At 33.3% G+C, this 109,594-nt stretch overlaps 2 protein-coding genes across 5 annotated transcripts; both read right to left on the bottom strand.

Annotated features, from left to right (window-relative positions):
• Positions 1-27,853: 27,853 nt before the first annotated feature.
• Positions 27,854-101,728, bottom strand: LOC127702669 (protein MTSS 2-like). 4 transcript variants are annotated; one of them, XM_052206965.1, is made up of 16 exons: positions 101,355-101,728; positions 96,202-96,263; positions 92,379-92,452; positions 65,399-65,483; positions 62,531-62,622; positions 61,070-61,144; positions 51,571-51,728; positions 50,247-50,411; positions 49,189-49,329; positions 45,983-46,102; positions 40,897-41,308; positions 40,396-40,526; positions 38,889-38,993; positions 37,012-37,192; positions 34,919-35,038; positions 27,854-33,369 (listed from the first exon to the last, which is right to left on the bottom strand). In XM_052206965.1, the coding sequence occupies exons 1-16, from the start codon at positions 101,448-101,450 to the stop codon at positions 32,582-32,584; spliced, it is 2,805 nt and encodes a 934-aa protein (XP_052062925.1). In that variant the 5' UTR covers positions 101,451-101,728; the 3' UTR covers positions 27,854-32,581. The 4 variants fall into 4 exon arrangements, with proteins under 4 accessions (XP_052062925.1, XP_052062927.1, XP_052062926.1 ...); XM_052206967.1 differs by lacking the exon at positions 45,983-46,102; XM_052206966.1 differs by lacking the exon at positions 38,889-38,993.
• Positions 70,207-77,835, bottom strand: LOC127702663 (uncharacterized). Its single transcript, XM_052206954.1, has 2 exons — positions 77,646-77,835; positions 70,207-77,423 (listed from the first exon to the last, which is right to left on the bottom strand). The coding sequence occupies exon 2, from the start codon at positions 77,144-77,146 to the stop codon at positions 70,736-70,738; it is 6,411 nt and encodes a 2,136-aa protein (XP_052062914.1). The 5' UTR covers positions 77,147-77,423; positions 77,646-77,835; the 3' UTR covers positions 70,207-70,735.
• Positions 101,729-109,594: the final 7,866 nt, after the last annotated feature.

Below are 109,594 nucleotides of genomic sequence, written 5' to 3' on the forward strand. Positions count from 1 at the left end.
AGGAAAGGTTATTGGAACATATCCATGGTTATCTGTGATCCAGATATTCCATAACGACCAACCAACTCGTGATCGTGTCCGCAAAACTTGAAAGGATGACCTCAACTTCACCACTTGGAACTCTTGGTTCAAAAGCTTTCTATCAAGGAAAATCATGATCAGGAAACACAAACTCTGGAATATCATATCAACTGGAAGATATATACTCCATACGAAGGTGGCGTGCTGCTGGAATGTTACTACACAGAAATTGAACGTTCACAATGGGGAAGCTGAAATCATCCCTTTTGTCTTAACCGATCCTCACTGTAAATTTCTAAATGTAAGTCAAATATTGCTACGATTAAAGCAATGAATTGAAGTACTGTCTTTTGTCGTCAATTCTGAGCCAACTGCTTTCTGGGTTAAGGCCAAAGTGTGAAGCACACCTGACAAGAACTTTTTCAAAAGAGGTTGTCAACTCAAATCAATTTGTACTATAAGGACTTCCTCTTATACCTAACGGAATGTGGGTTCGAAGTTTACGATTTGTTCACATATTTTCAAATGAGGTTATTTTATGTGAAGTGAGACAGTGTAAGTATTTCCTACTATGCATGCATCACTTCACGGCTGTCATTCGGTATATCGAGAAAAACGATCGTGAAAGAATAAGTAACGGTGGTCAATGTTGCGATTGGATCGTGAAAGATCTGGTCTAGAATCGTGAATGGAAATCTTATCGAGAAGACACATGCAACGTCAGTAAATAATCTAATTTAATGAATTATAATGACAAGTAATGGGAGAGAAAAAAATGTCTGTCAAAATGGTTCAACATCATGATCAGTATCCGAGACTGAAAAATCAAGTTTCAAACGTACACCGTTTTTACAAAACTACAAAAGTCAAATTGCTCTTCGAAATTTCAAAGAAATAAAAATGTGAACAAACATGATTTATTTTTATATTATGAATGCATTAACTACTTTTCTCTTAAAAGAATCGTTCCATATTACTGTTTGAAATGGTTCTCAAAGGTATTTTGTTTTAGTTTAATCAAAAACTTTGCAAACATGTGAATATTTGTGAAAATTGATATTTTGGATCGTGAAAGATCTGGTACCGCTTTTTTATGATCGTGAAAAGGATCGTGAAAGATCTGTTGCCGCTTATTCGTTATTGCAAAATCAAATCATTCTTAAAAAAGTGACATGATAATTTATATTTGTAATTGGTATAGCAAAAAATTGGGTTTGCATTACTTATTCTGCTTCACTTTTGTTTGTGAATAGGGCTATGCCTTAGGTATAAGATTTTTTAATTGGTTGTTATTGGCTTTGAACTAGCTGTCATGTCTTATGTTGTACTGTTACGCCACTGTCCCAGGTTAGGGGAGAGTTGGCACCTTCAACATGTTTAACCCCGCCACATCTTTCGTGTACCTGTCCCAAGTCGGGAGCCTGTAGTTCAGTGGTGGTCGTTGGTTCATGTCTGTCATTTTTGTTTTTCGTAACTTGTTTTTTTTATGAATTAGACCGTTTGTTTTCTCAATTGAATTGTTTCATATTTTTCATGTCGGGTCTTTTATAGCCGACTATAAGGTTTGGAATTTTCTCATTGTTGTACCTAAAACGCCCACCTGACAGTTTTTTGATGTTCCGTTATATTGCCAAATTGAGTGAGCAACCCAAACAGACATAATTGGTTAACGTGGCCATAACTGGGATCCAGCCAAAACTGTGTAAACATACATCACAGACACACAACACAACTGAATTAAACGTTCAAACACACTTACAAATAAATCAAACAAAGGCGCCAACAAAAGGTTTGTGTAATTGATAATGCAGTCAGTATAGTCAAGCATAATGACATGTCATTCCCAAAAAAATAGAAATTAAGTAAAATATAAATACAAGGGTATATAAAATGAAAACGACACTATAAAAACCTCATGTGTCCGAATCGCATCTCTGGACCCACCCGCTTTAGGAACGCCAAAAGGCAAAATATTGAAAGCTGGATGCACGTGTACCAAACCACTCCGCAAGAGTCATTCGACCAAATGCAACATAACAGTACAAAGACAAATAAAGGTGAAACTGTAAAATAGATAAAATTCTACAGAGTCAGCACCTAGAATTTATAGCCCAAAAATATCCTATATTATTTGTGAAGTAGACACTGAATATTGATCTATTAGGGCTTGGTACATTCCTTTGAACTTTTTGAGAAAAGGAATAAGACGTTCTTTCACAATAAGCCTGGCTGATTAATTTTTTGCTCAGACACTGGTGACGTTTTACAAATTCTGAGTAGCAGCTGCAAGCTCCTGAATATCTTATGCTTTGAGAAATGTATAATCCATACGCGGATGAAGTTGGTAAATTGCTGCCAAGGTAAGGAAAATTTATAATTTTCAAAATTGAAATAATTTTGTTTACCATAGACTCGGGCATTGATATGGCCATTGTAGTCAAATTCGGGGTACATATGTCTAAAACTGAGGCTGAGGAAGCTGTAGATGTGGTGTCTGTAATCTCATGTTCAGGACTATTGCTGGGACCTAATCAGAAAAATTTGAATTGTTAATAGAAAGAACATCTTCAATATACCTGTTTGTAAAATTAAACTGATATAGCTTCTTTGATCTAACCCTTACGAAAACAAAAATGTACACATTAAGATATTTCCAGGGAAAGACCAGCAATATACCCACCCCCCGCTCTCTCGCTTCACTAATTCGTGGATGCATTTAGCATTATAAATACTAATTCCAAAGAGATTTCCTTTTCGACAATTTGCGATCTTGGCGGTCTTATTATCTTGGATGCCTAGTTAGCATTGCCTATTAAATGAAAACAAGTCTACATATGGGTTTATATGTATAATAGTATATATATGTCGCACACAAAAAAGAACGCATTCATTATTTTTAAGTAATTACGCGCTTCAACCAATTGCAAGTATATCAATTGGTAATTGAAATGTTGTTTTCTTATCATTAAGCCTGGTAACGCCTTGTCTTTCACGATCAATTTTGATTCAAAATCAACAAAATTATACTTTTCTCAAAAATTAATATGTACTTTTCCAAGTAATAACATACAGTTTTGTACTTGAATTTTTTGGACTTTCTGACACACAAAAGATTAAGTTTTAAATATATCATGATATATAGGAATGTGACCATTTATTTATAGATACAAATCGTGATTTTTTTCTTAATGATTCTCATAGGATCGTGTGTCGCAATTTGTGTTTTCTTGAAAAAGTACTGCATTTCTTCTTTAACGTAGTGCACAGTATTTTTAAGGAAGTTGAATCATTTTGACAGACAAATTTCTTTTTTCTGATTTGATCCACCTTTTGAAAATAGCAGATTTTGAAGTAGAATTACACTTAATTGCATTCATGATCCGATACCAGATCTTTCACGATCTGATCGAAATGCTTGACCACCGTTAGTTATTTTTTCACAATCATTTTTTTCGATATACCGAATGATACCCGTGCACCTGGTCAATAGGCAAATCTTCAGTTATTCAGGAGCAAGTGTTACATACAATAAAAATGACATCTGATAGACCACCACAGTAAACACGTGTTCTGTGACGCAATTTACCATGTATCTAGTCAAGACGCCTTAAAGACAAATCAGATTTTGACGGCGACAGTAAAACTACTGAAAATTTCATACTCTTCCCAGAAATCTTGCTGAATATAAATTGAAGGAGATCTTGACTGTCCATGCACATATATATATATGTGTGTGTATTGAATAAAGACAAAGCCTAAAAAGATATTCAGAAGTCAATATATGGTATTCAACATTGGAAAAAATGTCTGCACATGTCAAGCTCTAAATTGTCACGAAACAAAATGATGTGAATAGACCATACTAGCGTCCAATGTACAGACCATGTACACGTGTATGACGTTGATGTATAGAATCTATAAAATGAAGTCGGCAATACTAGATTTTAGGACGGAATGATTTCATATCACCAGGTAAGTATTTTGAAATTGCAATCGTGAAGTACGAGCATTATTTGAACGGGTATAATATTTATTGTTTTGTTTGTGTTTATATATATTATACATATAGAGGCTTTCTCTTGAAATTATTTTTGTGTACCTTTTGTTAGATCAAAAGGGAAGAGTTGAGTTCGCAGTTAGTGAGTATACCCATGTCACATATATTCGTGTGCCGGACCCACGAGGAACATCGTCAGTAGTTCTAATGGTTGTCTTATGTCATATCTTCAATGTTTTTACCGGGTTTTACGAAGATTGAAACGAATGCTAACAGTTTCTGTGCAATAACTTATGAACCGTCCAACCGATGCTTTTTAATTTTTGATATGTTGATACTGATGACAAACTGGAGGTCAAGTTCGATATTGACAATTTTCACTTTTACCGTTCAGGAGTTATGGTCCTTGATATATTGAAAAATGGCACTTTATGTTGTTTGCGTGCAATTACTTATGAACCACTTAACATAAATCATAAAGCATAAAAGATTTATTTAAAGTCGGTTATACATATAACAATACAACATAAGCTCTGCAGAGCTTTTATCCGACATACATATATGACAAGCACAATACATAAAACCCATAAAACAGTAAGCACATCATGCAAATCATAAATAATAATGTTTTCAAGCACAGCAATTTGTAATCAAAATTAAAGCATATAAAGCAAACATAAAATGCAGATAAACTAACATTCATGCAATAGCTATTATATAAAGCACTAAAAGTAATTCAAGCATTTAAAACACAAATAAAAATGCTTTTTAGATTTTAATATGTTGTTACTAAGAACAAAATAGAGGTCAATTTATATATTTTATATTGACGATTTACACTTGTTCTGTTCAGGAGTTATGGTCCTTGATATATTGAAAAATAGCACTTTATGTTATTTCCGTTTAGAAACTTATGAACTGTTCAACCAATGCTTTTCCAATTTTAATATGTTGATACTGATGACAAACTGGAGGTCAAGTTCGATATTGACAATTTTCACTGTTATCGTTCATGAAATATGGTCCTTGATATATTGGAACATTGCACTTTATGTCGTTTGCGTGCAATTACTTATGAACCACTTAACCAATTCTTTTTAAATTTAAATATGTTGTTACTGCTGACAAATTGGAGGTCAAGTTTAATTTATATTGACGATTTACACTTGTACCGTTCAGGAGTTATGGTCCTTGATATATTGAAAAATTGTACCTTATGTTGTTATCGTGCGGTAACTGATGAATTGTTCAACCAATGCTTTTAAAACTTTAATATGTTGTCACTGATGGCAAGGCAAAGACAAGGTTTATACTGATTTTTCGAGGAGTAACAACGTTACAGTTATTACAATAAAGCAATGGCAGTTGTTAATGTGTTCAACTCCATATGTGTTTTATTTATTTATGTGTTGAGTTGCTGTATATGTATCCATTTTTTTCCATCATGCTGTACCAAAGATTTGCCATATATATCAAATGCCTAGATATCAAAACTATTGAAGTATGACAAAGAAAATCACAACCGAGGCTTGATACAGACTTATTAACATGTGGCGGGGTAAAAGAAATGTTTGAGATGTAAACCCTCAACCCTAAAACTCCATCAGTGGAATAAAAGAGGCAGATAAAAGTAAGAACAATATATAAATCAGTACAGGAAAAACAAAAAACTATATGATTAAGACAAAACACTTCGGAATTATCAAAACAGTTCATATCAAAAGTTAAAGCAAGTTTTATTAAGCTATACACTTCACTTCTATGAAATCATGTTGTCTTACTTTCAAAGTTGGCTGATGGTATTTCGAAGTACATTTCATGCAGTATCGACATGAATTGTACAGAGAGACTTGAGCTTGAGCAAGCCCATAATTTTATCACATGGTTCTAGACTGCAGAAAATTAAAAGTATACATGTATATTTAACTTTTGATTCAAATGGTTATAAGGTGAATGCTGAAATATTATAGTCGTTAGTACATGAAGTGTTAGATCATCAGAAAAGACAACAGACATTCATAGATAAACGGATATGCTTAATGTTTTGGTAACATAAACATAAGCAACCTCAACAAAGCAGTAGCAGAATTTGAAATCAAAACAGCAAACCCACAAAACTACTTAATACTAAATAAAAGTCGGTATTTACAGAAGGTAATCTGTCATTCGCCATAATTTAGAATATTTCTTTGGATGGTAGTCTTTAAAATTCCTTGATTCTATAGGGAAATATGCTTGCTGTCTCACATTGTGGTTGTTGCTATGAACAATGCTTAATACTGAATAATGATCCCTATATCCATGTTTTAACGGGGGACCTCAACATCGATCAAGATAAAGAGGTTAAAAACTTTTTGAAAAAAAGGACCAAAATATCGTCCTTCATCTAAAATTAATAGATTGGAAACCGTGTCGATCGTCAGGACATTAAAAGCGCTCTTTCAGCCTGTGGTATAAATATTGTTTATTTATTTCTAGATTACTTTCAAAGTGTGATATTTGAATATCACATTTTGAAAATAATTTAGAAATAAATAAAAAGTTATACGCCTATTACTAGAATGAGAAACAGACTTCAAGTACTCGCAAAGCGGTTTGTGTTCGTACCGGCCAACAATGTGGTTGTGGTATGACGTAAATACTACACCAAACTTCTTAAGAATGAAATTATAAATGCTTCTACATTTAGGTCTGTGCGCTCCACAGAGTGTAATATTGTAAACAATCATATTATTGCCAAATCTCAGTTTAAGGCCTCTTCTGAACATTTGGAGGTCTCTACTATGTATTGGTTACCTAAACTACACCACAAAAAACGCAAAATATCGTTTCGTCCCAGCCTAGAAGTTCTAGTAAGTCATCAGTACTTTTAACTAGTTCTTTAACGATTATCGAATAACTTATCATTAACTTTTGTAATGAAACATATGAAAATGAGTGCCAAAATTTATTTGGGTTTTTTTAGGTAAGTTACGTGCTTTTTATTGTCATTTTAATTCGGTTGACAGATTTTATTTTTCAACTCTTTACACTACACTCCCAAACAATCTAATCAAAACGAATGTTTTCCTAAGTAAATGGTCGTTTGGAAAATCTTATTGCAAATTTATTTGTTGCAACGCATAGTGATGTTGTTTACCGAAACCCGTAAATTTAGATGCGATTCGGGTAGATTTATCGATAAATAAACATATTGTTGTTAGTGATATAAATTTTGATTTTGTTATCAATAAATTAAAACCAACTAAATGCTTTTGTTATAGAAAAGATAATGGAAACGGGGAATGTGTCAAAGAGACAACAACCCGACCAAAGAGCAAAAAACAGCCCAAGACCACCAATATTATATGGGTCTTCAACACAGCGAGAAAATCCCGCTTCCGGAGGCAGGCTTCAGCTCAGCAAAATGGACGCCACACTAAACTGCGAAACATACGAATGATCAAAAATTGAAGGAACACACAATACTAATAAAGGCTAGAGGTTTCTGGACTTGGGACAGGGGGCAAAAATGCGGCGGGGTTAAAAATGTTTTGTGAAAGCTCAACATTTTCCCAATATCTTTAGCCAAAGTGGAATAAACAAACACACAGTAATACGCACAGTCATACTCAGTTTAAAAGAAGTTCGAGTCTGATATTAGAATAGGTAGCAGAAGAAACTAAGTAAAATGTCGATGATCAACATAAATTAACAAAAGACTACTAGAAGTAACTAACATACCAGCTACACATTTGTACATTCACGGTCCTACAATCTGTCGATAATTATATTGTGGCATTTTTCTTCGACTGTTAAAACGTCTTTACACTAGATCGATCGGGTGTTGGATGTGTTCTGATTGATATTTTTTATTAGTTATTATTGGCTTTGAACTAGTACTAGCTTTCAGTAGCTGCGAGTACTCTCAGATCTGTACTTAGTATTTTTTGTGTTTTTGTTAGGATTTGTTTTTGTGCTTTGCATCGATCCGATTAGTTATGCTCATTTCAACTGATTTTTAACTGGGTTTTCCGAAGGAAAAAAAAACAGGTATAAGATTGGTCAAGTACGGCGGGCGGGCGGCTGCCAACAGTTTCCGTGCAATAACTTATGAACCATTCAACCAATGTTTTCTTAATTTTTATATATTGAAACTTATGACAAAATTAAGGTCAAGTTCATTATTGACGATTTTCACGTTTACCGATTAGGAGTTCTTGATTTATTGAAAATGGCACTTTATGTCGTTTCCGTTCAATAACTTATGAACCCTTCTACCAATGGTTTCGAATAATAATATGTTGATACTAACGATAAAATCAAGGTCAAATTCAATATTGACGATTTTCACTCTTACCGTCCAGTACTGTCCTTGATCTATTGGAAAATAGCTGCTTATGTTGTTTCCATGCAATTACTTATGAACCATCTGACCAATGCTTTTAAGATTTTAATAGGTTGTTACTGCTGAAAAAAAGAAGGTTAAGTTCGATATTGCTGATTTTAATTTTTGCCATGATGATCCTCCAGGAATTATCGTTCTTGATTGATTGGCCAATGCTGTTAAAATTTAAATATGTTGTCACTGATGACAAAATGGTGGTTAAGTTTAATATTGACGATTTTCATTTTTGCCTTTTAGGGGTTATTGTCCATGATAGGTTGGAAAATATGCATAGAATGTGGCAGGTTAAAAAAAGGTCGACAGTGCCTTTCAGTCTAAGTAGGGAAAACCCAGTTTGCTTCAATTTGATAGTTCATTCCTTGTTATAGTTTGTTATTATGTTGCTGTTTAAGAAAGAGGGACGAAAGATACCAGAGTGACAGCCAAACTCATAGATCGAAAACAAACTGACAACGTCATGGCCAAAAATAAAAAGACAAACAGACAAATAATAGTACAGATGGCACACCAAAGAAAACTAAAGACTAAGCAACACGAACCCCACCAAAAACTGGGGGTGATCTCAGAAGCTCCGGAAGGGTAAACAGATCCTGCTCCACATGTGGCACCCGTCGTGTCGCTTATGGTATTATAAATCCGGTAAATAGTCTAATTCGGTAGGTCGCATTCGTGAAAAGGGGAGGGTATTGTAGTTACGACATAAGGAACATATCCAACATCATCTGTGAAACGGTTATTTCATAACGATCAACCAACTCGTGATGGCGTCCGTAATATTTACGAAGGGATGATTTCAACTTCACCATTTGGAACTCTTGGTTTAAGGTTAGGGGGAGGGCTTGGCGCCAGCAAACATTGGTTAGGCCCGCTACATTCTGTGTGTGCCTATCCCAAGTCGGCAGCCTTTTATTAGTGGTTGGATAATGCAAATTGTACTTCTTCAAAAAGACGTCTTGAATCTCGACCACATTCATCGTGAACATTGTGCCGATCTCTCTATGCAACAAATCAAGACGTTTTGTAAAGAGTGTTTGGAACCGCTATAATCAATCTCATGAGCACCAATGCAAAGTCAAATATACACACACATTGGAGGAGTTTATTTTTTTGATAAACGATAGGCTTGTTTTGTGAATCAGTACGCTTTCGAATGGCGGCCGGGGAAAAATTGTTGCTTGCAGCACCATCTAGATAAGCTAGGGTTGAGTGGAGACCTCTAAAAAGTGTTCAAGCTTGTGGTTAAGGCGCATTATGAGACGACTTCTCAGATCACAAAACAACATTAACTTTCCAATCGTACTACTAGCCCTAATGCCGGCTTAATATAACTCCCATCTAACAAGTGTGCTAATTCATTTTCCATCGAACAAGCTATAGACAGTCTTTGGTACTACTGTCTGTTAGAGTCTGGTATAGTCTGGAGGCCTAAAATTGATATATTTGTGTTAAAAATGATAAATCTATATTCATGGGGAACACAGCCAGATAATCATACAAAGGAACTTAGTGTAAAGAAACGTAATGAAACGCACGAGCCTACTGATCAGGAAAGCTTTAGGGTAATCCCTAAGGATACAGGCGCCATGTACCAAATTATCTATATGAGAATAAGGTGATGTGGTATTATACCTGATGAAACAACTATTATTTACAACTGTTCAAACAAGTGAATATTAGCAATTATAGGTTAGCGTACGGCCTAACCCATACCGTATAGTCGGCTATAAAAGGCCCCGGCATGAAACACGTTAAAAAGTTGAAACGTGAAAACTAACTGCCTAATTTTAATTTTGGTATCTATGATGAGTTTATTTATAACAAAACAATTTACGAAAAACACATATGACAGACAAGAACCAACCACTGAACTGCAGGCTCCTGAATTTTGACAGACACATAAACAATATGGCGGGGTTGATAGATATAAGAAGATGTAGTATGAGTGTCAATGAGACAACTCTCCATCCAACATGCTTGTGAACGATCAACCCTCCGGTAACCTGGGAAAGTGGTGTAACAGCACAACATAAGAACGATCTATAAAATCAGTTGCAATTGGCTTTACTTAAAATTTCGGAACGAAGCACAAAAACAACTAAGATAAGAGCAATTTACATAAAGCACCGATATAAAAGTACTAGCAGTTAATAAAAGCTAATTCAAAGCCAATTACAACTAAGAAATAAATCATGTTCTCCAAGACTAAACTCTGTGTTTTTTAAAAGAGATTGCGTAAAAAAAGAAGAATTTACAAGTGGACATAAATTGTATCCCTTATCTACATGAAAGAGAAGAATAGCATTATCGTGTTTCTGTAATCCGATCTAGATCAGATGTAAAACCTATTAGATCTGTGAAAAGCCGCCTTTGAGACTAGGAACAATAAAGCGTACAAAACAAGATCGTTGCCATCCTGAGTTCTTACCTGGCAAATAAAACATGTTGCAAATTTAGAAAGGATGTCGCTTGAATGTATGCATGCGGTGGTACAGGTATTTTTGTCAGTCAGTAAGTTACTCGGCCGACTATCCAACTCTTATACCGAAACCGCACTTGACCATAAGCCATTGATGCAGCCTTGAGATGGCTATACAAGGAAGCTTTAAAGGCGTTGATGGCGTCGCCAACAGATAAACCTCACCCAATAATCCTCAGCTTCCTACTATATATTATTTCATGTACAAAAAACCTCCAAAAACGATGAATAATCGACAATGTACAAAATTAAAAAAACATCATCTCTGATATGGTCCTACTGTAACGTCTCAACAACGAAATTAGTTAAATAACATCATCTCCAGCACTGACATTTCAATGATACAATGTTTCGTCAACTTCTACTTAAGGAATGACTGTAATATTTTTTCTGTCTATGAAAAAATAACATAAAAAATATGGTGCACACTGAATAACCCGCGTAGCGGGTTATTTAAAAGTGTGCACCACATTTTTTTATGTTATTTCGAATAGACAGAAAAAATATTAAAGTCATTTCTTATAATTCAATTCTAAAAAGGAGTAAATCATGATAAAAACGTTGATGACGTCGCGGTCACATGACAAAATTATGTCTATGAGCTGATAGACAAAACACTTTCAGCCAATCAGAAGACGTGTTACATCCAAAATTAAATTATAAATGAATAGATAGTCCAAAATGCTCAACGTTCATAGAAAATATAACCTTTGACAAAGACTTGAGGAGAACCTGGTCCACGAATACGAATCTCAAGTAGACTACCAGTATTAGCATAATACCAACTTTTGACTCCGGATTTTTTAATTTGTAGACAGGTTTCCTAATCTTTGGTAGGACATTCTGATACCCGGTCAAGTAGGAGCAACCAAAAGAAGTAAAATAAAACATATAATCGGTGCAATTAGGGGGAAGTTTACTGTTTTCCGATGACTTCTCCGTGAAAAGAAAACATCAAACAGTTTATTTCCCCCCTGAGTTGTACCGATCGGAAGCTTGATTTTACTTCTTTATGTTGCTCTTACTTGACCGAGTACCAGTGTGTCCTACCACAGAAAAGGTTACCTCTCCAAAAACGATAAACTCCGGAGTCAAAAGTCGGTTATATAAAATAGTCTATTTAGCCGGGGCTAAACTGAATAACGCATGCACATAAATACGTGTTCACAGCGAAACACAGGATCTGTTTCTTCATCCCGCTGAAGTTGTGTTGAATGCCCCTTTGGTATCTTTCGCCTCTCTTTTACTTCGCGATTTGAAATGTCGTCTGGGTAGGTACGGGGCCTTTACGTGAAAATTACAACACCTTATTCGTTGCTTTGTTCGAGATGCTGTCCCAAGTGTCTGTAGCTAATGGTTTTGAACATGCAAATGACGATGGTGTAAACAAGCAATAAAATCTGCAGCACTGTAATTCTTTCGCGAGGTTTAAACCAATAGTGGTACAAAGTTCTGACACTGAAGTGGAAACACCGGCATCGATACAACATCATCAAAGTGGCTGACATTGGAACAGTCCATTGAAACGTTTTAATGATATGGTTTTGCAGACGATTATGACAATATCGGATTTTAACATTTACTTTCATTAATACGCGGTTGGGATGTTAATGCCAGTCTAAAAGTAGCTTATGTCAAAGAGGTGACAAAGATTATACTCAGTCAAGTTGTTTCTTCTCTCAGACCAAAATAAAAATAAACAACGTGAAGCAACAATTAGATCGACTGTAAATTTCGCATGATACAGTGTGTTTCCATAACTGTTCCCACAAGTATGAAGTTTATTTCGCTACTAGTTGCCAAAAGCTTGCAAGAGGCCTTGGTGAATCAAAATCGAATTCATTCGAAAAGACCAATGATCCGCCGTGTTTGTGGAATATTCATGTCACCTAGAACGCAAAACGTTATCCCGCCATGTATTTCAATGCAAGCTTTTCTAGACTATTCTAGGCCATAGACTTTTGTTTGTATCCGTAAAACAGTTCTTGAACATAAAAAATCGATTAAGCAACAGTGGTATCAACTTTATCGACTTATAGCCCTTGTTCGTCAGTCATCAGTCCGAACACCTTAAAGGGTCAGGTTCGAGCTGAATGCATACACATTTGAAGCATTCGCGCTTGTCATCTCCGACAGAATCTACTATTCAAAGTCGACAGACAAACGATGAAAATGAGAATTTACTGTTCCGGTAAAAGAGAGGCGAAAGATACCAAAGGGACATTCAATCTCATAAGTCGAGAATAAACTGACAAAATAACGCCATGGCTAAACAAGAGACCAACAGACAAACTATAGTACACAAAACACAACATAAAAAATATAAAGACTGAGCAACACGAACTCCGCCAAAAACTGGGGGTGATCTCAGGTGCTCCGGAAGGGTAAGCAGATCCTGCTTCACGTGTGGCACCCGCTGTGTTGCTCGTGTAGGTACAAAACAATTATAAGTCTAATTCGGTAGGTCACATTCGGGGAAAAGGGGACGGGATTGTAGTTACGACATTTGGGACATATCCGCTATCATCTGTGAATATATTATATTCCATAACGGTCAACCAACTCGTGATAGCGTCCGCAAACATTACTGACCCTTGTATGTATGTATGTATTTCCCACTTCTGTATATGGATGGGTACGTCACAGATTCCTTTCGGCTACTGTGTGACTGGTTGGTCTGCGCAAAAGTTAGTCGGGCTTGCTGAGAAGTGCTGATTTAAACTTCTCGGTTGTAGTGACGCACACTAATGAGTCCTACGGATGGTTCCAATCTACAACAGTGCGCACAAAAAGAGTTTTTGAAGTGGTCGGTCTTACTAGATGGAACTATGACCGCTCGTTAGTTGTTGGCCTGTAATGTTCTTAGTAACAAAGTAATTATAGGTTGTTGCTCTGATTTGTCGTTTTGGTCTATGGAATTTAATCAGGTCGTCAGAAGGGAGCGCTGGTATCTTCCCCTCAACCACTTTGAAAAAGAAGATCAGTCGTTGTTGCTGATGTCTTGATTCTAGTGACGGAAGCTGAAGATCCGATAGCGTTTTTGTCATACATCCTTCCTCCCTCGATTTGTAGTCTTTGGTAATAAATCTAGCACCTCTCTTTTGAATGCATTCAAATTTATCGATGTCTTTTTGCGTATATGGGTCCCAAATAATTGATCCATACTCCATAATTGATCTTACTAGTGCTATATATGCTGTTTTACGGCATTCCCTAGGGCAGTGTTGTATGTAGGTTCCTCCCAAGGAAGCCTAGCGTGGAACTGGCTTTGTTACATGTATTTGTTATTTGTTCCTTTCCATTTAAGGCCTCCTGTATTTGTAGCCCAAGGTATGGGTTGGATGACACTTGTGCAAGCGTGTGGTTGTTAAGGTTGTAGAACTGCTGGCTTTTACTTTTTATGCTTAGCATATATCATTTTTTGGCGTTGAAGCGGATACCCCAGTCGTCGGCCCATTTTTCCAGTGATTTGGGGTCCTCTTGTAGTTTGTTGTGGTCATTTTGGTTTTTGATTTCCATGTACAGCAAACAGTCGTCTGCAAATAGTCGGACTGACGAGTTTACTGCATCTGGTAGATCGTTTATGTGACACAAGAAGAGGATGGGTCCTAGCACCTTTCCTTGGAGGACTCCGGATTCAACTGAAGCATTACTCGAGTGTTCTCCTTCAAGTTGGACTCGCATTTTTCTTTCAGTTAGGAATGAAGTTAGCCATTTGTGGATATTTCCTCTAATTCCATATTGGTTTATTTTGTGCAAGAGTCGAACACGAGGTACAGTATCGAATGCTTTCGAAAAATTCAGAATCGCAATGTCTACCTTGTTTCCTTTGTCGTATGATTGGAGGAGCATGTCGTGGATTGTGATGGCAAGTTGGGTCTCACAGGAATATCTGGATCTGAAGCCATGGTTTAGGGATGTCAATACATTATGCTTTTCAAGATGTGTAAGCATATGTCGGCATATGATGTGCTCAAGTAGCTTACGTGGTACTGATGTCAGTGAGACTAGTCTATAATTTTCAGCCGAATGTCGGTCTCCTTTCTTGAAGATGCTAGAGATGTTGGCATTTCTCCAATCCTCTGGTAGGGTACCACTGTCTAGGGATAGCTGAAATATGGGTGTTAGTATTGGTGTCAGATGTTCGGCACATTGTTTCAGTACTCTGTTTGGTATGTTATCTGGACCCGATGCTTTGGATGGGTTTATATTTTGTAACAGCTTATTCACTCCTTCTGTTCTGATGGTAATTTGATGTATGGAGTCTTTTACCCTGATGTTTGTTTTTTTGGTAATGTTTGTGTTGTTCCTTTTGTGAAGACAGACGCAAATTGCCCCAGTAGAATTTGGGCCTTCTCCTTACTGTCGTTTATGAGCTGTACTTGCCTCTTTAGTGGTGCAACCCCAATGTTATCATGTTTCCTTGATTTAACATATTTCCAAAATGGTTTTGTGTTGTTCTTATTCATTCTTTCGATTATGGAGTTGTTGATATAATTATGTTCTGCTTTCCTGATTTCCCTTTAGCATGTTTTTTGGTAATAGCGGTAGTTTGTCCATGATTTTGATCTTTTGGCCTGGTTATACAGGTTTTATTTTTTCTTCAGCATTTTCTTGATCTTGTGGGTTATCCATGGTAGTCTGTTGTTGGACTTGACTATTTTTGATGGTATGTGTTTGTCTAGACTGGCGAATAGGTGTTTCTTAAACATCAGCCATGCTTCGTTGACATTTTGGTTGTTTTGGATGTTACTCCTTATTTGTGACGACAATAAATCTATATCTTTATTCACTTCATCCCAGTTGGCTCTTGTCCAGGTGTAGACTTTCCGAGGGTTAGATTTAGAGTAGAAAGGTTTGATGTCTGTATCAGTTATGATGATGGCATGGTTAGGAATACCTGGTATATTCGTTGATGTTTTCATAAGTGACGAGTTTGTTGTGAATACAAGGTCCAGCAGGTTGTTTTCCTTAGTTGGTTCTTAGTGGAATTGTGTAAGACCAAATTGGGTTGTAATGTTTATAAGCTGTTTTTTAACATCTGTATCTTGGGCATCTTTCTTAATTGAGAGGTTATCCAACATTATGTCAGGGCAGTTGAAGTCGCCTGCTCGTATGATATTATTGCTTTTGTTCTCCTCTGTGATTTTTTCCATGGATTTTTCCAGTTCTTCTAGTTGGCCTTTGTTTCTATGTGGCATGTAGAATGAGCCGATGATTAGGTATTGAGCTGTTTTTAGTTTGAGTTTAAACCATTCAATCTAGCATTTTATTATGAATTGTTTTCTATCTCGTATGCATGGTAAGTGAATGAAGATACATTTAGGCTGTCGCATTTGCAACACATCCATTGCACATTTGACCTTTGTAGAAAAAAGAGGGACGAAAGATACCAGAGGGACAGTCAAACTAGACCTTCGTAGTCTGTTCATAATTCGATGCATGAGCGGTGGTGCCAAATGCTGCAGCAGTCGCAACATACTTCCTCTCTTGACCATGTTACCAGTCTTTAACATAGACCACATGGGAAGACGTTTGCTGTTTTAGGACCTGGGTTTATTTCAATGTCACCTGGTAGTATGATAATGAGCAGCATTGTTGCTATATTTTGCCTTGCTTGTACTGGTAATTATATTGGCCTTCTACCGCTATGATGTAATTTCTGGTTTAGCAAGTTGACTAGATTTTGTTTTGATGACCCTGCATGTGCATTTATGAAATGTAACAGTGTGTACTTCATTTTGTAAATAATATAGCAAGGGAAATCCTTACTGATTTTCTTATCTTTTTACAGTTTAGTGATTAAGGAGATCCTTACTGATTGTTGTTGGCTTATGGTTTTATCTGTATTTACAATATAGCAAGGGAAATCCTTACTGATTGTTTCTTGTGTGGTTGTCCAGTGTAGCGAGGGAGATCCTTACTGATTGGTTAAAGTTGTATGTAAAATGTAGCAAGGGAAATCCTTACTGATTTTATCTCGAATGGCGGTCCAATGTAGCAAGAGATATCCTTACTGATTGGATTGGTTGTAGTTGATGTATTTAACAGGTATAGCAAGAGATATCCTTACTGATCTTGTTTCCAACAGTTGGTTAATGCATGTTTAGTTATTTCCCTTAGCCAGACTCTTACATGATTTTACTTTAGTGTGTTCGAGAACGACAACAGGATCAATTCTCAATTCAATCCACATCCTCACCTTAAAGACGGGAATAGCTCTAGTGAACCTGGAAGCTTCCTACACTTTCCGAACAACAATGAGGGGGAATAAAGTCTTTTTAATCCCAGTACGCTAAAACACTGACCATAGTCAGCTATAAACTTTGACATGGATAACAGTGACACCATGGTACTAGGTATTAGCAACGTTCTTACAAGTCAAGCAGGGAAAACACAGTTGCAAAGATGAGAATGTCGTGAACATCAGCAGCAACACAACATTCTTGCAAACTCTTCCCTTATGCATACTATTTGAACTGAGTTCTTTTGTGTTCGACAGTCATACAAACTTTTTGCACAGGGAGTAATCGCTTAAAAAATATATAGGTTGTTATCAATAAAACCACTGAGCTACGTTGTGGTAAGGCTGGGCTAACAGAATAATATCTTGAAATACATATCTTCTCCATCGGTCGACACTGGATTCATTTGTTGCTATTTAACAGAAAGGGATACATAAGCCTTGTTCACTTTCCTTACGGTCCAGTAAAAAGACCTGATATAAACTTTACCATTAATTCTGAAATATGTTGAAATTTTGGTACATCCTAGCATCAAGCTTTTTAATCAACCAAACCTGAAAAAAAGGCGAGCCAAAAGGATCGAACTGTACTCTTTGTGACAAGCTACTCAAAGCTCCCTATACATACTAGATGCAACCTTGCACCAAAGCATATGTGAAAGTTGTTCATTTTGTATCTTAACAATATTATTTGCCTAACTTAAGAGCCTGTGAACCAGATAAAACAGGTCGTATGATCGACCTTCACCATGTAACAATGACAGTCTCTCCGTGGTGCACCGGAAGCCAAAAAGAGGTAGACCAGATACTTTAAGGAATAAACTGTTATCACATAGATATGTCTCGCCTTTTTGTAATTTTGATAATGCAAATGTTGAAATTAAAATAGCAATACTTTAACATGTAAGTTATGCAAATATTCAAAGTCGAACCATGACTGAAGGTACATGGCTAAACAATCTCCATGGAATGAGATGTGCCAATGCTAATACAACTGCATACCAAATACCATTGACTTATTATAAGTCGTTCCCTTTAAGGTTGTTCACCTCTGAGGAGCCAAAAATTTCTAGAATTAAATTTTTTTTTCTTAACCTGATTTTTGGGTTTATATGACTGTAAAAACTACTTGGTGAAGAAAAAATCATATGGTGGTGCACTTCTTTTTTTGCTACGGCCCTTTGAAAGTACCCAATTTTGATGATTTTCCCATTTTTCATCAATTTTTACCTGTTTTTGTGCTATTATCGTGAAAAAAATCACAGTTCCACAATTAAACTTTTTTTCATACTTTCAATAAAGATGAAGTGGACCAATCTGAATAAATTAAACTTAAAAAACTATAGGTAGGTGTTAATATAAGAAAGTTTTATCATATTTTGATGCTTTTTTTGTGTCAAATTAATCATGCTGTTAATTTTGTAAATTTGTGATTTTTCTCTGTTTTAAGAACAAAATGCATATTATTTCAACTTCTTTGTTATAAATGATTGAAAAAATACATATCTAAGAAATTTGAAAAGAAAAAAGTGATATGGGATGTACATGTTTCTCGTAAAATCATTTCTTGTACCCCTCACCCATTTTCTCAAATTTTTGGCTAAAAAGACTGACTTGATTGGTAATAAAATTTGAAAAATTGATTACTCAAAAACTACTCATTGTAAATACGCAATTTTTTTCACAGAGTTAAGTTTGATTGTAACATTTTTTAAATTCATTGATATTTTCCACTTGTATCACATGTTTTGGAAACAATTCCAGAACGAGATTTCAACGAGACTGTAACGTCAGAAGAATTCATCCTTAAACAAACCTAAATAACACAAGCATTAACTTGTAAACTATGTAAAAGTTTCAAAGTCAATGAACCATGATCAGGGGTTTAGGGGGGGGGGGGCTATATAATCTCCCTGGAAACGATACTTGCAAATGCCAATACATGCATATGTGCATACCAAATATCATTGACTTGACATTAGCAGTTCATCTTAAACTGATCTAATCACAAACTAATACATGTAAACTAAGCAAAAGTTTCAAAGTAAATAGACCATGACTGAGGGGGCGGGGCCAAATATTCTCCATGGAAATGAGATGTGCTGATGCTTATACAACTGAACACCAATTAACATTTGCCTACCACTAATGGTTCCCCTTGAACTGACCTAATCACAAACTAATACATGTTAACTTAGCAAAATTTTCAAAGTCTATAGACCATGACTAAGGGGGCAGAGCCAAATAATCTCCATGGAAATGAGATATGCCAATGCTTATACAACTGCATACCAAATATCATTGACCTACCACTAGTGGTCTCCCCATAAATTGACCTAATCACAAACTAATACATGTAAACTAACAAATCTAAACACAAACTCGTTGGAAGTACTTGATAAATTGCACGCATATATTGGTGATTTTGAATCTGTTCAAAGTTTTGATTTTTCTACCCTATATACCACTTTGCCTCATATTCTTATTAAGAAAAATGCACACACTTAATTAAATGGGCATTTAAAAAGTCGGAATGCGAATACATATGTTCAAACTCTTTTAGGTCATTTTTTAGTAGCAACAAACAAAAGAACTATGTCAATTGGACATGCTTTGATACTATATTTGCCCTTGAATTTGGAATTCCAATGGGGACTAACTGTGCACCACTTATTGCGGACCTGTTTTTGTATTGTTATGAGTTACAATTTATGACTAAAATCAGCAAAGACCCATCGAAACAACATCTGATACAAAAATTTAACAATACTTTTAGATATTTGGATGATATATTGGCTCTCAATAATGACGACTTCAGTATGTATACTAAAGAAATTTATCCTGTTGAACTTACTTTAAATAAACCTAATACTAACAATGACCACTGTCCTTTCCTCGATCTTGATATCTATATCATTAACGGGAAGCTGAATACAAAAATTTATGATAAAAGAGATGATTTTTCATTTCCTATCGTTAATTATCCATTTTTAGATGGTGACGTTCCCTAGCTTGTCACCATCTTATGGTGTTTATATATCTCAACTTGTACGATTCGCTCGTGTATGTAACAACGTATTAGATTTTAGCGAGAGAAATTTATGTATCACTAAAAAATTATTACACCAGGGTTTTCGATATCATAAAATAGTCAAAACATTTACTAAATTTTATCATCGGTATAAGGACATCATTCGTAAATACAACTCAACATGCAGACATCTTATACGTTCGGGTATTTCACATCCAATCTTTTATGGTAATATTCTTTACAAAACACAAAAATGTCAGTATTCACCTCAAAAGCTAACAAAACCTTTAAACAGACTTATTAAGAAGGGATATAGTTACGATATTGTTGTCAGGTCATTAAAGATTGCATATTTTGGCTTTAATATTGATTCACTTAATAATATGGTATAGAACCACTAATTAAGGCCCGGTCGAAAAGAAAGAAAGTAGTACATATTTTAAACAAAATAGTTCCTACGCATAGCTGTATCTTTGTCAATAGGTGGAATATTTGGGTAGTTTTGGTATCAAATGAAAGCTTGGGGACTTGGGATCACTGTAGAACCCGTGTTGAAAGTTTCTTTTGAATAATAAAGAAGTATATACAATTTTAATAGGAGGGCACATTTGCCCTGTTGTTCAGATCAGAAGTACCTGTTTTTGTACTATCAAACTTCCGGGAACCAGTACGCTCTAAAATGCAATTAAAGGTATGTTGAATTTTTCAGCACAAGTCAGGATAAGGTATAGTTTTGACATGAAATAACTGCTACTTTATTTGAACTTAAGACAAAGTAGCCATTAATGCTTGAAATTGCAGAATTTAACATAGAAAGCAATGGGGCTATGAATTAATGGTTTTATACCTTATAGGGTCTTTGCATCGGAATTAAACATATTTATTCTAAAAGCAGTTGTTGGCATGACACGGGTTATGTTCTTCTCATATATTTTATGATCATGGTATAATTCTAAACCCCTAACAGGAGGGATTGTGCCTGATATTCATATGATGAAGACAATCTTTCAATCAGTTTAATTGAAGTCTGGAGCTGGCATGTCAGTAACTGCTGGTAGTCTGTTGTTATTTATGTATTATTGTCATTTTGTTTATTTTCTTTTGTTTCCTATTCTGACATCGGACTCGGACTTCTCTTAAACTCAGTTTTACTGTGCGTACTGTTGTGCGTTTGTTTTTTCTACATTGGCTAGAGGTATAGGGGGAGGGTTGAGATCTCAAAAAACATGTTTAACCTCGCCGCATTTTTGCGCCTGTCCCAAGTCAGGAGCCTCTGACCTTTGTTAGTCTTGTATCATTTTTAATTTTAGTTTCTTGTGTATAATTTGGAGTTTAGTATGACGTCCATTATCACTGAACTAGTATACATATTTGTTTAGGGGCCAGCTGAAGGACGCCTCCGGGTGCGGGATTTTCTCGCTGCATTGAAGACCCATTGGTGGCCTTCGGCTGTTGTCTGCTCTATGGTCGGGTTGTTGTCTCTTTGACACATCCCCCATTTCCATTCTCAATTTTATGAAAAGTTTCAAAGTCAATAGACCTTGACTGAGGGGGGCGGGGCCAAATAATCTCCATGGTAATGAGATGTGCCAATGCTGATACAACTGCATACCAAATATCATTGACCTACCACTAGTGGTTCACCATGAACTAGACCTAATCACAAACTAATACATTGTTGACGCCGCCGCCGCCGTCGCCGTCGCCGCCGGAAACAGCATACCTATGTCTCGCTTTTTGACTCCGCCAAGGCGAGACAATAAAAATCCACCAAGTCGTAGAAAGAAAGACATTACCAAGGCCAGGAACATATATATTGACGTTAGATATACTGTTCCCAGCCAAGGCATAAAAGTAAAACGACGAAAAGACAAATATCCGTCCACACTTCACATAAAACGTTAGTTAAGCAACACGAACCCTACAAAAAAACAAGAGTGCACACGCTGAAATGTCTCGCCTTCTTTACTAATCACTGATATTATGTTGATCGTCCTAAATATAAAGCTTTATTACAACTGTCACATAAACTTTACATTAACCAAGAAAACTAAACATTGACCAATGAACCATGAAAATGAGGTCAAGATCAGATGAAACATGCCAGGCAGGCATGTACAGCTAACAATTCTTCCATACAACAAATATAGTTGACCTATTGCTTATAGTTTAAGAAAAACAGACCAAAACACCAAAACTTAACACTGAGCAATGAACTGTGAAAATGAGGTCAAGGTCAAATAAAACCTGTGCGACTGACATATAGATCATAAAATATTTCCATACACCAAATATAGTTGACCTTTTGCATATAGTATTAGAAAAAAAGACCAAAACTCAAAATCTTAACTTTGACCACTGAACCATAAAAATGAGGTCAAGGTCAAATGACACCTGCCAGCTAGACATGTACACCTTACAATCATTCCATACACCATATATAGTAGACCTATTGCATACAGTATAACAAAAACAGACCAAAACACAAAAACTTAACTATAACCACTGAACCTTGAAAATGAGATCAAGGTCAGATGACACCTGCCAGTTGGACATGTACACCTTACAGTCCTTCCATACACCGAATATACTTGACCTATTGCTTATAGTATCTGAGATATGGACTTGACCACCAAAACTTAACCTTGTTCACTGATCCATGAAATGAGGTCGAGGTCAAGTGAAAACTGTCTGACGGGCATGAGGACCTTGCAAGGTACGCACATACCAAATATAGTTATCCTACTACTTATAATAAGAGAGAATTTAACATAACAAAAAATGTTAACTTTTTTTTCAAGTAGTCACTGAACCATGAAAATGAGGTCAAGGACATTGGACATGTGACTGACGGAAACTTCGTAACATGAGGCATCCAAATACAAAGTATGAAGCATCCAGGTCTTCCACCTTCTAAAATATAAAGCTTTTAAGAAGTTAGCTAACGCCGCCGCTGCCGCCGTAGCCGCCGCAGGATCACTATCCCTATGTCGAGCTTTCTGCGACAAAAGTCGCAGGCTCGACAACTAGGGAAGAAGGCATTCTATGTTGTGATGTTACACTACTGTTTCAGAAAAAATGTGAAGGTTTGGTACCATTAAAACGTTTAAACCCGCTGCAATTGTTTGCACCTGTCCTAAGTCAGGAATCTGATGTTCAGTAGTTGTCGTTTGTTGATGTGGTTCATAAGTGTTTCTCGTTTCTCGTTTTTTATATAGATTAGACCGTTGGTTTTCCCGTTTGAATGGTTTAACACTAGTAATTTTTGGGGCCCTTTATAGCTTGCTGTTCGGTGTGAGCCAAGGCTCCGTGTTGAAGACCGTACTTTGACCTATAATGGTTTACTTTTATAAATTTTGACTTAGATGGAGAGTTGTCTCATTGGCACTCATACCACATCTTCTTATATCTATATAACATAAACTGTACTAATTGTATTGCACCAGAAGCGCATTTCGACATGTAATGTCTCTTTAGTGATGTTCGAGGCCAATATATTTGAAATACAAACTTTGAATAGCAAATCAAATCAAAATGGACCTAAAGTATAGCCAAATTCGAACAAGGAATCAGACCTTTTCACCTAAGAAACACCCGAGATTACCTCCGGTTTTTTTTGTTTTTTTTTTTTGGGGGGGGGGGGGGGGGGGGGGTCGTGTTACTCAGTCTTAAGTTTTTTTATGTTGTGTTTTGTAGACTGCTGTTTGTCTTTTGATCGTTTTTCGTTTTTTACCATAGCGTTGTTTTAGTTTTCTTCTATGAGTTTGGATATCCCTTTGCTATCGTCTGCCTATCTTTGAGCCTCCTCATGGGGTTTTTGATTATGTGATTATTTGGTTACCAGACCAAACACTTCATGACTATTTGATTATTTGATAATCTAGGACTGTATTTTTGATTATTTGATCATCTTGTTTAAAAAAAATAATTAATGATTATGTGATTATATTGGCAAAAAATTTATGATTACGTGATAACTTGGACACCCCCGTGAGGGGCCTCATCTTTTTCCTCTTCAACAACTAAGAACTTGCTCTCTATGGAGACAAAATGCAAACATAGCAACAAGATAGACGACTTTTTATCTACCATTAAAGTTGCTGCATAGCCCAACAATATATTGCTGTGATGTACAAGTACTTCAGGCCAACGCTGAATGGCTTTAACTAATAAATATATGATACGGGTTATGTTCTTCTCGTATAATTTATGATGGCATGATACTAAACCCCTATCAGGGGGGATTGTGCTTGATTTTCATATGATGAAGACAAAGTCTTTCGATCAGTTAAGGTGTAGTCTGGAGCTGGCATGACAGTAACTACTAGTAGTCCTTTGTTAATTTATGTTGATCATTGTCATTTTGCTTAGTTTTTTCAGTTACCTATTCTACCATCGGACTCTGGACTTCTTTCAAACTGAGTTTTACCTTGTGTATTGCTGTTTGTTTATTCCACATTGGCTATAGGTGTAGGGGAGGGTTGAGATATCACAAAACATGTTAAACCCTGCCGCATTTTTGCGCCTGTCCCAAGTCAGGAACCTCTAGCCTTTGTTAGTCTTGTGTATGTTTTTTTTTTTTTTTGGTTCATTTATGTTCCAGAGTTAAGTATGACGTCTATTTCACTGAACTAGTATACATTATTGTTTAGGGGCCAGCTGAAGCATGCCTCCGGGTGCGGGATTTTTTCGGTATTTTGAAGACCCATTGGTGGCATTGTGCCGTTTTTTGTCCTTTGATCGGGTTGTTGTCTCTTTGACACATTCCCCGTTTCCATTCTTAATTCTATATAAATACAAGATTTTAAGTTTAAGTCAACACAAAATAAAATGCTCCGCTGGGGGGCAGCTTGATACGACCGCAGAGGTCGAACCCTGAACAGTTGGGGCAAGTATGGACACAACATTCAAGCTTGATACAGCACTGAATTTGGATTGTAATTAAATATTTGACACAGCATAGGTTTCTGACACAGAATGAAAGTGGTCTAAGAACTTAAAATTTTTTTAATTTACCTATTCAAACCATATCATTATTATTTGCTTTTATATATAAATCAGAAATAACCAATTTAAAATGGAAAATTTTAAAGAAAAAAAAGGGAAAAAAAATCCCCCCCCCAAATTTTTCGAACCCCTTATGATTCATCACCCCCAAACTCAATCCCAGCCTTCCCTTTGTGGTATGGAACCTTGCAGTACAATTTCAGAGAGATCCATACACTTGAACACAAGTTATTGTCTGGAAACTAGAAAATGCTTATTTTTGGCCCCAAATTCCTAAACTTTTTGGGCAATTACCTCCAAACTCAATTCCAGCTTTCCCTTTGTGACATGGAACCTTGTAGTACAATTACATAAAGATCCATACACTTACACACAAGTTATTGTCATGAAGCTAGAAAAATGCTTGTTTTTTGCCCCTTTTTGGCCCCTTATTCCTAAATTTTGGAGGCAATTACCCACAAAATCAATCCCAGCATTCCTTTTGTGATAAGGAACCTTGTGATACAATGTCAGAGAGATCCATAGACTTACACACAAGTTATTGTCATGAAACTAGAAAAATGCTTTTTTTTTGCCCCTTTTTGGCCCCTAATTCCTAAAATTTGGAGGCAATTACCCCCAAAATCAATCCCAGCATTCCCTTTATGATATGGAACCTTGTGGTACAATGTCAGAGAGATCCATACACTTACACACAAGTTATGTCTGGAAGTTACATAAATGCTTATTTTTGGCCCCTTTTTGGCCCCTAATTCCTTAACTGTTGGTACCATAACCCCCAAAATCAATCCCAACCTACCTTTTGTGGTATTGAACCTTATGGTAAAATTTCATTGAGATCCATTCCCTTATACTAAAGTTAGAGTGCGAAAACTAATGTGTCTTCGGACGACGACGACAACGTCATACCAATATACGACCACAAAAATTTGTTTGCGGTCGTATAAAAACGAGACATCTAAAGGACAATAGATGGTCTTCAATGATAGAAAAGTGTATGTAGAATATGTCAAGCTCTAAATCGCCCTCAGCATATGAACGAAAACTAAAACAAGGAATTACTATCAACACCAAATTTTCCCTTAAAGACTAAAGACATAAAAGATACTAAATGAGCAAGATATCCCCCCCCTTTTTCTATCATAAATTGACCCGATTGTGCTTAATTTGTTTCTGCTCAATTTTATAAGAGGAATTGACACATAACAGTGGCGATAAAATTTAATAAGGGATATTTTCAAAGTCCCCCTCCTATATAAAATGGTTCCTCAATTCACATTTTTCTATCTATAACCAACCTGAAGTGTTGATGAGTGGAAACCTTCATCCAAATTTGAAGAGGATCTGAATAAAAAATGAAGGTGCTGCCTTAGCGACAACTGAGCGATGATAGACAGATGGGTCAAAATTTTATACCCTCTTCAGCTTTGATGTTTGTGAGTCAAATTAACTAAGATATAAATAAGTTAAAAAAAATGACCGTGTTCTTCAGGACATCAGACAGGTGTAGAAAAAATTATGATTGTTTCTAAGCATCCCATATTCTTTCTTTATAGGTCATTTTGAAACTTTTAATCCCAGCTAAAATTGATGATTGGTAGGAATGTCCCAAAATATATAATTTTAACATCTGTAAACTATCAATTTAGTCTCAAAGAACCTAACATAAGTTAAGATAGAACTGGATGTGTATTGAAATTAAGGAATAACAGTACTGTAGATGAAGAGTCATTAGTGTCTAATCCCAATTTAAAGCAGCAACTCTTCAACTGCAGTATTGTTATTCCTATTCTAATGCATTACAAATATCACAAAAACGCAAAAGCTTGACAAAAATGTATAAATTTGACATGAAAAAAAATCGGCTAAACTTCATGAATGATGTCATGGCTTAACATGACGTCATTCAAATGAAAACTTGCAGACTGAAGGTTATTATGTAACTTCTCAGATTCAAATTTGGATACTATCACATTAAAACAGTGTTTTTGAGGTAGGTGTTGTTTATTTTTGATTATTTTGAATAATCAAACATTTGTCGATTCAAGCAATTTAATATGGCGGCTCACTCATTAGTTACAACATGTGAACTAAGGAACTTACGATAATTTTCAACCAACGAAAAACATTGATACATAAAAATTGCATTAGAATTACCAATTGCTTTCTAAATTATTATGTAAAACTGTCAATTCTACAGATTTTCTTAATTTAAAAAGCGTAACCAGAAAAAAATCTGTTTGTTATTGACCTGCATGATTTTATGTAGAAAATATGTTTAAAGTTAAAGCTTGCTAGCCTGTAGTCCACTGGTTGCTTTTAGTCATAACTGTCCTGGTAATAGCTTAAACCAGGTCATTAATTCTCTTATGAATTGGTTCAGATTTTCCTTTCTCTGCACATTTTTCCCTGTCCGTATGATTTTGCTCATAATTGAAGGTTGTACTGTGAACTGTCGTTGTTTAATTCCCCGTTCTTTTAGTCTTTGGAGGATAGTGTCTCATTAGCAATCACACAACATCACCATAATTCTATAGAATTATATTTTTTGTTTTGGGTGAATGAACATGTGGACAATAGGCAACTATGTACTCCCCTTGATTATTGGTTGATTTTAAAGGCAGGATTAATATACTTAAAGACTTCTTCTGTAACACTTTGTGGAACCAGACAAGAAATATAGTAAGTCATTGCCATATCTATTTTTATTCACACAGCAGTTTGTGAAGATATTGTTACATAGATTACTGTGTGACAACAAATAAATACATGAACTAACACACTGCTAATGGATTCCAAAGTCTACTTTGTTTTCTGCTCAGTCATGTGGAAAACAAATGATAAGTTAAGATCGTTTTAGTTGCAATGGAAATACACAATGACAAATCAAAACTTAAACTCAAAATTTTATCCTTTATGAAAGGTGGCAAAGTGTTTTTGTAAATGTATAGAACGAGAGTAATATCAAATAATGAAACCGTTAACTTAGTGTGGTTGAATGATATACATAATGGATTATAATAATCTTTCTGGCTTTCTTAACAAAGTCAAATTTAAAATTTTGATTGATTTTAGTTATGCATTTCAAAAAAAAAAAAATCAGCAAACACGTTTGATTTTAACATCTTTAATGTGTGAATTTTGCACAACTGAAAACTCAAAACGGATTTAATAAATTTTATAAACTGTAGGAAGATTACCAGTTTTCTTAGTTTCTCCTAAGATAAAGTTCTCTAACCCTTACTTTGTGTTTTGTTTAAAAATGTAATATTTTTTATGGTAATTGAATTAATACGAAACTAACGATAACTCGCAAATTTTTCTCGGTGTCATACTTAGTAAACAACAATTGTAAGCACGTTTCAACTTTAAAATGATGAGAAAAAAGTTTTAATGAAAATGTTTGGCAATTATCTACAGCAACTTATGTTAAAGACCAAATTTATAAATTTAATGGTAGATTCTATTTCACTCTTGTTATGTAAATTAGAGTGGTTCTGACATACAATTTTTTTGCCGTATATGATATACTTGTTACAATAATTCAAATGGTGATTAGATAACATCTGTCTTATAGGCCAATTTGCTGATCTGACTTTGAACTTCTTTCAATCAATCAAATAATCAGCAATGACACATGAAAAACAGGTTTAACAGCAAATTACATTTCTGCAAATAAAACTTGCAAATAAAACAATGTATTGAGTCGAACTTCTTTGCTTGGAATGAAAACTGTACAATGTACAATAAAGCCCAGATAAAGAATTTGCCTAATGAACTCTCCCAGAAAAAACATACCTGTATCAGCTTTGATATCCCAATTGTACATCATTGCAGAACTTGTTTATAAGTAAAAGGCAAAATTTAATAAAGGTAGAATCAATGTTTTAAAAAATAATATCTAGTTTATAGAATAAAACTGAAACTAAAAGACAAAACAGCCTATTGGGATAGCACTACAAAATTGTGATGTAAAAGATTTTTTATACTTTTTTCTTTTATTTTGCTGATAAGCAACAGGTTATGTTCTGATTCAGACATTTTACAAAGGAGCAGGCCCAGTAAGACCCCTTTTTGGCCCCAAAATATAGCAGTTTTACAAAATTGTTAAAATGTAAATTTTTAGCTATTTATTGGAAAGAAGAATACTTCTGTTACATAAATATGGGCTGTTTTTGACAATACAATGCACATGTATCGGGTACTAGCATCATTAAGTCATGCTAAATTACTGAAATAATCGTAATTTTAGCATTTAGGTTAATTTTTAGACGGTTTCCGTCTGAAATGGAAGTGGCCGCATTTGTGTTCATTCTTGATATTTAAATGTAAGTTGTATTTGTTGATAATACATAACATATATAAAGGTTGAGAATGAACACGGATGCGGCCACTTTCATTTTTGACAAAAACCATCTGAAAAGTGACATATTATGGCATATTTGATAGATTTTTCATATTTAAGCTTGAATTTGAGCATCTTTAATGACTAAATCAGTTCAAATCTTTCACATAAACTAATTTAATCGACTGAAGTAGACACTTTAGTGTTTAAAAAGTGTCCAAAATCTTTTATCAGATGAACATGAATTTTGAGGCCAAAATCAGCCCTTACCGGACCTACTCCTTTGATTAAGACATCCCATTTTAAAGGACAAAGTATAGACTTTTTCCAATGTGAATAAAACTTACTATTTATATGGTTGGCTTAATGTTCTTCTTTATCAAGGAGGAACATTATGAGCATGCTTGTATATTATAAGAAATGCATACTCCTTTTTTATCTGAATATGTTACCAATACTAATTATCTTGGCTTTATTGTACATTGTTAGATAAAATACAAAAGCATTATAATAAGCTGACTATAACAAAATATCTGGAATAGTAAATGTCCTGATATATATTGTGGAAGTCATTTTCCTCACGAGTATTAAAATTCTGTGTTACAATGTACAGATCATATGCATAACAGTTTGTGAGATTACGTTATTTATAGGCAAATTTTAAGGAGGTTCTAAAGTCAATAAAATATTACAAAAATATCAATATAACATAGCTTATGCATGATCCATAAACATAGTTTGCACACTATCTGGTCATTTTAAAGACATCAAATGAATTATAATTCACTTCCTAAGCAAGGTTACATTTGTATAAAATCTTAATTATGTCTGGAAATATCCTCAAATCATCACTATTATGTAATATGGTCCTGTCTAACATCAATAATTCCGGATGCTAGACTAGCACCAAATATCTTTACACATTTTTGACTTCAACCATTTTTTGTTTTTTCTGCTCAATAGAGTGCTATCATTAAGTTTACAATAGTAATCATTCATATCTTAGTGGATGAAGTAGTCAGTCGTCCATAGGAATATGTAAGCCTTTAGCAGCTGTTAACTTATGAAGCAACATAAACAACATGTAATCAAGCAATTATGAACATAATCTAAACCCCACAAAGGGCATGAACACAAATGTTTTACTATTCTGTGTAAAATATTCTTTATCTTTATTCACTTATTTTCAAAATGATCTTCCAGTTACCATGGTTTTGAACCAAAGAACCCAGATAGAAACAAGATTTGGAACCAAAAGACCAGGATGGAACCAAGGTTTTGAACCAGAGTGACCGGATAGAACCTAATTGCATTCTGAAATCTAATTACTTTTTATACCTTTAACGTATTTTCCAAATCATTTAGTTATTTGGTATATTTATATATAATTTTCAAAATGATCTTCACAAGAATAATATGTTATGTAAACTGGAATATACTGGGGTACATGTGAATAAAAAATATCCATGAGGAATTTGCATCTGGGGAGTAGAGGAATATTCATACAATCCCTTATAGGGTGACTTGCATCCAATTAAATAGTCAAATATTTGTTCAAGCTGGATAAAAAGAGATATGGGGTAAAATCAGAGAGACAGCTTTTAATATTAATCAAAACTGATATCTACACTTTTAAAACATATGACTTTTTTCTTTCAAATAAAATAGATTCATATGCTAACTCTGAAAAAGTTGCAATTTTAAGATTATTTCTGAATATTTTAAAACATTAAGTTCAAACCATTTATGAGGCAAATCAAAATAACTAAATATCATTTTCTTCATGACAAAATAAAATAATTGTTATTAAAAATGAGAATGAAATGAGCTATATTACAAACAGGGTTCAATAAAATTAACTGTCTTGGCACATTGCACTAAAGTAGAAACATAAAACAATAAACATCTCAATCACTCACAAAAATACACTCAACAAATACACTGCTTTTCCAATAAATATTTCATCCTTGAAGAAAATTCTGTATAAATTTTCTCATTGATGATCCAATTACAAATTTAAATACATTTAAAGAAATGTAAATGAGTATATATTTTATCCCACAGGCACAAAAGGAGTAGATGTAACCAGAGCATTATTTTGCCTAACTCTGATTTTTATTATTTATTCAAGATAAGCTTTCATTCCTGTATTAAACCTGCATGATACCCGTTGCAAAATGTGGACATATAGACGTCCTATATGTGACATTAAAAAAATTTTTTTTATGTTGCTTAAATATGAATTTTTTAACAAATATAGAGCACATGCAAGAACTAGATTATTTACCACTGCATCTGTCTAAATGAATAACATCCCTCGTATATATATATGTATCTATATATATATATATATATATGTATGCGTGTGGTTCTTGTATGCCTTAAAAATATCTGAATTATGAATATTAATTTCATAACTAAGCAATGACAGTTAAAACATATATTAAGTATGTCTCTTTGTACATACTTAAAATTGTAGTGAAAATTCATAACATTCATACTTTCCACTTGTTTAATAAGCACTCATAAAGTTGACACTTTGCACATGTCTGATATATATGTAAACTCTAAATGACAAGCAAAGTAAGGCCCCTGTCTCATCTACTCCATTTTGCAATTGAATGTTAAAAACTTTGGAAAATTCATTTTAAAAAAAATTTCCCAAATGTTATCAGACACTTGATAAAACTAAAATAAAAAAAAAAAACATTATAAAATGTAGTGGTAAAAAAATGTTAAGGTTGCTCTAAAATATTGAAAAGTATCCTAAATAAACAAGCAAAAACATAAAACAATTTACAGAAATGATTGGTGCTGTTGAAACCTAAATAATAACTTATCCTGAGGTATGAGAAATACTGATAGCATTTATTAGGAAGATAGCATAATGTTAAAACTGGATTTATCATCATTAAAACAAGCGTTCAATAATATCAAATGGTGCAACTGTTTATACAAGCAAGCCAATTATATATCAATAAAACACAGCCTTTCATACATAGTTTTAAACTGCTACTGTCACACATTAAAAAACCCAACAAAACACAAATCTACTTCTAAGATTCTCTGGATACTAGCATTCTGAACCCTCATCTTTAGAATTGACACGTTTTAATCGTGGTCCTGATTTGAGTTCAGACACAAGAGAAGCACGAATACTGTCACTGCTATTGTTTGTTTGGGGTTTAGAATATACAGGGGGTGGGGCTTGACTAAATGTGCATCCAATTTCCTGAAGTTCCTCTGCTGATGGGGGTGGAGGCAAATCTGGATCATGCATAATGTCAGGAGGGGGAGGTGGTAGTTCCTCTTCTTGTAATGAAGCATTCATAGCAGCAAAACGTGCATTCAGTTTCTTAACCATATCGACCTGACCTGCAGGAAGATTTTGGTGATAATGTGGCACACCAGTCTGAGAATACTGTGGTCCACTCGGTGGTGGCATCATGGCACGAGCATCTGGAGGCACGGCATGTCCATATATTGGTTGTGAATTAGGCACATATTGTGAAGAATTGTGTTGATTGTAGGGATTTTGAGCAGCAGTTGTAGACGCATAAATAGTTTCTTGATGTTCATGACGACTTTGTCGTGCTTGGATGCTCTGCTGAATCTCTTGCAGTTCAGCATAAGCAGGTTCTGATTGACTTCCAGAACTGCCACTTCTACGATGTGAACCAGGTCTACTTGAAGACTGAGGAATTGGTGGTTGTTCACGAGGTGGTGTTTTACGGAGTTTCTGCAGTACTGCAGGATTTGCAGTAGTGATTGATGAGGATCTTCTAACAGGAGGTGGTGGTTTACTCTGCTGTTGATTCATTGAACTTCTTCTCCCCAAACCCACACCAGACACAGGAATACCTAAAACAAATAAAAAGTTGCTTATTTCATATATTGTAACAATACAAAAAATATGTATATGTTTCCATTTAAGAACTGTAATAACTACTCAAAATTCAGATATGTAAATATATTCATTCTTAAATCATGAAGCCATCTGAGAAAAAGAAATAACGTGATCATATAGTTTTCTGCAGGATTATTTTTACATGTGATTACATTGCATAAATTTAACATATATAAAACATAGGATTTCTGAAAGAGGTGAGAGTAATACAGAAAGATGATGATATTACATTCAAGGTTTTGAAGAAGCATTAAAGGTCTTGATAAGAAGAATGCTCAGCTGGTCTCTCATAAAAAGTCAATAAATGCATTTTCAAAATTCTAATTCATAAAAAAGGAAAAAAGGTGTATAAATTGTTGCTGCCATAATGCAAACAATCAATTCAATTATTTTTACATTTCCTATAAGTGAATCAGTTACTGGACATAGAAATAGGTATGATAATAGCTAAAATCTGGACCCAAAATTTCGAAAAAACATGAAATTCTTCAATCCTTTCAAAATCACGTTAATTTTATTAAATAAATGAATAAGAATTGATAATTGCAGTTGTGATGAAATAAAAATGTTGAAATTGCATATCTGACCTAAAACATCCATTTTATATATAGTTTTTTTTGGGGGTAAAATTAAGTATTATCAAAGGCCTCACTCAAAAACATAAACTACCCACATTAACATATTTGCACAAGACATCCTTGGCAAAATATCTTTTCAGGTTAAAACTCTGCTTATGTCTAAATGTAAATAAAGTTTTACTCCAAAGAATAAATATGCAAGACACAATTAATAAATATGCTGATATCTGACAACCTAAGGACTTGTAAACATCTGAAGGCTGTTATTTGATAGATTTATACTTTTTGATATTTGAATTCAAGGGGACAAAAATGTGGACGTATCCTTTTCCTTTACTGATGTATGACTTTATAACAATCAAACTCTAGTGTGTACACAAAGTCTAAAATATTCCAACTCCCTTTCCAAATTTTTATTTTTTTTACATAATGGCAAAATGAACTGGCAATTAAAGTTTAACCAAAATTGATTTACTGGTTTGGACATTTCTACCCTTGTATATCCTTAATAAAAGGAAATGAGAAACCATACATATCAGATTAAAAACAAAACTGCCAAGGACTGAAGACTAAAAATAGATGAACTATTCACTATTAAGGGAGGATTTAAGACTAAAACCAACCATAAAGTACTCAATGGCCTTTTATCATGAATAAAATGTTATATTATCAGTACTTTTGAATTAAAACTTTACTGTAATTGATGCTTCATTCAATTGTTTGTCATTCCCTATAATTCTGGTGCTATAACTTATAATCAAAGCTTGGTTACAAGTTGAATGATAATACTGAGGGGAGATAATTCATTACATTATATGTATTTTGACAACTGTATATTACAGTTGGATGTTATCGACTTTAGTGCTTTTGGTGTTTGTCTGACCTTAAAAAATATAAAGACAACTGTTACAGGGACAAAACCTACCTGCTGTAGATGCGGGTCGTTTGGATTGTAATACAGCTTTATAAACATTTCCTATTTCTGAATTTCTAGGAATTGTATAATATTTTTCTTGCTCTGCCTTAGCTCTACTGAGAACAAAGTCTGCAAGAGAGTACAACACACACATGCAACATTCCAATAACAAATGCACAAGATTCATATGCAAAATAGCAATTAATGCACAATGTAAAACTGTGAGATAACTTTCATTAATGGAAAATGAGGATTTAAAGAGGGGATTTGAGATTCTCAAAAAAAAGTTAATCCAGCAACTGTGGATTTGTTATTATTCGTGTGATACAAATTTTCTCGATATATGTGGATATAGATGAACCACAAATCTAAATGTACAAAGAAATGCAAATTTTCTATAGGCTTGTAAGCAGATTTTGGCAAAACCACAAAATCAAATATTTACAAAAATGCATTGTTTTCCCAATCCACAGAAAATTGGTACCCACAAAAATATATTAATCCACAGTATCCAAAGTCAGGAACTTCATCAATGAATGTCTTTTATTAAATATTAATGCTGTTTCCTTTTTATTTCTTCATTAGTGAAACTAGCATTGATGGCAAAATTTGTATATGCTCTTTTAAATTTATTCCCTTTTGAAGATTTTGGAGATTTAGAGATGGACATATTGTATAGAAAACCATATGATGACATCTTGATGTTGTTCGAATTTTTTTGTTGTTGGGTTGTTATTTTATTGATGTAGCATTGATGTAGCCCCTTTTATTCATACCATTTGTTTTGACAGGAATGTTTTGATTTGGGAATTCTCAAATGTATCCCCTTTAAAAGCAAGAAATATCAAAAGATAGTGTATGTATAAAAATAGTTATTAAACCAATCAAATGGATTCACAGTATTTACATCATGCATGGAATAAATTCATGTTTGAAAATTATCCACTGTTATCTTTAATTTATAAAATAAGAATAAAAAATCAAGTTGTCGAGTCTGATATAGATATACTTCCCAGAAAGGCTTTTCAAATACTGTAAATTCAGAAATTATTGCGAGGTTTTTATTAATGCGAATAATGCGACTGAATGAGTATCGCAATATTAAGAACTTGCATTCTTATATCTGATACACATAACTGTATGCAGATTTTCCTGAAATCGCAATAAATAATCTCGCATTTAAGTCCATTCTACAAAATTCGCAATAATAAATGCACGCAATAATTTCTGAATTTACAGTAGGCAGAAGATATTAAACAAGTAAATGTTAAAATATCATAGAGTTTGTGATTAAAAAAACAAAGAGTTAAACATGCACTGATGCAAGAAAGTAAAACAAAATATAAAAGTTTACTGACAACATTCATATACACAGCACATTATACTATGGAAATAATTATTTACTACAAAATTCAGTTGGTAAGTATGAACTTTAAACTGGACAGTATGTTTATAAATACTCAGAATGAAGAAGAAGAAAATATAAAAAAAAATAATAAATTACTTTTTTCATGCATGATTCTTCAACTCATCAAAAATGGCCTTCTTTTGCAAAAATCCCACCTTTTAGTGATGGTTCAACATTTAACAGGTCTGATTTGATTGTTGCTTACTTAATGTCCAGTGACATATATCCCATGCATAATCTGGACCAAACAACATTAACAGGAATAATTATGTATCCCTTTTTAAAATTTTTTACTTCTAAATTTAGATAAGTTTTGCTCCTGACAAAAAATGGAAATCAATGCAGTTATGTAGTCCATAGTTTAGTATTAACAATCATTTATTAGCATATGTGATCAATCAAAACTCATATTAGATACAATGAAAACATAAAACGTACTGATTAATAAGAAGTTGTTTGATATTCAAAAGCAAATCTTACAATAAAAAACTTTTTAATTTGTTATGAATAAATTTGGGATCAATGCACTGAAAACTTCATTTGTTCTTTCTTAGACAGCAGACACAACTTGTTAGTCAAATTATGTTTGGAGATTCTCAGTTCCTTTCAAAACTGGCAATGAAAATAAATAAAATAATTCTACTAGTACAGCCTTAAATCAAATTGCCCTTTCTCTTGTAAGTAATATACTAACCCCCAGTAGCAATAGTATCTTCGGAACTTGATGGAGTACTGTTCATGGTACCATATCCACTGGAGCACTGTAGTGAGTGTTGACTGGCATTACTGGATGTCTCATAATTACACTGTAACGCTGCAGTACTAGCTTCTAGTTCCTGGATAGCTTTAGCCAGCTCCATTGAATTCTGCTTTCTCTGCAAAAAATATAAAAGAACATCAACTCTCTGTACTCAAATCAAAATTTCCTTACTTTTTGTTTTCTCTAAAAAGCTCTAACTTTATAATATGTTAGCATTTATCTGTTATGTAATAAATAGTTAAATTCTTATTACATGAGTCTGATTAAATATTACTCACTAAATACTCAGTGTTATGTAGAGTTTTGGTGGTATATGATAATGTCTCTGATAAACATGCAGTTACATTGCTTAGATATTCTTCTCGTTACTCTAAGTTGCAAGATCAAACAAAATGTATTATTCATGGTTTTTTTGGTGGTTGGTAGCATTATTAACATGCAGTTATATTGCTGAAGTTTTAGTTGCTGGATAAAACAAAAATGTAACCTCTATAAGTTTCTCATTCAAACTATAACTACAGGGTGTTTAACAACCTTGACTTCCCAGGAGGATCTTGCACGGTCAGTGTTTCACTATTAATTTCTTTTCTTTCCTTTTTGATGGCAAAGTTATCAGATCTTCCTTTAAATAAGGACATTTAACAACCATCAATCAATCAATCAATCGTTTAAATAAAATCCATGCAATTTGTAATGTAACTAAAACAGGATATTTTCTTAATGTAAAGAAAGCTTTGGGAAGTGTACTGCTAAAACATATGCTTGTGAACTAGCTACTGAATAAATATACTATATGCTATTTCTTATGCATAAAACATAATCTCTTGAATAAATATATATGCAAAATAAACTAAATTTAAAAAAGCTACAACATTCAAATGCAAGTAACAAATTACAAACAAGAGGAAATCTACTGCTAAGCTAGTTTATAGTATGTAAAATGTATAAATATAATGAAAATACAGAATCAAAGACATAGCTTATTCAAAGGTGAATATGGTTATGTGTGTCATTTTCAAGAATGAGCCCAGAGCACTAATAAAAAGAAAAGAAAAAGAAAGAAACTTCAGGGAAGATAACCAAAGAATTCATAACAACTGATAAAATAGTATTGATGCTGAATCAGCACTGAAACAAAGTTTACCAAACTTAAGAAAAAGTTACTAACAAGTCAAAAATAAAACCTTACTTAGAGGACCAGGGTAAATCAAGTCATTTTGCTTTTTTGCTTAAGTAAACAGAATGTGCTAACTCTTTCCTTGCTTAATTCTCAGCTAAGTTTATTAACTTTTAATAACATAATGCCTGGACAAATTTTTTAATAAATATTTAATAAATCTATTACTAAATGGAAAGCACACATTATTTCAGGAATTAACCTATCCAGAAAGAACAGGACAATTAATGCTTCAATGTTTTTGTTAGAAATACTATAAAAGTTTGCAAAGCACCGATCAACACATATGTCAATAAATGTCGTCTAATTAAGTATTTATTATCGTCATGAACATATGGCTTTTGAATTAATTCAAATAACTTTAATGTTTTCGTTAAAGGTAATTAATCCTTAAATTTAAGAAGTAACCCAATTCAGCATTAATTATAAGTCCATTTCTCTACAGAAATTTGTGAACATAAATTGATTACAAATCATGGCTTCATAGTGAATTTTAATACATATGTACATGTATGAATCACTATTATTTGTTTGCTCTTAAAACAATCTGCCTTCATTGTTTAGAAAAAGGAAAACAACCATATTCATCTGTGAATAAGACATTTTCATAACTAAATCTACAGGATTCCCTTGCCTTCATCCCTTTCCTCAATTCAACAGTTTCAAATTCTGTATGTAATGCGGCAGTACATGTATCAAGATCTTTGATAGCTTCCTCCAGGTCCATGGGTAACCCGGACTGTGGCACACAGAAAGAAAGCAAGAGTACATTAGTCAACAAATACTCAAATGAAAATCTCAAACCAGACTATTTTTATGGGTTTTTTTTTTTTCGTTATAAATTGATCTACTTGGTTTTTTCACAAATCACTGCTAAACTGCAACATTATGACTTTATTAGAAGAATTAGTCGAATATTGTGGAATTATAGGGTAAACTAATCTATAGCAGGTCAACAGATGAAAGTACAATTGTACAAAAGATTGATTTACTATCTTATGGGGGCATGTTACTTATGTGTTTGGATGAAAATATTTGGAAGGAAAGTAACTAGAAAGTATCTAAAATTATCTAAACATGTGTATCAATCATTCATTTAGGTCTTCAGCAAGATATTTAAAGTGACAATTAATATCTTCTCTCATCTTGTAAATATTTCATTTAAACAGTGCATCTAAGATTTCTAAAGAAGTTTTGATGGTGACTGACTTGTCACTCAAAACTGTGTCCAACCAAGTAAGTTGTTATTGTCTGTAAAGTCCTTACTTGCTAAAATAATTTTGGATGCTAAATAAATGTTTTATTAATACTTTGCCTTTTCTACAGGATTTCTTAGTCTTTATAAATATTTCATATAACTGGTCTGAGATTTTTAATAAGCTTATAAATAGGTTATTTACAACAAGTCATGCAAAAAATGATGCAAAATAAAAGTAAAAAAAAAAACATAACAAAATATATAAGCAATAAAATCATTATATTTTAAAACAATTATCTCCCTTTGTTCTAACTTTTGCAAAGCAAAGTATGCATTGAAAGCACTGGTTGATTTTGTATGCATAAGAAAATAAATCTTTTATGCTGGCAAAAGTTTCAGAATAAAAATTTCTAGCTCTATATTTCAAGTATAGTATATAACTATACATATAACGAAAACAAGCATAGTACAAATTAAGATAAATAAATGATATATATATACAAATTATACTGAATAATATCTATATATATTGTCCGAATATCATTTAAGGATTTTAACTAATTATCAAATACTATATGCTTGAAATCAAAACTTTTTAATGAGAATTTGTAACATGCAAATATGTATTATACTAGTAAATAAAACTCAGAATGAAGAACCTTAAACATTTGATATCAATAAACATAGTCCATGAGGACATTATTATAGACAACAAGAATTAATCATTTAATAATTAAATCAAAATTCTCAAAAAAACATTTTTCATAAGATCCTAAAGAACTTGTTGCAACTAAGCATTATTTTTCCTAAATTAGTTTATTAATCAAAATCTTGATTACCTTAAATTTCTCACTTCACTTCTCTTTTTTTAATAATTCATTGAAATAAAAAAAAAAAGCCCACTCTAGTAAAAATATTATAAGATTTGTACTTGGTTTTCTACCTGTATTGGAGCTGTGTCAGGAGGACTTTTATCTGTTGGTGTTCTGTCACTGTCTGTACTCTGTTCTCTTTGGCGATCCTTCTCCATGTTGGCAAGATCGGTCAGATTCACATAAGCTGGCTGCTCAGCATCTGAGTTAAAAAAATGTTTATTTATTTGGATTTTCTACTGACGAAAGACTGATAGAATTTTCATAATAGCTAAATATTGTTTACAAGTATATGTTCAAATGGTCCACCAAAAAAATCCATCTTTTAAACTTTTTGGACAAGATCAAAACATTGTAAACAGGATATTTAATATCTTCAATTTTCACAAAATTACCATTTGCTTAATTTCAGTAAATTTTGGGGAAAAAGGACAAGCTTGAAAGGTTTGATAAGAATTGTTGCACATACAAGAAAGGCCTGGCAATATTTACAAATTACATTAAGCTGCTGGTGTTAAAACTGCATTGGACATTTTGTTGACTCATTTAACCTGTAAGTGAATAACAAATACCTGATAATGGGATTTTTGGAGGTGCTACTGCTTTAACTTTTGGTTTTGGTGCCAGCGGAGGAAGTACGGGTTGCATTTTGTTAATTGAAGCTGAAGGGGGACGTGTATATGGTGTATCTGCTATACTATAGGTCTTCTTCTTATGTGGATGTCTCATTTGAACTTCCTCGTCTTCAGCACTCTCCTGTGGCGGAGGTTCAAACAACTGTGCAGACAAAGCAGGTCTGTTATGATTTTTCTCATATGCAGAGGATATTGTGTGTGGTCTGATGTTGGTGTCAGCCTTTGTGGTAATTGGTTGATTTGGCCAGTTTGTCCATGTAGAACTAGCAGATGGTGTATTATCAGATGGCGTTGATGATGAAGAATCCGCAGTATCAGAATGGCCACCTATACTAGCACTGTCACCATCCTGAAGAGACAAGATTTAGAGTTAATTATCTTTTTAAGTGGTAAGGAGACTGCTAAAAAAATTGTTTTACTGTTAGTTCTTAAGGGAAATATTTGGCTTCAAAAACTACTGTACTACCTTTTCATCTTAACTAAAAAAGCATTTCTTCAAAATTTTGAAACCATAATTTCAATAATGATTTATGAAGCTAGGTATATGGGGCATCTTTGATTAAAGCAAAAACATTTCTGACAATTTAATTTCTCATTGTACTAAAAAGTTAATAGTTCCAAAAATTTATATTTCATTATAATACTAATTTTAGAATGATTACTGCTAGAGAAAAGGTAGATAATATATCAACAAACATCAGATTTTGATAAGACATATACATGTACTAGTAAGGTTGAATTATGCTTCTGAAGTAACAGTTGTCCAGCTTAAATATATACTTCTACATTGTTACTGATGGTTACAAGAGTACAGTTATCTGAAATGTATTTTTGTGGGTTACCAGTGGTGTTCAAAATTTTATTTCTTTATTAAAAAAGAATAAACAAACCAGAAAGAATTGGTAGAAATTGCTGCCTATAAATGTCAAGAGTAGTAATGCAGCAAAAAAAAGTATTTGAACTTGGGTAAAAATTTGACCTTAAATACATTTGAATGGATGCTTCCAATTTTTGCACTAAATAGAAAAGACAAATTTCATTGGTTAATACAATGAATAAATTTTTTACACTTCGTAGTAAAATATAAATTAAATTTTCTGGAATTTTAAACCTAAATTGATAAGTCTTCAACCCTGTATCATCCAATCAGGAGTCCCATACAATTTTATTCTCAGTACATGTGCCATTTTGGGGTAAAAATATGTTGGTAAAATGTAAACAAATAGTTGCAATATTGTAACCTGATAATAAGAATGGAAGATGAAAATCATTGTTGAAGTATAAATATAACCTTTTTAACATATTTGAAAACTGTGATTGCTCAGCATATCATGTATTTGTTCCATAAAAAGACAGATTGAAGACGAAACCCATAGAGTATGCCATTAAGTAAATGCTATGTTAAATCAAAGAAAAAAGCTTTGAAGTTTCAGATAAGGTTAAACCCAATCAAAGGGAGAAAACTCCATTCCAATTTCATGCTGACATTATACACAGGTTTGTTATAGCTTAAGCCAACAGTTTGAAAGCAATAAAACAAGGCTTTAAAATTCCTGACCTATGTAGATAGTATGTTGAAAATCAGTTAATGCCTCATAATACAAAAAATATATAGAATACTGCATGTATAAAAAATATGGTCATATTTTGTTCACTAGGAAATAAGGCTATTTTCCCAGACTTCAGCAAAAATGAGGTTTGCTTATGATGTTTTTCTCTTTTCCATTTTTGTTTATTCATTGAAATTCAATAAGTCTAATACATATAGATTATTTTTTACCCATATGATTCTTTTTACAACTGCTTACAACTGATCATATCCCAAAGGTCTTTAGCATTGTTTTTGTCATTTTGTTGCTTTCTCATTGAAGGATACGCATATCTTTTATTCATGTAATCATTGTGCATAATCAAATATTTAAGATTATAATCTACCAATTTTAAGGGTGTAATGTATATCATTGACTTTGAGTATAACTAATCAGAATAAAACCACTAGTCTGTAAAGGCTCATTTTTTCATACTTTCCATTTTTCTACCCAGCATGAAAGATTGCCCCTTTTTGAAGATATCAAACAACTTGTTTAACACCACCACATATTCATGGACCTGTCTCAAGTCAGAAATCTCATCAGATATTGTCTTATGTCATATCTACTTAATGTTTTTTGTTATATGGAAAACTAAATTGTTGAAGGCAGATCTTTGATTGCTTGTTTAAATCTTTTACAACTTTTATACCCAGGAAGATTCATAGCTTTACATATTGCATAGACATATGTCTTTTGTTGAAAACTGTTGCCCTCTAGATGTCTTTTGTTGAAGACTGTTGCCCTCTAGATGTCTTTTGTTGAAAACTGTTGCCCTTTAGATGTCTTTTGTTGAAGACTGTTGCCCTCAAGATGTCTTTTGTTGAAAAATGTTGCCCTCTAGATGTCTTTTGTTGAAGACTGTTGCCCTCTAAATGTCTTTTGTTGGACTGTTGCCCTCTATATGTCTTTTGTTGGACTGTTGCCCTCTAGATGTCTTTTGTTGAAGACTGTAGCTCTCTAGATGTCTTTTGGTTACTTTTGTTGTTGTGTGGCTATTACATTGACGTAAACCCCAAGAGATGCGACTGTGTTGTGCGGTCTTCAAAAGATGATGGTCACTCATGGGGTCATGTTATCTATATTTTGTTATATACTTGACATTTGTATCATGTCTTTTCTCATTGATACATGATGAAAATTCTGCCTTCTAAAGTCATTATTTAATAAAATGCTCCGCAGGGCGCAGCTTGATACGACCGCAGAGGTCGAACCCTGAACAGTTGGGGTAAGTATGGACACAACATTCAAGCTTGATACAGCTCTGAATTTGGATTGTGATTAAATATTTGACACAGCATAGGTTTCTGACACAGTATGAATGTGGTCTAAGAACTTAAAAATTTTTTAAATTGGACATTCACCTATTATGGTCCAATATCCAAAATCTAAATACATGGTTAGATTCAGCATATCAAAGAACCCCAAGAATTCAATTTTTGATGAAATCAAACAAAAGTTTAATTTTGGACCCTTTTGACCTCAATGTGGACAAAGTTGATAACGGGGCCCAAAAATCAAAAATCTAAATACATGGTTAGATTCAGCATATCAAAGAACCCCATATATTCAATTTTTGTTGAAATCAAACAAAGTTTAATTTTGGACCCCGATTTGGACCAACTTGAAAACTGGGCCCATAATCAAAAATCTAAATACATTTTTAGATTCAGCATATCAAAGAACCCTAAGAATTCAATTTTTGTTACAATCAAACTAAGTTTAATTTTGGACCCTTTGGACCTTAATGTAGACCAATTTGAAAACGGAACCAAAAATTAAGAATCTAAATACACGGTTAGATTCGGCATATCAAAGAACCCCAATAATTCAATTTTTGATGAAATCAAACAAAGTTTAATTTTGGACCCTTTGGACCTCAATGTGGACAAATTTAAAACAGGGCCCAAAATCCAAAAACTTAATACACGGTTAGATTCAGCATATTAAAGAACCCCAAGAATTCAAGAATAAAACCCCATTGAAATTGGTCAAGAAATAAGCAATTTATACGAAGTATCTTCTTTTGCACAATACTGTGCAATTGAATGTTTCTTGCTATTGCACAATACTGTACAATTGACAATTTCTTGCTATTGCGCAATATTGTGCTATTGGATATTTCTTGCTATTGCGCAATACTGTGCAATTGAAGATTTCTTGCTATTGCGCAATACTGTGCAATTGAAGATTTCTTGCTATTGTGCAATACTGTGCAATTGAAAATTTCTTGCTATTGCACAATACTTATAATATAATTTACACATCCTGTTTTGTGTGTATCTCCTACCATATCATTATTATTTGCTTTTAAATATAAATCAGAAATAACCAACTTAAAATGGAAAATTTTAAAGAAAAAAAAAAACGGAAAAAAAGAATAAAAAGGAAAAAAAATCCCCCCCCCCCCCCAAATTTTTTGAACCCCCTTATGATTCATCACCCCCAAACTCAATCCTAGCCTTCCCTTTGTGGTATGGTACCTTGCAGTACAATTTCAGAGAGATCCATACACTTGAACACAAGTTATTGTCTGGAAACTAGAAAAATGTGTTTTTTAGCCCCTTTTTGGCCCCAAATTCCTAAACATTTAGGGCAATTACCCCCAAACTCAAACCCAGCTTTCCCTTTGTGATATGGAACCTTGTAGTACAATTTCAGAAATATCCAAACACTTACACACAAGTTATTGTCATGAAACTAGAAAAATGCTTATTTTTGGCCCCTTTTTTGGCCCCTAATTCCTAAAAATTTTGAGGCAATTACCCCCAAAATCAATTCCAGCCTTCCCTTTGTGATATGGAACCTTGTGGTACAATGTCAGAGGGATCCATACACTTACACACAAGTTATTGTCTGGAAGTTACAAAAATGCTTATTTTTGGCCCCTAATTCCTTAACTGTTGGTACCATAACCCCCAAAATCAATCCCAACCTTCCTTTTGTGGTAATGAACCTTATGGTAAAATTTCATAGAAATCCATTCACTTAAACTAAAGTTAGATTGCGAAAACTAATGTGTCTTCGGACGACGACTACGACGCCAACGTCATACCAATATACGACCGCAAAAATTTTTGCGGTCGTATAAAAAATTCAAAGTGATCTGTGTTTTGTGGTAATAAGCATTTTGTATAAGTTTCATAACATTTGGTTGAGGCAAACTAATGTTAGAGAACGGAAACCAACTTTGGGAACATGTAGGTACGTACGGACAAGGGTAAAACTTAATGCCCCCTCCGCTATGGCGGGGGCATAAAAATATTAGTGAAAAATACAATTGTAATAGCAAGTGCAGGGATACATAAAAATACAACTAACTAAAACTACAGTTATATGCTTGGACATATTATCTACATTCACTATAGCTACATGTGGCTGCATGCAAAACAAGACAATATTGTGAAGTTTGGGAGAGGTTACATGGTTCCTACCTTCTGTCTAATATTAAGTGACGATGGGGTGACTGGTCGCTGAAACAATGTATCTTGAGAAGTGAATCCCGAGTCCTGTGATGAAACGCTTTGTAAGCGTATTGTACCCATGGGAAATTGCTACCAAGAAAAAACAAGACAAAATTCATGCCAAAAATTAAGACTGAAGAGAAAAATAAAGATCAAAAGAATTTTCCTCTAAAATTTACAATATATTTTCCAAATAATCTATGAGACATAAAGGAAATTTTCTCTAAAAATATAAAACAATCAAAAATTTAGAAAAAGCAACATGGTAAAATACATCTACATAACTACTAAATATCAACTACACACCTAACTCATAATTTTTGTGCAAACAATTCATGAATCTATTCAATTTCTCCCCCCTTTTTTTTTTTAAAAACTTGACCAAGCTTAAAACTCAAATCTCATTTCTGACTTTAAAGCAGGAATCTTTCATAATATAAGATGCAACATTCCACTAAGGGTTGAGGCTTAGGTGTTGAATACTACATGAGGAAAATACTTTTCAATGTAAACTGAAATTCATGCTTGTTTATGTTACAAGATGAACAGATTATGAAAATAAAATAGTTGAAGTAAAACATGCATGAAATAAGTATAAAATAAAGAATGGAGTCTTCTCCCAAATATGTTAACACAAAACATGTATATATGACAATAAATAGCTACATAAAGTAGATATCTTTTCAAAATAAAATAATCTTCATATAATACTGTTGATTCCTTTTTCGTTGGTTTCAATTTTTATGGATTGAGGAAAAATTGTATTTTCAAGGATATTTGAATTCAAAATTTTCCCAAAGTGAGCATACAAGAATATAGAAAATTTGTTATTCGTTCAACATTTAAATTGGTGGATTACAGATAGCCATAAAATCCATAAAAATATGTATCCCACAAATAATAATGAATCTACAGTAACTTGTCCATCAAGTTATGTTTTAGCATTGTTATAGTAAGAAATTAATGTAGCATACACCAGCATTGATTTTACAATTATGTATCTCCTATGAAAATATCTAATTTACCACAAATTTTAAGATCATTGATAAAGTTTAGCTGTCTGAAGACTTGATAATCTTTTCCAACAAAATATGTGAACTTGATACATGATAACACAATGCATATATTGTGTAATACTGAACAGTATGAAGAGAAGAAAAGTAGAACCTGAGCAATGTTTAAACTATTCAATCTTATCAAAGGATTTTAAGACTTTCAGCAATTTTCTCTGCAAACACTTCATGTGACCAGCAAATTCATATAAAAGCACATATGTTCAGTAGCATACTGATAGTAATCATATACAAGTTTCTTACATAACTGATCTTTTTTAATACATGTAAGATGTATACACTTAGTCACTTATTGATTATGAACTTCATATGTTACTTCAAATTTACATGAGTATAAATATATTATTACTTCTTTATTATATCCAACAAGATAATCAAATCTTTTCCATATTAACTAATATCAATAACAAACTTTCAGACGGCAGTTGTTTTTTTTTAAAAAGGATGATGTTAATTTAAAATAAAAGGAGAATGTGTCCCATGAAAAAGGATTATGTTAATCTAAAATAAAAGGAGAATGTGTCCATGGGACACAGATGATGCCCCAGCTTGCAACAACACTACAAAGGAGCATAACTCGAGTACGGTTAAGGTGACGCCACCAAATTCAAACTTGATCTGTGTTTTGTGGTAATAAGCATTGTGTGTAAGTTTCATAAGATTTGGTTGAGGTAAACTTAAGTTAGAGAACGGAAACCAATTTAGGGACGTACGTACCGACGGACAAGGGTTACATTTGATGACCCCTCTGGTGACGGCAGGGGCTTAAAATATCTAATGCCTTGCGTTGTCATGTACAAATACTATCAATAATGCACATTATTCTTTTAATTTTATTACAATAATTGCAACAAATTTGTCACAACATAAACAGAATTAAAAATCTACAAGTTCAACATTTCTTAGAATGGGGACCAAAAACATTCCTGATTCGAAAAATAATTCTTAATAATTGAATCTAAAAGATGGGTTTCATAGAGGATTACTATGTTATTTTGAATTATAACCTTGAACTTTTATTTAATTTAATTCATTCCTGATGGACTATCAGTGAACTCTCACGAGCTGTTTTACAAAGATTTAACAGCAAAGACTTTTTAATTTACCAACTGACTACAATATGTAGTATTAACTTATTTAATTCCATCTTAACAATAAAGACACTTGTCACAGATTGTATTGATCGGTTTCCAAAACAGATGTTTTTATAGAAAATCCACCATTTTTATGATGAGTTATTCAGGATATTTGTTCAGCCATAAATAGCTTAAGATACTTTCTATGTGATTATTTCATGTTACACAAAAAGATTTACGACAAGATATAATTGTTTTTTCCTTTTGCAGAATGTACATTAGAAAATTGTCTTATTGGAGAAAACATTTATTTCCTTCATGTCCCCAAAACAGATACATAATCTATTTAGGAGACACTATAACACTTCATCGGCTTCATAGCTTAAAGTAAATGCAATTTAAGTAGTTCTTATTTGGAAAATTGTGAAAAAAAATTAATTCCGACAGAAAATTTGGTACTTAATCTGACTGCTATTGAACTATGATGGCAATACTATGTTAAATCTTTCAGTAAATCGGAATAATAATACCTATTTTTTAGCGTTCAGCTTAACAGCAAATACAGAGAATAATGTTCATCTAAGAATAATAGCATATTATAAGGATATGTCAATGTTATTACAAGTTTCTCAGCTTGGTCATTCAAATCTTTACATTTTATACTTATCAAGGATAAATGGCATAAACAAATCTTCTCAAAAGTTGTTAAAATCTCTTTACCTTAATGATGCCATAGCAACTATAATCAATTGTGGTTTACTTCCATGAATAATATTCAATCTTCGAAAAGTTATTAAAATGGGAAAAAACCTTTACTTCAATTTTGTCTTAATCACAAATAGAAACAGATCCCTTTTGTCTTGATATAGTGACCGTAAAGCCAATATCTGGTATATAATATATCATTAAATGGAAAAAGCCATTATTTTGAAGCAAATTAAGTCAAAAAGGAAGATGAAATTCCTGAATTATATTTGGCCTACAGCATACATGATTCTATGCAGCAGACAAACTGTCTGTAACTAACCTGTAATGAGTTACGGTTCCTGGTATGATGACTTGGTGAGTGCGACTGTACTGAACCACTAGATGAACTATTTATACTACTGATGCTGCACATACTGGACTTTCTTGAACCGATGGAACTCGGTGAACTTGGAGGGCTTGGCTGTTAAATAAAATTACTAAATTGTAAAGATTGGTTTCCTAAAATTGTTTGAAAATGTGAAGAAAATATAACTTGTGCAAGATAAATTTTAAGTAAATATTTAGGTTGACATTTTATGTTGTTTGCATTAATTTGTTTAATTAGCAATTTCATATGTCTGTTTGATTTTTTCAATATTTTGTTTAATTTCATGTTCTGTACATTTAGTTCAATATTTAAAGATTATGGCAATTTGCTCATTTAACAATAGCATGTTTAAAGTACACAAAACTTATTTAAGTTTTATTAGGTAACTCTATGTTTTTTTGAATTAATATCTATGTACATATACAGTCAATTATCCAGGAACAATTTTTCACACATGAGTATGGATGACTGTTTAACTTTGCGTGGCAAATTATGTGCATATTCAGGACAACAACATGTTGACGTGATATGCATATTTACCCTGCTTTGTACTAGACCAACATATTGAGCTGGATTTTTAAAGTGCTAGTTCACAATGTAACAGTGCGCAGGAAGACATGTCGTCCTACCAGGACCCCTTATTCTGACTCCTGGCCAACCAGTCTTTGCACTTACTCCTAAATACTTCTTCATTAGCAGAGAAGCAGCAAATAGAATCTAACCCACAACACCCTACACTAGAGACAAGTCTCACAAGAAACTACAGAGGTGGTTTTTTACACATTATTTCATAGTGTATCTTGTATGTGGAGCAGGATCTGCTTAACCTTCCAGAGCACCTAATATCACTCCTGGTTTTTGATGGGATTCATGTTGTTCAGTCTTTTGTTTTCTATTTTGTTTTTTGTATACTGTTTTGTTTTTTGTTTTTTAGCCATTTGTTTTTTACTTATAAGTGTGAATATCCCTTTGGTATCCTTCGTCTCTGTTTTGCACTGGCTATGTCTTACCCCACTTAGGTTGTTAAAGAAACTGGTACTATCTGAGCCTTTTATGTCCATAATAATCTGTTCACTGGAAGATGGTAGCGTATTAGGTTCACCAGCCATTAAACACAAACTGTGTGTAATATCTTGTAAATGTGTGATTTCTGTTAGTAAGCTAAGCTCATGCTCCTGTAAAATACACAGTTCATAAATTAGAACCTTGATTCCCATTACCATACTCAAATATAACATCTCATCAGTAATTCAAAGGGTGCTCACATTATACATGATAAATTGTGTGTCAGAAACGTATCAAAGACCTATTGTTCATCCTGTACTCCTACTAGTTTCCTGAAAGTCACATGAAACCCCACAAAGCAAATAAATGAATCCACTTTTTATGAGATATACCTGTTGATTACCTATTTTATATATAATACTTGTTTAATATCAACAACGTTTCTGATTAAGCACTGATGAACTCATTTTTTTTAATTATAAACAAACATTTTCAGTTTATAATGTTAATTGTAGAGTATGCTTCACAATCATTCATTATATAATTGTAACAAAGTAATTGTGGTTACATAAGACTGACTTGTGGAATGTAATTATGTCATTAGTCTGTGACCTTTCTTTTTATTCCTAGTTCCATATGACATGCTCAAAGATACATCATTATAAAAAGAAAAGACATATTATAGCTAACTAGTGTCTGAACTCATTATTGTGGTCACAGTGCATTCCAGTAAAAGATTCTGGCAAAAGGCCTATAGTCAAATAAAATTTTATAAACTATCAATATCATTACAGATGGATTGAAGTTAAATAGTTAAGTTGGTGAAATTTCTGTAAACAGATTAATAAGTTCCATCCCTGTGTTATTTAACTTGCAGCACAAAATAAGATGTTTAGAATCAAATAAAACTATCACAAGTACAAGCAATAAAATGAATAATATGTCACTGGAATCTGTTATATTTGTTTGGAATTTTTTATTCAATTTGTTGGGTTGTTTTTTATTTATAAAATGCATCTCATGTCAGAGCCTTATACAGCTGACTTTACAGAATGGATTTTGCTTATTGATGGACATAGAGTGACCTACTTTTTCTTAAATATATGCTATTTGGACTCTGGAAGATAATGGTCTCATCAGCAATCGTACAACATCTCCTTATTTTATATCAATTTGTCAAATCCAATGACATCTGCTTCAGCTAATACAACTATTTTATAATTTGGCCATTATTTGTATTTTTAGAGTTAGCGTTGTTTCTTTTTGATTTGCCAGCTTTCATCTGTGTTTTTGCCCTTCTAAATGTTACCCTGGAACTTGTGAACTTACAACAAAAGGTCTAAGACAACTGATAAACAAACAGAATCTAGATCTCTCTTCAATCAGTGCTGTCCTTACAGCTGACTTTTCTGCTTCCTCTAACATCATGTATTTATCTGTTACATCTTTCATAGCATGATCTAATTTAGTTTGGATGTCTGATTTCCCTGTAAGATAAAACATAAGAAACTGAATTGTTAATGCATAAATTTACATTAATTTCAACCACATTATTCTGTGGACTCTCTAAGTACATGTCTGATTCAAGAAATATCATGGAAACTATATAGATTAATCTTACGGGGTGTGTGTTAGGAACCTTATTTGGCTTAAAAATAGAGTATTTAAAATTTATTTCATTATATATAAACATGTGAGGTCTTTAAATATTCACCCAAACTTTAAGATAGAAAACCATTTAATTTTTTTATCTTTATTTTTCAAAGTCATTTACAGCTTCAGACTTCACGATTAACTAATTTATTAAATTTTACCTAACTAGATTCTAATCAACATTCAAAATATACAAACTAGACAAAACAATCTATATTTAGAAATGTACTTTTCACATATAACTATATAGCAATGACAATAGCACAGATTTTTACTTTTTCTCACCATGATAGTAGATAGTGTTATATGAATTGACTTTACTTTAATATACACACCACTATCAACTAAAGCTCCAATCAATATACACAGTTCAAAATGCTAGTAAAATGCAAACCGCTTTTAAAATAGCAGATGGCTAGCAAGGGAAACAAACATACAATTTTTATAAGACTTATTTTTAGACATTCTAGAAAAGGGTGTCCCTTATCCTTTGTGCCTATATCTTCTCTAAAAGTGTTATAACTACATAAAATTAACTCCTGATAGATAAAGTGCTAAAATGATAACAAAATTCGACTGTTGAATCAATATTTTTCTTTTTATCTACTCTCCACAGACCAAACAACTTTGAAGTATTTGTTTATAGATCTCAGACAATGTTTACAAATGTAGCTAAATAGTTTGTTTTGGGAAAATATTTATAGACAAGATTAGATTTATGAGTGAATATTAACATTTTTCTTTTGACTTTCATTGAAAAGGTGACTTTTCTACAAAACTGCTGACTTTGTCTTGTCATGAAAAATATGGGTCATCTCAAGACATATAAATTAAAACTAGCTTAATCATATATTGGGATAAACATTTCATGTAATGCAGATCACTTTTAAAATTGCCAGAAAATAAAAGCATTTTTAAATTTTAAACTGTTTAAACAATAAAACTTCAATGTCCCAATGTTTCGTACTAATAAATGATCCTGGCATACAGTTGTTTAGGCCGGGTATACATCAATTTTCTTTTCACCCTATGATCCCAGCAATTCTAGTTTAAAGAAATTTTCTGGTTTTTCTTACATGTTTTGCAAAGTCATTCAAGGACATTTAACAATGACAATTTTTAGCATGAATAAATCAATCAAGATAGGATTATCAGTCAATCATTAACAGTGGTATTTTCTACAAGGGACAATGTGTCACCCTTTGGAAAAAAGGAAACATATCTTATCAAGATTTACACTTAAAAGGACATAAGTTCAATTTTTGTTCTCAAATAACAGAATTTTAGAAATAATACAGTTTCTATGATCTTTACAAACTCATGACCAAACTATGGAAATTGATTTGTTCTATTTTAAGATTTTCAATAACTACTATTTGAATTATTTAATTAAATGTTTCTATATTAAGAACATGATGTCAATCAGAATCCTTAGGTAATTACTTAAGATCTTCTGACATCATTCAAGGAAGTAATAAAGTAAACAGTATGAGTAAAAGGAGATGTAGGGTGTACATCAATAAGACAGCAACCCAAAAACACAAATTCCTACAAACATCAGATGTCAACAAACAGTTTTCAACAACAAAAAAATGTTTGTACAATATTTCAAGCTCTAAATAGCTGAGTCAAAACAAGTTGTGAATACATTTAGCAGAGCTGAGTCAAAACAAGTTGTGAATACATTTAGCAGAGCCGAGTCAAAACAAGTTGTGAATACATTTAGCAGAGCCGAATCCAAACAAGTTGTGAATACATTTAGCAGAGCGGAGTCAAAACAAGTTGTGAATACATTTAGAAGAGCTGAGTCCAAACAAGTTGTGAATACATTTAGCAGAGCCAAGTCCAAACAAGTTGTGAATACATTTAGAAGAGCAGAGTCAAAACAAGTTGTGAATTTTAGCAGAGCCGAGTCAAAACAAGTTGTGAATACATTTAGCAGAGCTGAGTCAAAACAAGTTGTGAATACATTTAGCAGAGCCAAGTCCAAACAAGTTGTGAATACATTTAGAAGAGCCGAGTCAAAACAAGTTGTGAATACATTTAGCAGAGCCGAGTCAAAACAAGTTGTGAATACATTTAGAAGAGCTGAGTCAAAACAAGTTGTGAATACATTTAGCAGAGCCGAGTCCAAACAAGTTGTGAATACATTTAGCAGAGCTGAGTCCAAACAAGTTGTGAATACATTTAGCAGAGCCGAGTCAAAACAAGTTGTGAATTTTAGCAGAGCCGAGTCAAAACGAGTTGTGAATACATTTAGCAGAGCCGAGTCAAAACAAGTTGTGAATACATTTAGCAGAGCCTAGTCAAAACAAGTTGTGAATACATTTAGCAGAGCCGAGGTCAAAACAAGTTGTGAATACATTTAGCAGAGCAGAGTCAAAACAAGTTGTGAATTTAAGCAGAGCCGAGTCAAAACAAGTTGTGAATACATTTAGCAGAGCTGAGTCAAAACAAGTTGTGAATACATTTAGCAGAGCTGAGTCAAAACAAGTTGTGAATTTTAGCAGAGCCGAGTCAAAACAAGTTGTGAATACCTTTAGCAGAGCTGAGTCTAAACAAGTTGTGAATACATTTAGCAGAGCTGAGTCAAAACAAGCTGTGAATACATTTAGCAGAGCTGAGTCAAAACAAGTTGTGAATACATTTAGCAGACACTTCATAGATCTGCCATTAACATCAAATTCCTCAATTTACAAAAAGAAAAATTAGATATGTTTTCTGCACATTGACATCGTCAAATATCAGCCACCAGCCACAATGTGAACCTTTTTGGCAAGTGAGCACAGAGAACAAGCAGAAAAGATTGTGTTGAGCGGTTGATATTTTACTGCATCTTTACACAGAAAACCTGATCATCTATTTATCATGCTTTTTCTGGTTTTCCCCCCACCCTTACGCAGTTTTACGCTTGACGAACTCAAGCTTGAAAATGTTTCCTCACACATTAAGAAGTTGCTGATAAGTTCTCCTCAGATATTGTCAAGTGTTGATAAGATCAGCTCATGTCTCAAAGCCATGATACGAAAATTACAGAGCGACTCAGCAGGGTGATAGAGGTGAAGGAAAGGGCAATAAATAAACAACCCTTCCTTATATGGTATATTATATAATTCTTTACATTTCAAAGACATTTATGACTCAATATAAAATGAGGAGATGCAAACATATGATTGCAAATGAGACAACTACCCATAGACCAAAAGGACAAATATATGAATTATTACAGGTACAGCCTTCAACAATAAGCAAAACCCATTCTGTATAGTAAGCTTTAAAAGTACCAGGAATAACAATATCTTAAACAATTCAAAAGAGAAAACCAACAGCCAATTTCATATTACAAGAATATTTTTTGCATACAATTCCATAATTTAAAATAATATCAGAAAAACCCATACTGAGCCCCATAAGGATGCTACCACACACCTACACCAGGGAAATTGATCAGTGATCAAGTGTTTTGAAATGAACACTTTTTTCCAGTATTATTGATCTGAGTTTGACATGCAGGATTTACATGGGAATTGATTACTTGATGAAAAGTAAAAAGACAATATCCACTGATGCAGCATGGGGAGTCAATATTCACCAGGAAATATCAATATCATAACAGTAAATAGTATATCTCAAACAAATTATTCCACTTCTAGTCATTTCTAATTCAGAATTTATTTTTCAAAAAACAAGTCTTCCCTTTATACATTTATAAACTGTGGGTTTATGTTGACTTTAGGCTTAAATGTAGCATTAAAATAGTTTTATATTGAGGTGCGTCAAGTTACATAATTTAGAACAGAAAAGGGTACATATTACATCAGAGTATAATTAGTATTACCAGTACACTACTATCCAAAAGATTTTTGTAAACTTTGAAATATTCATTTCAGTTTAGGCATTGAGAGCTAATTCCTCAGAAGTCAAAATTGCTACATTACAACATTTGACATGTATAAATTAAATATCCTCCACACAGATTGTGAAAAACATGATTTGAAAGTCTTTTACAAGGAACATTAAACTTATATATTATTCAAAATCCTTCATTATATCAGACTTAAAGCTGGATTTTCAATCTTTCCCAATAATCCAATTTTGTTTTCTAACACCAGAACAAATCCTATTTATATTGTATATCTAAACACCTACGATAGACACTACTAAAGGATCAGACAGATTTATTCCCTAATGAGAAAATTATCAGTTTATATAAAGAAAGATAATTTCAATATAACATCAATCATATCTCCATAATTACATCAAACATGGATAAGATAGAGGTTCACATTTCCAAGAAATAATTACTTGAGTCTTAAATCCAAACACATTTTTCTCAATCAGTCTGGAAATTTTGGTTGATAGGTGGTACACTACACAGATAATTGTATTCTGAGTTTCCAGCTAAATGGGCTATAATATTGGGTTCTATTGTTGAGGACTGTATGTTGGACTTTTATTCTTACCCATAAATATTAATGCTACAATATAGCCATATGACACCAGACACAGGTGTGGGTCCAGGGTTTTCAAAAAAGGGGCCCCTGGCAAGCCAATGTTGTGATTGATACTTGTAAAAAGTCTATGCATTTATCAAATATGAAGCTCCAAGCTCCAGAAGGGGGGCAGCCAAAAGAGGGGCAGTGGGCTGCCCCCCCCCCCCCCCCCCCCCCCCTAAATCAGCCTCTGAAACTATACCTACAGTAGTATTTACAAATATCCTTTCTTTCCGAGACCAAGAGAATTCTCACAGACTTATCAATTTATCAGAAGCCTGGAGATTTAAAGTTGTACCCTATAACACCGGAACACCAATTGTGTTACAATAAACTTTTGACACTCAAATTACCCTCATTAGCTGTAATTTTCTTTTGAAACTTTCAATCTTTGATCTCCCTTTGTTTTTCAATTGTAATAATGACAGAATTTATATCAACTTTTACTTTGCAGTAATTTGGTTGCAATTTTCCAAATAACTTTTTAGGTCATAAAAGGTAGTTATAAAGATGAAAAATTCCACAGCATAGAGTACCATTATAAATTTATGTTGGATCAGATTGTATAAAACATTTAAACATGTGTTAAAGGCTTATTCTGAAATATGAATTAGAGAAAATATGGGGTATAGGTCAACAAGACAAAACCTAATGACCTAAATAACCAAAAAATATCTACAGGTCAACATACTTTCAACTGAGTTACTAACATGTGTAAACTGGTCTTTATCTTACCATGACCTGTAAGCATTCTCAAGGACTGATTTAAACTGAAGCCTCCAGATTTGAAATTGCTCTACACTACCAAATATGTAACACTAAACTTTTGACATTTAATGTCTTCAAATACATAAACGGCATTGCAATATTTGAAGAAGAAAGAAATATCCAAGATTGAAAGTTTCAAAAGAAATGTTTGTCATATTTCCTCTTTTTGTCCAAGAACTTTAACAGTCTAAATATGGGGTTCAAATAAGTTTTAATAAGTTGTCATGATTTTCTTCTTAGTTTTTTTACATTTTTTTTCTCTCTCTCTCCACCAGTCCAAATTATTTCAATCTTAATCCTAGAATACCCCGTACCACGAAACGTATCAAACAGAGAGAAAGTGTATACATACATAATTTACTACAATGGTTCATAAAAATCATGTTTCCAAAGTAGAAGTAGGTTTTCAAGTACATTCTATTTGACCTAGAAAGAGAGTTACTCTTACATAATGACCAGTTTCAGTAATTATCATATGAAAATGACTCAATCTTAAATCTATAACAAGTCCAATAATCTTATTAAATTACGTTTGTGGTCATAAATTCCAGATGAACTGAATAACCTTAAATGGTTTTGATAGGACTTAAAAGGATGTGACCCAATTTTTACTTCATGGAAAAAGGCCTTATTATGCCTTACAAAAATCTTTGCTTGAGCTAAGTATGTGCAGCCTGACAAATTTTGAGTTAATTGATTAAGAAGAAAAATTTGCCTGAAAGAAGGTAAAATCACATACAAACCAGCTTGAGAATTCCATAATCTATCTTTTCAAATCCTGTATAAATATTTTATTCAAAGGACAAAAATGGCCTTGCACTATGCTGCATTCATCAGTGGTTTTAAACAATCAGAAAACTATAATATCAATTCCATATAAAGTGCATGATATCTTTCTGAACTATATCAATCTCTTATCGGAAAAATCTACTTATATAATACTTAATTTTCATTTTACACAACATGAGTGTTGTTATTTGTCAATCTTGTAGACCAAAATGATTAACGATTTCGTAATCTGATTTATAAGAATAAAAGTCTACCCAAAGTATATCTGAAGGTAAAAAAAGAGAACTAAATCAGCTTTAGTATGTTAAAAGTAAAGTTGATCTAACAAAATATATGGGATACATTTGTACTACAACTTTCAAGTACATTCAACCTAACTGTTCTCTGTTTCTTAAAAGTATAGCTGATTAATGCCATTAACTTTTAAAATGAAAATTGAAATTAATCACCTGGTATGAAAGGGATATTAAACACCTATTTATCATAATCTATCAGAATTTCATAACTCGATTCAATCTTGATTAATATTATTCTTACCACATAATAGGTACAGTTAAATCTCTATATCAGGTTAAGGGGTGTCTGACCATTGAATATATATTCAATCTTGGATTATATTGTATAATGACTTATACTATTTATTATTAATATTTATTTTAATGTTAAAGATATAAATCTTGGTGATAGAAAGGAATGACATTTGGTAAATAAACATCATGTAATACTTTTAACAATAGTCTGCCCTTAACTTTTAGATCAATTGGCATTATACAAAACATTATGGTCAGTTATCCTAACCAGGTATACACGAGTTTTGATAAAGGTCAACCTATTGGTACATCTCTAACTAGTCAGAAGTATTGTTGATGGACACTATCTCCTAAATACTCAATTTTTTCTATTTTCAGCTACAGAACATATTATTTTTAATGCTTCAATAACCAAGAAGTATAATTATGTTTCCTTCCTCCCTACCTACCCTAAATTTTCATGCTTTCCCTAACACATTTTAAGGACATTTTTGGTTAAACACTGTTTATGTCCCAGGCCTGACATTTTTGGTTTAGCACGGTTTAAGTCCAGAACACTAGCCTATATAGTCTATGAAGTCCAGAACACTTCCCTATAAAGTCTATGTAAAACATTTTTCAAATAAAATCATATTACCAAACTACCAACCATATTTTTGTTTATGCCAGGAGGCCAGAAACATGTATATATTTTTTTAAGGGCCCTTCATATATTTTTCCTGTATAAAAAGTTGTGACTGTCAAGAACCCTAACATCAATCCTAACGCAGTTTATAAGAGGATTATAAATTGTAAATGCTGGGGTTGCTGTCCATATAACTTCCTTCTTTATCTTCATCTCTAGAAAGTTTAGATTACTAAGAATCTTAGAAATAAACTTGTTTACAACATTATCAAAAATAGGTCCTCAAAGTAAGAATGATAACATTTATGTACTGTTAAGTAGGTGCAATTAACAGTTTGTATGACTAATGCATAATTTATGCTTTTAAGCAGTTTCTTAACATTTATACACTAACAAAAATACTATTAAATTTATAATTAAGTGCACTGATATGATAAAATGAATTTTACTTTGAGTAAAATATTTTAAAAATCATAACCAATAAAGGATATGAGTCATTTAGGGAACCGCGTTGTTGTTGCAAATTGCAAATAAATTTAAACAAAAAACAAACTACGGAAACCATTTGTTAAACCCATACTTCCTATTAGAATACAAAAGACCTAGACCGTGTATTTTGTCATTTAATAATTATGTACATAATTTCCTCAATCTAAATTATTTGATTCAAAATTACTGTGCAACATTATTTTAAATGAACATAACTTAAAAAGATTTATCTGAATCTAAACCTGATAACCAAATGAAAGTATAATCAAAGACCTAAAAAAGACAAATTTTTACTAAAGATTGATTGTTTGCTTAACGTCCACTAGCTCTACACAGGAAGTGTTACTACGAAACATAAATATTCAAACATTCAACAAATTAAGATTAATTAGATGAATGAAGTTATATCAGTTGAACTACTTTTCTTTACTATATCTTAACAAAGAAATGGGTTGAATGATTGCTTGATTGTTGTTCTACAGTAAATGTCCACTTTTTTAAATGGTGACAGTTCAAAATTCTAAAACTTTCTACCTTGAAATTTTTTCCTTTGCTTTTTTAGAAAATCATTACAGTAAACTAGAATATCATTATTTCCCTTCCATATAACAATTCAATCTATAATCTAGCAGAAAAAAAGTCATAGTATGTAAAAACTTCTAACATTCTTTTGAATTGTCAAATTTCTAATGCATATGCAATTCATTTGGGTGTGTAAATGAACTCTAACAAACACCTCTTCATCTGTTTTAGTTCAAAAAAATCTCTCAACATTCAATTCTGTTACGTAATTTATTCAATACAAATTTAAACAAGAAGAATTCATGTATCTTCTTCATGGTTTGTAAGGTGTGTAGTGATAAAGCCAATTAAATCATGAGCATAAGATACAAAATATTTCATAGATATCATATTTAAAATCAGCCAAGGGGTTCATTACAATTGAAATTTTGTGGTTTTGGTTTCAGGGCGTGTATGATACTAAGCAGATGATGAAAAATTCATTGACTATTTCCTTTAACAAATATATCCAAATATGGTGTAAGGTTTATATCATTTCCCACCTATATAGCATGATATAGTTTAGTTTAGATTTTTTTTTACCGAGAAATAGACATTATAAACCCTTCCCTTGACAAGTATTAGATCAGCAACTTTAATTCATAATCCCAGTCAATGGTTTACTTTCTATAAAGTAAGGTTTTGCTCTAATACTTTTTTGAGAGTGCAGAATAAAAGTTCAAAACTTTCAAAGTTTCCCTTTTCATCAAATAAATTCATAGATAATTACATTTTATTACATGAATCAATGTACCACATAAAATATATCAATAGTTTTTTTGACAGATAATATACTACAATGTATTGACTACAGATTACCAGGAACAAGTAATAACAACCCTGTTATCAAACAAATAGTGGGGCAATACTTCAAACAGGTGGTTGATATCAGACATTTCATGCAAACTAATCAAACAGACCTTTCTTGACTTTCTTCTGTAATCTCATGGTGTCTGTAGCACATTTCTTGATTTCTTGACGCGCTTTCTTGTATTCTGTTGAAAAAACATGCAAATCAACAAATAAGTTAGAATACCAAAGTTAAACAATTCTGATTTTCTTACGGAAAATATACAATTGATATACTGTACAATTTAAGTATACTGATTTTGATAAGATTTACATGAAAATATAATGCAATCACTCTATTGAAACTCCATAAACTAAAAAAAAATTTCCTACAAATGTTTGTTTGATACAGGTTATGAACGTTTGATTACAGGTTATCAATGAATAATGTACTATGGCTTTATTATAATTCGTGGAGTACCAATTTTCATGGCATTGTGGGTAAATGTTAACCTCAACGAAGTACAAAACTCCTACAGGATTGTATGCAAAGTTTGACAAAACCATCAAATCAAGTATCCATAAAAATACAATCTTTTAAACCAAGAAAATTGATACCCATGAAAATAAATAAACCCACAGTATACGATACTTCTTCTTTGTTTACATCAGTTCTGTCCTTTTGAATGCAAAATGTAATTAGATATTAAATGGGTCAGATCTTTTTTGTGGGTATTTTGAACTTGTAGGTAATTCAGCAATCTAAGTCAGGTATACAGGCCAACAGTATAACATATACAATGTATGCCATACTGTCTTCTTTTTTTACTATGATAGCTCCTTTACTCCATTTTCAAAACAAAGATGTATACTTCTAAGAGATCACATGACCTTGTTTACCTATGTAATCAGCTGATTGTGGGTGGTATGTGATAGATTATGACAACTGATCAATATTACCTATACAGGTGTTATTTTATTACATAACAATCAATAATCTGTCCCTTAAGGAGACAGTCCTTTTTATAGTATTTCTTCTTTGCACAAGACTCTCTTAATTCACTATGCATAACTGTAAGGTATGTTCTTTCTTGATCTTTAAAGATTTTCTTTCGAATCAATAATCAGAATGAAATATGAAGACAACATATTGAATATATAGGTATCATCATATTGTGAAAAGAGTTTGAACTGATTTTTCTGTCTCCTAAATAATTTTAGCACTGATGAAACTTTTTTTATAAACATTGTACAACTGAATCCTTTTGTGTAAGTAGAGAAGAAATAGTTTGTATACCCAATTGTGTTTGGTATGTTACCTTACTGTTCACACTTTTATATTTGTGTCTTTGGTATCCTCTGTCTCTTATTTATATCATTAGGACTGCATGCAAGTTATTGGCCACTGACTAAATATCATATAATGCAAACCATTTATTGCTGTTGCTTGATATTTGAATCAAGAAAACAATTACCGAAATTTAAAACATTAATTTTTATTAATGCAAAATTCATCCAGTAATATTTTCATACCAACAAAAAAATTGTAATATTTTCTTTTTGTCTACAGTACACAGACAGACATTGTATACCTTTGGCATGTTCTTTGTCCAACTGAGCAACTGTTTTCTTCCAATCTTCACTCTTTTCTTGAAGTGGTGTAACTAGATTATCTATAATAGTACTGTAAAGAGAAGAAGACATATTACATGCACTCATTCTGGCAACACACAAAATACTTGCACTGTAGCACTCAGCAATTATAACACCTCTTTAAGGTGTATTCCTACAAAAAAATTCTTAAAGGTTAGACAGTAAAGTGTTGTAAAACAAATCTGATATTGTCGGAGTTCTACCTTGAGCTATATAATAATGACTGTAAGTTGATCAAAGGATAACATGAAGAAATTGACTCATTAGAAACTCAATTCACCTCTGACAAACAATGTACTGTATACATACTTTGTAATACATCTGTTCCAAAAAGAAAACAAATGTCTCATATTATATATAAATAGATTCAATACTTTGCATTTTCTTGTTCGTACTTAATCTATGAATCAAACAGTCACATATTTCATTTAGGATTCATCTGTCTCAGTAGATCATCAATAAGTCCTGATAAAAACTTAAGAATCCTGCGTTAATGGTGGTGAAAAGTCTAAATGTGGAATCTTAATAATAAAGAGGCAAACACAATCAAGAAAACAAATGTTTCCAGACAACTTGATATTATATTTTACTTTAAATTCATGAGAGATTCCAGAAGTGTCATCAGTCTTACTGAAGTAACATTTATATCAGGATTACATAAAAGTAACTAAGGGTTAAACCCTATAGCTAGAAAAAGTTTTATCTTCAAAACAAGGGTAAAACTTAATGCCCCCTCCACTACGACGGGGGCATAAAAATCTTTAGACATAACATAAATAAAATGTTTGCTTCCAGCAGAAAAAGTGCACCAAATGCAATAATTAGAAACAGAAATACCTCCTACACTCTAGACTATGCTTTTCAGATTTTCTTAGTCATTACCATGACGATAAAAAAACTGTTATATTCATTGGTATGTAATAAGTATAAAACTATAAAATAAAATAAGGGGATGTAATATAATTGCCAATGAGACAACTATATTATACCAAAGACTAAAAGACAAGGATGTGAACAGCCATAGGACTACGTACAGCCTTCAACAATGAGCAAAACTCACCTTATAGTAAGCTATAAAAGGCCCAAAAAATGTCCAAAAATTGGAAATGGAAAAACCAACAGCCTGATTTATACTAAAACAATAAACAAACAAAAAATATGGCAGACCACAACTATTCCCCTCATTTGGCAGTGGCTACCATCTGATGCTGTCTCAAGTACATTTACCAAGGACTTTCTGTTTATTCAGGGTTAAAAATAACAATTCAAAGAACCCTTAAAATGTTAATAATTTTAAAGCTTTTTTCATGTGAAGAAAATTGTTTCTTTCCTTATAACTAATTAGTCTTCCATACTGCTTGACCAATTTTTTTCTCTATTAGATCACAAATTACACTCACGATCATTAAATTTCTTCTAATGATCAATAATCATTTCACTAGATGACCACTTCAAGATCTCTATTATTTTCACACTGTTCTGAGCACCATTTCACGTCAATTAATTACAAATAAACAAAAAATATCAATATTCTGAACACAGAAAATAATTATAGCTCAAATCCAATTTAAGCCTAATGGTATGAAATGGATATTAGCGAGGCCAGAAAACAAAATTTCTCCTGAAAAACAACATTTATTCAGCACTCACAGAAATTGGAAATGAACATTAGCACTGACCAACAGCTCTCTGGACATAAAACATCAAATGGAATTATCATTTACATGTACTTGTTACACTCATTAAGGCTTTATGTCTTATTCATGGACACTCTAAACACCAATACTAAACATTCATCTTTGATCTATCAAATAAATTTGCACGGAAACTCACCTTAATAAAAATATATCTGTAGATAAAAATTTACCATATGAATGCTGCTTTTATTTCTTTGGGGAACATGAATAGTTGCCAAATATGTACAAGTTTTACAACATATTTAGATTATAGTGTCGCAAGAAAATACCACCTGAATAACAACCTCATGAATATTCATAAGTGTACAATCTAGATCTTGGCTAAATACTTTCATGCAAAGATCTAGATGAAGAACAGGAATAAAAGGTTGTTCTATGAGATGTGGTTATCTATCAGAGAATTATTCTCCTGAACATCGGTCATATATCTCTTCTTCTTTCAATTTGAGTTATCTATGTGTACTTCTGAATCCAAATCTAGTTTGGCTTTAGTCAGGTGTACAGCAGTTTCATCTCAAGGCATTTGTCAATAGAATTGAGAAGATGAAATCATTTTCTGCTTATTTTTTGTTGGTCATTGATTTGCATATTGCTCTTTAAACAAGGCATACCTATACACATAACTCTATTCACTTGTTAAATTTCTGTAACTTTACATTGTGAAAAGAGATAAATATAGTTTTCCAAGAAAATGAGCACAATCAATTAATTTATTTTTTTCCTGTTCTATATAAAGCTATGCATCCAAGATATAGCTTTGTTTAAGTAGCTAGACTCAGTTAAAATTGACATAACTGTGCAAAAAATAAAACATTTCTTTTGTACAATTGGTTTTTTTTTTTAAGAAGTGCTCAAGGTTCAAGAGTCATTATTTTTAACAAAACTTCACAACTAATGAGTATAATTTTCCGTGTTAACAACAGGGTTTCCATTTCCCTACTTTTCATGCATTGAAACACAATAGCCCTGACATATACAGATGACCGTTGTCAAATGTCATACCTCTGTAGAAGTCTGATGGTTGGACTATGACCTAGCTCCAGGGCTAGATTCAACAGAGAATAATGACAATTTTTATAACCATCATAAAGATGTAAACAGTATGATTACCTTGTTAATGTCTTTAATTTAGTCTCGATACTTTTATGCCTCATACATAACCTTGTAAGGGCTGTTCCAATCTCTTTTGTGGCTCCTACAGAATAGAAAAAGAAAATTGATTAATTCAAAGCTCTTTATATTCTAAATACTTTGATTGACTATGATGTCAAGTAAATAAGTTAACATTATAATGTGACACATAACATTAAATTAAACATAATTATTTCAGTTTATTTTGCTATTTCATGGTGCCCTAATGAGGTCAGTTGTAAAAGTGATATTACTTTCTTTATATCAAAATTTATGATAATAATTTGTGTCTATTAATAGAAATAGGAATCCTAACTTAAAACTTTCTTTCTATTGTAAATAAAATGTGATAATACATGGAATTATTTGCTCAGTCAAGAATGAAATTTCTGGAGTGCATTTCAAAATACGGATACTGATAGATTGATAGAGTTTTGTCAGTTTTTATGGACGTCCCTTTTTTGAATTTGCCTAGGAGTTTGGTATTTTTGTTTTACTTTTTTTACCCATAAAGTTTTTGAAGAAAAATTGCCATTTATATCAGATTCAAGAAGAACAAAGAAATCATGCTCTCTTAATTTGGTAATCAAATTATTGAAAAGTCATGTTTTCCCTTCACATCAAATTATTTTTCAATCCCTTACTAGTGCTTATCCTAGACTTGCCTTTTTTGTTGTTGCCTAAAACTAACCCTAACCTGTAAAAGAACATTATCTTTAGCCTAGGTCTTAATTATATTTTGTATAATTCTGAGGTACTTTGCTACTAGAACCATTATGACAAAGCAGCAATAATAACAATGGCTCCATCTACCACTTCAGAGACAGCAGTGACAATATTACACCTAATTATATCAATATCCTTTGCATGAAAACCTCTATAAAAATAATCCGCCAAAAGACTCCACTTCCTGTCAATTCTTTATTGGCAGGATGTTTAATGTGAGGTCAAAAGTTCACAACCAAGTACATACTAGACAACTTCATTACTTTATAAGCTTGTATTTTGATGCACTCACTCATGGATACAGTAATATTTCAATATGTTACCCCGATATTAATTTTATCGTGGAATGCACATTTGGTTTGCATTAGTTCTTAGTAGTTCATTTTATTTGTGAACAGAGGTGTGACATACATGATAATTCATAAGAAGGAGAAATATATTGATCTTTAAAGATTTTTTAATTGCTTAATAAATATGAAGTATGAATCATATTCGCAAATGTTATTTATATTTAGTACTGGTTTATTTAATGTTACATTACTTAAAATAACTATGCAAAACATCAGCTAAATTTGAATCAAAAGTTGTACACTATTTCTTAACACAATATCCATCAAAACGTCGACTACCCAAAACAGAAAGTATACCTAGTTTGCAAGATTGTTGATGTTTGTTCCAATCTATACAGTACTGGTAGAAGAATCTTGCTTTAATCACACACATTTTCTGTCAACCAAGCAATAAACCTTATATTTGTTATTGACTAGAAGGAAAGAGAAAAACTACAGTAATGTGCTGTTGCCAAGCTAACTTTAATTTAAGGCTACAAAAGTCTTGCCAAATGACTTAGAATGATGAGGAGTAAATTTGAAACTCTTAAATGCAGTGTTATTTTGATCATTCTTGTACTTAACCAGACATCTCTGGGGATTGAAACTTGAAACATCAATGTATCATTATTAAGGTATAAATAATCTATTAACAGTCTATTGTAGGTATTATGTACTTCATAAAGTACTTTTCACTAAGAGGTGTTAAATATACAGATGACAATACCTGAACAGGTGAATTATTTGTTAAATTTTAACTATACTTCACACAAATATAAATCTTTATCAACCAGACACCAAATATAAGGCTTTCTTTACTATGAGGCCAGTGTCTAGCTAAATAAATTTACCCCATGTATTGATAAAAAACATGTTGACGTCTATTGATTACACAATAAACTAAATCTCTTTTCAAGCTCAGCCAAACATAACAACTCAGTGCAACTTTTACATAATAAGCACATTCAATGCAAGTGTCAATGTCTTTGCATATGTAATATATCAAGAGAAAAATCTTTTACCATTATTGTGAACTACATGCCATCTATGGCCCAAATAATTTTCTAGGGTTTCCCTTGACCTTATGTGACATGTCATTGGTTTCCAAGATCACTGACCTATATCAGTTTATATATATCTTTCCACTTGGTCTGTTAATTTTTACTTCTTTTTACCTGAAACACCTGTGTGTGTATTGCATGTTTACAGTCAAGTCATTGTTCACCAGAGACTTAAGCCTCAGGCTAAACAAGACACAGTATATTTGTAACCAAAGGATATTACATCTTCAGACTGTCCGACTAGATCATTAAGTTGGCGTGCTGGACGTTAAACACTCCAAACCCTACATCTTCAGTCTTAACAGAAACCATTACAAAGTATTCCTTGTTGATAAATTTAGTAAGTATTAAGAAACTAAGGTTGCAACTACCTCAATCAAAGTTGACCTTAGATGGATTGGCTATCCTTTTTTGGTCCCTTTTGGTCCTTAACTCCTCAAGTATTAAGATATTTATATATCCCTGTCTTTGAGTGTTCCTGATGAAGGTTTATCAGAACTTCAGATGCACTAAATGTATAAAGTGTTATTTTCAGACTGCTTTTCTTCTTACCCACACACAGTCTCAATAAGACATTCAATGTACAATGTTACATAAAAAAGAGCTGTATATAGGTAACTGTGAGTCTTTTCACAAAAAAATCTTAAGAGTAAAATTACTCGTAAGTCATACACATTTCAGTATAACTTACGATCAATTTTAAACTTAAGATTTTTTGTGAAAAGAGTCGCTGGGCACCATTATTAAACTTTACAAAAGATGTTAAAGAAAGTGTTTGACTGCCAAAGTCAAACAGCCTTTATTGAGAAAACTACTAAAAGAAACTAAAGGTCTTCCAAGTGTAATACTATCTGTTTATGAGAGAAAACAATTTAGCAAGGTTTAACCACTTTTGCAAGAATATAAGCAAATAGACAACATGGATTATACATAATATTGACCAGTCATGGGGAACAAGTGCTTCAAATCTACAATATTGTTTTGTCTGGGTCATGTGGGTCAAATGCAAAGTTATAAATAATACCTTTAAATTATTTAGTTTTTGAAGTCCTTAAACCACTTACTGAATGATAGGTTCAAAAGAAAGATTTTAATTGTACAATTATATGGGTTAATAAACATTGAATAGAATAGAACTGATGACAATGTCTTGACAATAACACTGTGGCCAAAGAATCTTTATCTTTAAGTGTAGGCATCAACAGAATAGAGAACACATTTATTATACAGACCCAGATTTTGACGTTTATCCAACATTTCCTTCCATTCATTTTTGAGGCAAAAATTATAACATTTTTACAAACTATAGTGATGTGATTACAATTAATGCTCTAAACGTTGCAAACAGAATGTTATGAAGAAAGGTGTACCTCAATTTCAAACAGATTCCTCATTATTTCTGAGATTCTATATTTTGAAAGCTTGTAAAATAACCTCAATATATTTAGCCTCAATGTATTTGTTACTATTTATTGAGTTCACAGATAACATTAAAACTGAAGAGATGAAAAATGGTTGTCCAAGACAAGAATATATATTTCTTTAACTCATCCAGATGCCAAGGAACTGTTTGAAAGGAAAGGGATAAATGATTGAGTTGTTAATATAACATTGTTGACAAAGGGGTCCCAGTGGGTCCCTAATCCTTTACTTCCTATTGCTACTTGTGATATGAATTATTCTGCAACAAATCTTTTTATCTCAATTAGTATTAATATTATATTTCAATCAACAGATTCCATTATTTCTTGTTCTTTGATGATATAATACAATTATCAACAGAAATAACGAAATGTAAATATTAAAAGATTAGTAGCATATGGCCTTATTTTGATAGCTGGCAATCAATACCATCAGTCCTTACTCTCCAGGAAAAAACTGTTTGTGTTTCAGGTGCTGACATTTGGCCTTGATAAAATAGATATTTTCTCACTGTGGTAAGGTATACCGAAGCCCTTTGAAATGACTTGCATTAGTATCCTCCACCTAATGCACTTCCAGCATCTGACATATTTGATTCATATTCATTTTCTTTTTCAGGTGCCACAAGATGTAAACTCATACGACCTGAATGCTCAAGATCCAGATTCAAACACTGACAATACACTGTAGTTGATATACTTCAGTGTTTGTCTGTCAGAATTCAGTTTGAGCCTCTTTTTTTCTCATTCCAAATTTTATTCATCTGTTTTGGTAACTTGAAAAGAGAATAAAAACTCCACATCAGATGAAGGTGGAGCCACATCTGTATTACTATGCCTTGCCATATAACAGGGACAGTCTATACTAATGGGACTGGTATAGAAAGTCCCTGCATAGAAGTACACCCCACTTCTTCAAACTTGTCAAACCGACCCATACAGAGCAAATTTAATTACCTTCATTTAATTAACTTCCACTCTTTCTACCTATTATATTTAATTTAAAGCCAGGTGTTTTTGCTTTGAAATTAATGAGAAAACATTGGCAAGAAAGGAGTACAATAAGATTTATTTCAACATCAATCAGAACAGTTTATTTACCTGTGAATTCTGGTACAAACATGAAATCAAAGAGACTTTAGTGACTTTATAAAACAATCATAGGATAAGTTTCATTATGCTGAGCCTGACTCAGCTAGCTTAACCAGGTGACTGTATCGCAATCTCGGCAAATATATAAAGAACACAACTTGTTTCGAAAATTGTAATTATAATATTCCACCAGAAAGGTTTACAAGTAGTCAGTAGATTGTTTGTGGTAAACTGCAATAAAACAAAAAGAAATACTTACAATGTGTATGAAAGAACATATTAAAGTTCATATGCAAATATTTAAAACAATGAAATGAAAACGAAAGTAGAATTTACAGTTCCAATCTCGGTTATAAATAACTTACAGTTCGTATGCATTTAATAAATCACTTATCCAAATTAACGGACTTAAACAGATTAAATTATCACAGTTTATAAATGAATAAAACGTACTTGACAGTGATATGTCTCGATTTCCTCAGAAAATTAAATGTCGTCCATGTTACATGTGTTGAAATATTGAAGCAGACGGTGTCACAGAAATTAAAGGCAGTCAATACGTACGGTGATGTAAGAAATCGGTCCAGTGCGATTTGTTCCGGATGATTATGAAAACATATAGTAAACATTGAATGTGAAACAGAATACTCCCCGTCTGATGTCTAACTGATATCACTATTCCAAAAACTATATACAATCGTTCTCTATGAGAAGAATCATGTCCACGATTGGGCGTGTGTAGATGGTGGCTTTTCCATTTACGATGATTCGTACTTCTGCTTTCCGGACATGTTCGTCGGAACTCTTAAATGAATTTACTATAACGCCTATGGGCCATTGAGTACGGCAAAGGTTTTTGTCCTTTAGGAGAATGACGTCTCCTTTGATGAGATCACGGCGATCGTCGGTCCATTTTCGTCGTGGTTGTAGTAACGGCAGGTACTCTTTCCTCCAACGGGACCAGAAAACACTGGCAAGAGCCTGTACACGTCTCCATTCGGCTAGACATAGATCCTGTCTGTCGAATTCTCCAAGCTGATCTGAAGTGAAGATGTAATCGGTCTTTTGTGTCAATAACATAGCTGGCGTTAAGATTAACGGATTCTCTGGATCTGTCGATACCGGTACCAGAGGTCTAGAGTTCACTATTGCTGAAACTTCTGCCATTAGTGTGTTGAGCACGTCGTGCGTTAGGCTTCTTCCTGCTGCGTTTAGAAGCATAGAATCAAGAATTCTCCTTGCGATACCAATCATTCTTTCCCAGGCTCCACCCATGTGGGACGAATGTGGCGGATTGAAGATCCAAGTTGTACCAGAATTGTACAGAAAGTTCTTGAAGGGTCCATCTTCGACGTTGATTGAGTCAATCTTTAAATCGTCGATTGCGCCAATAAAGTTTGTTCCACGGTCAGATCGGAAAATCTTTACTTGACCTCTTATAGCGGCGAATCTTCTGACGGCGTTTATGAAGGCTGAAGAGCTCATTTCCTCGATTAATTCGATGTGAATAGCTCTTGTCACTAAGCATGTGAATAAAATTGCCCAACGTTTAGAGTTGGCGTATCCACCACGTGTTTTACGTGAAACAATTGTCCAGGGTCCAAAGGTGTCTATTCCAACGTTAGTAAACGGAGGTGACGGTTCAAGACGGTCCTCTGGCAAATCAGACATGATTTGATACTCGGTTTTTCCTCTGAGTTTGCGGCATGTTACACATTTGTGAATAATAGAAGAGATCAAGCGTTTTGCTCCAACGATCCAAAATCCTGCGGATCGAATCGCTCCATCTGTGAAATGACGACCTTGATGTTTTATCTTGTCGTGGTAGTGTCGAACTAATAATGTCGCTATATGATGGCGTCCAGGGACGATCAATGGTTTCTTTTCACGGAAGTTTAAGTCAGATTTGACAATACGGCCTCCTACTCGTAATAGTCCTTTTTCGTCCAAAAACGGATTGAGGTTAGCTATCGGGCTCCGCTTATTAATTTGTTCCTGACGTTTTATACAATCTATTTCATCTCCATAAACTTCATGTTGTGCAGATATTAAGATGAAATTTTCGGCATTCGAAAAACTATCAAAAGAAGTCACTGATGAAGCCTGTTTTGACCCGTGTAAACGGGAGAAACGTTCCAAAAAGGCTATCGCTCGCACAAGTGATGTCCAGTTGGAGAATCGGTTGAATCTATCAGTTCCGATACCTTTATGCTCAGATGTGGCAAATGTTTTTGCAACATTCACAGTTGCACGGATTTCTCCATCTTCTTCTGGATCTATTAGCTGATATATGTCCTCAGAATTCTTCTGTTCTGAGGAAAGAAGTTGTTTTGGTCCCAATAACCATTCACTGCTATGAATTTCATGGGCTGGTACGGACCTTGTTCCCGAGTCTGCGGGATTACGGTTAGTTGGTACATAATTCCATTGACTTGGAGAGCTAAATTTCCTTATTTTCTCTACTCTATTGGCGACGTAGATAAAGAACCTTCTTGTCTCGTTACTGATGTAACCTAAAACCACTTTACTGTCTGTGTAGAATTTTACGGTGTCTATATGTAAATCTAAATTATCCATGACAGTTTGGGTGATCTCAACTGCTAATACAGCAGCTGATAGTTCAAGTCGTGGAATAGTATGACCACTTGTTGGTGCAACTTTAGCTTTCCCAAGAATGAAACCTATGTTTGGTTCATCACTACTGTCGGTCGTGCGTAGATACGCAACAGCTGCTATGGCTTTTTCTGATGCATCAGAGAAGACATGTAACTCCTTTGTGGCGGTTTTGCTGAGATACGGCACGTAGGTACGTGGAATGCGCAATGTTTCGATAGCAATTAGAGTATCTCTCCAAGATTTCCACTCAGCTGCTCTCTCATCAGAGAGAGGTTGGTCCCAATCGACGGTTTCTGATACTATTTTCCTTAATAGGAGTTTCCCTTGTATAATCACCGGAGCCAAAAATCCCAGAGGATCGTAGAGACTGTTTATCGTTGATAAAATTCCTCTGCGAGTGATCGGTTTGTTTTCTGATGATAATTGAAATAAGAAGTTGTCAGTGTTTACGTCCCAGCTGAGCCCAAGACTACGTTGTAAGGGTTTGCTGTCGGATTCTAAGTCTAGATCCTTCAGATTTGAAGCCAAATCACTGGCATGAAACGCAGATATAACTTCCGCACAATTAGAGGCGAACTTGTGAAGCCGTAAGTTTCCATACTTTGCCAATGCTTGCTGTGTATCCTTCATGAGCTTAACAGCTTCCTCTTTTGTAGGACATGATGTAAGACCGTCGTCGACATAGAAGTCTCTTGTAACAAAGCTAGTCACGTGACTGCCGAACTCTTGTTCTGATGCCTGAGCTGCTTTTCTGAGTCCAAGCGTAGCAACGGCAGGTGACGGACTATTTCCAAAAACATGAACTCTCATGCGGAATTCGACAAGGTTCTCTTGTAGGTCGTTGTTTTTATGCCATAAAAATCTCAGATAATTTCGGTGGTCTTTTCTTACTACAAAGCAGTGAAACATGTGTTGAACGTCTGCAGTTACTGCGACCATTTCTTTCCTGAAACGCAGCAGTACTCCCAAGAGATCATTGGTCAAGTCTGGACCTGTTAGCAGGACGCTGTTGAGTGAAACTCCGTTACATTTGGCGGATGAATCAAACACACCCCTAATCTGATCGGGTTTCTTTGGGTGATAAACACCAAACAATGGTAAATACCAGCACTCTTCATGTTCGTCCAACGGTGGAGCGAGCTCTGCATGATTATTGTCTAGGATCTTACTCATAAATGTGAGGAAGTGTTCCCGCTTTACTAGGTTTCTATTCAGACTTGCGTCTAACATATTAGCACGATGAAGAGCTTGTTGTCTGTTGCTAGGCAAAGACTGTCTTGGCACTCGGAACGGTAACGGTGCTACCCAACTTCCTTCCGAGTCTCTGACAAATTCGTTGTCCATCTGTTTCATGAACATTTTGTCTTCAAATGACATTCCGGGTTTATCATCGTCCCTAGTTTTTTCAAAGAGAGGCGATTGTAAATCTTTCTTAACGGGGTCTGTGTAGTTTTCCCGAATGTCGAATTTGCTTGTACATGGTTGAAACGTTGACGGTTGTCCTGTAGGTAAAATGTTGGTTATTTTGACATTTAATTCAAGAGGCACATGCTGCTTGTTAATGCAAGTTTCTCCTATCACTACCCAACCCAGTTTCAACTGTTGTGCATATGGAGTTCTGGGTGGTCCTATGCGCTGATCCAGGACGTGGTGTGCCTCTATAAGGTCTCTGCCAATTAAGAGAAGAATTTGGCAATTTTCCTCTATTGGTGGAATGCTACCTCTGAGTTCTTTTAAATGAGGGTGATGCATTGCGACTTCAGGAGTCGGTATTTCGTCCCTATTATTAGGAATATGGTCACATTCTATCAGTACAGGCAGGTCAAATTTGTCATTGCCATTTATTGATTCCATGACGAAACCTCTTCCTCTTTTCCCGGAAGTGACTACTCTGCCGGAGCATGTTGATAAGGTATAGTTCTCCGGTTTGTCTCTTACGTCGAAAAGGTTGAAGAATTCAGGCGATGCTAGTGACCGGTTGCTTTGGTCGTCAATGATGGCGTACATCCGGATAACTTTGTCCTGGTTATCCTTGTAATAAACATTCACAGGTAGTATTTTAGCACAAGATTTCCCGCTATATATATCCTTGCAGATCTCGGTACAGGTAGAATTAACTGAGGTTGACTTAGTTTCAGCCGATTCTGTTGGCTCCCCGCCGTAGGCTTGCTTGGGCGGGCTAGAATGAGAACTTGCAGGTTGCTGTGGTTTAGTGATGTGAAGTGCAGTAGTGTGTTGTTTACTTCCACATTCTTTACAACTTATGCGTGCATTGCATTCCCGGCTTCTGTGTGTGGTGGAATCACAACACTTGTAACAGACATTGTTTTGTTTCAAAAGACCTTTGCGTTCCTCAATTGACTTGGCTCGGAACGCTCGACATTCATTTAAGGAATGCTTTGTATTGTGCAGAATACAAAGACCTTGTTTGCTGGCGTCTCCAGATTGCTGCTCAACCGCTGTCTTATGAGTACCAACTTTAGTCTTGGGGTAAGACGTGAACCTTGGCGCAGCACCTTTTGTATTTGGTGTGACTTTTGACCCAAAGATGAATCCAGGATCGTTTTTAATTCTGCTGATTTCACTGATGAATGCAGATAACTCTGTAAAAGGAGGAAAGGCAACGCCGTGGTTAGATTTGTATCTCGACGCCCTTGTAATCCACTTTTCCTGAAGTCCATATGGTAGTTTTTCAATGACAGGGTTTATTCCGGACGGTGAATCAAAATAAGCTAGCAGACATCCCAGCTTGGGATTTTCCTTGTGATATTCTATTTCTGATAGAATGTCAGACAGTTCATAGAGACGTGCGTTGTCCTTATTCGTCAAGGTTGGGAATTTGGCAAGTTTACTCGTGAGTGAGGCCTCCAACATTTCTGGAGCACCATACCGCTCGTCAAGCCTCTTCCATAGTCTCTGTATGCCTTTTGTAGGGTTATTGGCGTTCGACGCTCTTATGCTAATGGCATGTTTAGCAGACTCTGGACCGAGCCACTTGATCAGAAGATCAATCTGTTCCGAGTCAGAAACTTGTAACTCGTCTGTCACGTTTTTAAAGCTGGCTTTCCATGTATGGAAAGATTCTGCCCGGTCATTAAAGCTTGTTAGCCGGGAGAACAGCAGGTCCTTGCGTAGGAGAAATCTGGTTATCTCCGACGTAGGGTTGATTTGTTGCTGGTGTGCAACAGGGATTTCTTCTGCAACACCCTGTTTTTGGTGTTCAGCAAGGATCTCCTCTGAGACGCCTAGTTTTTGGTATGCAACAGGGATCTGTTCTGAAACGCCCTGTTTTCCTATGCCAGTTATTGTTCCCAGATCTGGGAATACATTAACTTCCGGTGACTTAGCATGTGTAGGCGACACCGCAGGTGTCTGTGATGGCAGGTTCAATGCCACGGAGGGCACGAAGTCTGGCGCTTCATGACTAAGCTCATACTTAACAGACGTTTGTTTTTTCTGTTGAGGGGCTGTCGCTTCCTGTATGGCGGTTGGTTCAGGATGTTTATTAACAAAGTCTTGCACACGTTGGAGCGGGTCTTCCGTCTCTTTAGGGAGATCGTCTAGCGCTTGGCTGTCATCATACTCTAGGATACGAGCCTCGGCTTCTGCGGCTGCAGCTTCTTTCTGTGCTTCTAGAAGGTTTAACTTGGCTTTCAGCTCGGTTTTTTCCCGGCTGACACGTGCGGCCTCCTGTTTAATTTGTGCTTTCCTGCGTATGGCCTCTTGCTCTGCTTCATGCTCCATTTCAGCCTTTTTGCGTGTGGCTTCCTGTTCCATTTCAGCCTTTTTGCGTGCTGCTCCCTGTTCCATTTCAGTTTGTCTGAACAGGGCTTGTTCCTCTAACATCGCCTCCTGTTGTAGGATAAGTGCATGTTGTTCGACAAAGGCTATTTTTGATTTAGCGGCCTCTGCTTTGGCACGCTTCCTCCGTGCTAGGCTTGACATGTCAGACACGTTAGAGCTACCACTATGTGAGGTTTTCTTACTTTTTGAGGTCTTTGTTTTAGTAGATTTAGCCTTTGTCAGGTCGAGCCGATGTTCGTGCAATGTTTCTAGGGCATGGTCCACTTTGGACAGACGAATATCCAATGTGAGATTGCATGCGTCTATGTCTTTTTGACTGTCCAATGTTCTGGTCCTTTTCAGAAAGTCCAGGTACTCATCTGTGAGCCTACGATAATTTGTGCAGGCTTTAACAAGGTTATCCTGGGCTGTCAAGATTTGCTGTATCTTGTTAGGAGGCGTGGTGACTTCCGATAACTGGGACTCTACATCTGACCAGAGGGCCTCTAGTTCCTGACAGAACTTGTCACGTTTTTCTGTGAAAGCTCCTTTACCTTTTTCCGTGAGGTCTCGTACTCGCCTCGTCTCGGGATTTTCATCTAAATGTGTGGTATTAGACGGATTCTCTATAAGTTCTTCAGGGACATCTCCCTCTGGGGGCTGAACCTCTTCTTGCTGTTCCGCTTGACTGGGATCCATGATGGCTCAACGTTGTTTGTTTGCTGCCAAAACACAAGCTGTGTTGCGTAGTGTCAAGGTAACAGCTACGAACGATGCTCCGTTGTATTTCCTGATCAGGAGATGTGTAGACAAGTTGTTGTCAATTTACTATGCTGAGCCTGACTCAGCTAGCTTAACCAGGTGACTGTATCGCAATCTCGGCAAATATATAAAGAACACAACTTGTTTCGAAAATTGTAATTATAATATTCCACCAGAAAGGTTTACAAGTAGTCAGTAGATTGTTTGTGGTAAACTGCAATAAAACAAAAAGAAATACTTACAATGTGTATGAAAGAACATATTAAAGTTCATATGCAAATATTTAAAACAATGAAATGAAAACGAAAGTAGAATTTACAGTTCCAATCTCGGTTATAAATAACTTACAGTTCGTATGCATTTAATAAATCACTTATCCAAATTAACGGACTTAAACAGATTAAATTATCACAGTTTATAAATGAATAAAACGTACTTGACAGTGATATGTCTCGATTTCCTCAGAAAATTAAATGTCGTCCATGTTACATGTGTTGAAATATTGAAGCAGACGGTGTCACAGAAATTAAAGGCAGTCAATACGTACGGTGATGTAAGAAATCGGTCCAGTGCGATTTGTTCCGGATGATTATGAAAACATATAGTAAACATTGAATGTGAAACAGAATATTCATACTGAAAACTATACCTCTAAGGAGAGATGAAATCATTTTAACTGAAGGGTAAAATAAATATTGCATTATTCTTTAAACAGGTTCTTTTTTACCTTTTAGATTGTATCAAACACTCTTATTACAAGTATAACATTTTATAGGTATTACATTACATGAATACATTTTATTTCTAATATCATAGAGGGAGGCATACAGCTGGAAAGAAAAAAAAGCTCAAAATGTACTAAATGTAGATATTGTATTTGGTTTTATTGTTTTGTCTTCTCATATTTATGGTTTCTATGCAGATGAAATTTCAGATTCTGATTCTTAAAATACATGAACGGTTTTAAATAAACCTTATTTGAAGCTTTTAACTGTTGAACGCAAATTATTTTACACTGTTACTTAACAAGAATGCACATGCTGAAATTTTATGTTGAAAGTTTAAAAAAAGGTTCAATGTTCTATAAAAATGATGTCAAGGTCAGATGAACCCTTCCAGAAAAGCATGTACACCTGCCAGAGGGATATGTATAACCTTACAATGATTCCATATAGTTAGTATAGTTGAACTATTGCTAATAAAATCTGAGAAACAGACCTAATCATTAATACTTGTCTTTGACCAATGAACCATGAAAATAAGGTAAAGATCAACTGAACCATGCCTGACAGATATGTTGAACCTTGCAATGATTATATGTACCAAATATAGATATATTTAATAATAGTACGGAAGCACATGTATATGTTTTGGTAAAACACGTGTGTTTGTTTACATCAACACATGTTTTTAGAATACCTGTAATGTTTACAATGTATTCCATTGGATGAAATTCGTCGCATTGCGAATTTAAAACAGGTATTCTATGTATCGTATGATTTTGGCTCGTGTTTCTCGTGCTTGCTGTTTGATATAAATTAAATGTAATTTATAATGTTATTATTCGAAGTTCTGCCTTACGCTGAGTAGCATACGCCGTACTACTGCCTTGCCTGTATTAAGCCCCCCCCCCTCACCCCCCACCATCATCAAGACCATCTATTGTTTTTATGTGGAAAGTAATGTTTTACTTATAATGATTTATTTAAGTTGTATTTCTTGTTTTGTAGATTGGTGTATATTTGTATGTATTAATGGTTGGCTGACTGTGATCGAGCCTGTATGACTGTTTTTATACCTAATTAATAACTACTGAGATTAAGCCGTAATGTGCTTAAAATGAACTTTGAAACGAACTGTTTGATTTATATTATACATTGGTTAATAAAAAGTATGCTACCCTCACAAGGAGAGCTCATTTCTGATACATGTGTTGAGTTTTATTGCATAAATAATTTATGTTCGTTTAAGTCTGGCGAATTAGAACATAATTGTCCATAACTCCTAATAAGAGAGAAAATTACTTGGCAAAAAATCTAGTTTTTTAAGCAGTCACTGAACCATAAAAATGAGGTTAAGACAACAGAAATATGCCAGATGGAACTTCAAATCATAAGGCATCTATAAACAAGGTCATAATCTACCTTCTGAAATATAAAGCCTTATATAAATAGTCAATGCGGCTACCAGATTGGCTTCCATATATTTCACAAATCGGATTTGTCACAGAAGAGTTCAACAAATTAACCCTAGTATTTTAAAGTACCCTGGTAGTTTGTTTTAGCTTTTTTCTTGAAAACTCTAAATAAACAGTTTAAGAACTTGCTGATGTTCACAGAAATATTTCAGATAAGCATAGGACAAGGTCTACCATAAAGTAATAATTAAAATATCATATCAATATGCTGCTAGATTTTCACTATTAATCAAGACAAATAACATCTAATTTTGGTATCAATTATAAGAAGCCACCAAAATGAATTCAGGTGCTCCTTTATTAGGATCAATATTCCAACACATGGGAAAATCTGGTCAATTTAACAACTGTAATGTTTCATTAGTTTACCCATGATCACATCTGGTCTCAGCATCAATGCATATTTTTTCGTTACTATGGTAACCAGTAATGACCTCATTAAATGTTAGTTACTATTTTTTAAAACGTGCATGGGACAAATATATACAATTAACATTAATTTAACCAGAAATGAGTCTGAAGTGTGTATCTAGTATTTGCATTTATTTGTGTGTCCTATCTTTCTTGAATTTATTTGCACTATAACAAATCGTCTGTATCTACATTTGCTAAAAGGATCATTCATCTTAATTCAAAATTAAGGCTTCATATCAGGAAATGCATGTAATATGTGTCAAGTTTAATCTTATTTGTGTAGCATTGTTTTCTACAAAAAAAATAGCTGTTAGAAGTTTATAAACGATGCATGTAGGTAAACAGATAATGATAGACAACAAATATGATAGAACTTAGAAGAAAGAGAAGAGAATATAAGTCCTTGTAATCAGTAATGATATGATTGAACCAGAGCTGTCCTTTAGTATAGAATATCACATCTTGTTGACTCAATTGAGAATCCAAAATCAACAGAAACATGCCAAAATTCAGACATCCTTCAAGACACTAATGACAATATCATAGAAACATTTGCATCAACTCTTAACAATGTCAGTAACAGTAATTAACTAAGAATAATTATGAATCATTCTTTTAGTTCTACCAAAATATTTATTTCACTAGTTGTCTAGCAACAAATGAAAACAAAAACTAACCCCATGATCAGTAAATACAAATATAAACAGGTGCAAAAATCATCAGGCTAAATATATCTTCATGCTTCTGTAAAATGATGGAGAATACCTGAACCTGAAGACAAATGATTTCAACACAGACCACCATACCAACAGGAGGATGCCCTTTCATAAGCAGATAAATAATTAAAGATCATATTTTTAACATGAAAAACTTTTAGTTGGAAATCTGCATTTCAATCAGACAGTTGATAGCTTGTAAATATGAAGCTTTTATACTTGATATAACCTAAATATTGAAAAACAGAATCAGAAATCTGCAGATGCAGTTATTTTTTATAATCTCCAAAAAAATATCACTGCACTGCCACACAACTACAAGATGATTTCAAGGTCTTCACTGTCTCTAAGTGAGGCAGAACTTTGGAGTACTTCTCTGCCAATACATCATCCTCAAAATAGTAACAAATTAATCTACTGACATGGAAATAATGTGAAGCAATCTCACAAGTTATCTTGTCTTCAGTAAATGAACACTGCACTATGCTTCATTTGCAATGGCTTCACTGACCATGTGCACAATGTAGATATAACAAGTAGATACGATTTATACAGCCGATTGATTCATATGTTCAATGTTACTACAGTCTTTCAAACCAAGAAAAGTATGCAGTTTTTAAATATTTGAGCATTAGGATACTTTTAAGCAACATTTAGTTCATTACATCCACAACATTTGGTCTCTGTCCTCTGGTGGATAGTTTTCTCACTTGCAACCATTCTACATCTCCTTATTTCTGTAAAGTGTTACATATACAGTTTCCATGTTAAGCCTATTTTTCCTATTGCAGACTTACAATCAATTTTACCCATGGTTGTTGCTAGAAGATGACTACATTCCAGAATACCCATCTATAAGATGTTTCAATTCTGTTTCCAAGGTAGGGCAAAGTTGCAACAATGCAATCCCTCTTTTTTCTAATGGTCTAGATACATTTATATGTTTCATCATAAACAAATTTATATTGATTTATAACTGAGTCAAATATAATCCATCATTTTAAAGCTACTGTGTCAAATTCCATTACCATGCTTCTAATAAAAATAGAAGTTAAAATCATTTTTAAAATGCTTCAAGTGATTTAAATGTCACAAGCCTACAATGAACTTTTGTGTCTTGTTATGACAGATAATCATTTTCATGTCAAAATCTGATAAAAATATGATTCAATCTGGTTTATGTTCCCTAAAAAACAGAGACTCGCACATATGGCATCATGTTTGTGAGAGATAAACTAATTTTATACAATAACTGGTATACTGCACAAACTGGATGCAAAAGGCAACCAGAAGACAATGTGTAAACAAGCCAATCAAAAGCATTGGTGTACAGATAGTCCTCTTATGACAAATGCATAACCAAGTGTTAGAGAAAATGATGTTGTTTATTTTGAAAAATTTTAATTGTAAAAACTAAAATGTATTCTTTTATCTACTGGTATAACAAATGTTTTATTAATTGACATAAGACAAGAGAGCAGAAATCCAAGTTTTCTAGAATCTTGATATATTTCATTCAAGATCAACTGACAAAAAGCAAATTTTGATGTCCAGTCCTGCTTTTCACAAAAAATCTAAAATTACTTGTAAGTTAAGAAAAATTCAGAATACTTAAGATCTATTTTTTGTGAGATGCAGCCCTGTAATTTTGATTTTTGCTTGGTAGTGATTAAAAGCATGATGATTCGACATACTTTTTAATTAAGTCTGCATAGACTATGTTGTGTTAATCATTAACACATGCTTGGTAAAAACCATCATTGTATTTCCTACCCTAACTACCTAAGCAGACCAATAAACAGTTACCTAACAAGGCTTATGACATTTAGTCACTGTTGCCCTTATAATCAAATATTCCCCTGCATGTTTGACCTTAGGTTCAGGTTAATTGTCTAGACCTTAATTCAGGACAACTTTAGACAATGTCTACCCATAAAACCTTCTTCAGTAAGTTTGGCTTTTCTCCAGCTGTGATACAACATAATTATGTAACAATCAGTTCACACAGACAACACTGATGGCCTGTAGATACTTAGGTTAGGGTACACCATAATTTACTGAATGAATTTGATCATCTGGTTCATTTATTAATCATTCCCTTTTTTCTTGTTTAAAACATGAATTATGTATGTATTTTAGGGGTCTACAAAGATACCTATTAACCTCCCCCTTCACTACCCCAATTTTTCTAATTATAACTTTAACAAAAATATTACTTTTAAGAAATAATGGTCCGATGTTACAGAATTCAAAATTTAATTTTTCTGTCTATTAAGAATGTTCCATCTTCTTCCTTGAATGAATGAAACTTTGTTCGAATTTACATAAACATTCTACATAAACTTCTGAATTCAAAATTTATCAGAATTTATAATATATTTTCAAAACAAGTCAGTCTGATCTTACTGACTCTGCGAGACCCTCATGGGTAGTCAAAGTGGTTACAACACCCCCGTAGTAGTAGTCTGAAGTCCATCTAAAGATGGACAGCATCTCAAAGGCAGCTACTTATACCACTCATGGTGCTTGTGATCTACTCGCTTGGCTTAACATCACAGGATATCCTGAATTGCTTTCATTTCCAAACTAGTCATCCCTCTTATCAGCTGCTCTAATTAACAACTTTACAAACTGAACATGACTTTTAACATGTCTATTAATTTATGTGACAATGCCATTAACTTCTTGTCCACCATTTAACTTCTTTGCAGATGTTTTGTTTATAAACGAGTGATCCTAATCAAACTTAAGCTGAATTTCTATAATACATTTATTTCTTTTTTTCTGCATATAAAGATTGTGTGCATGTTTAATATATAAGACAATTCAAAAACTGACATAGCATCAACAATAAAATGTTTCAAAAACTGACATAGCATCAACAATAAAATGTTTCAATAAAATGCTCCGCAGGGCGCAGCTTGATACGACCGCAGAGGTCGAACCCTGAACAGTTGGGGCAAGTATGGACACAACATTCAAGCTTGATACAGCTCTGAATTTGGATTGTGATTAAATATTTGACACAGCATAGGTTTCTGACACAGAATGAATGTGGTCTAAGAACTTAAAAATTTTAAATTGGACATTCACCTATTATGGTCCAATATCCAAAATCTAAATACATGGTTAGATTCAGCATATCAAAGAACCCCAAGAATTCAATTTTTGATGAAATCAAACAAAGTTTAATTTTGGACCCTTTTGATCTCAATGTGGACAAAGTTGATAACGGGGCCCAAAAATCAAAAATCTAAATACATGGTTAGATTCAGCATATCAAAGAACCCCATATATTCAATTTTTGTTGACATCAAACAAAGTTTAATTTTGGACCCCGATTTGGACCAACTTGAAAACTGGGCCCATAATCAAAAATCTAAACACATGTTTAGATTCAGCATATCAAAGAACCCTAAAAATTCAATTTTTGTTAAAATCAAACTAAGTTTAATTTTGGACCCTTTGGACCTTTATGTAGACCAATTTGAAAATGGAACCAAAAATTAAGAATCTAAATACACGGTTAGATTCGGCAAATCAAAGAACCCCAATAATTCAATTTTTGATGAAATCAAACAAAGTTAAATTTTGGACCCTTTGGACCTCAATGTGGACCAATTTAAAAACGGGGTCCAAAATCCAAAAACTTAATACACGGTTATATTCAGCATATGAAAGAACCCCATATATTCAATTTTTGTTGAAATCAAACAAAGTTAAATTTTGGACCCCGATTTGGACCAACTTGAAAACTGGGCCCATAATCAAAAATCTAAATACATGGTTAGATTCAGCATATCAAAGAACCCCATATATTCAATTTTTGTTGAAATCAAATAAAGTTTAATTTTGGACCCCAATTTGGACCAACTTGAAAACTGGGCCCATAATCAAAAATCTAAATACATAGTTAGATTCAGCATATCAAAGAACCCCATATATTCAATTTTTGTTGAAATCAAACTAAGTTTAATTTTGGACCCTTTGGACCTTTATGTAGACCAATTTGAAAACGGAACCAAAAATTAAGAATCTAAATACACGGTTAGATTCGGCATATCACAGAACCCCAATAATTCAATTTTTGATGAAATCAAACAAAGTTAAATTTTGGACCCTTTGGACCTCAATGTGGACCAATTTAAAAACAGGGCCCAAAATCCAAAAACTTAAAACATGGTTAGATTCAGCATATTAAAGAACCCCAAGAATTCAAGAATAAAACCCCATTGAAATTGATCAAGAAATAAGCAATTTATACAAAGTATATTCTTTTGCACAATACTGTGCAATTGAATATTTCTTACTATTGCGCAATACTGTACAATTGACAATTTCTTGCTATTGCGCAATATTGTGCTATTGGATATTTCTTGCTATTGCGCAATACTGTGCAATTGAAGATTTCTTGCTATTGCGCAATACTGTGCAATTGAAGATTTCTTGCTATTGTGCAATACTGTGCAATTGAAAATTTCTTGCTATTGCACAATACTTATTGTATAATAATTTACACATCCTGTTTGGTGTGTATTTCCTACCATATCATTATTATTTGCTTTTAAATATTAATCAGAAATAACCAACTTAAAATGGAAAATTTTAAAAGAAAAAAAAAAGGAAAAAAAGAAAAAAAAAGAAACCCCCCCCCCCCCCCCCCCCAAATTTTTTGAACCCCCTTATGATTTATCACCCCCAAACTCAATCCCAGCCTTCCCTTTGTGGTATGGTATCTTGCAGTACAATTTCAGAGAGATCCATACAATTGAACACAAGTTATTGTCTGGAAACTAGAAAAATGCTTATTTTTGGCCCCTTTTTGGCCCCCAATTCCTAAACGTTTCGGGCAATTACCCCCAAACTCAATTCCAGCTTTCCCTTCGTGATATGGAACCTTGTAGTACAATTTCAGAAATGTCCAAACACTTACACACAAGTAATTGTCATGAAACTAGAAAAATGCTTGTTTTTTGCCCCTTTTTTGGCCCCTAATTCCTAAAATTTTGAGGCAATTACCCCCAAAATCAATTACAGCCTTCCCTATGTGATATAGAACCTTGTGGTACAATGTCAGAGAGATCCATACACTTACACACAAGTTATTGTCTGGAAGTTACAAAAATGCTTATTTTTGGCCCCTTTTTGGCCCCTAATTCCTTAACTGTTGGTACCATAACCCCCAAAATCAATCCCAACCTTCCTTTCGTGGTATTGAACCTTATGGTAAAATTTCATGGAGATCCATTAACTTAAACTAAAGTTAGAGTGCGAAAACCAATGTGTCTTCGGACGACGACGACGACGACGACGACGACGACGCCAACGTCATACCAATATACGACCAAAAAATTTTTAATTTTTGCGGTCGTATAAAAACTGACATAGCATCAACAATAAAATGTTTCAAAAACTGACATAGCATCAACAATAAAATGTTTCAAAAACTGACATAGCATCAACAATAAAATGTTTCAAAACTGCTAACTCAGGTCCATCAACAATTATAAATTCATAGAGCATTTTATGTTATTTACGGGTATGTCCCAAAAAATAGTCAAAAATGTATTATGTGTTTCTGAGAACTCAAATAAAAGTACTTTTTGCACAAACATTATGGTCTACTACGGCATTCGTCAACAAGGATGTGCATGATGTTTTAAAAGGTATCAGTATTCCAAGAAAGGAATTGAAAACTGTCGCAATGTGAATTATTTGAAGAAATTTGACTTGAACTTGCTGAGTAATCGTGATTGAAATGTGTTACATACAGACAGACAGATGGATATAGGTTTCACTAAAAGCAGGAGTATAAAAATGAGGGGAAAAAATAAGGAAACTACATGTGTTTGGACAATATGAAAACATGGCATTGATTAAAAAAAGTGTTTAGAGTCCTATCTCTGGTTAAGTGATAGTTCATTTCAATGGTTCTTTGGTGACCTCTCTTCAAAAACACATATATTTACCTTAAAGGACCTGAAGCATACATAAGGATTACCTAAGATATTGGTTTACATTATGATTTACTGATCCACAAGTATATAAGGTTAAAAGGATAATACTAACACATCTGATATTTCATAATCATTTAAAAACTTTCTACTGATTACAGATTAGTGGGGACACTTGGATAACTATTTTCTGCCTGATTAAACCTTTTTAATTCTTGGCTTTATATAAATTTGAAGGTGTGGAGAGTGAAATTATAGCATGGAAAGTAAGCCAGGTTTAAAAGTCTAGATATCAAAAGACATGTAGAGAGAGAAATTATATTATTATAAGTTAGCTGAGTTTAAAAGCCTAAATAACATAATATTGTTATTTATTCTGTACACATTTATATATACATGTACTTACATCCATACCGATATATCATTGAAAGGGACCTATTATTTTGAGAGGAAGTGTGTTTATATATATTTTTCAGCTTTTATGGAATAGGTATATCACAGTCCTAATTCTATTTCCTCACGATTTCCTTATTTACTTTTCAAGCAAATTCAAATTTAATTATCACGTAAATTGTATTTCCATTAGCAGGCAAGTGACGAAACTATTCATTAAAACAGTCAGAAAAAGAGTCTTTCTGAAAACTTGTCTTGGGCATGCTTTATAAAAAGATTTAAGGTAGCTATATGCATGATCAGTTATAAATTATTGAGCTTACAACTAAATGATTCACCCCCTACAACTTTTTCCCATTTGAACTTCTCTATAATTTACTCTACTTATGAACAACAATAAAAGATGAAGGGGTTATGACATATGTGAAATAGATCTACCAGCTGTGAAATAGACAACACATCTGTTTGGTACTTCCTGTTTTATGATGCATCTGGGTGTAATTTCCATGTTGTACATTTTACTCTTTTTAAATAATAGGCTGCTTTACCAAAACTTTGAGAACTACTAATGATGCTTGACTTCTCAAACTTTCAAGTACTTACGTCCACCCCTAATCAGGCAAACAAAGAAATCATCTGTTTTGTGATGACCTAAGGAACATGTGAGAACATTACAATTTGCTTAGCTCTCTTACATTTTGTAAATGAATACATATTAACAATGGACAAGGCAACATCTGACACCCTTCTTCAATAATCTTGCTCACAAAAAACTGACCCCTGCCTTTCATGAAGTTCATGATGTTCATGCTTTTTTTTCTTCGTATTTAAGATCATTTAACTACCTGTGTAAGTTAATACACATACATGTATCTAGTTTCACATCACCTTCAACAAATTCATTTGTATTGTTTGCCTCTGTATAAGTGTTACAAGAATAATTTTCCAGTTATTTTCAAACCTCAGAAGTTTTCTTTATCTTAGGCTTAGTATCTGGGATCCTATTTTATAGAGTATTGTTTTCTTTAAAAGCAGTTAGCCAGTTAAATAGTCATGTTAATAATGAATTTCTCTGTCTAACTTCTGTCAATGACAAAAGTTTCCTATAAAAACTACTACACTAAGGTAGATTCTGCCTTCTACCATTTAAATGTAGAAAAACACTGGGTACATCTATTTGCAATAAATCAGGTTTGAAAGCACAGCATTTTTTCCTGTTTGGCTATGACCCAGCAAATGTTTGGCTTTTCAACACATACACAAAATATGGAATTTCATAACATTTGGTTAAACCATCTGGAACACTGATTGTATAATACCTGTTCAGTATTTTGTTAACAGGACTGCACCTTAAATGCAGTATGATTTAAAGTTTCTTTTAATATTAATGACGTAGGTATTTCTGATATCTGAATCTTGAAATTTAAATCTTAGATAAGTGGGCAGTTGACAAGCACCTGAAAGTCGACTTTTTTGTTTAATTAAATTCAGAATCCTGTAACACTGCTTAAATCTGTTAAAATTACATTATGCAGACAGGTTTAAATAAATTGTAACCTGGCCTATGCCTCTGCATATCAGGTTTTACTGATCTGACATACATATCTAATTAATGTCTTATTTTCAGTACATTTTTCTGCATATGCACATACCTTTGGGCTTAAATATAATCATCAGGAGTAACTATAAGGAAGCACAAAAATCATAGCAAAGTAGTCTTAAAAGACTCTGTGAGAAAGTAGTCTCCATGCAGTACCAAAAGAGTAATAGACAAAATTATCAATCAGACGTGACTATAGTACTGAAATACCCAAACACCTTACATTACACCAACCAAATCAATAAATTCATTTACAATAATTTGTAACTGGCATTAAATCTGGTACATGTATGTAAAACTTTTCACATGTTTAGATCCAGGTGAGCCCCCACCCAAAATATATTTTCAAAAATATAGTATACATACTTCCTCTAAATTCTAATAAACCCAAAATGTAGGCAACAATTAAACCTCAATACACAAACAATATATGCAGAGACCCAGAAATTACAAATACTACAGGTGGACTGAACCAGTATGCCTGATACAATCAAGTGAGGAATTAATTTCCCTAAATTGTCCATCAAATTTCTGACAAGATAGAATTTCAATTTTGATGTAAGGACAAAATCCTAAATACTTCTTGAAAAAGATGCTACAATGTCAAAACATATTTACATAAGATACAAATAAAGCCTGAACAATCGATGGAAAGCTTTTAGCTTTTAATCAATCATCAACAGCACTCTTTTTAGCCCAAAACATCAATAAGTACCACTTCTGACGTTAATTTCATACCAATTCAGTTATAAAAGGTCAAAGGTTCCTAGTTTTTCCTATTGAGTACTTGATAATTATTCCTGATAAAGAAAGATGATCAATGCAGCCTTGTTCCGATATTCCTCATTTATTCACAAAAAAACACTTTAAAACTCCATTTTCCCGTTATCGTTTCAACGAATCACCAAATAAACAATTTGTATTTAAGTATATTACACATGTAAGACATCACAAACCAAAATTTATGAAAACAATCCTAGGTCAATAAAGAACGTGGATTACATCCATATTATGGAAACAGAGAACACCATCAAAAATATACATGCAATAAAAAATCTCAGAATAAACATTGTTCCTTGACAAACATTTTGCATCAGACAGCATATCATTATTGGTCAGACAGAGAGACAATCTTGAACACTATAATAAAATGTGTCTAAGTTACTCCAACAGTTATATCGGTAAGATATAAAAATCTGCCGGGTACATGCATGTATATGCCATCGCAGACAAAGTTGAAAAGACTGGAATTTTAACTTCCTAATCTGCAACTGGAATATCATATTATAGTGTGTTCACTAAGGAAACAGACAAATAATCTATTAGTAAACTGAAATTATAAAAGATATAGTAGCAAGAATACATACAAAATATAAAGATTGTATAAGGTCCTTAAGGGAAATCTGTTAAGTTTTCCAGTATGTCATACTTATAATGTGTGCTTACAAATGAGTTCCTTGTTTTAAACATATAAAACATATGCAATTTTGGAAGAATAATTCTTGTTTTGAAAGCCTTAAGAAAGAAGTTTTATCTCATCAGCAACATCAAAGTACCATCATGACCATTTATATGCCATAAATATCAAATCATGTCCAGCACAATATTCTTGTCCAAAATGACAAGATGAGAAAAGTATTGATTTACATGTCCATTTCTTTGACAGTATCCTTCTGATCAATTACAAGATAATGAAATGTGACATAGAAATGGATTTCCTGCTAAAGTAACAAATCTCTTGTATCAATACAAGGGAGAAATCAGATTTGTGATCCAGATCATTTTATTATCTATTATCATATGACATGAGAGTTCAAGGATATGATAAACTGACTTATATAACATTTCTGAATAAGCAAGCACTCACTGACCACTGTATTGATGGCCTTTATAATTAACATAGTCTATTTCCTCCTTTGAATAAGACCTAATTTGCATCAAGTTATTACTACATGTACATGTACCAATCTTTTAATTAAATGCATACTAAATTAACTATCATCTCTTTCAAAATATCACTTGAAGTTCAATTTCAACACGCATAATAAGTACTTACACAAACACATGGAAATATGTTTCAATATTATTGACCCTTCAAAGATGATTATGACATGGAAGTCTTCAATAACAAACCATTACTTGTTCCTATGCAGTTTATAGTTATCTGAAAACTTTGCTTTCAGTGCATGAAGGGGGCATTATCACAGCCAGAAATATTTTTACTAGCATGTGCAGCAAAATAAGAATTTATCACACAGGACTTATATGCATCAGTGTTCTCCCCAGGATTTTTGGATAGCACCAGGGTAACGTGTGTGGACAGCTTGGTGAAATATATCATACAATCAGTTGTGTCGCATCGGGTCGCGTCGCTTAGCTCTATTTCTAGTTATTGTAGTTTTTATGTCTCTTGTTTTGTTTTAATACTGTGGTACTGTGTTATGTAGACATTGAGTCAGAAAATTATTGGTAAAAAAGAAGTAAATCAAAAAACAGTTTGTATACTGTAATATTTTTTTTAAATAAATAAATTATGATTCATAATAAAATATTCATCTGAATTTAAAGTATTTAAATCTTTTATAAAATCCAAAATCAATAAAAATAAAATATCATTCAAAAGAGAACAAAAATGTTTAATTTAAAAAACTTTCTAGTTTCTAGAAAGAAAGTTGTTGTATGTGAAAGGATTCCTGTCATAAGAAGATATAAAATTAACAAGAACAATTGCAAATATTGTTTCATTATTTGAACCAGTTTCTATCTTAGATTTTAATAAAAAGAAATTTTTCATAAATTTTAGAACATTTTGCCATAGATTTCATGTAAATATTAAAACCTTTCTGGTCTTTGTTGATAAACAAACACAGATACAGACTTAATACTGCACTGAAATCTAAATCTTTATTTGTCATGAACCATTTAAAAAAAAAATCCTAAATCTATAAATTTATCTTTGGTCTATAGATTTATAAGTAACCATATTCAATGTCAACAACTAAGTCTCCCTATTTTCCCGCCTAAATGACAGGAAGTAGATATAAATAGAATTAACATGTGCTTATGGATAAAATTTGCAAGATTACTTCTGTTATTCATTAATTATGGATATAGATATCCAGTTTGAAGGTACAGTCATGCATTTTATTTATAAAATAGAATAGATTGCAATTAATTGTAAATAAACTTGAATATTCTACGTGAACTAATTGGGTCATGTGATACTACAGTTTGAAACCCGACTATCATGCAATAACTATGTCATATTACTAAGAAAATATTGGCCATGGTTTAATCAGAGACATATAATACTATAATATAAGAATTGAGAAATGTATAATTGTCAATTATATGTAATGAGCCACCTTTATGATGTACAAAAAAGGTACCTATCGGGTCAAGACACTGTTTGTGTACAAAGTATTTGCCGACTTGTCACAGGTCAGTGCTTGGGTGGTGAGTGAAGCCATAAATTAGTTATCTGTGATCATAAAGTTATGAACTCTTAATTAAAACATAAAAGAATCATGTTACAAGTGTTAATTACATGTACATCGATTAAATCCATTCAACAAGGTTAACCTCATAAGGTAAATCGATCACGTGATGTAAACAATCTGTGTTGAACTGGTTTGAACTGGTCAAATTTCACCTGGAATTTTATACCGCACGGAAAAGATTAAACTAGTCGTTTAAAACTTTACCAATTTACGATTTTTTAACTGAAAATTTTAGCACCACGGAAAAAAATTATACATCGCGGTAAGAACGATACCACCACGGTAAAAAATTATACATCGCGGGCCCGCGGTCCTTTAAGGGCCTGGGGAGAACACTGTGCATGATATGCTATTCACAATTGACAGTTTAGCAGATGATATTTTTAATACCTTACCTCTAGAGCCAGTGGCCATGTCAGCCACTTTCTGGAAGGCATCTAAAAATCCTCCTATTGCTCCAAGTGTAGCTCTAAAAAAAATTGTATCTACATGAATATCAATTAGTGAAGCAATATATACTTTAGCTTAAGGTGTTACAATGCATTCTTCAAAAGGATTTTTTTTTTACATCAGAATGAGTAGTAGATGTCTGATTAAAGTTCAAAGAATAGGAAAGGGGGTAATCACACCTACCCTTATTTCTTTAACATCTTTAGAGTTTAAACTAGAAATAATGCCTACTATTAAGATGGTATGGTGACCATGCGTACTTGAGTGACAGGTCCTGTCTCAATGTAGTTTATAACTACAATTCCTTTTCTATTCATACCCATCACTTTCTGAAGTGGGCGATATATTGTGATGGGGGAGTCTGTCCGTCTGTAAATTCAATGGTCCTTCTGTCCAACTTCTGTATCCTCAACTGCTCCTGAACAGCTTGACAAAATTTTGTGTAAATAAAAGCGTCACCACCAAATTTCGTTCTTAATCTGTATTATGTAGTAATAAGCATTGTGTATAAGTTTCATAACATTTGGTTGAGGCAAACTAAAGTAAGAAAACGGAAACAAAAAATGTGTACTTGATCTTAGTTTTGTGGTAATGAATATTGTGTATAGGTTTCATAATGTTTGGTTGGGGCAAACTTAAGTTACAGAATGGAAACTAAAAATTTTGCAATCTTTCGATTTATAAAGGGCATAACTCAATAATGGTTAAAGTGACATTACGCAAATTCAACTTGATCTGTGTTTTATCAGTGGAAGTCAAATTAAACATTGCATTGTATAAAGCATTGATTATAGTTGATTCAATTATAATCATGGACAAAGGAAGATAACTCCAATTTTAAAAATTACTTGATATTTAGAAGAAAATAAAAATTTTGCAATTTTTCCATTTATAAAGGGGCATACCTCTAGGACGGTTAAAGTGACGCCACCAAAATTTAAACTTGATCTGTGTTTTGTGGTAATAAGCAGTGTCTATTAGTTTCATAACATTTGGTTGAGGCAAACTTAAGTTAGAGAATGGAAACTAAATATTTTGCAATTTTTCCATTTATAAAGGGGCATAACTCTAGAACGGTTAAAGTGACGTCACCAAAATTCAAACTTGATCTGTGTTTTGTGGTAATAAGCATTGTGTATAAGTTTCGTAACAATTGGTTTAGGCAAACTTAAATTAGTGAACGGAAACCAATTTTGGGACGTACGTACGTATGTAAGGACAAGGGTAAAACTTAATGCCCCCACCGGTACGGCGGGGGCATAAAAAAAGTATAACAAAAATAACAAGCTCCAAGGTAAATTTCAAAATGGGGTAGTCCATAAAAACTGACAAAATCAAACACTTTCAATCAATGGATAGAAATGATAATGCCAAGTGGGATACAAGATGCAGCCCTTCCTGTATTACCTAATCCTGACCTTGACACTGAACAGATCCATCAACCTGCATATTTATTTTTATCAAGAAATATTATTAAGTAATATTATTAAATTTGAATATTAATCTTTATTTACTCCCAACAAAAATAAATCTATTATCTACACATAATCCTGTAGAGGTCTGAGGATCCAGAAATAGCTAACAAATTGACACAATCATACAATCAATGACCAAAGAATAATCTGGCCAAGTCATGGGTCATTCTGCTCTGTAACAGTATGATTATGTAAATAATAAACTATACAGTTGTTAATCAGTAGTACATCAGTGACTAACAGTAATGTATACTGAGGGAACTGACAAGAATTTAGGTTTAGGTTTATAGAAGATCTTCTCGATTGGTATCTCGATCAGGATCCTGTGCTATTAAATGCATCGCTACTAAAATTTTCCACAACTAGATTAAGAGTGGTGTGATTGAGAACTTGACTATTGTTGGAGACTGCAATGGTATAAACAAATCATTAATGTCTATTGTTGAATACTGTATATTGTCCTACAAGTCTAGATATCTTCAGGGTTTTTTTATTATATTGGGTACTTGACTAATTAACATACAACAAACTTCTATTCTTCTCAAAATGTCAAATCTGCTCAAATTTTATGAAAATATCTTCCAAAATGCAGATACCTTAATCGAAGCCTTTCTAAAGTTGAAATACATACAAATAAAGAAGATAAGGTACTGTAATGTCAAATATTAATATATGTCAGTATGCTATTCAGCTGTATGTTCAGAAATTCATGGTCCATTCACAGATGTTTGCAATGATACCAGGAAATACCCTATCTGTGTACTACATGTATGGAACCATATGTATATACTAGATAAGGAAATAATTGAAAACTGAATTAGTCTTCTGTAACAGCATTTACATGTTCAATTAGTAATTATCAGTAATTATTTGAATAATTGATGGGATAGAAAATCAGTACATAGTTCAATTCTCTTAGCCTCTGATTTAAGTTCACAATAAATGTTGTACATCATCTTTTGATGATTGATTTATTATCATCTATCTGGGTTGGTGGCCTTTAAAATGACCAGTAAACTTGGCAGATGTTCTCATGCCTACAGTAAATGGGAAAAGTCTTGAGTTGTTGACCATAATTTCACACTGACCCTTCGAATTCCACCATAAGTTGTCAAGAGTAGCTAGGACCTACATTGTACATGGGTTGATCGATAAGGGGAGATTTCTTTCCAAAGTAAAATTACTGTACCAGACCTGGATACCTTGAGGAATTTTCTTCCTCATTGCCACTTGTAGACAGGAAGAAAGAATTGGGATTAAGAAAACTTTGCCCTGTTTTTGACAAAAGCTAAGACCAAATGATGTAATATTTATATATACATTAATTTTAAACTTAAACCTTTAAGTATTAGTAACATGGGAAAGGTTCCACAGTACAACATTTTTAAAATCCTTAACATCATGTAATATAAAAATTTGTATGTAAAATGTTTTTATAGAAGCATTAGTTTTAACCTTGAAATCCAATTTCCACAATTACGTCTTCTATGATAAATTCTTTATGTATTTCATATAACTCACGAGAAAAGCAATTTGATTTTAGTTGTTGATATGCACACAAAGATTTAAAACCTATTTTAACATTCAAGTTAAGATAATATCAAAGTTTTACAACAACATGTTTTCTTCATTTTTAGTATATTTTTGTGAATGTCACAGAAATATTTAAAGGGTCTCCTTTAGTTAATATGTCTAATCTTACTGTTTGATGTACAGCACACTGGATTACAGAAGGCAATTCTTCATACAGACCTAAGAAATCGATGTAGAAAATAGAACAGGCTTCTTGGCATTAATATCTCAATCAATCTCCTAGAGGATTATCAAGTACTACTTTGTAACAAAATTGAAACCTTTTCTATCAATGTCTGGGCTATTAATATGGCTAAAATTTAATCTTATTTCGATGATGTTTATAAAGAATTATGGATTTCCGATAGCTTCAAGCTAGTAAATTATCCTCTTCCAATATTTCATTTAATTGGAAAGTCCAGACAAATAATTTTCAGGTAAAATGGGTATATTCCGCTGTTTCCACATCCTGACATCGGATTTTAACTTAATGTGTTTGGGTGAGGGTGACTTATCTTCCCGCAGACTGTTACCTTGTGTACTAGCATGTTATAAATCTGACTGAAGCTTGTTTATATGTATATCACATTAACATACATGTATTCTGGGGTCCTGGTGTGCATGTAACATTTGCCAAATATATTCCAATGCATTGTCATCATCATCTAATAACTCTGGTGTAGACTATTTCAAAATCAATTAAATTACTTATTACACTTACTTAAGAGAGGAATGAAGTTTTGCAGCTTTACTTGTAAAATCTTCCCATATAACTGAACTACCCTGAAATGATAAACATGATAAAAGTTTTTATTTTGGTGTTAAATTGACAAAATCTGCAGTTCACAGGTCCATGAAGTCCAGAGACAGTCAAATTTCAGGACAAAGATAGGCCTTACTTTTAATGCCCTTATTTTTTTAAGGTAAAAAATTGTGTATGTGGTTATAAAAACTATATTGCCATATATGATATAATATTTCTAATGTTTATCAGTGACATACATGTACACTGATGGTGATTTACATGTACCACTCTTCAAGGCAGGGTGAAAGTCTTCCCTGACAAGACTTTAACCTTGCCTTAACCAGCTGATCATCTAAAGATACATATGAAGCATCAGAACGTTTAACTACTATGTTTTATGTGTATATCAATAAGTACTGATAATATTGTACATGTATAATGTTAAACTTTTAAGACCATTTTATTCAACTTGGTATTTTCTATTTACATGGTTTATTAAACCAATTCCTTATTATCTTTCAAACAAAGGCCTTTTAAGAGTAAAACAACTTGTACTAAAGAGAACCTATGATGTTTTGTATGATTTGAGATAAAACAATATTCATATGAAGTATGTCTTACAAGGATCCTCCTATGAAATTCAAGTACCAATTGTATCATTTACACAGGTGAATGTACTCAAATCTATTAATAATATTGAAGGAATGATGACTGTGTAAAAATCTGCTGAAATTATACATGGTCAAATTCACCAGATCTGTCAGTTCTATGAGGTACATTTTAAAGTGAACTTTAGTGAAGGGGCCCATATATCATATACATTGTATATAGCTAGATTTGTCTAAGGATGAAATATGCATGGATCAGTTGTGTTGGTATTACTTGGTACCTTTAATATATTAAGAATTATGTTGGCTATAATATATTTCAGTATCCACACATTCATTTTAAACCTTCCACCAAGCATAAAAAAGTGAGGGAGTGTTGAGGTTTTATTTTAATTAGTTAAGGAAAAGGGTGTAGGTTCATCTGAACACATATAACATGCTTATGTTATACATGTATCCACCCATTAGACTCAGCCTCATGATTCATAATCAATCTATTTTTGGCCGTGACCTTGTTTAACTTCCCTCTCTTTGATATCAACCTTACATCTATTTTGATTTATAAAGATTTTCAAGAGTATCTTATCATCATACAGCAATAATAATAAACATATATCATATCTATATCCATATATTTGTATAGATATAAATCAAAATAATACACCATTTAGTTCCTATTAATTAGAGCAGGTGAACTAACGACCCTTGATTATTTTTACCTGTATGAATGGTAAGAAGACCACCCATAGTTTTAACCTGGCATTACACTAATAATCTGTCTATTCAAAAAGTTTTTTTAAGACTAAACAAAATAAGTATTTAACTCAATAAAAAATCTGTATCTTAATGTTATTTATGTAAATAAACAAATGTGAACAGACTGTAATGTTGTCTCTCAGGTACTTGTGTAAGTCTCATGTAAGAATAAACAATTATGTTTATTCACCTGCTAAATGCAAACAGGAACTGTGAGATTACATGACCAGACTGACCACCTGTCTTTCCATAAACATGTACATGTATATTGTCAGTTATTAACTTCTATTATTTTGTAATAAGCACTGAACAGTTCAGTAAAAGTTCATGTATGATTATTTTAAATGTGTGCAAAGTTTTGTATTCCCAGAAATGATCCATAAACTTAACCCATATGCATTCTTCTGTTGTGTCAAACGCTTACAAATTATTTTTTTTGTAATATATATATATATATATATGTGTATATTGGTAAAAATACAAATATACTCTTATATATATTCTCTTCATAATTCAAAAATACAAATTAATATTCTTATATATATATACATGTATATATATATGCAGGGTAAATACTGTATTTTTGCATATATAAGATAAGATATTTTATTTCCCATTATTTTTTTTCATATATTATATATACATACTGACAGTACATGTACTTGTAACAATGAACAATACTAGAAGGTGACAAAATTGGCTGGGAAATATAGTTTTTTATTACACATCTAAATTGAAATTTTGAGAGAGATATATTCTGGTCTACAGGATATACTTTGAGAAACAGGGGGAGGTATACTTAAGCATGAAAATAATCTATAAATATGACAAAAATGTACTCAAACTTCTTGTACCAGTAGTATTTATGTGAAGGACTTTCAGGGGAAAGGTTACAGAAGTACTAAATCAATATAATGCATGAGTCATAACCTTGATCATGAACCTAGAACAAAAGGTCAGAAAATGGATTTGTCTTTGAAGAGGTGTAAACTGTCATATTCAGGCATGAAAATGTAAATTCTCTGAAATCAATCACTAAAAGAAAATCATGTACAATGTACATGTAGCTTCTGTTCACATTTTATTCAAAAAATGTAATTTTTAGACACAAGATTTTATCATACATGTACATGTACCAGTTTCAGTGCATAAACAGTATTCAACTTGTATTTGAAACTCTGGGAAGATATTCATAAAATTTTGGGATTGTCAAATCCAAAAAACCTAATATTACCAAACAGCAATACATCATCAACAATTAAATAAACTAAGAAGGCCATTGAATCTTATACTTTTTTTATATAGCGACAGTCATTTTCTTAACACTATATATGCAAAATATAAATGTGTTTTTTTTTTGTTTGTAAGTTGAAATTGATTGCAATGTAATAAACAGTGAAGTCCAATCAACCATGCACTCTCATGATATCATCTTAACCATGCATGACTGATTTTTCTTTATGTTGTAATAAAGATTATCTAGTTATCATTCATCTTTGATTGATCAAGGTATAAAATTGACAAGGATCAGAATGGTCAGAAGAATCAATCCTGTAATCATTATTGATGGGATGTCTCCTCAGGCCTTTCTCAGCACCAAACTTGATAAAGATGTTTGGAATGACCAGTTGTAATTAGTTACATATGAATGTCAATAAATTTTGACCCTAAGTGAGATAGAAAGGTATCTTGTCACCTTTTTCTGATAACTGTCCCACATGAACATGGAATTTCTGCTTGACATGTTGTACAGATGCCCTGAATCTTTAATTAGTAGTTCAAAGTTTTGAATTCAAAACAGTGTAAATCAAAAGTATTGGCCAGTCCTCTTAGGCAAAAAAAAAACCAACATTTTTTTATCATTAAGGTACATGTATTGTATAAATAAAAAAATGTCAGAGAAAAGTGCCTGTGTCAGCTGTCTTTCATTTTGTAAAGCCTTTAGAAATTTAACAATTTTTTAATCCACTTTTGTCAGTAACATTGAAAATAAAATACATTTTATACAATTCTTTACATGAATATTCATCAAATTTAAAAATCAATATATGTGTACATAATTTTCTAATTGCTAGTTAGAAAGTTTTTGTTTGAAAGCCTATTTTCTTACAACACATGCAGACTCATGACTCAGCACACACAGATGATATTTCTATCCAGCTGTTCAGAGAATGTTATCTTAAGGGTTCACAAGTGATCTCTGACCTTTCATTATTTTTGGTTAACTTAAAAATACATACATATTGAGAGGGAAACTTGTTATCAAATTTTCATCTTTTTGTTATGTTTACAAAATAAAAATTTTAAATCTGTTTGCGCATGAGTTATTTCTTTGGATGAAATAACTTTTTAATAATAGGATTTGGTGACAGAATTTCATGGTTGAAATCAATTTACAACTGACTGTGGGTGAAATGGTTTAAATGTAAAATTATGTGCCACAGAGTAAGAATATTCTTTTATTCCTGTTTTCTCAAAAACTTGCATTCTGTTTTGCATTCTAAATATTAGGCCAATTACTGAACAACCTGAAGTCTCAATGTGGTATATATATATCATTACAGTCTTAGCAGTATTTCTAATTACAATGTACACCATATGCATTTGATGTTCTGTTGTGAAATTAATTTTATCATTTGACAGGAAATATTTTGTTTATGGAATATGAATAAAACTACAAAATGTAATTGTGTGTAAGCAGTAAGCTTAAGGGACAAGAGAGAAATTTATATATAGTTTTCTGTTTTTCTGTTTTTAATTGTTTTTTATATACAGAATAAAATACATGTACATAGATTTCTAATTCACTGATGATAGCTGTTATTATTTGTGAATTAGTTGAAAACCAATTTCCCCATACCAGTATCCTGCTTAACATGATTGAAAATGTAACATCTATTCTTTTCATTTACACAGGAACTTATTCAACCTCATCTCAATCATCTCAAACATGCACTTTTTCTCAGCACTAAATAAAGAAATTGAAAAGACTTTAAAAGGACTCATCCAAGTGAAAATCTTACACATTTCCAATCACACGGGAATGTGCAAATATAAAAATGAGGAGATGTGATATGATTGCCAATGTCAATGAGACAACTATCCACTAGAGTTAAAATGAAAATGCAGTAAGCATTAATATAATGCATGTACATGTAAAGGCCACTGTATAGCCTTCAACAATGAGAAAAATCCATAATGTACAGACGCCAGTAAAAGACCCTAACAATAAGACATGACAAATGTGAAACAATTCAAACGAGGAAAAAAACGAACGTCCTTATTAATAACAAAACAATTTCCAAAATAAAACTAATCGGAGACATGAACCAAATGACAACCACTGTACTACACTCCACAAGCTCCTGACTTGGGACAGGCACATAAATAATGTGGCAGGGTTAAACATGATTGTGAGCGCTCAACCTTCCACCTAACCTATTTTTACTCATTTGATGCTAAAGGTAAAAAAAAAAGGGCGATTGGTAATAAAGACCTTTCCTATCCTCAAAAAAGGAAATTCTTTTCACGACCTGGTCACTAAATCTGACTATAGAATAGTAGTAGTATTCCATGCTAAGACTTTTACGACTATACATTTTTTTTTAATTTTCTTTCAAAACCGATACTCAGACGTCTGCATATAATTCTGATAAAGCATGTTAGCAATGACCGATAAAAAACATAATATCTCAAGAAAAGTGGGGGTGGGGTGCCCAATCTCTTTCATCATGTCCATGATGAGAACTTCTTGTTACAACTCACCCTCATATCATTTATAATTGTCTGAAACAACATTCCTAGAGCACTACAATCTTTATCCATCCCTCCCTCCATTTGCTGTTGACTCATTGTGGACATATTCCTTTTGTTACATATAATATTCCTGTATTTGAATATTGAAAATAAAGCACCTCCGATCACAACAAGGCGAATCGATAGTGAAAGTGAATAAAATCTAATCCGAAATGAAATAAATACACACAATAACAGACCCTAAGTAATCCATATGGAAAATGGAACCTCCATTCCAATGGACAATTCGAAATATATACAATTAATCCTGTTTAGGGTAGTTTTTCAGTCATTATTGTCCTCAAACATAAGCGTGTTAACAGAACGGATATCATTTCCGCTCTGATGGCAATATATGACTGTGATCACGTGACAACACAATACAAAGGCTATTGGTTAAGACTGGTAGTAACAAATTAAAAAAAATGTCATCTTTTACTTTTTTATTCTGGTTAAACGTGAAGACGTTTCCAGGATAAAACAATTAGATTCTCCGATAAGATGAAAATGACATTGAAATATTAAAGTTCAATAAATTTTCCACTTGAAATTTTCATTTGTAAATAAACTCATTTGTTACTTTTTCCTTACTCCTAACTGGGACTATTATACTAGTCCCAGCTCCTAACAATTTCTGCAAGCTAACTTAAGTGTCTTGATACAAAAAATGTGATCCATGAATGCATCGATTTCGATTTACGCAATTAACGTCGGTGTGCCTGACAAACAAAGTACATTTTAATTCAAAGGCTTTCAGTGACGTTCGCGCTAGGGATCATGTAGGCTAACTTGACGTCGCATACCAATTTTTTTTCGGATTACATACTCGCCTAACAAAATTTCCCATTATAAACAAGTGCCTGTGGCTCGGCGCTTATTACACCATTACAGACAATAACAGCCCTTTCATAAAACCCTTGATCCGCCCTGTGAATGCATGGCCATAAATGAAAGAGGAGGTATGATATAAGAGTCATATTTAGTCCTTACCTTAAAACTGCAAAAAAGAAAACTCATACACTGACTGTCACATTTTAGAATTGACACATTTGACCGATATGATTCTTTTACACGTAGTTATGGCCAACATACAAACCACATTATTATCTTTGTATAAAACATATTCTAGCAAAATATTCAGTTTTTTTGGGGAAAGGCTTTGGCTCATATCTAATTATAGACACGTTTTAAAAAGAGCCCATCATTTGTTAGATTTTGCAATTTTGCACTAAAAGTAAGTTTGAAGTCCTGAATTAGTTTGAAACGTAAGACAAAATTTAAAAATATACATACTGATATCTGAAAGACTCAAGTTTTGTGAATATCAGAAGGATTTATTTTATAGATATATATGCTTCAATTTGATTTTCGATTTAATGGGCCAAGTATGGCCTGAACAGACCTTCCCCTTTATCTAAATAATCCTTCATTAAAAGTTGTCATTATTATAATCAGACATTGATATTAGAATTTCTCGAGGTAATCTTCATACGGGAGCTGCCATTTGATTTTTATGGGGGGGGGGGGGGGCATTTTTTTAGTTGTAATCTCTGTTCTGCCTTTTTATTTTTCACTCTATTCGGTCCTGCCTTCCCTTTTTCTTTAGTTTATCCCGACTTTTTTTTTACATAAATTGTCATCCTGCCCCTTTTTTTTGCAAAGTGTCTCATCCTGCCTTTTTTTTTTAACTCAAAACTCCTGTCCTGCCTATTTTTTCAAATTTCATCCTAGCCCCCATAAAAATCAAATGGTAGCTCCCTAACGGGTAAAATTTATGACAAACTTTTCCATTCCAAGAGTTCCGGTTTTTGACGATGATATTCCTATTGTAACTTATTTATATATATACTTTGGTACTGACAGGATTTATAACAAATATTTTTAAAATTGTCCGCGTTTATAAATTTTAAAATTATTCAGAAACTGAGGTTTCAACTCCCTCAGGCAAAGTTGACCGTAGATGGAAAAGGATATTTTTTTAGGTATTTTTGGTCATATAGCTCTTAACTGTTTCGGTTATTATCCATCACTGGCTTTCAAATTCTCGGCTTTGAGCGTTCCTGCATGATGAAGGTAAATCCAGAAAAGCGTTTCGGACGCATTGAATTTATAACGTGTTGTTTTCATTTTTTATATAGTCTCAAGTACATTTCTCAGTTGGTCCGATATGCGTATATGCAGTGGTCTGTATAAAATTTCAATGAAAGTACCGTTTTCATTACTAAAGCTAAGACAACAAGAACCCAATCAAAAACTTTTACATCCGGGATATATTTAAATTGGTGAAAACTTTTGAATTGTTACAAAAGATATACATTTAGGGATATATTGTTGACGTATGATTCCACTTGCAGGATTTTGTAAATAAAAATAACAATAAAAAATAAAGACACACCAGGAGTTTTTATGGTAATATTATTTAAAAAAGCAAACACATTACTGACGAATTGATCTGCAAGTGAAGAGACTTTCTTGATAAGGTTACACAGTAAGTACTGTTGTTAAACTGAGCATTGTGTATATTGATTCGTATCCTGAATTCACTCATTAAACAAGACTAAAATGTATATTATGATATATATATATAAAGTTTTGCACCTCATGTTTGCGGTATACCATCTTTTCCACAAGTTTATTGTTTTCTGTTTGGTATTAAATTCATAATTAAGATCCATTTTGTTACATCTGGTGATCCGTTTATTTGGCAATCGCTATGGTAGTCAGTAGGGTTTAAGAACATCCGTTGTTCGACCTGCTAGTCAAATGCGTTTTGTTAAAATATACTTTTTCACTTTTTTGGTCTTTTGGAAAATGTTGTTTGTGCTTTATTTAGACCCCTCTACCAAGAAATTTGTTTTGCATGCACACGTATAGAAATTGCGGTTTTTATCCAACGCAATCATAGGTTTGAACGTTGTTTTCAATTTAGACTTGTATATATATTACTTTTTCACTTTTTTGGTCTTTTGGAAAATGTTGTTTGTGCTGTATTTAGACCCCTCTACCAAGACATTTGTTTTGCATGCACACGTATAAACATTGCGGTTTTTATCCAACGCAATCATAGGTTTGAACGTTGTTTTCAATTTAGACTTGTTTATAATTTTGGTTTGGGCTTGTATTATATTTGCCTTCGGGTTTATACAATCCGTTCATCCTATTTCGACTCTTCAAAATTCAGGAGTCAATCCTAAATTGAGGTAAATTATATATGGCCTTCCAAATACCGTTTCGATTCCTAACATCACTGAAGAGACATTAATTGTCGAAATCCGGATATGGTGTACCAATTTTTGCACCTTATGTTTGCAGTATACCATCTTTTCCGAAAGTTTATTGTTTTCTGTTTAGTATTAAATTAATAATAAAGATCCATTTTGTTACATCTGGTGATCCGTTTTTTGGCAATCACCATGGCAGTCAGCAGGGTTTAAGAACATCAGTGTTCAAATGCGTTTTGTTAAAATATACTTTTTCACTTTTTTGGTCTTTTGGAAAATGTTGTTTGTGCTGTATTTAGACCCCTCTACCAAGAAATTTGTTTTGCATGCACACGTATAAAAATTGCGGTTTTTATCCAACGCAATCATAGGTTTGAACGTTGTTTTCAATTTAGACTGAATAATAGCCAACGATAAATCTTACGGGGCGATGGATCATATAAATATGATACAGTACACTACAAAATATAATATATAACCAGTCTAAAAGGGTACAACATCACCAAAAAATGACAATAAACGAACAAATGTAACTATAAATATTTCGGATAACAGATATCCTTCATCAATATGAGCACGATGTAAAATGAATCAGATAAATCTATTCTGATTATTAAACTATAGCAATCTTGAATTCTATACAATAAAAAAAGTGAAACAGTTTCACCCGAACATCATATGTAGAGACGCTAATAAATTTTTAAAATTTCCAAAAAACGACTCAAAGACATGCCTAAAATGAAAATAGTAATTATAGATATGAACTGGCACAACTTTAAAATTCCAAAATGACGTCAGTTAAGATGTTATAACAACTGCGTGTAAATACATTCCCAAAAGAACAGCACTGATCGATATAAGCTGGTAAAATATGACAAACAGAGGCTGCGTATTTATCATTCCAAATAAATAGCAGTTTTATAATGAAAAGAAAAAATAATAGTAAATTTGGGCTAAGGTTAAAAGTTGGACGTGGATACGTACTTGTATATCCCTACCAAATGAAAAGAACCCTGGTTTTTAAACTAGTAAAATTCCAAAAATTCCAAAAGAATCCTTAAAACTGTAAGAGTCAAGTAAGGAATCCGGAGTAACTGGAAACAAATGATGTCAGGAAAATGAGTGATGGTAGGGAAAATGAGTGACTCATTCTATGTTTTTTCATTTATGCCCTCTGGGGAAACTGTCCTTAGCTTTCTTATCCAAAACCTTTCCCGAGCAAGTCTTTCGGCCCTTGACCAACCCTCACTTTAATGTCCTCACTTTAATGTCCTCGTGACAGTGATGTACACCTTATGAATATTCCATATAAACAAGGACATTAAAGTGATCTTCAACCGTCACCAGGACAGTAAAGTGATCTTTTCCAGTCACCAGAACATTATAGTGATCTTCTATATATCATTTATTTTCTGCATTTACAAAAAAATCAGTACACATATACTTTAGGCATTGTACCAGATCTTGTCTTTCTGCACTGTTCACTATATTGATGTGCCGTTGTCAAAACCAGATGATACATGAAAAAGCATAGCATGATTTGACAAAAATACCACAAAGTACATTAAAGTACAAGACCCCGTTAACCGCCACCAAAACCCGACTACTCTGAAAAAAAGACATACAACGAACAACTCAGTGTCCAGGTAACCTAGCATTGTACAGACAAAAAATGTCTAACAGGACAATACGATTTTATACATCAAAAGGTTTTCTACTTTTAGCTTGGTTTCGTTTATTTCAAAGGGGTTTATTTTGCCTTTTCTGTGTATCCTTGGCGATTCAATTAATCGAGATATGCCTCGCCTGCTTTACTGATCATGATTGAATTTTATGTTGAAGGTCTTTAAGAAAAAGATCCTACTTTGTACAGGTATCACATAAACTTAACATAATTAAAGATCCTTGAAAAAAAAGTTCAAGGTCAAATGAACCCTGGAAGACGGACATGTTCACCTTACAATTATTCAATTAAACACATATAGTTGACCTACTGTTTACGATACCTTAGAAACGAACCACGAAAAATTTATATCGAACAATCAGAACCATCATAATGAGGCCAAGGTCACGTGAACCCTGCCAGACAGCATGTACACCTTATGAATATTCCATATAAACAAGGACATTAAAGTGATCTTCAACCGTCACCAGGACAGTAAAGTGATCTTTTCCAGTCACCAGAACATTATAGTGATCTTCTACTGTCACGAGGACATTAAAGTGATATTCACCAATCACCTGGATATTATTTTTGTCTTTATGTACGTCACCAGGAAATTAAAGCGATCTTCTCTAGTCACCAGGACATTGTAGTGATCTTTTCCAATCATCAGGACATTATAGTGATCTTTTCCAATCACCGGGACATTATATTTGTCTTTACGTAACCAGGACATTATAGTGAACTTCTCGTCACCAGGACATTATAGTGATCTTTTCCAATCACCAGGACATTATAGCGATCTTTTCCAATCACCAGGACATTATAATTGTCTTTATGTCACCTCGACATTATAGATATCTTTTCCAGTCACCAAGACATTGAAGTAATCTTTTCCAATCACCAGGACATTAGAGTGAATTCCAGTCACGAGGACATTATAGTGATTGTCTCTAGTCACCAGGACATTATAGTGATCTCCAGGCACCAAGATATTAAAGTAATCTTCTACAATCACCATACATTTTTAGTGATCCACCAGGACAATAAAGTGGTTTTCTCGTCACCAGGACATAATAGTTATCTTCTACCATCACAACGACTTTAAGGTGATTTTCTCCATGCATTCCTTTATATTATAGTTATCTTCTCCGGTCACCATACATTATAGTGATTGTCTCCATTCGCGAGAACATTAGAGGGATCTTCTCGTCACCAATATATTAAAGTGATCTTCTCCAGTCACCCGGATAAAAATGTGCTCTTCTCGTCATCATGCAGGACATTGTTCTGATCTTCTCCAATCACTAGCACATTTGAGTGATATTCTCAAGTCACCAGGACATTGAAATTATATTCTCTTGTCACCAGGACATTCTAGTTTTCTTTTCCAGTCACCAGGACATTATAGTCATCTTCTCACCAGCAGGACATTATTGTGGTCTTCTACTGTCAGGAGGACAATATATAATGGTCTACTCATTAGCAGGACATTATAGTTATCTTCTCGTCACCAGGACATTACACTGATCTTCTCCAGTCACTGGGACGTCTCAGTGACTTCTCATCACCAGGACATTAGTGTGGTATTCTCATGTCAGCAGGATAATATAGCGATCTTCTCGTCACCAGGACATTATAGTGATCATCTCCAGTCAACAGGACGTAATATTGATCTCCTACAGTCACCAGGACATTATAATTATTATACCTATTACCAGGACATATACTGATCTTATCCAGTCACCAGAACATAATAGTGGTCGTCTCTAGTCAAAAGGGCGTAATAGTGATCTTTTCCAGTCATCAGGACATTACAGTGATCATCTCCAGTCCCCAGGACATAATAGAGATCTTCTCCAGTCATCAGGACATTATAGTTATCATCTCCAGTCATCAGGACATACTAGTGATCGTTTACAGTCACCAGGACATTATAATTATCATATCAAGTCACCAGGACATTAGGGAGCTGCCATTTGATTTTTATGGGGGAGCTAGGATGAAAAATGTTGTCCTGCATTTTTTTTGTGTTAATCTCAGTCCTGCCTTTTTATTTTTCACTCTATTCGGTCCTGCCCTTTTTTTTTTAGTTTATCCTGCATTTTTTTACATAAATTGTCATCCTGCCTTTTTTTTTTGCAAAGTGTCTCATCCTGCCTTTTTTTTTACTCAAAACTCCTGTCCTGCCTATTTTTTTCAAATTTCATCATAGCCCCCCCCCCTCCCCCCCATAAAAATCAAATGGTAGCTCCCTTATACTGATCTTCTACAGTCACCAGGACATTATACTGATCTTTTCCAGTCACCAGAACATTATAGTGATCGTTTCTAGTCACAAGGACATTATAGTGATCTTCTCCAGTCACCAGGACATTACAATTATCTTATCCAGTCACCAGGACATTACAGTGATCTTCTCCAGTCACCAGGACATTACAATTATCTTATCCAGTCACCATGACATTATAGTGATCTTCTCCAGTCACCAGGACATTACAATTATCTTATCCAGTCACCAGGACGTTATAGTGATCTTCTCCAGTCACCAGGACATTACAATTATCTTATCCAGTTACCAGGACATTATAGTGATCTTCTCCAGTCACCAGGACATTACAATTATCTTATCCAGTCACCTCGACATTATAGTGATCATCGTTTTGACATTGAAGTGATCAATATCAATTTTAAAAGTTTTGGTCGAAATGAGGGCTCAGTATCTTTAATGTCTGACCAATTGATCATTTACAATGATTTTAAACATTTCAAATGTCAGTATCCAGTGCATTTGATACATAAGGATTTAGGAAAAAGTCAAATATTCTTAGTTAACTGATTATCCATTATTCACATTAAAATGTTATTTCAACTTCTTTGTTATAAATGATTGAAAAAATACATATCTAAGAATTTTGAAAAGAAAAAATTGATATGGGATGTACATATTTATGGTAAAATAATTTCTTTGTACCCTGACCTATTTTCTCAACATTTTGGTTGATGACACTTACCAGATTGGTTATAAAATTTGAAATTTTTATTACTCAAAAACTACTTAATATAAGTACACAATTTTTTCACAGAGTTTAGTTTGATCATAATACTCTTTATATATATTTATATAGACTGAAACCTCAGAAGAATACATCCTTAAAGTCAAGTGATCACAATTGTGCACAATAGATCAGAGAAAAAATGTGAATTCCAAGGAAAAAATGATGCACATTCTGAAGGAGTCCAAGATTGCACTGATGTCCAATGGCCTTTTTTAGGATTAAGGCCCCATGGAACAAGAAAATCCTAAAAGAGACTGCCAGATGTCA

This window comes from Mytilus californianus, unplaced genomic scaffold, assembly GCF_021869535.1.
Source record: "Mytilus californianus isolate M0D057914Y unplaced genomic scaffold, xbMytCali1.0.p SCAF_5, whole genome shotgun sequence".
NCBI lineage: Eukaryota > Metazoa > Mollusca > Bivalvia > Mytilida > Mytilidae > Mytilus > Mytilus californianus.

Bases quoted from the DNA above. Each gene is read 5' to 3' on its own strand.
- LOC127702663 (XM_052206954.1), bottom strand. From the start codon at position 77,146: ATGGATCCCAGTCAAGCGGAACAGCAAGAAGAGGTTCAGCCCCCAGAG.
- LOC127702669 (XM_052206965.1), bottom strand. From the start codon at position 101,450: ATGTCCACAATGAGTCAACAGCAAATGGAGGGAGGGATGGATAAAGAT. The intron at 65,484-92,378 runs GTAAGGTATTAA...TCTATTCTGTAG, and splicing joins CATGGCCACTGGCTCTAGAG to GAGCCACAAAAGAGATTGGA. The intron at 38,994-40,395 runs GTAGAAAACCAA...TGTGTGCCACAG, and splicing joins CTGACACAGCTCCAATACAG to TCCGGGTTACCCATGGACCT.